Source organism: Lathyrus oleraceus, chromosome 7 (assembly GCF_024323335.1).
Source record: "Lathyrus oleraceus cultivar Zhongwan6 chromosome 7, CAAS_Psat_ZW6_1.0, whole genome shotgun sequence".
Classification (NCBI taxonomy): domain Eukaryota; kingdom Viridiplantae; phylum Streptophyta; class Magnoliopsida; order Fabales; family Fabaceae; genus Lathyrus; species Lathyrus oleraceus.
Window position 1 is genome coordinate 538,873,397 of NC_066585.1, and position 144,179 is coordinate 539,017,575.

Below are 144,179 nucleotides of genomic sequence, written 5' to 3' on the forward strand. Positions count from 1 at the left end.
TCTTCGTCAATAAGTAACAAAGTTAAAGGACTATAAATTAATGATTCATTTTATATATAAATGGGTTATAATTGAAATTAAGTAATAAAGCTCAATTTTAAAATTTTTATTTGTCATATTCACGCTGTATTATGGTATATTATATATATGCAAAAAAATTAATATTTTTGATCTCCATCACTAAATTTTAGGTTTCTTCATCACTAAGCAACAAATTGAAAAAACTATAAATGAATGATTCAAATTATATATAAATTGGTAACTAGTGAAATTATATAATCAAGATCAATATTATTTGTGTTCGGCATATTCACATTGTATTATGGTATATGATACGTAAATAAATACAATAACTTTCTTCTCCATCACCAAGTTTTAGGTTTCTTCATCACTAAGTAAAAACTTTAAAGGATCATAAATTAATGATTAATATTATAAATAAATGGTTTATAAGTGAAATTACGTAATAAAGCTCAATTTTATTTGTATTTGTCATATTCACACTGTATTATGGTATATTATATGTAAAAAAAATAATATTTTTGATCTCTATCACCAAATTTTCGGTTTCTTCATCACTAAGCAACAAATTGAAAAAACAATAAATGAATGATTCATATTATATATAAATTGGTAACAAGTGAAATTGCGTAATCAAGATCAATATTATATTTATTCGACATATTTACATTGTATTATGGTATATTATATGTAAATAAATTCAATAATTTTCTTCTCCATCACCGAATTTTAGGTTTCTTCATCACTAAGTAAAAACGTTAAAGGATTATAAATTAATGATTCAAATTATATATAAATGGTTTATAAGTAAAATTACGTAATAAAGCTCAATTTTATTTGTATTCAAAATTTTCACAATGTATTATGGTATATTATATGACAAAAATTCAATAATTTTCTTCTCCATCACCAAAATTTAGGTTTCTTCATCACTAAGCAACAAGTTAAAAAAACTATAAATGAATGATTCATATTATATATAAATGGGTAACAAGTGAAATTACATAATCAAGATCAAAATTATTTGTATTCTGCATATTCACATTGTATTATGGTATACTATATGTAAATAAATTCAATAATTTTCTTCTCCATCACCAAATTTTTGGTTTCTTCATCACTAAGTAACAATGTTAAAGGACTATCAATTAATGATTCATATTATATATAAATGGTTTATAAGTGAAATTACGTAATAAAGCTCAATTTTATTTGTATTTGTCATATTCACACTGTATTATGGTATATTATATGTAAAAAAAATTAATCTTTTTGATCGCCATCACCAAATTTTAGGTTTCTTCATCACTAAGCAACAAATTGAAAAAACTATATATGAATGATTCATATTATATATAAATTGGTAACATGTGAAGTCATATAATCAAGATCAATATTATTTGTATTCGGCATATTCACATTGTATTATGGTATATTATATGTAAATAAATTCAATAATTTTCTTCTCCATCCCCAAATTTTTGGTTTCTGCATCACTAAGTAACAATGTTAAAGGACTATCAATTAATGATTCATATTATATATAAATGGTTTATAAGTGAAATTACGTAATAAAACTCAATTTTATTTGGATTCGTCATTTTCACATTGTATTATGGTATATTATATGTAATAAAAATCAATATTCTTCTTTTCAATCACCAAATTTTAGGTTTCTTCATCACTAAGTAACAAAGTTAAAGGACTATAAATTAATGATTCATATTATATATAAATGGTTTATAAGTGAAATTACATAATAAAGCTCAACTTTATTTGTATTTGTCATATTCACAATGTATTATAGTATATTATATTAAAAAAAAGTTTAATATTTTCTTCTCCATCAGGAAATTTTAGGTTTCTTCATCACTAAGCAACCAAGTGAAAAAACTATAAATGAGTGATTCAAATTATATATAAATGGGTAACAAGTGAATATACATAATCAAGATCAATATTATTTGTATTCGGCATATTCACATTGTATTATGGTATATGATATGTAAATAAAAATCAAAATTTTCTTCTCCATCACCAGTTTTTGGTTTCTTCATCACTAAGTAACAATGTTAAAGGACTATCTTAATGATTCATTTTATATATAAATGATTTATAAGTGAAATTATGTAATAAAGCTCAATTTTATTTGTATTTGTCATATTCACATTGTATTATGGTATATTATATGTAAAAAAATTAAGATTTTCTTCTCCATCACCAAATTTTAGGTTTCTTCATCACTATACAACCAAGTGAAAAAACTATAAATGAATGATTCATATTATATATAAATTGGTAACAAGTGAAATTACATAATCAAGATCAATATTATATGTATTCGGCATATTGTTAATGTATTATGGTATATTATATGTAAATAAACTCAATAATTTTCTTCTCCATCGCAAAGTTTTAGGTTTCTTCATCACTAAGTAACAACGTTAAAGGACTATAAACTAATGATTCATATTTTATTAAAATGGTTTATAAGTGAAATTACGTAATCAAGCTCAATTTTGTTTTTATTTGTCATATTCACACTGTATTAAAGTATATTATTTGTAAAAAAAATTAATATTTTCTTCTCCATCACCAAATTAAAGGTTTCTTCATCACTAAAAAACAAAGTGAAAAAAACTATAAATGAATAATTCATATTATATATAAATGGGTAACAAATGAAATTACCTAATTAAGATCAATATTATTTGTATTCGGCATATTCACATTGTATTATGGTATATTATATGTAAATAAATTCAATAATTTGCTTCTCCATCACCAAAATTTTGGTTTCTTCGTCAATAAGTAACAAAGTTAAAGGACTATAAATTAATGATTCATTTTATATATAAATGGGTTATAAGTGAAATTAAGTAATAAAGCTCAATTTTAAAATTTTTATTTGTCATATTCACGCTGTATTATGGTATATTATATATATGCAAAAAAATTAATATTTTTGATCTCCATCACTAAATTTTAGGTTTCTTCATCACTAAGCAACAAATTGAAAAAACTATAAATGAATGATTCAAATTATATATAAATTGGTAACTAGTGAAATTATATTATCAAGATCAATATTATTTGTGTTCGGCATATTCACATTGTATTATGGTATATTATACGTAAATAAATACAATAACTTTCTTCTCCATCACCAAGTTTTAGGTTTCTTCATCACTAAGTAAAAACTTTAAAGGATCATAAATTAATGATTAATATTATAAATAAATGGTTTATATGTGAAATTACGTAATAAAGCTCAATTTTATTTGTATTTGTCATATTCACACTGTATTATGGTATATTATATGTAAAAAAATTTAATATTTTTGATCTCTATCACCAAATTTTCGGTTTCTTCATCACTAAGCAACAAATTGAAAAAACAATAAATGAATGATTCATATTATATATAAATTGGTAACAAGTGAAATTGCGTAATCAAGATCAATATTATATTTATTCGACATATTTACATTGTATTATGGTATATTATATGTAAATAAATTCAATAATTTTCTTCTCCATCACCGAATTTTAGGTTTCTTCATCACTAAGTAAAAACGTTAAAGGATTATAAATTAATGATTCAAATTATATATAAATGGTTTATAAGTAAAATTACGTAATAAAGCTCAATTTTATTTGTATTCGAAATTTTCACAATGTATTATGGTATATTATATGACAAAAAATTCAATAATTTTCTTCTCCATCACCAAAATTTAGGTTTCTTCATCACTAAGCAACAAGTTAAAAAAAACTATAAATGAATGATTCATATTATATATAAATGGGTAACAAGTGAAATTACATAATCAAGATCAAAATTATTTGTATTCTGCATATTCACATTGTATTATGGTATACTATATGTAAATAAATTCAATAATTTTCTTCTCCATCACCAAATTTTTGGTTCTTCTTCATCACTAAGTAACAATGTTAAAGGACTATCAATTAATGATTCATATTATATATAAATGGTTTATAAGTGAAATTACGTAATAAAGCTCAATTTTATTTGTATTTGTCATATTCACACTGTATTAGGGTATATTATATGTAAAAAAAATTAATCTTTTTGATCGCCATCACCAAATTTTAGGTTTCTTCATCACTAAGCAACAAATTGAAAAAACTATATATGAATGATTCATATTATATATAAATTGGTAACATGTGAAGTCATATAATCAAGATCAATATTATTTGTATTCGGCATATTCACATTGTATTATGGTATATTATATGTAAATAAATTCAATAATTTTCTTCTCCATCCCCAAATTTTTGGTTTCTGCATCACTAAGTAACAATGTTAAAGGACTATCAATTAATGATTCATATTATATATAAATGGTTTATAAGTGAAATTACGTAATAAAACTCAATTTTATTTGGATTCGTCATTTTCACATTGTATTATGGTATATTATATGTAATAAAAATCAATATTTTTCTTTTCAATCACCAAATTTTAGGTTTCTTCATCACTAAGTAACAAAGTTAAAGGACTATAAATTAATGATTCATATTATATATAAATGGTTTATAAGTGAAATTACATAATAAAGCTCAACTCTATTTGTATTTGTCATATTCACAATGTATTATAGTATATTATATTAAAAAAAAGTTTAATATTTTCTTCTCCATCAGGAAATTTTAGGTTTCTTCATCACTAAGCAACCAAGTGAAAAAACTATAAATGAGTGATTCAAATTATATATAAATGGGTAACAAGTGAATATACATAATCAAGATCAATATTATTTGTATTCGGCATATTCACATTGTATTATGGTATATGATATGTAAATCAAAATCAAAATTTTCTTCTCCATCACCAGTTTTTGGTTTCTACATCACTAAGTAACAATGTTAAAGGACTATCTTAATGATTCATTTTATATATAAATGATTTATAAGTGAAATTATGTAATAAAGCTCAATTTTATTTGTATTTGTCATATTCACATTGTATTATGGTATATTATATGTAAAAAAATTAAGATTTTCTTCTCCATCACCAAATTTTAGGTTTCTTCATCACTATACAACCAAGTGAAAAAACTATAAGTGAATGATTCATATTATATATAAATTGGTAACAAGTGAAATTACATAATCAAGATCAATATTATTTGTATTCGGCATATTGTTAATGTATTATGGTACATTATATGTAAATAAACTCAATAATTTTCTTCTCCATCGCAAAGTTTTAGGTTTCTTCATCACTAAGTAACAACGTTAAAGGACTATAAACTAATGATTCATATTTTATTAAAATGGTTTATAAGTGAAATTACGTAATCAAGCTCAATTTTGTTTTTATTTGTCATATTCACACTGTATTAAGGTATATTATTTGTAAAAAAAATTAATATTTTCTTCTCCATCACCAAATTAAAGGTTTCTTCATCACTAAAAAACAAAGTGAAAAAAACTATAAATGAATAATTCATATTATATATAAATGGGTAACAAATGAAATTACCTAATTAAGATCAATATTATTTGTATTTGGCATATTCACATTGTATTATGGTATATTATATGTAAATAAATTCAATAATTTGCTTCTCCATCACCAAAATTTTGGTTTCTTCGTCAATAAGTAACAAAGTTAAAGGACTATAAATTAATGATTCATTTTATATATAAATGGGTTATAAGTGAAATTAAGTAATAAAGCTCAATTTTAAAATTTTTATTTGTCATATTCACGCTGTATTATGGTATATTATATATATGCAAAAAAATTAATATTTTTGATCTGCATCACTAAATTATAGGTTTCTTCATCACTAAGCAACAAATTGAAAAAACTATAAATGAATGATTCAAATTATATATAAATTGGTAACTAGTGAAATTATATAATCAAGATCAATATTATTTGTGTTCGGCATATTCACATTGTATTATGGTATATTATACGTAAATAAATACAATAACTTTCTTCTCCATCACTAAGTTTTAGGTTTCTTCATCACTAAGTAAAAACTTTAAAGGATCATAAATTAATGATTAATATTATAAATAAATGGTTTATAAGTGAAATTACGTAATAAAGCTCAATTTTATTTGTATTCGAAATTTTCACAATGTATTATGGTATATTATATGTCAAAAAATTCAATATTTGTCTTCTCCATCACCAAAATTTAGGTTTCTTCATCACTAAGCAACAAAGTTAAAAAAAACTATATATGAATGATTCATATTATATATAAATGGGTAACAAGTGAAATTACATAATCAAGATCAATATTATTTGTATTCTGCATATTCACATTGTATTATGGTATATTATCTGTAAATAAATTCAATAATTTTCTTCTCCATCACATAATTTTTGGTTTCTTCATCACTAAGTAACAATGTTACAGGACTATCAATTAATGATTCATATTATATATAAATGGTTTATAAGTGAAATTACGTAATAAAACTCTATTTTATTTGTATTTGTCATATTCACACTGTATTATGGTATATCATATGTAAACAAATTTAATATTTTTGATCTCCATCACCAAATTTTAGGTTTCTTCATCACTAAGCAACAAATTGAAAAAACTATAAATGAATGATTCATATTATATATAAATTGATAACAAGTTGTAACGACCCGTATAATATATATCTAGAATAATATCATACAAGTGTTAAATTTTGGTACTGTCACAACATAAGTGCCTAATGGCATCATTATATATATATACATGTCCAAACTAAAAACATCAATGGAACATGTTATACAATAATGCCTAAACAATAAAATCTAAGAACTATGTGCAATATCTACATTGCACACAACTCCACAGCGGAAGATCATAATGAACAGCAACCCTTGAAACATCCATAACAGTTTCTCTTAGATTCAACCTGTAAAGAATACCTGAAAAATAACAACAATAATGGGATGAGATAATAATCTCAGTGAGTTCTCCTATCCTATGGGTCCACTCAGCTCTATAGGGTTTTCTAATCAATATTCAACTCATATCCAACTTAAGTCAACAAGGGAACCAAGACTTGAGCGATGGGGAAACTATCTTGCAATTGTATGGCAACATTCATCTGAGTTCTCATAACTCAACCACGATCATTATTCAGATCACGACGCATTAATTCCTGAACGGACTTACGTCTAAGCCAGGCCCGGTTCATGCATGCTCGTATGATTCGACTTTCACGGTGGATATCGGGTCCTCTATGAGGCTTAATCCCCAGTTCAAGCGACCGTCACCCGTATGGGACTTTAACCCACCTAGGGTATCTTTCACCGTATGGGACTCCAACCCACCTATGTGTCCACCTTTCCCCCATGTCCACCACTGTTGGGGCTCAAACCCAATTGAGGCTCGAATCATTCGTCCCACATCCCAATGTTTACTCATCTAAGCATGCCAATAGAGATGTGTACCACCACAGAAAAAGACACACATTCTGAATACATGATCGGTTCCATAATCATTGGTTCCACGAACCATAACAAATTCATCAATCATAGGTGACTTCATTCACCATAATACACAAATAATAACATGGCATGTTCCATACAATGCGTCTCATTCTCAATCATGGCAACAATTCGTCCACGACCTCACATAAGCGTCATACGAATGAATATCGTATTCTCATACATATATCACATATGTTCCATAACCTAGATCATATTTCTAAGTTATTAATCACGTTATTCTCCTAGGTTTTCTCACTCCTCTTTGTAAGGTTTTTAATCATGTTACTTCACCTTCTACATAACAACAATATTTAATTTTCATCATGATAAAATTCATGGCATTTATAAATCACATAATATTTTATAACATGGAACAATAATAATAGCCATTTACGTTATCTTTCTAACGCATCCGTCCGTATCCAAAATGGAGATATACCACTCAATTAATTCATTAATCTATCTTAATCAAGATTTAGATTAATATTTATTCATTCCATAAGTATTCAACAACAACGTCTCTAGCCTAGTGGTAAGGCTTGTACAATTTCAAGGAGGTCCCGGGTTCAAACCCCCATTGGTGACATATTCTGTCCAGAAATTGAATTCTGTTTCCATGTTAATCGGTTACCGCAAAAGTGTTAACCGGTTACCACTCACAAAATCTACCTAGAAGTGAATTTTGCTTCTGGTTAACCGGTTCATCACAAATTCACACAAATCCTAACCCCACAAATATAGGTTATTTTCCCTCAAATGCTAAATCTATCTAAGAACTCACCTAGTAGAAGAAGAAGATGAAGTTGGTGACGATGAAGATGACACGGTGGTGGTGGTGGTTTCCTTCCTCTTCTTCCTCTTTTCCTCTTTCTCTCCTCTTCCCTTTCTTTCTTTTCTTTCTGATATCTCTCACTCTCTCTTTCTATCCTACCTACTTCTTCTTATCTTTTCTCTTCTTCTTTCTCTTACCACCACACAATATATATAACATATAATACAATATATATATATATATATATATATATATATATATATATATATATATATATATATATATATATATATATATATATATATATATATTATGATATTAGGTAGTAACAAAAATATCCCAATTGATATTTCTTCTTCCAGTACCAATTGACCAATTCTTAATGTTACCAAAAATATCCTCTCTTGTACTTATTAATATTGGTCTGTCTCTTTATTAATAATGAATCTCTTCAGAGTTCACTGATTACTCTATTGGTCCCAATTGACAATATTTAGAGCACATAGGAGCTCCAATTGTTACCAGTGACAAAAGATATAGTACATAGGAACTCAATTGATCTCAACTGACAACTAATTAAGCATTTAAGGGAATGTGTGATATTACATTCTCCCCCCCTTAAATTGAAATTCGCCCCCGAATTTCCTCCACTCAACAAACAAACAAACCTTGCATCCACATCTTAGACCAACACTTGACTTCTCTTCGATTCCAAACCTCTGACATACTCATTCTTCTAACTTGTCCTTGCTGACAATTTTCCTTCTTTCATGAACTCTCGAAACTTCTTGATTTCCATCACAATCTCATTCTGATATTGGATTAATATTTAAACTTGCTCCCACTTAATTCATTTTATATACCGCTCTACATCAGTTGGTCACTTTCTTCCCGGAAACCATGACTTCCCTTCCTTGCTCTAAGTTACACAAAACATAATTACAACATCTTATCTGGACTTGGTTAATCAATACTCATTACTCCTTCATAAGAAAATTTATTGATTCCTTAACCACACACAATATTGACTACTCTTCTCTTGTTATTCCTTCAACACATGCAACAACTTTGTAATCCATTTATTGATAATCTCATAAACTTCACTTGATCTGTTACTGTATGCTACAAGCCCTTACTCCTACTGCCTCCCTCCTCTCGTACTACTTCAATGAGATAGAACCATTAGCACGAGATTGTCTTACTTTTATCCTTACCTCCATTCTTAAGAGTAACTATCTCCCTGATCCCCATAGACTTGATTGGGCTCTTTCTCTCGTCACCTTCCATTGTGATACTCTGATTCCAATAGTGGGACACCTGGGATTCCTAGGTACTACTGGTTAGCTGACAGTCTTCAAAGAAACACACTTACCCTCAGAGTGCCAACTGTCCAAATTGTTACTAGAACCTTGCCGACTTCCATTAGTAAAATAACTTTCCTTGATGACTCACAAAAGTTTAGAATAAGACTAACACTCTTCAGAAGATAGGTATCTAGGAGTTACATTGCTACAACCATAAAAACGTAGAACATCTAAATTCATCATGTGTTCGATGCAGCTAAACCAAATTAGTTTGACAACATCCGGTTCTGGTTACTATATTCCATATCAAATCCTCTCATAGGGTTTTGATTCATTCAGTATTTCTTCCGACACATGATCTCGACCAAAACAATATAACACCATCAAGGAACTTTAAATCATCAACAAAACACCACTTCTAAGGAACTTAAGCAATCTAGAACGTAACTATGAGTGTCCATACACCTCATAGAGTCACACACAATATTTCACACATATTTAGAGATAACATCTCACTTCGTATCCAAGATCATTCATCTCAATCGTCTTGTCCCATCTTCCATGATCTTAGCTCATGCTCTTACTAACATACAATCCAAGTTACATGTTTAACTTCAGGAATATCTGATTCCCACTCCTCCTGGGAAGTATAACTCATGAATCCTTCCAATAGGGTAGAGTATCATCGTACACATCCATTACCACTCTCAGGGAGTCTACATCTAAGGCTATGAATCCGAATGAATTAATCAATTTCATACCATGACCAACCATTTCACACCTTATCAATATATACCACATACCTAGCTAATCTCTTCCAGATCACCACTTAGTAGGTTTCTTCCAAGTCTGTTCCGTATAGTTATTCATAATCATAATAGTGATACTTCCCAGACTTACTTAAACCGAGCATTGTCCGCCAGATTGGTTTTCCCACTCGTCTGACTTCCATGATATCTCTACAGATGACCAATTACGCATTACACCTTCAGAAATCCCAATTTCAAAACTACCAATCTGGCTTGTGGTAACTTGTAACTCCATCCTCGATTTGTACATCCACAACGATACACTTATGACAATTAAGACACCCTTAGCTCCAACACGGTGTGAATGTTTATACTCCGGGATCAACCAACCAAACACTCCTCAAGAAGATAAATAACAACCAGACTTCCAATAAGCCAATATTACTCTTGCAATCCAAATAAAATGCACTTAAGATGAACCTTATCATTGCCACACACTTATGACTGGAATTTTTCTTCTAAACCAATACTTACTACACCCTTCATCATACTGGGGTTACTTGTCTAGATGACTTTCCACAAATAATCCTCATTGTCTCCCAATAAGCTCTTACAACATAAAATTTTCCATATTCTACACTTAGTCCACATGCTCCAGCTTGGCTTATCTTTCATTGTCTATCATCAATTCAAACTCTTAGAATACAAGACTCACTACTCAATAAAATGTGTGTTACTTCGCATCCATCTCAAGACAAGGAATCCCTTACACATACTTGTGACCATAATGCGACTATCACATACTTCTCTTAATACCAAGGTACAACTTCCTCCACCCCACTACATACTTTAGAAATCCTCGATGCGAAAGATCGTCAACCACAAGCCCATAACTTCGTCTTAATGAATCTTAATGGTTCCATTGTACCTATATCTAAAATGTACCCCATTACAACGATTGTGTTGCAACATCCACACTACTTCCACACTCGGTGTTCACTTGTCTTCCTATGGTAATTCTCTCAGTTCCAATTACAAAACCATTCTACTAGAATTCCTTAAATCCAACTTATTTGCTCTTCTCCTCAACCAGATCTCATATAACCAAAACTCACTGGAGCTTCCATTACCATATAATGTGCGTTATCTGTCTCCAACACAAACTCTTATAATTGATCTTTAGGTAACTCAACATTCCATTACAGTTGCTCACTAACACTAAACCTCTGACTAGCTATCTTGAGCCCGGTCTCCCTTCTAAGATTGGATATACTTGGTTTATCTTCTAACCTCCATTTGGTCCATACATGTTTCACTTGGAACAGACAACCATGTCCTCGAGTCTCTCCTTAGACTTCACCACTACCTTAGGCTCCCAACAAAACCGAACGTCCTTATCCCTCAAGTCCTTAACCACTTGCAAGATATAATTCCAATTATATATATTCCATTAAGTACTCTCGTTCTTCCAAAATATTTTAGTGGCCTTAGAAACTGAAACACTAATACACTACCTCACTTCCAGACCTTATGACATATGTGTAACATAACCATCTTTCTCCCTCGCCATACGGGATTACTCACAATACTTATTCCATATCAGTGAGTGTATCTTATTCCACTAGCAAATTCACTTATTCCTCAAAATTTTGACAAACTTGTCCGATAGAATTCCTTAACTTCTCAACTCTGTTAACACCGCAGAATCGCTTGGATGATACACTACTCTTCAATTCCATAATACCCAAATCATAACTCCTCTGAAACTTCAACTGGGCCATCTAGTTCTCCTTACTTTCTAACCCTTGGCTTGAGCCTACTCTCAAAGCACAAGTTCCACCCACACTTCGGAGTCCTCGTGGTCGCTCAACCATGATCCTACCTACCATGCACATAGCATTAGGTTGATCAGGCCCAATACTATATACAGTGATATTAAGAATCATGTTGGCTAAACACACATATGAGGCAGGAATAGATTTTTACTTATGATGTTTCAAGGCTAGGTCGAGAATCGACCTGCTTTGATACCAACTGTAACGACCCGTATAATATATATCTAGAATAATATCATACAAGTGTTAAATTTTGGTACTGTCACAACATAAGTGCCTAATGGCATCAATATATATACATGTCCAAACTAAAAACATCAATGGAACATGTTATACAATAATGCCTAAACAATAAAATCTAAGAACTATATGCAATATCTTCATTGCACACAACTCCACAGCGGAAGATCATAATGAACAGCAACCCTTGAAACATCCATAACAGTTTCTCTTAGATTCAACCTGTAAAGAATACCTGAAAAATAACAACAATAATGGGATGAGATAATAATCTCAGTGAGTTCTCCTATCCTATGGGTCCACTCGGCTCTACAGGGTTTTCTAATCAATATTCAACTCATATCCAACTTAAGTCAACAAGGGAACGAAGACTTGAGCGATGGGGAAACTATCTTGCAATTGTATGGCAACATGCATCTGAGTTCTCATAACTCAACCACGATCATTATTCAGATCACGACGCATCAATTCCCGAACGGACTTACGTCTAATGTAACACCCTTCTGAATACCCCAAAATATTTAATTAAAATAATAACATATCAATCAGAATAATTATGCCCCGAAGGGTGTCACACAATCATTTCACAACAATTACCAAAATATCCTGTCATACTCATTTATTAAATCAAAATAAGACTCTTTTGCATAATTCGCAGCGGATACAAAACATCGACATTCAAATCATGTACTACATTACATGTAAAGTTGGTCAACAACTAAATTAAAACATAGTCAAACATCCCCTCCCGATGTCACATCTACCAGAGCATGACCCACTAAGGACGACACTAGACTCCATAGCCTAGCTTCTACTCAACTCACTGCTCGTTACCTGAAAAATAGTTGTAAGGGTGAGTTCCTCAATCAATATAATAAGCATTATAGAACAACATGTAATGTTAAGTAAATAACACATCAATTCACCCAAATCAGACTACGCACTCAGCAACGGCAATATCCGTTCAAACATCATATTCAACAGTAACATATAGCATATGTATAATCTCAACCATACTCGACATCAACAACACAACACACAACACACATATAATACTGGAATACATCCATTCATATTATATGCCATACATTCATTATGCAATGAGACTCCACACATGCGGTACCGACTATTCTCGAACATATAGTTCAAGCTCACCGATCAAATCCAGATACGGCTACTAAGCTCACTAGTCCCACTCATTTGAGATCTAATGACTCACTCACCAATTCCTCACCGTGGGAATTAGCTACAGCCCCGAAGGCTAGACTATGCACACTAATCATCTAGCATGCAAACATCAACAACAAATCTACAATGATTCACTCACTAATTCCTCACCATGGGAATTAGCTACAGCCCCAAAGGCTAGAATATGCATGCTAATCACCTAGCAATGCAACAACGACAGCAACAATTCAAGAATAGACATAAGCCCACACTCTAAGCCATAAAACAGTCTATTCACAAATGCATACATAACTGATACATTCACGGCATCATGCATATCATCACACATCATTAATACATTTTATCACGAAAGCATATCACATCATGCCACATAATCAAATACAGTATTAGTACACTCTACTAATACCTATACCACTCAAAACAACGGGAAATGATCCCTGCTACATCATACATCAGCTAAGTACATCACTCAGCCTAAACAACCAAAAACTGCATAACAACAGCACAGAAAAATCACAATTCTGCCCATACGCGTATTGCCTATGCCCATACGCGTATTGCCCACGCCTGACCAAATCCATACGCGTAATGCCTACGCCCATACGCGTATGCTACGCGTATCACATTCCCATACGCGTACCAACAGAGACCAAAACACGTTCAAAACATCATCTTCCTCATCCATACGCGTATTGCCTAGTGCCATACGCGTACCAGCCATCTCATACGCGTATTGCCTAGTGCCATACGCGTATGACCAGAAACCAGAACTCTCAGATCTGCAATGGCTTTCTCTGCTACGAGATCTATCCAATTCACCCTTCCACAGTCCAAATTTCACACAATATTACTCATATCATCTACCCGAATCATCCCCTATTCGATTTCACAAATCCTAACATCACTACATATAATTTCTACGAATTCCTTCGATTAAAAATCCCGATTTCGTTCATCCAATATTTCACCATTTTCAGCATACATCAATCTAATCAGAGGTAAAACAATAGTTTATTACTACCCAGTACATATCATCCCATAATACCCGTTAATCGATGATAAACCCCCCTTACCTGAGTCAATCCGGCAAATTCCGTTAGCTTCAAGCTTTTCCTCTTCTCTTGCTCTGCCTCTTTGCCCTTTCTCTTTCAGCCGCTTCTCTTTTCCTTTTTCACGTGAAAACCCTTTTCCAAAAAAATTAGGACTTTTTATTATTCCAACTTATATACTCCAATAATAAAACCCAATAATATTATCCCAATAATAATAATAATCCAAAAATAATAATAATAAAATTCCCAATTATTTACTTAAATTAATAAATAAATTATTAACTCAATTTTAAATAATTATTTTATTATTATCGGGGTGTTACAACTCTCCCCTACTAAAAGAGTTTTCGTCCTCGAAAACATACCTCAAGCGAACAACTCTGGGTAAGACTCCTTCATCTTACTCTCCAGTTCCCAAGTCACATTGCCACCTGCTGGTCCTCCCCAAGCTACCTTCACCAAGGCAATCTCTTTACCCCGCAACTGCTTCGACTCTCGATCCTCGATCCTCATAGGTGATGTCCCAACAGTCAGGTTATCTCTCACCTGTACATCATCTACTTGGACTACATGCGACGGATCATGAATGTACCTCCTCAACTGAGACACATGAAAAACCTCATGTAAATTCGCAAGCGACGGCGGTAAAGCGACACGATAGGCTACCTCCCCTATCCTCTCCAAAATCTGATAAGGACCAATAAATCGAGGTGTCAACTTCTTCGACTTCAAAGCTCGACCAACACCAGTTATCGGAGTAACACGAAGAAACACATGATCTCCCTCTTGGAACTCAAGTGACTTCCTCCTCTTATCATGATAACTCTTCTGACGACTCTGAGCAATTCTCATCTTCTCCTGAATCATCTTAATCTTTTCTGTAGTCTGTTGAACAATCTCCGGTCCAACCACAGCACTCTCACCGGACTCATACCAACATAACGGTGTCCTACATCTCCTACCATACAAAGCTTCAAACGGTGCCATACCAATGCTCGAATGAAAACTATTGTTGTAGGTAAACTCAATCAAAGGCAAATAACAATCCCAAGCACCTCCTTTTTCCAAAACACAAGCTCTCAAAAGATCCTCTAGTGACTGAATCGTCCTCTCAGTCTGACCATCAGTCTGCGGATGATACGCAGAACTCAATCTCAGCTTAGTTCCCAAAGCCCTCTGCAAACCTTCCCAGAACTTCGATGTAAATCTGGGATCTCTGTCCGAAACAATACTCGACGGAATACCATGCAACCTTACAATCTTCTCAATATACAACTCGGCTAATCTCTCTAACGGATAATCCATTCTGATCGGAATGAAATGAGCCGATTTTGTCAACCTGTCAACAATCACCCAAATGGCTTCAAAATTCTTATTTGTCCTCGGCAACCCAGAAACAAAATCCATACTGATACTATCCCACTTCCACTCTGGAATAGCCAACGGTTGCATTAGCCCAGACGGCTTCTGATGCTCAATCTTTGACTTCTGACAAGTCAAACAGGAGTAAACAAAACTCGCAATTTCTCTTTTCATTCCCGGCCACCAAAATAACTTTTTCAAATCATGATACATCTTCGTAGCTCCAGGATGAATACTCAAGCCACTACGATGTCCTTCCTCAAGAATACTCTTCTTAAGTTCGGTAACATCCGGAATACACACCCGATTACCAAATTTCAAGACACCATTCTCATCAACTCTGAATTCACCACCTTGACCTTGATTCACTAAAGTCAACTTATCAACCAAAAGCATATCGGATTTCTGACCCTCTCTGATCTCATCCAGAATACCACTTGTTAATTTCAACATTCCCAATTTAACACTATTGTGAGTACTCTCACACACCAAACTCAAGTCTCTAAACTGTTCAATTAAATCCAACTCTTTAACCATTAACATAGACATATGCAATGATTTCCGACTCAATGCATCAGCTACTACGTTTGCTTTACCCGGATGGTAATTCAAACCAAAGTCATAATCCTTCAGAAATTCTAACCATCTCCTCTGTCTCATATTCAGCTCTTTCTGATCAAACAAATACTTTAAACTTTTATGGTCACTGAAAACCTCAAATCTTGACCCATACAAGTAATGCCTCCATAATTTCAGAACAAATACCACAGCTGCCAACTCTAAATCATGTGTCGGATAGTTCCTCTCATGAACTCTCAGTTGTCTCGAAGCATAAGCTATAACCTGCTTATTCTGCATCAACACACCACCCAAACCCAACAATGAAGCATCACAGTAAACCTCAAATGATTCCGACGAACTCGGTAATATCAGAATAGGAGCAGTAGTCAACCTCCTCTTTAACTCTTGGAAACCTTCTTCACATTTCGAATCCCAAACAAACGCTTGCCCCTTTCTAGTCAACGTCGTCAACGGTAACGCCAACTTAGAAAATCCCTCGATGAATTTCCTATAATAACCAGCCAAACCAAGAAAACTTCGAATCTCAGCAACAGACTTCGGAGCTTCCCACTTAGACACCGCTTCTATCTTAGAAGGATCAACAGCAATACCACCTCTTGAAATCACATGACCAAGAAAACTAACCTCTTCTAACCAAAATTCACATTTAGAGAGTTTAGCAAATAACTTCTTTTCTCGTAGAACTTCTAAAACCACTCTCAAATGCTCAGCATGCTCTTCTTCAGATTTCGAATACACCAAAATGTCATCAATAAACACCACAACAAACTTGTCTAGGTACGGATGGAAAATCCTATTCATATACTCCATAAATACTCCAGGCGCATTAGTCACACCAAAAGGCATTACAGAATACTCATAATGTCCATACCTTGTTCTGAAAGCAGTCTTCTGAATATCTTCAGTTTTCACACGTATCTGATGATACCCAGATCTCAAATCTATTTTGCTGAACACACTCGCACCAACCAACTGATCCATCAAATCATCAATCCTCGGCAAAGGATACCGATTCTTGATCGTCACTTTATTCAGTTGCCTGTAGTCCACACACAACCTCATAGTACCTTCTTTCTTCTTAACCAATAACACTGGAGCACCCCACGGTGACACACTCGGACGAATAAATTTCTTATCCAACAGATCTTCCAACTGACTCTTCAACTCAGTTAACTCAACAGCAGACATACGATACGGAGCCATCGATATCGGTCTAGTACCAGGTACTAAATCAATCGAGAACTCAACTTCATGCTCTGGTGGCAATTCATTCACTTCTTCAGGGAACACATCAGGAAAATCACACACCACAGCCAGATCACAAATCACCAGTTTATCTTTAGCTTCCAAAGTCGCTAACAGCATAAACAACTCTGCCCCATCTGCTACTTCCTCATTCACCTGCCTCGCTGATAGAAACAAACTCTTTCCTTCCTCAATCCCAGGAAATATCACAGTCTTATCAAAACAGTTGATAGAAACTCGGTTAAACACCAACCAATTCATACCCAGGATAACATCAATCTGCACTAGTGGAAGACACACAAGGTCTATCCCAAAGTCTCTACCAAAAATACTCAAAGGACAACTCAAACAAACTGAAGTAGTAGTCACTGAACCCTTCGCAGGAGTATCAATCACCATACTTCCAAGCATCTTAGATATCTCTAACTTAAGTTTCACAGCACAATCCAAAGATATAAAGGAATGAGTAGCACCTGTGTCAATAATAGCTACAAGAGGAAAGCCATTAATATAACACGTACCTCGGATCAAACGATCATCTGCAGAAGTCTCAGAACCCGATAAAGCAAAGACCTTGCCTCCTGACTGATTCTCTTTCTTCGGCTTAGGACACTGTGGACTGATATGACCCAACTCTCCACAGTTGAAACAAGTCACAGTCTTCAACCGACACTCTGCAGCCAAATGACCACCTTTTCCACACTTGAAACACTTCATCTCAGCACTGGTACACTCATGAACACGATGTCCAGCCCGACCACATATGTAACACTTAACAGGAGCACTAGAGTCTCCCCCACTAGGCCTCTTCATCCCACTCTGCCTCTGGAAACCTTTGCCAGCTGCATACGGTTTCCCACGATCAATCTGATTCTTACCTTTCCTATCAACCCTCTGCTGATAGCTCTCTGCTCTGGCCTTGGAATCCTGTTCAAAAATCCTGCAACAGTCAACCAAGTCAGAAAACACCCTGATCCGCTGATATCCAATCGCCTGCTTGATCTCGGGACGCAACCCGTTCTCAAACTTCACACATTTGGAAAATTCCCCAGTAGCCTCACTATAGGGAGTATAATACTTTGACAACTCTGTGAACTTAGCAGCATACTCAGTAACAGACCGGTTACCCTGCTTCAATTCCAAGAATTCTATTTCTTTCTTTCCTCTGACATCCTCTGGAAAGTACTTCCTCAGAAATCTCTCTCTGAACACAGCCCAAGAGATCTCAGCATTACCAGCAGTTTCTAACTCAGTGCGGGTAGCAACCCACCAATCATCAGCTTCCTCTGACAGCATATGCGTACCGAACCTGACCTTCTGGTTATCGGCACACTCAGTCACTCTGAAGATTCTCTCGATCTCCTTCAACCATTTCTGAGCACCATCTGGATCGTATGCTCCCTTGAACATTGGAGGATTATTCTTCTGGAATTCACTCAGTTGACGAGCAGCTCCCATTCCCACAACATTCGGATTCCCTCCAAGTACTCCAGCTAGCATACCCAGAGCCTCAGCAATTGCAGCATCATCTCTACCTCTTCCAGCCATCTCTATTCTGAAACCCAAACAACTAAAACAATGAGTACTGATAGGGTTACACAACACCTATCCCGTACAGGGGAAACAGAATAATTACGACTCGACTCGACCGACGATGCTCTGATACCACTAATGTAACACCCTTCTGAATACCCCAAAATATTTAATTAAAATAATAACATATCAATCAGAGTAATTATGCCCCGAAGGGTGTCACACAATCATTTCACAACAATTACCAAAATATCCTGTCATACTCATTTATTAAATCAAAATAAGACTCTTTTGCATAATTCGCAGCGGATACAAAACATCGACATTCAAATCATGTACTACATTACATGTAAAGTTGGTCAACAACTAAATTAAAACATAGTCAAACATCCCCTCCCGATGTCACATCTACCAGAGCATGACCCACTAAGGACGACACTAGACTCCATAGCCTAGCTTCTACTCAACTCACTGCTCGTTACCTGAAAAATAGTTGTAAGGGTGAGTTCCTCAATCAATATAATAAGCATTATAAAACAACATGTAATGTTAAGTAAATAACACATCAATTCACCCAAATCAGACTACGCACTCAGCAACGGCAATATCCGTTCAAACATCATATTCAACAGTAACATATAGCATATGTATAATCTCAACCATACTCGACATCAACAACACAACACACAACACACATATAATACTGGAATACATCCATTCATATTATATGCCATACATTCATTATGCAATGAGACTCCACACATGCGGTACCGACTATTCTCGAACATATAGTTCAAGCTCACCGATCAAATCCAGATACGGCTACTAAGCTCACTAGTCCCACTCATTTGAGATCTAATGACTCACTCACCAATTCCTCACCGTGGGAATTAGCTACAGCCCCGAAGGCTAGACTATGCACACTAATCATCTAGCATGCAAACATCAACAACAAATCTACAATGATTCACTCACTAATTCCTCACCATGGGAATTAGCTACAGCCCCAAAGGCTAGAATATGCATGCTAATCACCTAGCAATGCAACAACGACAGCAACAATTCAAGAATAGACATAAGCCCACACTCTAAGCCATAAAACAGTCTATTCACAAATGCATACATAACTGATACATTCACGGCATCATGCATATCATCACACATCATTAATACATTTTATCACGAAAGCATATCACATCATGCCACATAATCAAATACAGTATTAGTACACTCTACTAATACCTATACCACTCAAAACAACGGGAAATGATCCCTGCTACATCATACATCAGCTAAGTACATCACTCAGCCTAAACAACCAAAAACTGCATAACAACAGCACAGAAAAATCACAATTCTGCCCATACGCGTATTGCCTATGCCCATACGCGTATTGCCCACGCCTGACCAAATCCATACGCGTAATGCCTACGCCCATACGCGTATGCTACGCGTATCACATTCCCATACGCGTACCAACAGAGACCAAAACACGTTCAAAACATCATCTTCCTCATCCATACGCGTATTGCCTAGTGCCATACGCGTACCAGCCATCTCATACGCGTATTGCCTAGTGCCATACGCGTATGACCAGAAACCAGAACTCTCAGATCTGCAATGGCTTTCTCTGCTACGAGATCTATCCAATTCACCCTTCCACAGTCCAAATTTCACACAATATTACTCATATCATCTACCCGAATCATCCCCTATTCGATTTCACAAATCCTAACATCACTACATATAATTTCTACGAATTCCTTCGATTAAAAATCCCGATTTCGTTCATCCAATATTTCACCATTTTCAGCATACATCAATCTAATCAGAGGTAAAACAATAGTTTATTACTACCCAGTACATATCATCCCATAATACCCGTTAATCGATGATAAACCCCCCTTACCTGAGTCAATCCGGCAAATTCCGTTAGCTTCAAGCTTTTCCTCTTCTCTTGCTCTGCCTCTCTTTCTCTTTCAGCCGCTTCTCTTTTCCTTTTTCACGTGAAAACCCTTTTCCAAAAAAATTAGGACTTTTTATTATTCCAACTTATATACTCCAATAATAAAACCCAATAATATTATCCCAATAATAATAATAATCCAAAAATAATAATAATAAAATTCCCAATTATTTACTTAAATTAATAAATAAATTATTAACTCAATTTTAAATAATTATTTTATTATTATCGGGGTGTTACATCTAAGGCAGGCCCGGTTCATGCATGCTCGTATGATTCGACTTTCACGGTGGATATCGGGTCCTCTATGAGGCTTAATCCCCAGTTCAAGCGACCGTCACCCGTATGGGACTTTAACCCACCTAGGGTATCTTTCACCGTATGGGACTCCAACCCACCTAGGTGTCCACCTTTCCCCCATGTCCGCCATGGTTGGGGCTCAAAACCAATTGAGGCTCGAATCATTGGTCCCACATCCCAATGCTTACTCATCTAAGCATGCCAATAGAGAAGTGTACCACCACAGAAAAAGACACACATTCTGAATACATGATCGGTTCCATAATCATTGGTTCCACGAACCATAACAAATTCATCAATCATAGGTGACTTCATTCACCATAATACACAAATAATAACATGGCATGTTCCATACAATGCGTCTCATTCTCAATCATGACAACAATTCGTCCACGACCTCACATAAGCGTCGTACGAATGAATACCGTATTCTCATACATATATCACATATGTTCCATAACCTAGATCATATTTCTAAGTTATTAATCACGTTATTCTCCTAGGTTTCCTCACTCCTCTTTGTAAGGTTTTTAATCATGTTACTTCACCTTCTACATAACAACAATATTTAATTTTCATCATGATAAAATTCATGGCATTTATAAATCACATAATATTTTATAACATGGAACAATAATAATAGCCCTTTACGTTATCTTTCTAACGCATCCGTCCGTATCCAAAACGGAGATATACCACTCAATTATTTCATTAATCTATCTTAATCAAGATTTAGATTAATATTTATTCATTGCATAAGTATTCAACAACAACGTCTCTACCCTAGTGGTAAGGCTTGTATAATTTCAAGGAGGTCCCGGGTTCAAACCCCCATTGGTGACATATTCTGTCCAGAAATTGAATTCTCTACTAACCCCACAAATATAGGTTATTTTCCCCCAAATGCTAAATCTATCTAAGAACTCACCTAGTAGAATATATATATATATATATATATATATATATATATATATATCTATATCTATATCTATTCTTCTTCTTCTTCCAGTACCAATTGACCAATTCTTAATGTTACCATTATTAATTCAATAATTTTCTTCTCCATCACCAAATTTTTGGTTTCTTAATCACTAAGTAACAATGTTAAAGGACTATCAATTAATGATTCATATTATATATAAATGGTTTATAAGTGAAATTACGTAATAAAGCTCAACTTTATTTGGATTCGTCATTTTCACATTGTATTATTGTATATTATATGTAATAAAAATCAATATTTTTCTTCTCCATCACCAAATTTTAGGTTTCTTCATTACTAAGTAACAAAGTTAAAGGACTATAAATTAATGATTCATATTATATATAAATGGTTTATAAGTGAAATTACGTAATAAAGCTCAATTTTATTTGTATTTGTCATATTCACACTGTATTATAGTATATTATATTTAAAAAAAGTTTAATATTTTCTTCTCCATCACCAAATTTTAGGTTTCTTCATCACTAAGCAACCAAGTGAGAAAACTATAAATGAATGATTCAAATTATATATAAATGGGTAACAAGTGAAATTGCATAATCAAGATCAATATTATTTGTATTCGGCATATTCATATTGTATTATGGTATATTATATGTAAATAAATTCAATAATTTTCTTCTCCATCGCTAAATTTTAGGTTTCTTCATCACTAAGTAACAACGTTAAAGGACTATAAATTAATGATTCATATTATATTAAAATGGTTTATAAGTGAAATTACGTAATAAAGCTCAATTTTGTTTGTATTTGCCATATTCATACTGTACTAAGGTATATTATTTGTAAAAAAAACAATATTTTCTTCTCCATCACCAAATTTTAGATTTCTTCATCACTAAAGGCAAAGTGAAAAAAACTATAAATGAATGATTCATATTATATATAAATGGGTAACAAATGAAATTACCTAATCAAGATCAATATTATTTGTATTCGGCATATTCACATTGTATTATGGTATATTATATGTAAATAAATTCAATAATTTTCTTCTCCATCACCAAATTTTAGGTTTCTTCATCACTAAGTAAAAACGTTAAAGGATTATAAATTAATGATTCATATTATATATAAATGGTTTATAAGATTAAATTATGTAATAAAGCTCAATTTTATTTGTATTCGAAATTTTCACAATGTATTATGATATATTATATGTCAAAAAATTCAATATTTTTCTTCTCCATCACCAAAATTTAGGTTTCTTCATCACTAACTAACAAAGTTAAAAAAAACTATAAATGAATGATTCATATTATATATAAATGGGTAACAAGTGAAATTACATAATTAAGATCAATATTATTTGTATTCGGTATATTCACATTGTATTACGGTATATTATATGTAAATAAATTCTAAAAATTTCTTCTCCATCACCAAATTTTAGGTTTCTTCATCACTAAGTAACAATGCTAAAGGACTATCAATTATCGATTCATCTTATATATAAATGGTTTATAAGTGAAATTACGTAATAAAGCTCTATTTTATTTGGATTCGTCATTTTCACATTTTATTATGGTATAATATATGTAATAAAAATCAATATTTTTCTTCTCCATCACCAAATTTAGGTTTCTTCATCACTAAGTAACAACGTTAAAGGACTATAAATTAATGATTCATATTATATTAAAATGGTTTTAAAGTGAAATTACGTAATAAAGCTCAATTTTGTTTGTATTTATCATATTCACACTGTATTAAGGTATATTATTTGTAAAAAAAATTAATATTTTCTTCTCCATGACCAAATTTTAGGTTTCTTCATCACTAAGCAACAAAGTGAAAAAAACTATAAATGAATGATTCATATTGTATATAAATGGGTAACAAATGAAATTACCTAATCAAGATCAATATTATTTGTATTCGGCATATTCACATTGTATTATGGTATATTATATGTAAATAAATTCAATAACTTGCTTCTCCATCACCAAATTTTTGGTTTCTTCATCACTAAGTAACAAAGTTAAAGGACTATAAATTAATGATTCATATTATATATGTAACAACCCGTATAATATATATCTAGAATAATATCATACAATTGTTAAGAATTGGTACTGATCCAACATAAGTGCCTAATGGCATCAATATATATACATGTCCAAACTAAAAATATCAATGGAACATGTTATACAATAATGCCTAAATAATAAAAATCTAAGAACTATGTGCAATATCTTCATTACACACAACTCCATAGCGGAAGATCATGATAAACAGCATCCCTTGAAACATCCATAACAGCTTCTCATAGATTCAACCTGTAAGGATTTCCTGAAAAATAACAACAATAATGGGATGAGATAATAATCTCAGTGAGTTCTCTTATCCTATGGGTCCACTCGGCTCTACAGGGTTTTCTAATCAATATTCAACTCATATCCAACTCAAGTCAACAAGGGTACGAAGACTTGAGCGATGGGGAATTATCTCGCAATTGTATGGCAACATGCATCTGAGTTCTCATAACTCAACCACGATCATTATTCAGATCACGACACATCAATTCCCGAACGGACTTACGTCTAAGCCAGGCCCGGTTCATGCATGCTCGTATGATCCGACTTTCGCGGTGGATATCAGGTTCCCCTATGGGACTCGAACCCACTTTTAAGAACCATCACTCGTATGGGACTCGAACCCACTTTGAGTATCTTTCACCGTATGGGACTCTAACCCACTTAGGTGTCCACCTTTCCCCCATGTCCGCCATGGTTGGGGCTCAAACCCAATTGAGGCTCGAATCATTGGTCTCACATCCCAATGCTTACACGTTTAAGCATACCAATAGAGATGTGTACCATCATAGAAAAACACACATTCTGAATACATGTTTGGTTCCACAATCATCGGTTCCATGAACCATAACAAAATTCATCAATCACTGGTGACTTCATTCACCATAATACACATATAATAACATGGCATGTTCCATACAATGCGTCTCATTCTCAATCATGGCAACAATTCGTCCACGACCTCACATAAGCGTCGTACGAATGAATACCGTATTTTCATACATATATCACACATGTTCCATAACCTAGATTATATTTCTAAGTTATTAATCAAGTTATTCTCCTAGGTTTCCTCACTCATCTTTGTAAGGTTTTTAATCATGTAATTTCACAATCAAACATATCAACAATGTTTAACATTCATCATAATATAATTCATAGCATTTATCAATCACATGATATTTTATGACATGGAACAATAATAATAGCCCTTTACGTTATCCTTCTAACGCATCCGTCCGTGTCCAAAACGGAGTTATACCACTCAATTAATTCATTAATCTATCTTAATCAAGATTTAGATTAATATTTATTCATTGCATAAGTATTCAACAACAACATCGTTGGCCTAGTGGTAAGGCTTATACAATTCCAAGGATGTCCCGGGTTTGAACCCCATTGGTGACATATTTTAATTCATCAAATAATTAATTCATGTCAATAGATTGATCAAATGAATCAATCGATTGAATGAGAATTTCTCTCAAAAATTTCACTAAACCAATTGATTGATTGGAAGGACGAATATGTGAAAATTCCAACTTCTTTCCTTAAATAACTCCACTTCTTTTCCTTAAATAACTCTTCTTTTATTTTCCTTTCACATAACATGATTCTTCAACAACCAACCAACACTCAAGGATTCCTCAACCTCATACACATGTTCTTAACAACCTCAACAACCATGTTCAATTACAACAACACCATAATCATTGAAAACATGGTTGACTCATGATTCATGGAATATTTCATGAATAACTTATATTGTTATAAATTCATGTGATTAACCTCCATAACTTCAACGACAAAACACATCAAAATTAAACACCCAAGTATCACAATTTCAACAACAACAACATGATATCAACACATAGCATGGATGAGGAGTATGAACACAACAAGTTCATCAGAAATTCACACAAATCCTAACCCCCAAACATAGGTTATTTTCCCCCAAAGGCTAAATCTATCTAAGAACTCACCTCATGATTGATGAAGATGGTGAGAACAAGATGATGAAGAAGATGACATGATACTAGTGGTGGTGGTTTCCTTCCTCTTCTTCTCTTCTTCCTTTTCCTCTTTTCCTCTTTTCCTCTTTTCCTCTTCCCTTTCTTTCTTTTCTTTCTGATATCTCTCTACTTCCCTACCTACTCTTCTTATTCTTATCCTTTCCTTTCCTATCTTCTTATCCACCACACAATTATAACATATACTACATATATATTATAATATTAGGTAGTAGTAAAAATATCCCAATTGATATTTTATCTTCCAGTACCAATTGACCGATTATTAATGTTACCAAAAATGTCCTCTATTGTACTTATTAATATTGGTCTGTCGCTTTTATTAATAATTAATCTCTTCAGAGTTCACTGGTTACTCTATTGGTCCCAATTGACAACATTTAGAGCACATAGGAACTCCAATTGTTACAACTAACAAAAGATATAGTACACAGGAACTCAATTGATCTCAACTGACAACTAATTGAGCATTTAAGGGAATATGGGATATTACAATATATAAATGTTTTATAAGTGAAATTACGTAATAAAGCTCAAATTGTTTTGTATTTGTCATATTCACATTGTATTATGGTATATTATATGTAAAAAATGTAATATTTTTGAAATCCATCACCAAGGTTTTGGTTTCTTCATCAATAAGCAACAAATTGAAAAAACTATAAATGAATGATTCATATTATATATAAATTGGTAACAAGTGAAATTATGTAATCAAGATCAATATTATTTGTATTCGGCATATTCACATTGCATTGGGGTACATTATATGTAAATAAATTCAATAATTTTCTTCTCCATCACCAAATTTTAGGTTTCTTCATCACTAAGTAAAAACGTTAAAGGATTATAAATTAATGATTCATATTATATATAAATGGTTTATAAGTGAAATTACGTAATAAAGCTCAATTTTATTTGTATTCAAATTTTTTACAATGTATTATGGTATATTATATGTCAAAAAATTCAATATTTTTCTTCTCCATCACCAAAATTTAGGTTTCTTCATCACTAAGCAACAAAGTTAAAAAAAAACTATAAATGAATGATTCATATTATATATAAATGGGGAAATAGTGAAATTACATAATCAAGATCAATACTATTTGTATTCTGCATATTCACATTCTATTATGGTATATTATATGTAAATAAATTCAATAATTTACTTCTCCATCACCAAATTTTTGGTTTCTTCATCACTAAGTAACAATGTTAGAGGACTATCAATTAATGATTCATATTATATATAAATGGTTTATAAGTGAAATTGCGTAATAAAGCTCAATTTTATTTGTATTTGTCATATTCACACTGTATTATGGTATATTATATGTAAAAAAAATTAATATTTTTGATCTCTATCACCAAATTTTAGGTTTCTTCATTGTCGCATCCTGCGAAAAATCAACCGGCGGGACTCAAATAAAAACACAACACAGAGCCGCCACTGCGCGTTATTTATCCCAAAATAGGGAAAGGAAACGCTCAGAGAAACCTGGAAAAGCATGGTCTCGCGACCAAAGAGAAAGGGTAAGGGAGTCGGTTACGCAAGGGGAAGGTATTAGCACCCCTCACGTCCGTCGTACTCGACGGGATCCACGCTCTAAAATAAAGAATAGGTTGCTAAAACATCACACACACACACACGGGGAACGCAGGTGGGGTTAGGAGAAGGGAGCTCGATAAGGTATCGCACCTTATGCCTACATATCTTGTCTGGAACAAGAATCAGAGCCACTGTAGTTCGGCTTACGCACGCCAAACAACACAAAACACACCAACAAATGGCAAACATGGAGCCCGACAACCACTTGGTGGAATTACGTTAGCATCCGAACCAAAACAACACAAAATGGCAAACGTGGAGCCCGACAGCCAAGCATTGGACTTACGTCGGCATCCGAGCCAAAACACACAGCCAAATAACAATTAGACACACACAAAAAAAGAAAAAGGTTGCCCGGAGTGGTCTCGCACGACCACCTGCCTACATACCTCGTCTGGAACAAGGATCAGGGCGATGTAGTTCCCCCTAAAGGGACTGAATTGCTAGCCAGAAACCAGGGAAAGACACACTACTAGGGAGCTGGACTCGAGCCTAGTGTTGTCATGCATCGTTACCCTAAGTTCAGGTTTCTATCCTACTTGCATAAGCAAGCTACTCCTAACCAGGAAAGAAGCAAGCATACAAGCATACATCAAATGAGAACAAGCATCTCAAACAAGCATGTCAATCAGATATCCACAGAGCACACACTATAGCCAAACAAGGGGGCTCAATCAATAGGTTTGACTGCCTCAGCAAGTCATCTGTACGGGCTGTGTTTGCTCTTAACCCTGCCATCACGAGGCTAAGGTGAAGCAGATGAAAGGTGAAGTGAGGATGAGACCTCACAGCACTTATCCCTAACCAGGGAGAGCTTCTGACAAATGAGCATGGGTCCAGAATGGGGGGAACCCTTCTATACTCAGAGACTCTGACACAATGTGCACTGCACAAGATCTTGGGTTTGGATCTCAATGCTACAACCATGTAATGGGAGCAAGGAGAAGACTCACAGAATAGTGGGGGATAGATTGCTTATCCCTAACTTCCACCAATTGCCTCACAGAGGACTTTACCTGCTTGGCACAAAAGTAAACAAGCACAATCATCGCCTCTTAAGGAGGACTTCAGACATTTATTTGCCCGGCCAAATAACAGACCGGGTCTCCAGACTACATGAAGTCAAGAGGACCTACCTCAATGCAAGTTGCTTAAGCAAAGCAAAGCAAAAGTTCACAAGGAACTGAGCAACTAAAAGTACCTGGAAACAGTCAAACATAGTTAGTACTCAGACAGACAAAACTAAACAGCAAAAGTTCAATCAATCAGACTATACAAAGCAATGCACAGCAAAGCAAGCTATGGGCTCAAGCCCAAGCTTCACAACCTACAAAACAAAGTTATGTTAGTGTACAAACATCAAACAACATCAATTGCATTTAACTTGATTCATTCTCCATGTGCACTGTGCTATTGATCCTGAAAAATCAAGCAAACATTAGTAACAAGACCACTAGGCTAAGCCTAGGGTCCAAAGGCAAGAAAAATTCCTAAACAGCAAGGTATTCACCAACCAAACTCAAATTAATGTCAAACAAGAACAAACACAATTGATCCTATGTCCATATCATTCCTCATGTTCATTTTATGCACAAAACAAGGCAAACTAGTTCAAATGAAACATCAAACATGCAAACAGAACTATTGCCTTCAAATCCACATCAAAGCAATTCCAAAAATTCTCAAATAATTTACACCTAAACAGGGGATATTCAAGGTCTAGCATGTCAAATTTTAGCCTAATTGGACCAAGGGAACTATGTCAATGAAAATCAACCAAAACAGACACAATTACATGCTCCAAATCACAACATCAATACATGAACTCACTTCAAAAATTCATAACTCAATGAAAACAATAAAGAAATGGATGAGACCAAAACAGGGATGTCACATTATGTGTCTATTATAAGCCTACCAAATTTCATGATCATTCAATACAATAGGAGCATTTCACATCAAATCTACCAACCTATGTCACATAAGCTTGCAATTTTGACCAACAGAGATGAAAAATACCAATCAATTTGAAAATGCCACATAAAATTCCACAAAAATTCACATAGCATCTTAACATGCTAATCAACCATCATGCAAAATTTCATTTCATTCCAACAAGTCTAGGTCACTCAAATAAATCCATCAAGTTGACATAATGAGGTGTGACACACATTGTCACACCTAAGTTCCAAAATTCATAACTCAATGGCCAGGTATCAAAAATTCATAAAGTTTACATGGAAATGAACATCAATCAGTCAAGAATCATCACAAAAATTTCCAGGCATTTATTTTACATTATGAGCATTTCATGAACCAAATGGTAAAATGTATCAAATGTGAACACATGTGAAATAAGCCTAGGTCAAACAATATTTTTGCCATGCACAACTTTGACCAATAGGTCAAACAAATTCTAGAGTCAACAAGGAAGTCAACACAAAAATTTCCATATTTTTCTGAATTTTCTACAATTTTTTATGAATTTTTTAATGTGTTAATGATTTTTTTAAGAATTAATTAAAATTAAATAGAATTTACAATGGCATTTCTGTAATATTGCATGGCGGGGGCGGTAAACACAGAATTCGAATTTTCAAACGGAAAACAAGATCAAACAGCGTTTTGGCTTCGTCTTCATCTCAAACATTTCCAGATTTTCAAGAATTTGAAGAACACGAAATTTTCACTAAAATTAGCAAATGAGTAACCGTTCGAACCGTCTCAACCTCTACAATCCAAATACCAACCTATTGTAACCTAACAATTCCTATATCATGCGAATCGATCGATCTAGGGTTTGGACACAAAAATTCAAATCCAGATTTCGTGAGCTATGGTCATCTATTTCACAAACCAAACACATCACTGTAATCTACATAACATGACCTATAGAACGCACATAAGCATGGAGCAAATCATGAGATTCGAATTTTCTCAAACCTGGAAATGGCAGTGTTGTTCGCGTGGCCTTGGTGCTTAATTCCTTCAAACAGTTGCAGTAGAGGGATAAGGAAGATGATTAGAGGTGTTAGCTTCAATTGATGTTGCTTCTAGTGCTCAAAATTCGAATTCACCATTGGAGCACCTTGCTATGACAATTGCAATTCCAAGTGTATTTGATGATGAAACACAAAAACAGATGGAGTAGAGATTGAGGCAAGATGAATGCGAAAAGAAATTCGCAAATTGATCCACAATTGGTGAAGATTGATGAATTTGAAGATTTGGTGTTCTTGAGGGTTTGAGAGAATTCGGAAAGGTTTCAGATCTAGATTTTGGTGAAATGATTTTCTGTTATGTTTTGGGAGTGATTAAGAATATATATGTGTGTTTAAACCAAGCTTAATCATCATCATTAGCTAATTGGAATTGTTAAGTGAAAGTGTAATTTCCAAGTGAGGGCAAAATGGAATTTCCATAGGACAGCTCATGCCACCTGTTTGACAGCTCACACAACATCCAAATGTCATGTGTGAGCTGTTTCCATTTGTCTCATGCTCATTGGATAGGCCAATCTCAATTTCACTATGTATTTGCATTTTGTCCATTTTTGCCATTTCATTTTTCAAACCAAATCTCAAATTACAAGCCTTAGGCATGAAGTGATGATTCCAACACATTTCAAATACCATTCATGAGGTGTTGCAAAAATCCCCACTCAAAAATTCCAATTATTTTGAAAGTTGGACAATTTTGCCCCTGGTCCATTTAACTGTCCAGTTGAAATTTGACTTTTTGCATTGACCACTTTCGAAAAAATCCAATTATGCACCATGAAAGTACATGTCAAATGGAGTTTGTGCATATAAAGAACTTGCAATTTGGACAAACCATGTGGAAATTATGGCCTCCTGATTATGGGTCATTTTTGAACTTCACTGAGCCCTAATTTTCCAACCATACATGGGATTTTCAAGTTCTTGGACTTTTTGGAAAGGTGAGAACAAGATCTACAACTTTCATGTTGAACAAATTTTCATTTGAATCTTCCTTGGACACGTGGTCTTGAGGTCAAAAACTTTCCATTTTTGGAAACTTCAATTACAAGTCACTTTCTATTTTTGGCAATTTTTGTCCTGACTTGATTTTCTCCATTCTTGAGCTTTGAGATGTCATTTAACACTTGTTCCAACATGAATGAAGTGCATCCAACTCATCTCCACCTCCACATCCATCAGATCATGTACAGTTGACCATAGTTGACTTTTCATCTGATAGATAAATCTGGCAATGCATAGATCAATCTGAGCCCCAATCTTCAACTGAAATGGCTCAAGGGTGAAACCCTAGCTTCAATTATCTCAATATAATCACATAATGAACCCCATAACCATCATAAACCCCATCTCCTGATTAAGCCCTGATTGGCCCAATGCAACTGATTAGGGTTGACCAGTGGTCAAAACCCTAATCTCAAGGAATCTTCTTCAATCTTCTGATGACATCCAACCATGATGATGATGATGTATTATTGCAATCAAGATGAAGACCAACATCCATTGAGAATCATGAAACCCTAATTCACTGCCCAATCCTCAGATGGCCAATGATCAGTCAATAAACCCTAGGCTTGCACTTTGACTTCCTCATCTTCTAATCAAGACTTGAGAGGATGGCTTGCACAATGTAACCACATGATATGCAATATGCAATGCCTAATGACCTAAAAATGTATGCAATATGTTAATGCTAGTCCCAAGAGAGGAGGGCAAATTTTGAGGTGTTACAGCTGCCCCTATTCAATCCACTGTGAACCTATCGATATGAATAGCCTCGGCTTTCAGATGATCAGGATGAAGAGTGATTGAATACCAAGAACAGACGAACAATTTGCACTCTGATGGGAAAACAATTAACAACGCCTGCCAGAATCGGCGAAGAACACAATCTCTGAAAGAAAATCCGTCTGGTACGGAAAAAGTCGGCCTGATCACCGAAACAAGAAACGTCGACCTAGATACCAAAATAAATGGTAACACAGGGATAACCATGGTTTGAATACCACCTCCACTCGGGATTATTATTCTCTTCTTTTTTTCCCTTTTCTTGAACCCCGCAATTTTCTCTTCTTTGCTTTTTTCATTTTCTTGAACCCCGAAATTTTCTCTGCTCTGCTTTTTTCATTTTCTTGAACCCCGAAATTTTCTCTTGCGCAAATGATCCTCGGATCACCGCATTTGAACCCCGTTCCCCTGTTTGCCAAAATAATGAACCCCATTCTCCGATTTGAACCCCAGTCGCCTGACGATAACTCGCGATCGCCAATATGAACCCCGTTCTCCAGAAAATGTCGCAACATCTCCTTTTCTCCATTTGAACCCCAGAACATGCCTCAACATTTCTTTTCTCCATTCTCTCGTGATAATTCCGCTGGCAACGACGGAAATAACACCAAACCACTCTGAGGGCGACATGTCAGAGGGTAAACCTTCACAAAAGGAAGGTAGCATGCGTATCTCTTCCTCAGAAGACACCTACAACGACCTCCATTGGCCTCAGCCGGAGTCTAAGGTGACACATGAACAGAAGATAATCCCAAGGACCTCATCCCGGATACAATCTTCAACTCCAATCTTCGTTTGAACCCCAGAAAATGCCTCAGCACTTCCTTTTCTCCACTTGAACCCCGAAATTTGCGCTGATCGCAAACGTCTTCTAATCTTATCTCCATCTCTGTCCGACGGAAAAACAAATCTCCTCCAGTATCACACTACTGGGGAACTTCGCTGATCCGACGTCCTGATGCTAAACTCCTCAGAGTAACATCTTCACCACCTGTCTCGCACGACAGAACCCTCCTCCAGTATCGCACTACTGGGGAAATACCTTTGATCTAATCGTGAGGCTAAACTCCTCGGAGCAACACCTTCACTGTCTGGCAAGAACCACTTCTCAAACGGTAACCACGGCTTGAGACTAGCTTTCACTTTGCAATGATGCATGGTTGATTTTTTCTGCGTAATGCTCCATAATCATGGAAATGCTACGCGATTATTTATTTTTCTATGCAATATGCCATGTTATTTTTTACATGATGAATGCATAAAAAGTAAAACATCCCCCTCAAGGGACTCTTCTGGGGAGCATGAGACACTCCGCTGAGGAACTCGTCAATACTCCGATTCCACCCTGCTGGGGAATAGCACTGCTGCTGGGAAATAGGCAACCCTTGCTGGGAAGAACCTCCTTTGCACCCAATCCTCTCGAGAAACTGCCGGGGATAAGCACCACCAACACTCGGTGGGGATACAACAGTCTTCGACTTGCTGGGGAATATCAATCCCGACTCTGCTTCGGAAAACCCTCACAGATACCTGACGACTTCTCTGGGGAAATGCTCATAGATACTCTGCCGGGGAAATAGCAATCTCCAGGCCTGGTGACTGGGGAAGCATCAATTTGACACCTGCTGGGGATAACCATCCCGACCCTGCTAGGGAAAACGAATGCTACTCCGCTGGGGATTACCCATGCAATCCATAGGTAGAATTAACTCAGCTGGGGATGCAAATCCGTCCGCTACGGGAACTTGTTCAATCCACCGGTAAGATTGAACACTGCTGGAGATATATTTCATTGAAACCCGCTCCACTCGGGGAGTAGCAACCTTCAGGCCTGGCTGCTGAGGAAACACCGTTTAAACCTGCCGGGGATAACCATCCTGACTCGGCTGGGGAACCCACAGACCTTGATCTGCTAGGGATTTGGTCCTTTAATTCTGCTTGGGGATCCCGCTGGGGAAATGAGAAAAGTTGGTACAGAACACCCGTCGACTCGTCGAACCATGATATCCACCTCCCAAACTCGTATCAGCTTTCCACTTTTGAGAATTCCCAGACTCTTCTGGACCTTTTCTGCTCCATCATCTTGTATTCCAAGATCGCGCCGCGCTCGACGGAAAGCGTACTCCTGGGACTTATACATACTTTTCAACTTTCCGACTTTGAAGAGTCTTCTTGGTTAATTTCAAAGGTCTTCGAACGTCTCGACGTCTCGCCCTGCTTCTTTATACTCTCGTCCCTGATCGGACTCTGCGGGGGATTACATACTTTCAAGTCTTCCGACTTTGAAGAGTCTTCTTGATATCATCAAGGATCGTCGTACGTCGCAACGTCTTCGCATCATTTCCCCACATATCTTCGTTCTTGAGCGAATTCTCTGGGGATTTGTTACAAAGCTCCCACATCACAACCTGCAAGTGAGTGAAAAATATCTAACAGTTCCTGCAAAACAGATCGTTAGATAAAACCGTGCCCCAGGCATGTCAAGATTTCAACACTTGGGTCACTCAACCTTCCAAATAAGATTTCAAGCTTTCAATCTTATAAACATGCATTGGAAGGAACCTGTATGTCTTAAAATGCCAAATTCTTTATCAAAATAATCGGATGTTTTTGCAATCAAAGCGGTAATGAAAGACAAAAACAAAAATTATTTGACTGAATATGCATTTTATTGATTTGAAAAGTGTGGCTCAAATGAGCAATACAAAGGAAGCAATTCCTGAAAAGAGGTAATTGCGCAAAAGGAAAAATCTATCCTAATGGCAATGTGAAACCCGTGATCTCATCGAGTTCCAACTCGGTTACACCCCATATGTCCTCAGACTCTCCGTTCTTTCTGCCTTCTGAACAAGACGATTCTGATTGATCCCTACCGGGTATTATCCATGATGCTTTAACCAAAGCGCAAACGATCATGCTGGACGCAGTTGTTCGTTTCAATCCCTCTTTTTGCCTGGACCGCCCTTTCGGGTTTTCAGTCCACCGGGATACCCTTTTTCGCCCAAGTCGCCTTTCCAGGTTTTCGACTTGCCGGGTGTACATTTTTCATTTTATCCCTAATTTTTGCCCGAACCTTTCTTTCTGTTTTTGGTTCGTCGGGATGCCCATTTTTGCCTAGACTATTTTATTCTTTTCGTCCAGCGGGTCAATTTACACGAAGTATTTTTTAACTGCGTCCGCATTCACAGGGGATGGAAAATCCTCGCCATCCATGGTCGTTAGCAACAAGGCTCCACCAGAGAAAACCTTCTTAACCACGAATGGACCTTCATAATTTGGTGTCCATTTGCCCCTTCGATCGTTTTGAGGAGGAAGGATCCTTTTCAGCACCATATCACCTACGTGATATACCCGAGGTCGCACCTTCTTGTCAAAAGCACGCTTCATCCTTTGCTGGTATAACTGCCCATGACAAATGGCTGCTAGCCTCTTCTCCTCAATCAGGCTCAACTCTTCATATCGGGTCCTTACCCATTCAGCCTCTTGCAACTTCACGTCCATCAGGACTCTCAAAGAGGGAATCTGAACCTCAACAGGTAATACAGCCTCCATCCCATATACCAATGAGAAAGGAGTTTCCCCAGTAGATGTGCGTACCGATGTTCGATACCCAGGATACAAGCTCCATACTCAATCACACCATCGGTGTATTCAAACGTTATCCGGGCAACAAAAGCTCATTCACCTTAACCTCCCCATCAGACATCAGAATCCGTTCGGATTCAGGGTCAGACCCCTCCTCCGGGATCGGTTACTCTCAATCTTTCGATTAGAGCACCTCGAGATGTCCTCATCAGGGAACTCAAACTTCCTTGGTTGATAATCCTCAACGGGTTGCTGGGCAAGGTAATCAGACAATACACTCCCCTTGATTGCTTTCTGAGAGATATATCGAATATCGCATTCAATCAAGATCACTGGCCCTTTCGCAACCCGTCCGGTCATTGCTGGCTCTTTCAGAAATCTACCTGATCAGATCCATCTCGAAATCCACAAAGTGGTATGAACCAGCATACACTGTCTCAGTCGGCGAGCAGCCTATGCCAAAGTACATCAAGTTTTCTCGAACAGCGAATGTATCGTTTCACAGTCGGTAAACTTTTTGCTAAGGTAAATTGCATGCTCTTTTCGACAAGACTCGTCATGCTGACCCACTTCACCTCGTAGACCCCTCGAAGGCTGTCAGGTACAGAAGTAACGGTCTTCCCTCCACAGGAGGCATCGGAATCAGAGGCTCCTGCAACTCATTCTTTAATTTTTCAATGCCCCTTGGCAATCATTATTTCACCTGACCGTTTAAATTTTTTTTTCAATGGCTTGAATATAGGTTCGCACGTGGCTGTTAGATGAGATGTGAACCATGACAGGTAGTTCAATCTATCTAAGAAACCACGAATCTCCTTTCCGTTCTCGGTTCAGGCATTTTTTTTATTATTATTATTATTTTATTTTTTTTAGCAGGATCAACCTCGATTCCTCTCTTACAATGAACCCCATCGGCTTACCGGCCCCACACTCTGATAGTGCACTGATTCGAATTCAACCTTAGCTTGAATTGTCTCAACTGGTCAACCGACTTGCCCCGGTCTGCCAGATGCCCCTCTTCTGTTTGGGACTTTGCTATCATGTCATAGCATATCATTCAACTTCACGATGAATCACATCATGAAACAAAGTCACTTTGATACACGGCACTGGCACTCTGCTTCTTTAGAGGACAGTCTTCTCTCCATGGTAGCTTGTGCTCAACAACGTCGGTATCCGTCCCTGGCATACCCTGACATGACCAGGCAAAGGTATCCACATGTTCTTTCATCAAGGCTACCATTCTGTTCTCGATTCGCCTCTGAAGCGGCTCCAATTTTTCCTTCCTGACCTCGATGGTGCTTGGAATAACAACCTCAACTCGCTCTTCACGCGTCTGAATCACCTTCTCCTCTTGTTTCGACAACCTGGCTGATTCCAGCAGATCACAATCTTCTTCGCCTTATTCTTCGGCATGATAGCTCGGTTTGTCGAAGTCATATGAGGGGTAACCAAATTGTTGTCAACGAGATCCGGAGAATTATTTTTCGACTTTGGGACGAAACAAATCAAAAAGAAAAATGAAAACAAACATTGCCATTTTTATTTGTTTTTAAACTGCGAAAATAAATGAAAAACAAGGAACACCGCTTTTTGACTGAAAAACATCCTTTTATTCATTATGCAGAATTTGCAGATTTTAAACATGATGTGGCCCTTACAATGGACCATTACGTGTCGGGCAACACGTATGGCTTTCATGCAAATAAACTGAAAACAAGAAATATTACTCTTCCGGACGAGTGTCAGTGCTGATCTTTTTAAGCCTCCCAGCTTCCTGGTACGCACGGCTTTATCCAACCATCAAACTTGCAGTCACTGTCAGTTTCTCCACCTACCGCACAGGCGTGATCCGAATCTTCAGCAATTGCACTCACCATCGCCTGACCATGTGCCGGCATTGGATTGGCATTAACATTGGGAGATGGAGCAAAATTGATTGCTTTGGAGTCTACCAGATCCTGGACAACATTCTTGAATGCTCTACAGCCCTCAATGTTATGCCCCGGTGTTCCAGAATGAAATTCACACTGGGCGTTCTCATCATAGTTAGGAGGCCTCTGATCTGTTCTCATCGGAACCATCGCCCTCGGCTGTACCAACCCAAGATCCATCAGCTTTTTGAACAGAACAGCATATGTCACGGGCGGCTTGTCGAAATGGCGATCAACCCCTTTTCCTTTCCCCTGGTACCCGGCTCTCTGTTGAGGTGGCTGACGTTGCTGTCGGACTGACTGATTACCAGCAGGGATGGTTACTGCAGCAGTATGCTGGTAGTAATGATCCCTACCGTATCCCCTCTGGGCATATACAACACTCGATTCACCCTCGTTCTTGCGTTGGCCATTTCCGAAGGGCTTCTTCGATCCTGATGACGAAGCATTACCTTGTATTTCCCCATTTTCAGCCAACTTTCAATTCTCTCCCCAGCCACCACAATATCGGCAAAGTTGGTAACGGGACAACCCACCATTCTTTCAGCAAAAACCCCTTGCAGGGTACCCATGAAGAGATCAGACATCTCTCTGTCCACCAATGGAGGTTGAACTCTGGCAGCCAATTCCCTCCACCTCTGAGCGTACTCTTTAAATCCTTCGTTATTCTTCTGAGACATACCCTGCAGCTGGGTACGACTCGGGGCCATATCAGCATTGAACTGATACTGTTTAAAGAAGGCATCGCCAAGATCTTGCCAGCTCTTGATATCAGAAGATTTCAGCTTGGTATACCATTCCAAGGATCCTCCAGACAGACTGTCTTGGAAAAAGTACATCCAAAGCTTTTGATCTGTAGTGTATGCAGAGATCTTGCGGACAAAGGCTTGCAGATGAGTCTCCGGACATGAACTCCCATTGTATTTGTCAAAACTGGGCGCCTTGAACTTCTGTGGGATCACAATCCCATCAACCAGCCCCATGTTAGACATATTCACCACCCCGGGAGTGGCATAACTCTCCAGCACCTTGATTTTCTCAGCCAGCAGCTGAATTTCCTTGTTCTGAGGAGGAACGTTGTAAGGCACAAAAGGTTCATTCTGCATCGAGAACTGGTCAGCCTCTCTGTCCTCCTCCTGGTCTTCATCAAACCCATAAAACGGAGGCACAAAATTGTCCTTCTGATTCTGACTCGGCACTGGTTGACCAGCAGCACCAGCATTATTCACGAGACCCACAGTTGTTCTCTTTCCGCCGTCTCGAGATCCCTGCCCCTGGTTGGAGACTCCATCCAGGTTAACCCCACTGTTTGCTGCGGAAACCCGCTCGAGTTTCTCAACTTTATCTGCCAGAGCCTTCTGACCAATTGCAAAGCCTTGCATTATATTGATCAGCTCGTTCATCTTGTCTTTCAGTTCAAGCATATCTGCACTGGGAAGCTCCATGAGTCTGGGAGTATTTCTTCGGGTATAATATCTGTGAGGGCGCGTTGAGTGCAAAGGTACTGTTCTTCGAGCGCGAGCAATGATTCCTGTCACAAACAAGCACATTAGTAACAAATACCTGCAAAATAAAACACAGGTTATTATGATCAATGCATGGATGCAGTGCCTATCCATATGAAGGACACTTTGTCTCTCGATCCTGGCATCATTGAGAATAATAATCCGGCATTAATATTCTGATATTCAGCCTTTGATTTCATCGTGCAGATCGGAGATATGTGATTTAGCATGATACCCCCAACCATGTGTGTGCTTGTGTGAGTGCATACAGTAAAGCAAATAAAGCTTGAAAACCAATCACTGAATGAAAAATACCATCACATAGCAAAAAGTGCACAAACAGTGCCATAGTCATACATCAAGTCAGATAAAATCAAATACAATCCTCCAGAATAGGAAAGAAATACAAGCAAGTAGATGCCGTCAACAGGCCTGACGGTAATCCAACACAAATGAAAGATCTAACTGGATGAGGGTCCCACAGGTGGCCCTATCTCGTCTTCCATCCTCGCGAACTCTGCGGCGAACCTGAGCTCTGTATTCTCTTGCTGCAGTCTCCCAACTTCCTTCTGATGAATCTTCATCTGCCTGAAGTAGTGGTCTCTCTCCGCCACGTAATGATCTCTCTCAGCCTTGATCTTTGCTTTCTCCGCTTCCCATTCTGCAGCGAGGACTCTGGCTCTCTCATCTCTCTGATCCCTCACTAGGATTTGCCTTCTCTTCTCATCTTCAATGACTTTCAATGCTCTGAACAGCTTATCCTTAGTGATGTCATGCTCCCGGTTGGACGATGCTAAAGCCTGACTGATCTTCCCATAGTAGGCTGTATCCATCTCAAAGCGCTTGGCCTCCATGGCGTGTCGTTTGTCTCGATCTTCCATCCTCACTTTGATCTCCTGATTAGCTGCCTGAAAATGAGCAACACTTCTCTCCAATTCAGCTTTCTCTGCAAGTAACTGGTCTCTGGCCCTCTTCATCTCGAGGAATTCTTCCATGCTGACAGAAGAACTTGTACCCTCAATCATAGGACACCCCAAATCACCTCCAGGAAATGGTAGAAATGTAACCTCAATCCTCTTTCGCAACCAATCTTCAAACAAAGGAAAATACCGACAGTTGACTTTCCCATAAGGAACCTTACCCTTCTTCTGGATATCTCGCCACTCATCCAATACCTGCCTCAGCTTGGTCTGGTTACCGTCAATCGGGAAATAGAAGGACTCCTGGATCTCTCGCCCGAGGGGAGGACCCTCTATAGCAAACCCCATATGTCTCCTAAGAAGCGTTGGGTTGTAATTGATGCAACCCTGAACTCCCACCAAAGGCACATTAGGTAGACTCCCGCAACTACATATAAAGTCTCTTCCAACCAAACCGTTATGAGTCCAAGAAATATCATCAGCCCGCAGACCCATCAACCTGAAGGACCACTTGACACTAGGATCAATCTGAACGAAGGCACCTCGAGAAGGCAAATACCCCATGAACCATTTGAAGAGTAACTGAGAACAGCATCTGATCAAGCCACCACGCCTCTTCTCATTCCTGTTATGCACTGAATAGTAAACATCTCCAATCAGAGTAGGAATAGGGTTTCTCTGCATGAACAATCTGATAGCATTATGGTCCACAAAATTCTTCTGATTAGGAAATAGAACAATCCCATAAATGCTCACAGCAATCAATGCGCACACCGTCTTCCAGTTACCCATAGCAGCATGTTCCTTGGTATTAGCCTCCAAGAAACTCAAATGAAATCCAGGTAACTTCCCCTTTTCCTTCAAACCCTCCTTGACCATTTCCGGACTCAAATAAAGAGCACGGGAAATCCCAAGGATATCTGGCTCCGCTCTGGTGACATGGAAAGGAATCTGATCTCGGATCTGAATACCCAGGATGCTAACATAATCCTCCATCAGAGGTCCCAACAAATAGTCTGGAAATACGAAACATCTTAGACCTGGGTCATAGAACTGGAGAAGGGTATGAATGGCACTCCTATCACTATCAGTAAATCTGAAAACCATCTTCAGGATACCACCGTATGCCTCCCGAAACATCCCCACATGGTCGGGTGTAATCAATGCTATCATATCCTTCAGCACACCAATCTCTGGATCGAAAAAACTGTAGGCAATGTTGTTCTTCCGGCCGGTCCTCATGTCTGAGCAGAAAGTCTCTCAACCAGGATATCAATCCAAAATGTCCCTGCATATGGGTAAACATGGGTTAGATGCAAATAATGCAAGATGTAATGATGCTGATGAATGAATGCAATGCGTTGCCATCCTCTAAGCCATCTGATCATCTGCACTGAATCTGGTTTCTGAACTGATCATAACCATCTGAGGAACAAACAATCACAATTCTGACCCACGGGTTCCGAAATAAACGGAAGACAGATACATCATCATCATCACTGGTCTCTGAGCAGACACACCATCCCCATCTGAATCGGCCCAGGGAATCCTGAAATAAACGGATCCCCACTGATAAATCTCGGACAGCACTCCGGCGTCTCGGCAATAAATGACCATAAATCCGACTTATAAATATGTCTCTGAATCACAGATCAAAAAGTCACCATCTGAATCCATCTGATCATACATCTGAAAGAAACACCCTCCCCTCACAGGTAAGTTCTAAACAAGCCATCCTAAGGCGGATAATAGTCTCGATAATCGGGCGGAGATACTCAATGGGTTTGCCCTTTCGGGTGTGCCATTGTAGCTCCCTTAAAACCGTCTAAACTAAAGATCCGGGAAATGATCGGTCACCAGAGTCAACAACTCAAATGAAGTGACTCTAACAAAGCGGAATATCCGCAGAGAAGAGCACTATCAAATGAGCCTCGTCCGGCTTGTGGTACATCACACCGCCAGGCACATGTTGACTTAACATGAAAGAGGCGACATGAGACCACACTAATCCTAGGTGTATACTCAGGCCTGGGTTTTAGCCCCACTCAGAACACCCACCCCAAACAGAGGAACCACCTGCACAGAGGACGGCAACAGCGTAGAATGATGCATGCAAACATTTAATGTAAATATGGAGGGTTAGAATAACAAATGCAATAAATAACACACAACAAGCAACCTAAACTAATCCTAGAACGCTAGGAGAGGCTCGCTTAGGGACGATGGACCAGCACAGGTCAACATCCTTGCTAAATCCCCAGCAGAGTCGCCAGCTGTCGCATCCTGCGAAAAATCAACCGGCGGGACTCAAATAAAAACACAACACAGAGCCGCCACTGCGCGTTATTTATCCCAAAATAGGGAAAGGAAACGCTCAGAGAAACCTGGAAAAGCATGGTCTCGCGACCAAAGAGAAAGGGTAAGGGAGTCGGTTACGCAAGGGGAAGGTATTAGCACCCCTCACGTCCGTCGTACTCGACGGGATCCACGCTCTAAAATAAAGAATAGGTTGCTAAAACATCACACACACACACGGGGAACGCAGGTGGGGTTAGGAGAAGGGAGCTCGATAAGGTATCGCACCTTATGCCTACATATCTTGTCTGGAACAAGAATCAGAGCCACTGTAGTTCGGCTTACGCACGCCAAACAACACAAAACACACCAACAAATGGCAAACATGGAGCCCGACAACCACTTGGTGGAATTACGTTAGCATCCGAACCAAAACAACACAAAATGGCAAACGTGGAGCCCGACAGCCAAGCATTGGACTTACGTCGGCATCCGAGCCAAAACACACAGCCAAATAACAATTAGACACACACAAAAAAAGAAAAAGGTTGCCCGGAGTGGTCTCGCACGACCACCTGCCTACATACCTCGTCTGGAACAAGGATCAGGGCGATGTAGTTCCCCCTAAAGGGACTGAATTGCTAGCCAGAAACCAGGGAAAGACACACTACTAGGGAGCTGGACTCGAGCCTAGTGTTGTCATGCATCGTTACCCTAAGTTCAGGTTTCTATCCTACTTGCATAAGCAAGCTACTCCTAACCAGGAAAGAAGCAAGCATACAAGCATACATCAAATGAGAACAAGCATCTCAAACAAGCATGTCAATCAGATATCCACAGAGCACACACTATAGCCAAACAAGGGGGCTCAATCAATAGGTTTGACTGCCTCAGCAAGTCATCTGTACGGGCTGTGTTTGCTCTTAACCCTGCCATCACGAGGCTAAGGTGAAACAGATGAAAGGTGAAGTGAGGATGAGACCTCACAGCACTTATCCCTAACCAGGGAGAGCTTCTGACAAATGAGCATGGGTCCAGAATGGGGGGAACCCTTCTATACTCAGAGACTCTGACACAATGTGCACTGCACAAGATCTTGGGTTTGGATCTCAATGCTACAACCATGTAATGGGAGCAAGGAGAAGACTCACAGAATAGTGGGGGATAGATTGCTTATCCCTAACTTCCACCAATTGCCTCACAGAGGACTTTACCTGCTTGGCACAAAAGTAAACAAGCACAATCATCGCCTCTTAAGGAGGACTTCAGACATTTATTTGCCCGGCCAAATAACAGACCGGGTCTCCAGACTACATGAAGTCAAGAGGACCTACCTCAATGCAAGTTGCTTAAGCAAAGCAAAGCAAAAGTTCACAAGGAACTGAGCAACTAAAAGTACCTGGAAACAGTCAAACATAGTTAGTACTCAGACAGACAAAACTAAACAGCAAAAGTTCAATCAATCAGACTATACAAAGCAATGCACAGCAAAGCAAGCTATGGGCTCAAGCCCAAGCTTCACAACCTACAAAACAAAGTTATGTTAGTGTACAAACATCAAACAACATCAATTGCATTTAACTTGATTCATTCTCCATGTGCACTGTGCTATTGATCCTGAAAAATCAAGCAAACATTAGTAACAAGACCACTAGGCTAAGCCTAGGGTCCAAAGGCAAGAAAAATTCCTAAACAGCAAGGTATTCACCAACCAAACTCAAATTAATGTCAAACAAGAACAAACACAATTGATCCTATGTCCATATCATTCCTCATGTTCATTTTATGCACAAAACAAGGCAAACTAATTCAAATGAAACATCAAACATGCAAACAGAACTATTGCCTTCAAATCCACATCAAAGCAATTCCAAAAATTCTCAAATAATTTACACCTAAACAGGGGATATTCAAGGTCTAGCATGTCAAATTTTAGCCTAATTGGACCAAGGGAACTATGTCAATGAAAATCAACCAAAACAGACACAATTACATGCTCCAAATCACAACATCAATACATGAACTCACTTCAAAAATTCATAACTCAATGAAAACAATAAAGAAATGGATGAGACCAAAACAGGGATGTCACATTATGTGTCTATTATAAGCCTACCAAATTTCATGATCATTCAATACAATAGGAGCATTTCACATCAAATCTACCAACCTATGTCACATAAGCTTGCAATTTTGACCAACAGAGATGAAAAATACCAATCAATTTGAAAATGCCACATAAAATTCCACAAAAATTCACATAGCATCTTAACATGCTAATCAACCATCATGCAAAATTTCATTTCATTCCAACAAGTCTAGGTCACTCAAATAAATCCATCAAGTTGACATAATGAGGTGTGACACACATTGTCACACCTAAGTTCCAAAATTCATAACTCAATGGCCAGGTATCAAAAATTCATAAAGTTTACATGGAAATGAACATCAATCAGTCAAGAATCATCACAAAAATTTCCAGGCATTTATTTTACATTATGAGCATTTCATGAACCAAATGGTAAAATGTATCAAATGTGAACACATGTGAAATAAGCCTAGGTCAAACAATATTTTTGCCATGCACAACTTTGACCAATAGGTCAAACAAATTCTAGAGTCAACAAGGAAGTCAACACAAAAATTTCCATATTTTTCTGAATTTTCTACAATTTTTTATGAATTTTTTAATGTGTTAATGATTTTTTTAAGAATTAATTAAAATTAAATAGAATTTACAATGGCATTTCTGTAATATTGCATGGCGGGGGCGGTAAACACAGAATTCGAATTTTCAAACGGAAAACAAGATCAAACAGCGTTTTGGCTTCGTCTTCATCTCAAACATTTCCAGATTTTCAAGAATTTGAAGAACACGAAATTTTCACTAAAATTAGCAAATGAGTAACCGTTCGAACCGTCTCAACCTCTACAATCCAAATACCAACCTATTGTAACCTAACAATTCCTATATCATGCGAATCGATCGATCTAGGGTTTGGACACAAAAATTCAAATCCAGATTTCGTGAGCTATGGTCATCTATTTCACAAACCAAACACATCACTGTAATCTACATAACATGACCTATAGAACGCACATAAGCATGGAGCAAATCATGAGATTCGAATTTTCTCAAACCTGGAAATGGCAGTGTTGTTCGCGTGGCCTTGGTGCTTAATTCCTTCAAACAGTTGCAGTAGAGGGATAAGGAAGATGATTAGAGGTGTTAGCTTCAATTGATGTTGCTTCTAGTGCTCAAAATTCGAATTCACCATTGGAGCACCTTGCTATGACAGTTGCAATTCCAAGTGTATTTGATGATGAAACACAAAAACAGATGGAGTAGAGATTGAGGCAAGATGAATGCGAAAAGAAATTCGCAAATTGATCCACAATTGGTGAAGATTGATGAATTTGAAGATTTGGTGTTCTTGAGGGTTTGAGAGAATTTGGAAAGGTTTCAGATCTAGATTTTGGTGAAATGATTTTCTGTTATGTTTTGGGAGTGATTAAGAATATATATGTGTGTTTAAACCAAGCTTAATCATCATCATTAGCTAATTGGAATTGTTAAGTGAAAGTGTAATTTCCAAGTGAGGGCAAAATGGAATTTCCATAGGACAGCTCATGCCACCTGTTTGACAGCTCACACAACATCCAAATGTCATGTGTGAGCTGTTTCCATTTGTCTCATGCTCATTGGATAGGCCAATCTCAATTTCACTATGTATTTGCATTTTGTCCATTTTTGCCATTTCATTTTTCAAACCAAATCTCAAATTACAAGCCTTAGGCATGAAGTGATGATTCCAACACATTTCAAATACCATTCATGAGGTGTTGCAAAAATCCCCACTCAAAAATTCCAATTATTTTGAAAGTTGGACAATTTTGCCCCTGGTCCATTTAACTGTCCAGTTGAAATTTGACTTTTTGCATTGACCACTTTCGAAAAAATCCAATTATGCACCATGAAAGTACATGTCAAATGGAGTTTGTGCATATAAAGAACTTGCAATTTGGACAAACCATGTGGAAATTATGGCCTCCTGATTATGGGTCATTTTTGAACTTCACTGAGCCCTAATTTTCCAACCATACATGGGATTTTCAAGTTCTTGGACTTTTTGGAAAGGTGAGAACAAGATCTACAACTTTCATGTTGAACAAATTTTCATTTGAAGCTTCCTTGGACACGTGGTCTTGAGGTCAAAAACTTTCCATTTTTGGAAACTTCAATTACAAGTCACTTTCTACTTTTGGCAATTTTTGTCCTGACTTGATTTTCTCCATTCTTGAGCTTTGAGATGTCATTTAACACTTGTTCCAACATGAATGAAGTGCATCCAACTCATCTCCACCTCCACATCCATCAGATCATGTACAGTTGACCACAGTTGACTTTTCATCTGATAGATAAATCTGGCAATGCATAGATCAATCTGAGCCCCAATCTTCAACTGAAATGGCTCAAGGGTGAAACCCTAGCTTCAATTAGCTCAATATAATCACATAATGAACCCCATAACCATCATAAACCCCATCTCCTGATTAAGCCCTGATTGGCCCAATGCAACTGATTAGGGTTGACCAGTGGTCAAAACCCTAATCTCAAGGAATCTTCTTCAATCTTCTGATGACATCCAACCATGATGATGATGATGTATTATTGCAATCAAGATGAAGACCAACATCCATTGAGAATCATGAAACCCTAATTCACTGCCCAATCCTCAGATGGCCAATGATCAGTCAATAAACCCTAGGCTTGCACTTTGACTTCCTCATCTTCTAATCAAGACTTGAGAGGATGGCTTGCACAATGTAACCACATGATATGCAATATGCAATGCCTAATGACCTAAAAATGTATGCAATATGTTAATGCTAGTCCCAAGAGAGGAGGGCAAATTTTGAGGTGTTACATTCATCACTAAGCAACAAATTGAAAAAACTATAAATGAATGATTCATATTATATGTAAATTGGTAACAGGTGAAATTATATAATCAAAGTCAATATTATTTGTATTCGGCATATTCACATTGTATTATGGTATATTATATGTAAATAAATTCAATAATTTTCTTCTCCATCACCAAATTTTAGGTTTCTTCATCACTAAGTAAAAACGTTAAAGGATTATAAATTAATGATTCATATTATATATAAATGGTTTATAAGATTAAATTACGTAATAAAGCTCAATTTTATTTGTATTCGAAATTTTCACAATGTATTATGGTATATTATATGTCAAAAAATTCAATATTTTTCTTCCTCATCACAAAAATTTAGGTTTCTTCATCACTAAGCAACAAAGTTAAAAAAACTATAAATGAATGATTCATATTAATTATAAATGGGTGAAAAGTGAAATTACATAATCATGATCAATATTATTTGTATTCTGCATATTCACATTGTATTATGGTATATTATATGTATATAAATTCAATAATTTTCTTCTCCATCACAAAATTTTTGGTTTCTTCATCACTAAGTAACAATGTTAAAGGACTATCAATTAATGATTCATACTATATATAAATGGTTTATAAGTGAAATTAAGTAATAAAGCTCAATTTTTTTTTCTATTTTCCATATTCACATTGTATTATGGTATATTATATGTAAAAAAAAATAATATTTTTGATTTCCATCACCAAATTTTAGGGTTCTTCATCACTAAGCAACAAATTGAAGAAACTATAAATGAATTATTCTTATTATATATAAATGGGTAACAAGTGGAATTACATAATCAAGATCATTATTATTTGTATTCGGCATATTCATATTGTATTATGGTATATTATATGTAAATAAATTCAATAATTTTCTTCTTCATCGCCAAATTTTAGGTTTCTTCATCACTAAGTAAGAACGTTAAAGGACTACAAATTAATGATTCATATTATATTAAAATGGTTTATAAGTGAAATTACGTAATAAAGCTCAATTTTGTTTGTATTTGTCATATTCACACTGTATTAAGGTATATTATTGGTAAAAAAAAAATATTTTCTTCTCCATCACCAAATTTTAGGTTTCTTCATCACTAAGAAACAAAGTGAAAAAAACTATAAATGAATGATTCATATTATGTATAAATGGTAAAAAATGAAATTACCTAATCAAGATCAATATTATTTGTATTCGCCATATTCACATTGTATTATGTTATATTATCTGTAAATAAATTTAATAATTTGCTTCTCCATCACAAAATTTTTGGTTTCTCCATCACTAAATTTTAGGTTTTTCAACACTAAGCAACAAAGTTAAAAAAAACTATAAATGAATGATTCATATATATATAAATGGGTAACAAGTGAAATTATATAATCAAGATCAATATTATTTGTATTCGGCATATTCACATTGTATAATGGTATATTATATGTAAATAAATTCAATAATTTTCTTCTCCATCACCAAATTTTAGGTTTTTTCATCACTAAGTAAAAACGTTTAAGGACTATAAATTAATGATTCATATTATATATATATATGGTTTGTAACTGAAATTACGTAATAAAGCGCAATTTTATTGGTATTCGAAATTTTCACCATGTATTATGGTATAGTAAATGTCAAAAAATTCAATATTTTTGTTCTCCATCACCAAAATATAGGTTTCTTCATCACTTAGCAGCAAAGTTAAAAAAACCCTATAAATGAATGATTCATATTATATATAAATGGGTAACAAGTTAAATTACATAATCAAGATCAATATTATTTGTATTTGGCATATTCACATTGTATTATGGTATATTATATGTAAATAAATACAATAATTTTATTTGAATTCGTAATATGGTATATTATATATATGGCATATTCACATTGTATTCACATTGTATCTCTGTTGGTATATTATGGCATATTCACATTGTATTATGGTATATTATATGTAAATCAATATTATATTATTTGTTTTCGGCATATTCACTAAGCAACAAAATGAAATACGTAATAAAGTTAAAGGACTATAAATTAATGATTCATATTATATATAAATGGTTTATAAGTGAAATTACGTAATAAAACTATATTTTATTTGAATTCGAAATTTTCACATTGTATTATGGTATATTATATGTAAAAAAAAATCAATATTTTTCTTCTCCATTACCAAATTTTAGGTGTTTCATCACTATGCAACAAATTTAAAAATCTATAAATGAATGATTCATATTCTATTTAAATGGGTAACAAGTGAAAATACATTATCAAGATCAATATTATTTGTATTCGCCATATTCACATTGTATTATGGTAAGAAGTGAAATTACATTATCAAGATCAATAATTTTCTTCTCTATCACCAAATTTTAGGTTTCTTCATCACTAAGTTACAACGTTAAAGGACTATAAATTAATGATTCATATTATATATAAATGGTTTATAAGGGAAATTACGTAATAAAGCTCAAATTTATTTGTATTCTGCATTTTCACACTGTATTATGGTATATTATATGTAAAAAATTCAATATTTTTCTTCTCCATCACCAAATTTTAGGTTTCTTCATCACTAAGCAACAAAGTTAAAAGAAAACTATAAATGAATGATCCATATTATAAATAAATAAGTAACAAGTGGAAACAACAAAGTTAGAAGAAACCTAAAATTTTGTTTCCTCATCACTAAGTAACAAAGTTAAAGGACTATAAATTAATGATTCATATTATATATAAATGGTTTATAAGGGAAATTACGTAATAAAGCTCAAATTTATTTGTATTCTGCATTTTCACACTGTATTATGGTATATTATATGTAAAAAATTCAATATTTTTCTTCTCCATCACCAAATTTTAGGTTTCTTCATCACTAAGCAACAAAGTTAGAAGAAAACTATAAATGAATGATCCATATTATAAATAAATAAGTAACAAGTGGAATTACATAATCACGATAAATATTATTTGTATTCGGCATATTCACAACAATATTACAACAAAATTTGGTGATGGAGAAGAAAATATTCGGCATATTATTTGTAAATTCACTTGTTACCCATTTATATATAATATGAATCATTCATTTATAGTTTTTTCATTTTGTTGCTTAGTGATGAAGAAACCTAAAATTTGGTGATGGAGAAGAAAAATATTGAATTTTTAGTCCTTTAACTTTGTTCTTAGTGATGAAGAAACCTAATATGAAGTGATGGAGAAGAAAAATATTGAATTTTTCTTGATTATGTAATTTCACTCGTTACCTATTTATATATAATATGAATCATTCATTTACAGTTTTTTTAAATTTGTTAATTAGTGATGAAAAACCTAAAAAAATTTGATGGAGACAAAAAATATTGAATTTTTTTTACACATAATATACCATAATACAATGTGAAAATTTCGAATACAAATAAAATTGAGTTTTATTATGTAATTTCACTTATAAACCATTTATAAATAATCTGAATCATTAATTTATAGTCCTTTAACGTTGTTACTTAGTGATGAAGAAACCTAAAATTTGGTGATGTAGAAGAAAATTATTGAATTTATTTACATAAAATATACCATAATACAATGTGAATATGCCGAATACAAATCATATTGATCTTGATTATACAATTTCACTTGTTACCCATTTATATATAATATGAACCATTCATTTATAGTTTTTTCACTTTGTTGCTTAGTGAAGAAGAAACCGAAAATTTGGTGATGGAGATGAAAAATATTTATTTTTTTTACATATAATATACCATAATACAGTGTGAATATGACAAATACAAATAAAATTGAGATTTATTATGTAATTTTACTTATAAACCATTTATATATAATATGAATCATTAATTTATAGTCCTTTAACGTTGTTACTTAGTGATGAAGAAACCTAAAATTTGGCGATAGAGAAGAAAATTATTGAATTTATTTATATATAATATACCATAATACAATGTGAATATGCCGAATACAAATAATATTGATCTTGATTATATAATTTCACTTGTTACCCATTTATATATAATATGAATCATTCATTTATTGTTTTTTCATTTTGTTGCTTAGTGATGAAGAAACCAAAAATTTGGTGATGGAGAAGAAAATTATTGTGTTTATTTACATATAATATAGCATAATACAATATGAATTTTCCGAATACAAATAATATTGATCTTGATTATGCAATTTCACTTGTTACCCATTTATATATAACATGAATCATTCATTTATAGTTTTTTCACTTTGTTGCTTAGTGATGAAGAAACCTAAAATTTTGTGATAGGGAAGAAAAATATTAATTTTTTTGTAGATATAATATACTATAATACAATGTAAATATGACAAATACAAATAATATTGAACTTTAATACGTAATTTCATTTATTAACCATTTATATATAAAATGAATCATTAATTTATAGTCTTTTAACTTTGTTACTTAGTGATGGAGAAACCTAAAATTTGGTGATGGAGAAGAAAATTATTGAATTTATTTACATAAAATTAACCATAATACAATGTGAATATGCCGAATACAAATAATATTGATCTTGATTATGTAATTTCACTTGTTACCCATTTATATATAATATGAATCATTCATTTATAGTTTTTTTTAACTTTGTTGCTTAGTGATGAAGAAACCTAAAATTTGGTGATGGAGATGAAAACTATTAATTTGTTTTACATTTAATATACTATAATACAATTTGAATATGTCGAATACAAATAAAATTGAGCTTTATTTCATAATTTCACTTATAAACCATTTATATATAATATGAATAATTAATTTATAGTTCTCTGACGTTGTTACTTATTGATGTAGAAACCTAAAATTTGGCGATGGAGAAGAAAATTATTGAATTTATTTACATATAATATACCATAATACAATGTAAATATGCCGAATACAAATAATAACAAGTGAAATTACATAATCAAGATAAATATTATTTGTATTCGGCATATTCACATTGTATTATGGTATATTTTATGTAAATAAATTCAATAATTTTCTTCTCCATCACCAAATTTTAGGTTTCTACATCACTAAGTAACAAAGTTAAAGAACTATAAATTAATGATTCATATAATATATAAATGGTTAATAACTGATGTAATACCCCGTATTTCCTTAAACACCTAAATTTCTATTAATTGAGGTCAACTGAGTTCCTATGTGCTCTAAAAGTTACCAATTGGGATAAATAGAGCAAATAGTGAGTCCAGGTTGACTTAATCAATATTATTGGGAACTGGCCTTTTATGAATTGGGACATTTTGGTAACACTAATAATTGGTCAATAGCTCCGGCAGAACAAATATTACAAGTGTGGTGTCACTTGAGATATTTGTCACTACCTGTAACCTTTTCTAACCACATGTTACTTGTGGTAATTGGTGACCACATGTTATTATCTCTTACCAATTACTTACCATAAGCCACTTCATTTTCTATGTATCAGAAAGAATAGAGAGAAAGAGGAAAGCTCAAGAGAGGAAAGGAAAAACAAGGTTAGTGGAGTAGAAGAAGAAGCTTGGAAAGAGCAAGAGCTTGGAACCAACACCATCATCTTCATCCTCATCTCATCTTCCACAACTTCTCCTCTTCAATTTCTTGAGGTGGGTTCTAGTTAGAAACTCTAGGTTTCTAGAAAAGTTAGGGTTGTAGAATATTAGACAAATCATGATAATCCATTCTATATAATGAATATGTTCTTGCTCTTGTTGACTTCCATGAACATGTGCTTTGTTGTGTTCTTATATTGGTTATGATAACATGATTTGTTATGGTTGTGGTGAAATGATTGGTTGTGATTATGACCTTGAAAATCCTTGTGATTGTGAGCTTGAAATCCTTGATTTATATGTGTATGAGAACATGTAATATGATGGGTTTTTGTTGGAAGAAGTAGTGGTAATTGTATAAATGGTAGAACAGAGGAAAATGATGTATGTGAGGTGAAATGAGAAAATGTGAGTGGATCAATCGATTGGCCTCTGTCAACCAATCCATTGACAGCCTTTGGTTTAGCAGAAAAATGGAATTTTCACAGGACCAATCGATTGACACTGAATGTCAATCGATTGCAGAGACTTGCTGTATATGAACAATGGAAATTTTTAACAGGACCAATCGATTGACACTCAGGATCAATCGATTGACACTCAGTAAATTTTGAAAAACAGAAATGTGAGAGGAACCAATCATTTGGGCTTCCCCAACCAATCGATTGACTCAAGTTAAAAACTTCAAAATCCATTTCTTAAGTATTTTTAAATGCATTCTTCCAACCATTAATCAATTATGATGCCATGCTTAAGTTGAATACATGTTAATAGTAAGAATAACATGATGAATATAGTAAGTTAACCTAGGATTGGTATTAGGTCTTGAGTGAGGTTCATGACTTATATAACATTGAACGACTATAATCATTCGTACGGAGCTTATATGGAGGTCGTGTACGAATTGTTGCCATGATTGATAACGAGACGCATTGTATGGAACATGCCATGTTATTATTGTGTATTGTGGTGAATGAAGTCACCTATGATTGATGAATTTTGTTATGGTTCGTGGAACCGATGATTGAAGAACCGATCATGTATTCAGAATGTGTGTTTTCTGTGATGGTACATATTTCTATTGGTATGCTTAGACGTGTAAGCATTGGGATGTGGGACCAATGATTCGAGCCTCAATTGGGTTTGGGCCCCAACCATGGCGGACATGGGGGAAAGGTGGACACCTATGTGGGTTAGAGTTTCATACAGTGAAAGATACCCTAGGTGGGTTAGAGTCCCATACGGGTGACGGTCGCTTGAACTGGGGATTAAGCCTCATAGATGGCCCAATATCCACCGCAAAAGTCGAATCATACGAGCATGCATGAACCGAGCCTGGCTTAGACGTAAGTCCGTTCAAGAATTGATGCGTCGTAATCTGAATAATGATCGTGGTTGAGTTATGAGAACTCAGATGCATGTTGCCATACAATTGTGAGTTAGTTCCCCATCGCTCAAGTCTTTGTTCCCTTGTTGACTTGAGTTGGATATGAGTTGAATATTAATTAGAAAACCCTGTAGAGCCGAGTGGACCCATAAGATAGGGAACCCACTGAGATTATTATCTCACCTCATGTTGTTGATTATTTTTCAGGTGGTTCTGAGCACGATAAGGGTAAGGGCAAGATAGAGTGATGTCTTGCTTACCTGAGGACCGATGGCTTTTCTTCCGCTGTGTAGATATTTTTGAGATCATTGTCTAATGATCTAGATCAGTAGTTTTATTTTGGGCACTCTTATGTACATTTATGCCATGTTGTGCTATTTTGGGCATGTATTTGTATATGTACTCGGTGCTGCTAGGCACTTATGTATTTCAGTACCAGTTTTACGCTATGTATAATATGTATTCTAGACATATATTAAATGTGGGTGTTATAGTTGGTATCAGAGCAGGTCGTATCCTCGACCTAGCCATGAAATATTATAAGTATTCCTTTCTGCCTCATATGTGGGTTGTCATCATTTTCCTTGGTGTTATATTCATAGTATTGAGCCTGATCAACTTAATCCTATTTATATGACATTCAAGATCATGGCTGACAGACGCAGAGGTCGTGGTAGACCCAGAACCCAGAATTCGGACTCTGAACTGCCAAGCAGTAGTGAAGGTTTTCAATGGCCTCAGTTTATGCAACAGATGCAACAACAATAGAGTCAATTCATGCAACAGATGATGCAGCAGTGGAATGGTGGTTTTCATCCTCAAGGAGTTCCACAGGTAGTTGCAGGTGGTAGTTTCCGAGATTTCTTCCGTATGAATCCTCCAGAATTCCATGGTGAGCTGAATCCTGTGAAGGCTCAGGAGTGGATAACCGGCATGGAAAGGATTTTTCGGATAGTGCATTGTAGTGAAGAAAATAAGGTTGTGTTTGCTTCTCACATGATGAAGGGTTCAACTGTGAGATGGTGGGAGAGTGCTTCGACTCTTATGACCAATCAAGGAATACCTAGAGATTGGGAGCATTTTAAGACTATTTTCTTGGATAAGTATTTTCCTAGTTCTTTGAGGACTCAAAAAGAGTTTGAATTTCAACAGCTCAGGCAGGGAACTATGTCAGTAGCTGCGTATGCTGAGAAGTTCAAAGATATGGCTGCGTATTCTAGACAAGCCGCGTACACACCTGATGAGAGGTGGAAGATTGATCAGTTTCGTTTTGGTCTGAGGGGTGAAATTTCTCATAGCGTTTCTCAAAGGGAATTCACTTTTTATGCTGAACTATTAAGACAATGTTATGTGGCTGAGAACAGTTTGAAGAAGGTTCAAGAAGAAAGGGATCAGTACAGGAGTGGGCAGAGAGACCAAGGAAGGCCAGGAAGCCAGTTCAGGCCTAAATCACAGGCTTTCAAGGGAAAACAGGTGCAACATGTAAGACCTAACCAACCTCCTCAATGTCAAGCATGTAAGAAGTATCATTTTGGAAGATGTATTGTAAGTGGAATTAGGTGTTTTACTTGTCAGAGGGAGGGGCACTTGTCTAGGGAATGCCCTCAGAATAAGAATCAGATGCAGGGGAGGAGTACCTGCCGAGTTTATAGCTTGTATGCAAGGAAGGCTAAGAGAAACAATGCCTTAATTGCTGGTACGTGTCTCGTCAATAATCATCCTTGTTTTGTATTATTTGATTGTGGGGAGACACACTCTTTTATATCAATTCGGTGCATGAAGCGTCTTGGCTTGCAAGCAATTCCCTTCTCTCCTCCTATGGTGGTTACTACCGCCATGGATGATGTGGTTGAGACACCGTTGATTTGTGAAAATTGTTCGCTCTCGGTGAATGGTAGAATTTTTCAGATTGATCTTATTTGTTTACCACTTAAGAAGGTTGATGTGGTTTTGGGGATGGATTGGATTTCCGCCAACTCGGTGTTTATTGGTTGTGAAGAGAAGTTGATTATCATTCCATCTAGTGAAGCTACTCCAAAGGATGTGCTAACTACAATCTTGTAAGGTACGGTTGGCATGGTTAATTTCTTATTTGAGAATGAAAAGTCAGTTCTCTTGGTTCTTACCAAGGAATCTAGCGATAATCTGAGTGTTACACAAATCCCTGTTGTTTGTGAATTTCCGGAAGTTTTTCCTGAGGATGTCTCCTCTCTTCCTCCTGAAAGGGAAGTGGAATTCTCTATTGATCTGATACCTGGGACGGCTCCAATCTCCGTCTCTCCGTATCGCATGGCGCCACTAGAGTTGAGAGAGCTGAAGAATCAATTGGAAGAGTTGTTGACCAAGCATTTTATCCGACCTAGTGTCTCACCATGGGGAGCTCCAGTGTTATTAGTAAATAAGAAGGAAGGTAGTATGCGGTTGTGTATTGATTATCGCCAGTTGAATAAAGTTACCATCAAGAACAAGTACCATTTGTCGTGGATAGACGATTTATTAGATCAGTTGAAAGGAGCCTGCTTGTTCTCGAAGATTGATCTACGATCGGGCTATCATCAAATAAGAGTTAAGAGTTCAGATGTACCAAAGACCACATTTAGAACCCGATATGGCCATTATGAGTTCCTTGTAATGTTGTTTGGTGTAACGAATGCCCCAACTGTTTTCATGGACTATATGAATCGGATATTCCAACCCTACTTGGACTAGTTCGTGGTGATCTTTATTGATGACATTCTTATTTATTCTCGTACTCCTCAAGAGCACGGAGAGCACCTAAGGATTGTTCTATCAGTACTGCAAGAGAAACGACTTTTTGCCAAGTTAAGTAAGTGTGAATTTTGGATGAACGAAGTGAGGTTTCTTGGTCATGTAATATCACACGGAGGAGTATCGGTGGATCCATCTAAAGTTGAAGCAGTTATTAATTGGGGAAGACCGAAGAATGCTTCCAAAGTCAGAAGTTTCTTAGGTTTGGCAGGTTACTATAGAAGGTTTATAAAGGGATTTTCGCAGATAGCATTACCAATGACTAGACTTACCCGAAAGGAAATTTCTTTCAAATGGGATTCGAAATGTGAGAAGAGTTTTATGAGTTTGAAGGAGAAGCTAACAAATGCTCCTGTTTTAATCATCCTTGATCCTAGTAAGTCCTATGAAGTATTTTGTGATGCCTCTAAGAAAGGATTAGGAGGGGTGTTAATGCAAAGTGGTCAAGTTGTAGCCTATGCCTCTCGTCAGTTGAAGCCTCATGAAGAGAACTACCCGACTCATGATCTTGAATTGGCTGTTGTTGTCTTTGCATTGAAAGTTTGGAGACATTACTTGTATGGGGTGCATTTTAAGATGTTTAGTGATCACAAGAGTTTGAAATACTTATTTGACCAGAAGGAGTTAAATATGAAACAGAGGAGATGGATGGAATATTTGAAGGACTTTGATTTTGAGCTTAAGTATCACCCGGGGAAGGCGAATAAGGTTGCGGATGCCTTAAGTCAGAAAGAGATACACAAAGATGAGTTGATGATGTTGGAATACGCATTGTTGGAAAGGTTCTGAGATCTTAATCTTCAGTTTAGTTGGACGCATGATGGTGTGATAATGGGAAATTTGAATGTTACTTCTAACCTAAGGGAAGCGATCCGACAAAGACAGATGATAGATGAGAAATTGCAAGAGATGTCGACTCAACCAGGTTTCACTCAGTCACCAGATAGAGTCATTCTGTTTAATCAAAGGATTTGTGTTCCGGATGATGTCGAGCTGAAAAGGAAAGTTTTGGAGGAAGCTCACAAAGGGGCGTTTACTATACATCCAGGTTCATCGAAGATGTATCAAGACTTTAAGAAGGACTATTGGTGGCCTGGGATGAAAAGGGATTTCGTAGAGTATGTGTCAGAATGTATTGTATGCCAACAAGTAAAGATTGAACATCAGAAGCCAGGTGGTTTATTGCGGCCTTTAGAGATTCCGGTTTGGAAATGGGATAGTATTTCAATGGATTTTGCGGTAGGGTTACCTCGGACCCAAGGTGGTTATGATTCAATTTGGGTGATTGTGGACCGGTTGACTAAGTCCGCGCACTTCTTGGTCGTGAAGACTACTTACAAGGCAAGTCATCTTGCACGGTTGTTCATTTCAGAAATTGTTAGGTTGCACGGTGTTCCTACTAGCCTTGTGTCCGATAGAGACCCAAAGTTTACTTCAAGGTTTTGGAGAGCATTCCAACAAGCTATGGGATCGAGATTGTGTTTGAGTACCTCTAATCATCCTCAGACAGATGGTCAGACTGAACGGACAATACAGACACTGGAAGATATGTTAAGAGCTTGTGTACTTGAAAGTGGAGAGAATTGGAAGGAGCTTTTACCATTGATTGAATTCGCATATAACAATAGTTATCATGCAAGTATTGGGATGGATCCTTATGAAGCTTTGTATGGACGGAAATGTAGAACACCTTTATGTTGGACAGAAGTTGGCGAAGAAAGGATCTTAGGACCGGGGATTATTCAAGAGACAACGGAAAATATAAGGATGGTCCATGATAAGATAAAGAAAGCACAAGATCGCCAAAATAGCTATGCGGATCACAGGAGAAGACCATTGGAATTTGATGAAGGTCACCATGTATTTTTGAAGGTAACTCTGAGGTTGAGACTGAAAGGACCGTTTAAGTCACGGAAGCTAAGTCCGAGATACATAGGGCCATACCGGATTATAGAGATAATTGGAGAAGTAGCCTACAAATTAGCCTTACCACCTTCTCTATTAGAAATGCATGATGTTTTTCACGTATCTCAACTCCGGAAGTTCATTCCAGATTCTCTTCAACCTATTCTTCCAGATTCAGTAGAAGTAGAAGCAGATCTAACTTTCGAACCTCTACCAAGTCGCATTAAAGGATGAGAAGTTAAGGTGTTAAGGAATAAGGAGATTCCTCTTGTTAAGGTTCAGTGGGATGAATCACACCCAGGAGACGCCACCTGGGAACTAGAGTCAGAAATGTGAGAAGCTTACCCTCATCTCTTCCAGGTAATATTTAAATTCGAGGACGGATTTTATTTAAGGGAGGATGTAATACCCCGTATTTCCTTAAACACCTAAATTTCTATTAATTGAGGTCAACTGAGTTCCTATGTGCTCTAAAAGTTACCAATTGGGATAAATAGAGCAAATAGTGAGTCCAGGTTGACTTAATCAATATTATTGGGAACTGGCCTTTTATGAATTGGGACATTTTGGTAACACTAATAATTGGTCAATAGCTCCGGCAGAACAAATATTACAAGTGTGGTGTCACTTGAGATATTTGTCACTACCTGTAACCTTTTCTAACCACATGTTACTTGTGGTAATTGGTGACCACATGTTATTATCTCTTACCAATTACTTACCATAAGCCACTTCATTTTCTATGTATCAGAAAGAATAGAGAGAAAGAGGAAAGCTCAAGAGAGGAAAGGAAAAACAAGGTTAGTGGAGTAGAAGAAGAAGCTTGGAAAGAGCAAGAGCTTGGAACCAACACCATCATCTTCATCCTCATCTCATCTTCCACAACTTCTCCTCTTCAATTTCTTGAGGTGGGTTCTAGTTAGAAACTCTAGGTTTCTAGAAAAGTTAGGGTTGTAGAATATTAGACAAATCATGATAATCCATTCTATATAATGAATATGTTCTTGCTCTTGTTGACTTCCATGAACATGTGCTTTGTTGTGTTCTTATATTGGTTATGATAACATGATTTGTTATGGTTGTGGTGAAATGATTGGTTATGATTATGACCTTGAAAATCCTTGTGATTGTGAGCTTGAAATCCTTGATTTATATGTGTATGAGAACATGTAATATGATGGGTTGTTGTTGGAAGAAGTAGTGGTAATTGTAGAAATGGTAGAACAGAGGAAAGTGGTGTTTGTGAGGTGAAATGAGAAAATGTGAGTGGATCAATCAATTGGCCTCTGTCAACCAATCGATTAACAGCCTTTGGTTTAGCAGAAAAATGGAATTTTCACAGGACCAATCGATTGACATTGCATGTCAATCGATTGCATAGACTTGTTGTATATGAACAGTGGAAATTTTTAACAGGACCAATCGATTGACACTCAGGATCAATCGATTGAAACTCAGTAAATTTTGAAAAACAGAAATGTGAGAGGAACCAATCGATTGGGCTTCCCCAACCAATCGATTGACTCAAGTTAAAAACTTCAAAATCCATTTCTTAAGTATTTTTAAATGCATTCTTCCAACCATTAATCAATTATGATGCCATGCTTAAGTTGAATACATGTTAATAGTGAGAATAACATGATGAATATAATAAGTTAACCTAGGATTGGTATTAGGTCTTGAGTGAGGTTCATGACTTAGATAACATTGAATGACGTTAATCATTCGTACGACGCTTATATGGAGGTCGTGTACGAATTGTTGCCATGATTGATAACGAGACACATTGTATGGAATATGCCATGTTATTGTTGTGTATTGTGGTGAATGAAGTCACCTATGATTGATGAGTTTTGTTATGGTTCATGGAACCGATGATTGTAGAACTGATCATGTATTCAGAATGTGTGTTTTCTGTGATGGTACACATCTCTATTGGTATGCTTAGACATGTAAGCATTGGGATGTGGGACCAATGATTCGAGCCTCAATTGGGTTTGAGCCCCAACCATGGCGGACATGGGGGAAAGGTGGACACCTATGTGGGTTAGAGTTTCATACAGTGAAAGATACCCTAGGTGGGTTAGAGTCCCATACGGGTGACGGTCGCTTGAACTGGGGATTAAGCCTCATAGAGGACCCAATATCCACCGTGAAAGTCGAATCATACGAGCATGCATGAACCGGGCCTGGATTAGAGGTAAGTCCGTTTGGGAATTGATACGTTATGATCTGAATAATGATCATGGTTGAGTTATGAGAACTCAGATGCATGTTGCCATACAATTGCGAGTTAGTTCCCCATCGCTCAAGTCTTTGTTCCCTTGTTGACTTGAGTTGGATATGAGTTGAATATCGATTAAAAAACCCTGTAGAGCCGAGTGGACCCATAAGATAGGGAACCCATTGAGATTATTATCTCACCCCATGTTGTTGATTATTTTTTAGGTGGTTCTGAGCAGGATAAGGGTAAGGGCAAGATAGAGTGATGTCTTGCTTACCTGAGGACCGGTGGCTTTTCTTCCGCTGTGTAGATATTTTTGAGATCATTTCCTAATGATCTAGATCAGTAGTTTTATTTTGGGCACTCTTATGTACATTTTATGCCATGTTGTGCTATTTTAGGCATGTATTTGTATATGTACTCAGTGCTGCTAGGCACTTATGTATTTCAATACCAGTTTTACACTATGTATAATATGTATTCTAGACATATATTATATGTGGGTGTTACAACTGAAATTACGTATTAAACTTCAATATTATTTGTATTCATCATATTCACATTGTATTATAGTATATTAGATGTACAAAAAAAAAATTAATATTTTTCTTCTCTATTACCAAATTTTAGGTTTCTTCATCACTAAGCAACAAAGTGAAAAAACTATAAATGAATGATTCATATTATATATAAATCGGTAACAAGTGAAATTACATAATCAAGACCAATATTATTTGTATTCGGCAAATTCAAATTGTATTATGCTATATTATATGTAAATAAATACAATAATTTTCTTCTCCATCACCAAATTTTAGGTTTCCTCCTCACTAAGTAACAAAGTTAAAGGTTTTACATTGTATTATGCTATATTATAAGTGAAATTACGTAATAAAACTCAACTTTATTTGTATTCGAAATTTTCACATTGTATTATGCTATATTATATGTAAAAAAATTCAATAGTTTTCGTCTCCATCACAAAATTTTAGGTTTTTCATCACTAATTAACAAATTTAGAAAAACTATAACTGAATGGTTCATATTATATATAAATGAGTAACAAGTGAAATTACATATTCAAGATCAATATTATTTTTATTCGGCATATTCACATTGTATTATGGTATATAATATGTAAATAAATTCAATAATTTTCTTCTACATCACCAAATTTTAGGTTTCTTCATCACTAAGTAAAAACGTTAAAGGAATATAAATTAATGATTCATATTATATATACATGGTTTATAAGTGAAATTACGTAATAAAACTCAATTTTATTTGTATTCTAAATATTTACATTGTATTATGGTATATTTATATGAAAAAAAAATCAATATTTTTCTTCTCCATCACTAAATTTTAGGTTTTTCATCACTAAGCAACAAATTTAAAAAACTATAAATGAATGATTCATATTATATATAAATGGGTAACAAGTGAAATTACATAATCAAGATCAATTTTATTTTTATTCGTCATATTCCCATTGTATTATGGTATATTATATGTAAATAAATTCAATAATTTTCTTCTCCATTGCCAAATTTTAGGTTTTTTCATCACTAAGTAACAAAGTTAAAGGACTATAAATTAATGATTCATATTATAGATATATTGTTTATAAGTGAAATTACGTAATAAAGCTCAATTTTACTTGTATTCGGAATTTTCACATTGTATTATGGTATATTATATGTAGAGAAATTCAATATTTTTTTTCTCCATCACCAAATTTTAGGTTTATTTATCACTAAGTAAAATAATTAAAGGACTATAAATTAATGATTCATATTATATATAAATGGTTTATAAGCTAAATTACGTAATAAAACTCAATTTTATTTGTATTCGAAAATTTCACGTTGTATTATGGTATATTATATGTAAAAAAAACTTCAATATTTTTCTTCTCCTTCACCAAATTTTAGGTTTCTTCATCACTAAATAACAAAGTTAAAGAACTATAAATTAATTATTCACATAATATATATATATGGATTATAAGTGAAAAAATTCAATATTTATGGTATATTTATGTAAAAAAAACTTCACATTGTATTATGGTATATTTATGTAAAAAAATTCACATTGTATTATGGTATATTTATGTAAAAAAAATCACATTGTATTATGGTATATTTATGTAAAAAAATTCACATTGTATTCGAAATTTTCACATTGTATCATGGTATATTTATGTAAAAAAATGCAATATTTTTCTTCTCCATTACCAAAATTTGGGTTTTTCATCACTAAGCAACAAATTTAAAAAAACTATAAATGAATGACTCATATTATATATAAAGGGGTAACAAGTGAAATTACATAATCAAGATCAATATTATTTGTATTCGGCATATTCACATTGTATTATGGTATATTATATGTAAATAAATTCAATAATTTTCATCTCCATCACTAAAATTTAGGTTTCTTCAACACTAAGTAACAACGTTAAAGGACTATAAATTAATGATTCATATTATATATAAATGGTTTATAAGGGAAATTACGTAATAAATCTCAATTTTATTTGTATTCGGCATTTTCACTCTGTATTATGCTATTTTATATGTAAAAAATTCAATATTTTTCTTCTCCATCACCAAATTTTAGGTTTCTTCATCACTAAGCAATAAAGTTAGAAAAAACTATAAATGAATGATTCATATTATAAATAAATAAGTAACAAGTGAAATTACATAATCAAGATCAATATTATTTATATTCGGCATATTCACATTGTATTATGGTATATTATATGTAAATAAATTCAATAATTTTCTTCTCCATCGCCTAATTTTAGGTTTCTTCATCAATAAGTAACAATGTTAGAGAACTATAAATTAATGATTCATATTATATATAAATGGTTTATAAGTGAAATTACGAAATAAAGCTCAATTTTATTTGTATTCGGCATTTTCAAATTGTATTATGTTATATTATATGTAAAACAATTCAATATTTTTATTCTCCATCACCAAAGTTAAGGTTTCTTCATCACTAAGCAACAAAGTACAAAAAACTATAAATGAATGATTCATATTATATATAAATGGGTAACAAGTGAAATTACATAATCAAGATCAATATTATTTGTATTCGGCATATTCACATTGTATTATGGTATATTAAATGTAAAAAAAATCAATAATTTTTTTTCCATCACCAAATTTTAGGTTTCTTCATCACTAACCAACAACGTTAAAAAAACTATAAATGAATGATTCATATTATATATAAATGGGTAACAAGTGAAATTACATAATCAAGATCAATATTAGTTGTATTTAGCAAATTCAAATTGTATTATGCTATATTATATGTAAATAAATACAATAATTTTCTTCTCCATCACCAAATTTTAGGTTTCTTCATCACTAAGTAACAAAGTTAAAGGACTATAAACTAATTATTCATATTATATATAAATGGTTTATAAGTGAAATTACATAATAAAGCTTAAATTTTTTTGTATTTGTCATATTCACACTGTCTTATGGTTTATTATGTAAAAAAAAAATATTTTTCATCTCCATCACCAAATTTTAGGTTTCTTCATCACTAAGCAACAAATTGAAAAAACTATAAGTGAATGGTTCATATTATTTATAAATGGGTAACAAGTGAAATTACATAATCAAGATCAGTATTATTTGTATTCGGCATATTCACATTGTATTATGGTATATTGTATGTAAATAAATTCAATAATTTGCTTCTACATCCCCAAATTTTAGGTTTCTTCATTACTAAGTAACAAAGTTAATGGACTATAAATTAATGATTCATATTATATATAAATGGTTTATAAGTGAAATTACTTAATAAAGCTCAAATTTATTTGTATTTTTCATATTCACACTGTATTAAGGTATATTACATGTAAAAAAATTAATATAAATGTAACAACGATAAAGGACTATAAATTAATTATTCATATTATATTAAAAAGTAACAACGATATTATATTAAAAAGTAACAACGATAAAGGAGTATAAATTAATTATTCATATTATATATAAATGGTTTATAAGTGAAATTACGTAATAAAACACAATTTTATTTGTATTCAAAATTTTCACATTGTATTATGGTATATTATATGTAAAAAAAATTCAATATTTATCGTCTCCATCACAAAATTTGAGGTTTTTCATCACTAATTAACAAATCTAAAAAAACTATAAATGAATGATTCATATTATATATAAATGGGTAACAAGTGAAATTACAAAATCAAGATCAATATTATTTTTATTCGGCATATTCACATTGTATTATGGTATATTATATGTAAATAAATTCAATAATTTTCTTCTCTATCGCCAAATTTTAGGTTTCTTCATCACTAAGTAACAACGTTAAAGGACTATAAATTAATGATTCATACTATACATATATATATATGGTTTATAAGTGAAATTACGTAATAAAGCTCAATTTTATTTGGATTGGGCATTTTCACATTGTATTATGGTATATTATGTGTACAAAATATTCTAAATTTTTTTTCTCCATCACCAAAATTTACGTTTCTTCATCACTAAGTACCAATTTTATTTGTATTTGTCATATTCACACTGTATTATGGTATATTATATGTAAACAAATTTAAAGTTTTCTTCTCCATCACCCAATTTTAGGTTTCTTCAACACTAAGCAACAAAGTGAAAAACTATAAATGAACTATTCATATTATATATAAATGGGTAACAAGTGAAATTACATAATCAAGATCAATATCATTTGCATTCGGCATATTCACATTCTATTATGGTATATTATATTTAAATAAATTTAATAATTTTCTTCTCCATCACCAAATTTTAGGTTTCTTCATCACTAAGCAACAAAATGAAAAAACTATAAATGAATGATTCATATTATATATAAATGGGTAACAAGTGAAATTACATAATCAAGATCAATATTATTTTTATTTGGAATATTCACATTGTATTATGGTATATTATATGTAAATAAATTCAATAATTTTCTTCTCCATCACCAAATTTTAGGTTTCTTCATCACTAAGTAACAATGTTAAAGAACTATAAATTAATGATTCATATAATATATAAATGGTTAATAACTGAAATTACGTATTAAAGTTCAATATTATTTGTATTCGTCATATTCACATTGTATTATAGTATATTATATGTAGAAAAAAAAATATTTTTCTTCCCTATTACCAAATTTTAGGTTTCTTCATCACTAAGCAACAAAGTTAAAAAAACTATAAATGAATGATTCATATTATATATAAATGGCTAACAAGTGAAATTACATAATCAAGATAAATATTATTTTTTTTCGGCATATTCACATCGTATTATGGTATATTTTATGTAAATAAATTCAATATTTTTCTTCTCTATTACCAAATTTTAGGTTTCTTCATCTCTAAGCAACAAAGAGAAAAAACTATAAATGAATGATTCATATTATATATAGATCGGTAACAAGTGAAATTACATAATCAAGATCATATTATTCGTATTCGGCAAATTAAAATTGTTTTATGCTATATTATATGTAAATAAATATAATAACTTTCTTCTCCATCACCAAATTTTAGGTTTCCTACTCACTAAGTAACAAAGTTAAAGGACTATAAATTAATAATTCATATTATATATAAATGGTTTATAAGTCAAATTACATAATAAAGCTCAATTGTATTTGTATTCGGCATAATCAAATTATATTACGGTATATTATATGTAAATAAATTCAATAATTTTCTTCTCCATCACCAAATTTTAGGTGTTTTCATCACTAAGTAACAACGTTAAAGGACTATTAATTAATGATTCATATTATATATAAATGTTTTATATCGCAAATTACATAATAAAGCTCAATTTTATTTGTATTCGGCATTTTCACATTGTATTATGGTATTTTATATTTAAATAAAGTCAATAATTTTCTTCTCCATCGCCAAATTTTAGGTGTCTCCATCACTAATTGACAAAGTTAAAAAAAAAACTATAAATGAATGATTCATATTAGATATAAATGGGTAACAAGTGAAATTAGATAATCAAGATCAATACTACTTGTATTCGTCATATTCACATTGTATTATGGTACATTATATGTAAATAAATTCAATAATTTTCTTCTCAATCACCAAATTTTAGGTTTCTTCATCACTAAGTAACAAAGTTAAAGGACTATAAATTAAAGATTCATATTATATCTAAATGGTTTATAAGTGAAATTATGCAATAAAGATTAATTTTATTTGTATTTGTCATATTCACACTGTATTATGGTATATTATATGTAAAAAAAATTAATATTTTGTTCTCTATCACCAAATTTTAGGTTTCTTCATTCTTAAGCAACAAAGTGAAAAAACTATAAATGAATGATTCATATTATATATAAATGGGTAACAAGTGAAATTACATAATCAAGATCAATATTATTTGTAATCGGCGAATTCACATTGTATTATTCTATATTATATGTAAATAAATACAATAGTTTTCTTCTCCATGACCAAATTTTTGGTTTCTTCATCACATAACTCATATCCAACTCAAGTCGACAAGGGAACGAAGACTTGAGCGATGGGGAAACTATCTTGCAATTGTATGGCAACATGCATCTGAGTTCTCATAACTCAACCACGATCATTATTCAGATCACGAAACATCAATTCCCGAACGGACTTACGTCTAAGCCAGGCCCGGTTCATGCATGCTCGTATGATTCGACTTTCGCGGTGGATATCAGGTTCCCCTATGGGACCCGAACCCACTTTTAAGAACCATCACCCGTATGGGACTACCCACTTTGAGTATCTTTCACCATATGGGACTCTAACCCACTTAGGTGTCCACCTTTCCCCCATGTCCGCCATGGTTGGGGCTCAAACCCAAGTGAGGCTCGAATCATTGGTCCCACATCCCAATGCTTACTCATCTAAGCATACCAATAGAGATGTGTACCACCACAGAAAACACACATTCTGAATACATGATCGGTTTCACAAATCATCGGTTCCACGAACCATAACAAAATTCATCAATCACAGGTGACTGTATTCACAATAATACACAACTAATAACATGGCATGTTCCATACAATGCGTCTCATTCTCAATCATGGAAACAATTCGTCCACGACCTCCACATATGCGTCGTACGAATGAATACTGTATTCTCATACATATATCACACATGTTCCATAACCTAGATTATCTTTCTAAGTTATTAATCATGTTATACTCCTAAGTTTCCTCACTCATCTTTGTAAGGTTTTTAATCATGTTATTTCACCTTCAACATAACAACCATATTTAACTTCCATCATAATATAATTCATAACATTTATAAATCACATAGTATTTTATAACATGGAAGAATAATAATAGCCCTTTACGTTATCTTTCTAACGCATCCGTCCGTGTCCAAAACGGAGTTATAACATTCAATTAATTCATTAATCTATCTTAATCAAGATTTAGATTAATATCTATCCATTGCATAAGTATTCAACAACAAAATCATTGGCCTAGTGGTAAGGCTTGTACAATTCCAAGGAGGTCCCGGGTTCAAACCCCATTGGTGACATATTTTAATTCATCAAATTATTAATTCATGTCAATAGATTGATCAAATGAATCGATTGAATGTGAATTATTCTCAAAAATTTCACTAAACCAAATTCCTTCTTCTCCTCCAAGCCTTTCTTCTTTCTTCTCTTTTCCTCTTCTCTTCTTCTTATCCTTTCTTCTTTTCTTTCTTTCTGATAGCTCTCTCTCTCTTTCTTACCTACTACCTCTCTTCTTATCCTTTTCTTCTTCTTTCAACCCCCACCACACAAAATGCTATATGATGTATATAAATAATATATAATATTAAGTAGTAACATAAAATATCTCAATTGATATTTAATCTTCCAGTACCAATTGACCAATTATTAATGTTACCAAAAATGTTCTCTCTTGTACTTATTAATATTGGTCTGTCTCTTTATTAATAATTAATCTCTTCAGAGTTTACTGGTTACTCTATTGGTCCCAATTGATAACACTTAGAGCACATAGGAGCTCTAACTGTTACAATTGATAATAGTTAGAGTACATAGGAACTCAATTGGTCTCAACTGACAACTAATTGAGCATTTAAGGGAATATGGGATATTACATTCTCCCCCCCCCCCCCCCTTAAATTGAAATTCTCCCCCGAATTTCCTTCACTCAACAAACAAACAATTCTTGCATCAACGTCTTAGACCAACACTTAACTTTTCTTCGATTCCAAACCTCTGACATACTCATTCTTCTAACTTGTCTTTGCTGTCAATTTTCCTTCTTTCATGAACTCTTGAAACTTCTTGATTTCCATCATAATCTTATCCTGATATTGGAATAACATTTAGAATTGCTTCCACTTAATTCATCTAATATACCGCTCAACATCAGTTGGTCGCTTTCTTCCCGGAAACCACAACTTCCTTTCCTTGCACTAAGTTACACAAAACATAATTACAACATCTTATCTTGACTTGGTTAATCAATACTCAGCAATTCTTCATAAGAAAATTTATTGATTCCTTAACCACACACAATATTGACTACTCTTCTCTTATTATTCCTTCAACAAATGCGACAACTTTGTAATCCATTTATTGATAATCTCATAAACTTCACTTAATCTGATACTGTATGTTGCAAGTCTCTACTCCTACTAATTCACTTCTCTCGTACTACTCCAATGAGATAGCACCATTAGCACGAGATTGTCTTACTCATATCCTCACCTCCATTCTTACGAGTAACTATCTCCCTGATTCCCATAGACTTGATTGAGCTCTTTCTTCCATCACCTTCCATTGTGATACTCTGATTCCAATAGTGGAACACCTGGGATTCCTAGGCACTACTGTTTAGCTAACAATCTACAAAGAAACACACTTACCCTCCAGAGTGCCTACTGTCCAAAATGGTACTAGAACCTTACCGACTTCCATTAGTAGAATAACTTCCTTGATGACTCACAAAAGTTTAGAATAAGACCAACACTCTTCAGAAGATAGGTATCCAGGAGTTACATTACTACAACCATAAAAACATAGAACATCCAAATTCATCACGTGTTCGATGCAGCTAAACCAAATGAGTTTGACAATATCCAATTCTTGTTACTATATTTCGTATCAAATCCTCTTATAGGGTTTCGATTCATTCAAGATTTCTCCCGACACATGATCTCGACCAAAACAACATAACACCATCAAGGAACTTTAAATCATCAACGAGACACAACTTCTAAGGAACTTAAGCAATCTAGAGCATAACTATGAGTGTCCATACACCTCATAAAGTCACACACAATATTTCACACACATCTAGAGATAACATCTCACTTCATATCCAAAATCATTCATCTCAATCTTCCCATCCCATCTTCTATAATCTTAGCTCATGCTCTTACTAATATACGATCCGAGTTACATGTTTAACTTCAGGAATAACTGATTCCCGTTCCATCTTGGAAGTAAAACTTCACAAATCCTTCCAATAGTCTACAGCATCATTGTATACAGAAATACTACTCTCCTAGAGGTCCCCATCTGAGGCCATGAATCCAAGAAATTATTGAATGCCATATTCCGACTAATCAATTTACACCTTACTAACGCATACAATATACTGAACTAATCCCTTCCAGATCACCACTTAGTAAGTCTCTTCCAACATCACTCCTTAGGGTCCTCATTATCTGTAATAGTGATACACCCAAGAGTTACTCACACCGAATATGGTTCACTAGGTTGGGTCTCCAAAAATATGACTTCTATGATATCTCTACAGATGACTAACTACGCACTACACCTTCAGAAATCCCAATTTCAAAACTACCAATCTGACTTGTGGTGACTTGTAACTCCATCCTCAATTTGCACTTCCACAATGGTACACTTATGACATTTAAGACACCCTTAGCTCCAACATGGTGTGAACGTTTATACTCCGTGACCAACCAACCAAACACTCCTCAAGAAGGTAAATAACAACCAGATTTCCAATAAGCCACTATTACTCTTGCAATTCAAATAAAATGCACTTAAGATGAACCTTATCATTGCCACACACTTATAACTGGATTTTCTTCTAAACCAATACCTACTACACTCTTCATCATACTAGGGTTACTTGTCTAGATGACTTGCTATGGACAATCCTCATTGTCTCCCAATAAGATCTTATAACATAACATATTCAACATCCTACATTTAGTTCATATGCTTCAGCTTAGCTTATCTTTTGTTGGCTATCACCAACTCAACTTCTTAGAATACAAGACTCACGACTCAACAAATGTGTGTTACTTCGCATCCATTTCAAGACAAGAAATCCATTACACTTACTTGTGACCATAATGCTACTATCACATACTTCTCTTAATACCAAGGTATAACTTCCTCCACTCCACTACATACTCTAGAAGTCCTCGATGCGAGCAATCATCAACTACAAGCCTATAACTTCGTCTTAATGAATCTTAATGGTCCCATTGTACCTTTATCTAAAATGTACCCCATTACAACGGTTGTATTGCAACATCCACACTCGGTGTTCACCTGTCTTCCTATGGTAATTCTCCCAGTTCCAATTACATAACCATTCTACTAGAATTCCTTAAATCCAACTTATTTGCTCTTCTCCTTAACCAAATCTCCTACAACCAAAACTCACAGGAGCTTCCATTACTATATAATGTGTGTTCTCCCTCTCCACACAAACTCTTATAATTGATCCTTAGGTAACTCAACATTCCATAATGGTCTCTTACTAACACTGAACCACTGACGAGCTATCCAAAATCCGATCTCCCTTCTAAGACTGAACCTACTTGGTTTATCTTCTAACCTCCATTTGGTCCATACATGTTTCACTTGGAATAGGAAGCCATGTCCTCGAGTCTCTCCTTAGACTTCACCATTACCTTAGGCTCCCAACAAAACTGAACATCCTTATCCCTCAAGTCCTCAACCACTTGCAAGATACAATTCCAAATATATATACTCCATGAAGTTCTCTCGTTCTTCCAAAATATTTTAGTGGCCTTAGAAATTGAAACACTGATACACTACCTAACTTCCAGACCTTATGACATATGTGTAACATAACCATCCTTTCTCCTTTACCATACGGAATTACTCACAATACTTATTCCATATCAGCGAGTATATCTTACTCCACTAGCAATTCACACCTTTCTCAAATCTCTGACAATTAATCTAATAGAGATCCTCAACTTCTCAACTCCGTTAACACTGCATAATCGCTTGAACGATGCACTGCTCTTCAATTCCATAATACCCAAATCACAACTCCTATGAAACTTCAACTGGGATATCTAGTTCTCCTTACTTTCTAACTCTTGGCTTGAGCTTACTCTCAAAGCACAAGTTCCACCCACACTTCGGAGTCCTCGTGGTCGCTCAACCATGATCCCACCTACCATGCACATAACATTAGGTTGATCAGGCCTAATACTACATACAGTGATATTAAGAATCATGTTGGCTAAACACACATATAAGGCAGGAATAGATTTACGTATGATGTTTCAAGGCTAGGTCGAGAATCGACTTGCTCTGATACCAACTGTAACAACTCGTATAATATATATCTAGAATAATATCATACAAGTGTTAATAATTGGTACTTGTCGCATCCGTGAAAAACAACCGGCGGGCTAAAACAAAACAAACAGAGCCGCCACCGTCCGTTATTTATCCCAAAAGAGGGAAAGGAAACGCTCAGAGTAAACCTGGGAAAAGCATGGTCTCGCGACCAAAGAGATGGGATCGGGAGTCGGTTACGCAAAGGGAAGGTATTAGCACCCCTCACGTCCGTCGTACTCGACGGGATCCACGCTCAAAAGATAGAAAAAGGTTGCTAAAACAAACATCACACACACAAGAAACACAGGTGGGAAAAGGGGGAAGAGGGCTCGATAGGACATCGCATCCTATGCCTACGTATCTCGTCTGGAACGAGAATCAGAGCTACCGTAGTTCGGCTCACGCACGCCAAACAAACACACACAAACTTAGGCAAACATGGAACCCGAATGCCAATAGCTGGACTTACATCGGCTTCCGAACCAAACAAACACAATCAAAATACGGACAGCCAATCGCTGGGCTTACATCCATATCCTGACACACGAGAGGGTTAACAAACAAACACACACAAAAAGGAAAAAAAGTGCCCGGAGAGATCTCGTGCGACCTCCTGCCTACGTACCTCATCTGGTATGAGGATCAGGGCAACGTAGTTCCCCTTAACAGGGGAGAAAGACTAGCCAGACACAAAGGGAAGACACACTACCAGGGAGCTGTACTCGAGCCTAGTGTTATCATGCATCATTGCCCTATGTTATGGTTTCTACCTACTTGCACAACAGCAAGCTAATCCTATCCAGGAAGAAAGCAAGCATGCAAGCATAAACAAAGCAAACATTCACATTTCAGATAGCACACACTATATCCAGTCAAGTGAGGCTCAAACAAAGGGTTCGACTGCCAAGGCAAGTCATCTGTACAAGGGTAGTGTTAGCTCTTAACCCTGACATTGAGAGTCAGGGTGAAGCCAGATGAAAGGTGAGTGAAGATTAGACTTCACAGCTCTTATCCCTGTCCAGGGAGAGCTTCAGACAAAGGAGTGTGGGTTTAGAAAGATGGAACCCTTCTACACTCAAAGACTCTGACACAACTGTACAATGTACAAGATCTTGGGTTTGTGTCCCAATGCATCAACACAGTGGTGTGAGCAGAGGGACGACTCAACAGAATAGTGGGAGATAGAGTGCATATCTCTATGATCCACCAATTGCCTTAATCAAGGTCTTTACCTGCTTGGGGACAAAGTTAAACAATCACAAACATCGCCTCTTAAGGAGGACTTCAGACAGTTGCCTGGCCAAGTAACAGGCCAGGTCTTCCAGACTACATGGAGAATAGAAATTCTACCTCAATTGGTTTAAAAACCAAGCAACAGCAAGCAAGTTCTCAAGGAACTGTAAGCAACTAAATGTACCTGAAATCAATCAAGTATCATCAGTACTCAGACAAACCAACAGTAAACAGCAAAAGTCAAACAGTCAATTTGCACAGTCAACACAAGTTAATGCACACAAGTGCAAGCCATGAGCTCAAACTCAAGCATCAAACCCTATAACACAAAGTCAATGTTAGTTGACAACATCAAACAAACCCAATTTACAACTTGCATTGCTCTCCTTAAGGCATTTGCAGCTCAAACCTGAAACACAATTCCAAAGGTGAGAAACAAGACCACTAGGCCAAGCCTAGGGTCCAAAAGAGATAAAAAATCCAAAACAGCAAGTGAAAATTATCCAAAATCACAATCAATCAATTAAAAAGCAAATGCAATTGGTCCCATGCTCATATCAATCACCATTATCATTTCATGCACAAAAAGGTATCACAAATGCAACTTGCAACTTCAAAAGACCAAATAGAACTATCTCAACCAAAAGCATACCAAAACATTTCAATTAATTCCACAAAAATTCACACCTAAACAGGACACATTCAATGGATAGCATGTCAAATTTTAGCTCAATTGGACAAAAGGAAGTAGGTCAATGAAAATCAAGAAGTTCAGACAATTTCAAACAAGCCAACACAAGGCATCAAAACAAGCATCAACTTCTATAAATCATAAAACAGTGACAACAATTAAGAAATGAATGGGATCAAAACCACAATGACCTATAATGTGTCTACAATGCTCATACCAAATTTCACATTCATCCAATACACTATGAGAATTTCACAAGCAACATGCCAACATGTGTCACACAATGTCACCAAATGGTCCAACAGAAGAGAAAATTATCAATCAAATAGAAAATGATATCAAAAATTCCAGAAAAAAATCACATGTGATCTCAACATTCATATATTCAACCATGCATAATTTCAGCTCAAATCAACATCCCTAAGCATTTTAAATAAAATCAGGAAGTTCATCAAGCTTGGTGTGACACAAATTGTCACACCTCTATTCAAAAATTCATATCTAATCAACCAAGTACCCAAAAATCACAAACTCTACATGAAAATCACCATCAAAGTGTCCAAAATAAGCACAAAAAATTTCATCCATTTATTTGAAAGCATCATCATTTTATGAAGGATATGGCAAGACATACACAAATGTGACAACATCCAACAAACCCTAGGCATTTTAATTTTCTACACATGCAAAAATTTTACAAAAATCATGATTAAATTCTACACATCACAAGGAATATCATGCAAAAAATCTCACTCAAATTGGATGAAAAATGAAGTCTCTATGAATTTCTAAAGATCATGCATCAAAATGTAAAAATGAAAATGAAAAAGAAATGAAATAATATATAATTAAATGAACCAGTGGCAAACTTGTAATATTAAAGCGCACAAGCTAAACGACGTCGTTCCAAAAAGATTACATGGCAAAGCGTGATTCGCTGGCGCTGGAGGGAAACACAATTTGAAACGCAGGCAATGGATTCGAAGATCAAACACACACTATTCACTTGTTCTTCATCAAGAACAGTCCAGAAATTCCAGATTTGGTCAACAAAAATCAACCAAACGCAACAATCCATATATCATCATGACCGTCCTTCAACAAGGATTACGAATATGCAAATAATTTCTTCTAACTCTCAACATACGGCACGGATCGAACAAAACAAGTTATGAACATCAAACTTTCAATTACGATTTCTCTCACTTCACTCAACCAAATCACAAACTATAAGCGTCATGATAACCTATAATCAAAGACCTACAGAACGCATATCACAATTCATGCAATGGTGAAATTCGAAAAATCACCTTGTGATTATGGCAGATGCGAATCTGGATGTTTTTGGCTCCAAGAAGGTGAAACAGATGCGTATCAATGATAAGGAAGGTGAATGGAGAAAGATCCTCAGTTCAACGATGCTCCAACTGTGAGAATTATGGAATTTCCATTGTTGAGCTTGCTTCCAACAGTTGAGATTCTTGAAGCTTTTGGCCACGATTCATCAAAACAGTCCTTCAACAATGATTATGAAGCATGGATCCACGAAGAATGAACAAGTTTGATGAAGAATTGATGATGAAATGATGAAAAAAAGTGATGGAGTTTTTGAGAGAATTTGAGGTTTTGGAGGGAAATTCAGTTATGGATCTTGAAAAATGAAATGTTGTTAACCAATTCTGTTATGATTAGTGATTTATACTCACTCCTTAATCACCTTGTTAATCCAAATTATCAAAAACCAAGTGATTAGTGTTAATGTGCATTTAGGTGAAAGTCCAAAAATGACCTTGCCAAATAATGCAATGTGACAGCTCATGACAGTCCAAACAAGTTTCAATTGTCATATGTGATGTGTTGGAAGTGGTCCCATGTCCAAAGGCCTTGTAAATCTCAATTTCACTATCTCACACAAAAAATACACATGAATTCACTTGAAATTTGACTTTTTGCCTTGACCATTTTTGATGAATTTTGATTATGCAACATGAAAGTACATGTGAAATGGGGTTTTCTCACAAAAAGATCACCCAAATTGGACATTCCATGTGAAAGTTATGCCACTTTGATTATAGGCATTTTTGGAAAATGAATGGACCATAACTTGTCAACCATACATGGGAAATTCAAGTTCTTGGACTTTTTGGAAAGGTGAGAGCAAGATCTACAACTTTCATGTTGAAAAAATTTTCATTTGAAGCTTTTTTGGACATGTAATTTTGTGGTGAAAAACTTTCCATTTTTGGAAACTTCCATTACAAGTCACTTTCTATTTTTGGCAATTTTTTGTCTGACTTTATTTTCTTCATTCTTGAGCTTTGACATGCCAAATGAAGCTTGTTTCAACATGAATGAAGTGTATCCAACTCTCTCCCAACATGAATGAAGTGTATCCAACTGATAGATGAATTTGGCAATGCACTGATCAAGCTAAGCCCCAATCCTCTGATGAAATGGCTCAATGGTGAAACCCTAGCCTCAATAAGCTCAATACATTCACATGATGATCCCCATATCCATTATAGACCCCATCTCCTTGCCATGCCCTGATTGGCCCAATGCAACTGATTAGGGTTGACCAGTGGTCAAAACCCTAATCTCAAGGAATATGATCAATCACTTGAATCTCTTGGATGATATCAAGACCATGATGATGATGATGTACCATTTCAACCAAGATGAAGACCAATCTCCTTGAGAATCAAAACCCTGATTTGAACCACCACCCTCAGATAGTTAGTGACCAGTCCAATGAGTGAAACCCTAGCTTGCACCTCCACCTCTTATCTTCTGACCAAGACTTGTGAGGATGACTTGCACAATGTAACCACATGATATGCAATATGCAATGCCTAATGACTGTAGCGGTGTATTCGTCGCTATATGATCTATTGATTAAACCATAAGCAAGAGATACAATGAAATTTTCGAGTCGCCACCGCACTTTTATTTATCCAAAGGACTGGCTAAAAAGCGAACAAAAGCCTAAGAAGTTTTACACGTAGAAAACTAATAAAAAGATCAGAGATTCTGGGTAAGGGGTAAATTACGCAATGGGAAGGTGTTAGGCACCCACTACGTCCTAGGTACTCCTAGGGAGCCCTTTTCACACTTGTTATGCTAAATTGATATTTGTTATGACATAAAGATTGTGCAAACATGATTGGGATGAGGAGAAAAGAATATACAATTTTTATTGGGTTATTGGGTTTGAACGGATGAACCCGCTGCCTACGTACCTTCCATCAAAGGTAAGGATCAAAACGCCGTAGTTCGGCTAAAAGATTTCCAAAAGTTGGTGGATTCAGTTTTAAACACAAGCACTGAGGCTTTTCATTATCAATGGGAGAAAACTCGACCAAAAAACAACATCCACCATGCGAGGATAGCTTCGACGTACTAGAGGGGTTAACCCTGTTTTCAGTACGGAAGTCTTACTGTCGACTCACTAAGGATAGGCAAGATTTACATCAACCACAATGATAATTGAAGCCTATGGCTAATGCATGAAAAGATTAATGGACAAAGCCAAAACAAGTGAATGAGTGAAATTAATTGATTGTGTTTATGAAAATGAGGTCAAAGTATGATTAGGATTGATTCAAAGAAGTATTATGAAATGAGTTTGAAAAAAGTCAAGGACTTGGGGTCCAGGTTTTTTAGTTAGAAAAACATGAAGATGTTTGCACAACACTTATGTCAAGTTTGAAAAGTAAAGTGTGAAAAGTCTAGGACATAATGAATGATGAATGGATGAAGATGGGTAGTAAAACTTCTTAGAAGGTTCACTTCTTGAGATCATATGGGAGATGATTCAAGTGTGTCCTTTGGAATGGAAATAAGCAATAACACACAAACAAAGTAAGAAAGACGGATACCGGATGCCAATCAATGGTCTTATACCAATCTCCTAAAACAAAATGGGATATCAGAGGCCACTCAATGGTCTTACACTAATCTCCACAGGCAAAGAAATAAAAAGCGGATACCGGATACCAATAGATGGATTTACACCAGTCTCCTAAAACAGAAATGGATATCAGATGCCACTTAATGGTCTTATACTAATCTCCTCAAAAGAAAAACAAAGATGAAATGTGGAAGTCAACTGCCAATCTATCTGGACTTAGGTTAACTCCACAGTATGGTCCTAGGAAATCCAATGCCACATTACTGGGACTTATAATGGATCCTCACATACAAGAACAAAAGCAACAATATGATCACAGGAATGCAAATGCCAACTTACAGGGACTTATAATTGCAACCTCTCATACAGACAGATAAAACAAACTATGATCACAGGAAAGCAGATGCCAACTTACAGGGACTTATAACTGTATCCTCACATACAAACAGATAAACAGAAGATATGAGTGACCAATGAGGTCTTATACTCTATCCTTCCATATCATAGGAGCAAATGCCAAAGCAATGGACTTACAATTGTCCTCAATGGGCGAACAACAATAACAAAAGTCACACAGACAAATGGTATGATTATGCACTAATGGCAATTGATGATGATAAATGCATAACATACAGGCAAACAAGTGCGCATGAAGCAATCAATCAATCAATGAATATCAAACAGCACACTCTATAGCCAAACAAGGGGGCTCACACAAGAGGGTTTGACTTTGAAAGTCCACTGTAATGGGTAAAAGTCGCTCTTAACCTTGCCATTGAGGGGCTAAGGTGAAGCAGATGAATAGGAGATGAGGGGTGTGCCTCATTGCTTCTATCTCAGATCAGAGAGAGCATCAAAGGAAGTGTGGGAGTTCAGAAAGTAGGAACTCTCTCCACATTATTGACTCGATTAGATCTTGGGTATTTATCTCAATGCTTCAACCATGTAATGGGAGCAAAGAGAGGACACACTGAATAGTGGGGGATAGATTGCTTATCCCTACCTTCCACCAATTGCCTTACTTGAAGGACTTTTCCTGCTTGGGACAAATATAAACACACACAGGCATTGCCTCTTAAGGAGGACTTCAGACAGTTTGCCCGGTCAAATAACAGACCGGGTCTCCAGACTACATGAAGAAGAAAGGTTTATACCTCAAAGCAAATGCTAAATAGCAAAGCAAGCAAGTTCAAAGAACTTAAGCAACTAAAGTACCTGAAAAAGTCAAACCAATTAGTAAACAGCTCAACAGTCAAAATCAAAAGGAAATGAACCAATAGTCAACCACAGAGGGACCAATTGTGCAAGGCACAAAGACTCAAGTATGTGAGTCACACCTACAAAACAAAGGTTAGCACAATAAACAATTCAAACTAAAACACATTTGAATGATCCTCAAGGCATTGGTGCTTAACCTGAAACAGATGAACTCAACATAAGCTTAGAAGACCACTAGGACTAGCCTAGGGTCAAAGATGAAAGAAAAAGTCAAGGCAGCAAGGAAAAGTCAACCCAATTCATGTTCAAGCATTTAAGAAGCAATCTCAATTGGATTCATAATTATATCATGCATCATGGTCATTTCATATACAAAAGGATGCAAAGCATGGCAAGAAAGAGCACAAATAGGTCAACAGCAAGACCTCTTTCAAAAGTCAACCCAAACAATCTCAAAAATCATGAAATAAATCACACTCAATCCTAACATCTATCATGGTAGACATGTAAAGTTTCATGGCATTTGGATGAGAGGAAGGCAGTCAATTAAAATCATGAAGTCAAACCAAATTCAAGTAAGCATGATGAAAGTCAACAAGCATGGGTCAACTTCAAAAAATCATATCAATTTGAAAACAGAAGAGAAATGAATAAGATTAACACCAATGCAAAGCTTGAGATGTCTAGTTATCACATATGAAATTTCATGGTCATACAATATGATGTGAGAATTTCACAAAAGATTTGGCAACATGTATCACATAAAGTCAACAAATGACTAAGCATGGAAGAAAATTCTCAAATAAATTGGAAACAGCATGATTAATTCCAAGAAAATTCATGTACCAACTAGACATGTGATAGATGATTCATGCAAAATTTGGGGTCAATTGGATAAGAGGAAACATGTGAACAAAAATCATACATTTGCATATCATTGGTGTGACACAAATTGTCACACCCTAGTTCAAAAAATCACAACTAGCAAGCCACAAATGAGAAATGTGTAAACTCTACATGGAAACAAAGGTCAATGTGTCTAGTTTCACCACAAAAAATTTCAGGCTCATTGGATGCATCATGAGTATTTCACAAAAGAAATGGCACAATGTATCATTTATGCATACATGTCAAGAAAATAATTATCAATTAAAATCCAGCCAATGGAAAATTAATTAAAATTCACAATAAAATAGAGGACACATTCATGAACATGAGGAAAAAAATTTCATAATTTTTGGATAAAAATTGAAAGAGAAATGAATTTGTGGAAATGGAGTGAATAATTGAAGCAAGATGAACAAAATGCATGGCAAGATGGTCAACATGGGGTCAACCGATGGCAGTTTTGTAAATCAGCGCTCACTTACTTAAACTGTGCGTTTTGGCAAAGGGAAATGAAATGTTTTGATTGGCTCTCAGCCAATGAAACAGTGCACAGCCAATCAACTCAAATTTTCTGAGTTTTCAAAACCCTTAGGGTTTATGCAGCCATGGTTTTCAACATTCTCAAGCAATCGATCAAAAAAACATCAAATAACAGCAACATGTAACATAACACAAATCAAGCAGCCACGACCAACACAACAAACACCAATCATGCGGATTTTCTGGGCAATGTTCATAGAGTTTCGAACAGCAGGGCATATGCATCAAGTTTATCATCATAAAATCAGCTTCAAGCAAAATCAAACAATAACATGGCATTGGTACAGCAGTTCATGTTCATATGACCAACATCATGAGAAAATCAATTCCAACCAAGAGGCCCAATCAGCCTGGCAACTAAACATCATCCTCAAATGGCATTAAACAGAAAAACAGACACAGTTCAAGGAGATATTCTGGGCAGGTTTACTGGCTTTAAGAAACAGCAGGCATGAACATTTTCATCGAAACTCAACATCAACCTATAGCATGGCCAACAGCATAGCAGTAACAATATGATTATGCAGATACAAATAATAACAGCAGGCATGATTCTGGGAAAACAAACTGGAAACAAGCTAGAGTTTAAGGGATACAGCAATGTTTTATCATTTTCATGTTCAGCCATTAATCATGAATAACCAACCATAAACAGAATCATCAAAAAATCAAGCATGGCCATACAACAACATCCTTATGCAACATCACTCAACAACAAACCAAGCATAATCATGGGGATTTCATAGGCAGAATTCTAGGGTTTAAATACAACAGTGCCCATTTCATGTTCATGAACTCAAAAATCCAAAGTGCTCAGAAGCCAAAATCAAGTATGCCAAAAGCATCAGCCAACATTAAACAACAAAAATACAGCACCACATTTCATTAAAACAACTCCATCTAGGCAAATCGAACAAAAGTTATCATGAACTCAGAAAATGAAATTCAGTTTTCTCTCAGTATATCCAACCTTTTAGCATGATATACGTTGCAACATGTTCAGCATACAAGAATCTACCCTAATCATCGCATGGTTTTGAGAAAAGAGGGAGTCGAGATTTTACTTGTTTTTGAAGCAATGGAAGAAATAGTGCTTGTTTGGATGATTGGAGCTCGAACAGATGAAGGTTTTGGTCCCAAGTGGTGTACTCTTGAAGAAATTATGCTCAACCTTGCTTGGTTTGACCCTAGCTCCAAGCTGCCATGGGAGAATGCTTTGAAAACAGGGCACGATGAAGAGGTTACAGCAGTGATTTGATGAAGAAACTGAGCTCAGTATGTTGTCTAGGTGAAGAAATAACCAAAGGATACTTGTGTGCTTTGATGGTTTTGGGTGGAAAATGGTGCTTGAGCAAAAATGCAAGAAGGAAGAGATGAGGAATTTCTGTCGTGGCTGCTATCATTCTAGGGTTGCAAATGGCAGAAAAAAGACTTTATATCATCTGTTTAGCTTTGGTTTAAGGCATGCTAATCTTGCTTAGCTCAAAAATGACCAATTGCAATTTTGCTAACTTTGTGTAAGTGAACATGGAGGGTGTATGTTTGCCACGATTTGGGCTTGCCAACAGGCTGTACACAGACCTTGCCAATTGCTGTTTGTGGTCTACTTTTGAATGCTGTACTTGTTTTACTCTTTTCACACCATTTGCCAAAAATACCAACTTTGTACCTTGGTCCAAAATCATGGCATAATGGTGAAATGAACATGATTTAAGGCTTGAGGCAAGTTTCAAATATGATATGAAAGCAATCTCAATTGGCAAAATGGTGAAAAAAGTCTTAATTCAAAAAGTCAAAGTTTGGTCAAACTTTGATTTTAAATGAAAAAGGTCCAAAAATGCCATTTTGATTGGTAGGGTTTTGATGAATGAGATTTATATTTTTGGAAAGAGGAGGAAAAATGTGGTTTGTAGGAAAAAAACCCCACCAAATTTGGCCTTATGGTTTGAGAGATATGGTCCTTTGAAGTTCATGATTTTGTGAAAATGATTTGATCATATCTTGACAACCACACATGGGATTTGAGAGTTCTTGGACTTTTTGAAAATGGGAGAACAAGATCTTCAACTTTCATGTTGGGCAAAAATTCATTTGAAGCTTGTATCATGATGTAAGTTTAAGATCAAGAAGTTTCCATTTTTGGCAGTTGAAATTACAGGTCCACTTTCTATTTTGGGAAATTTTCTGTTTGACTTGATTTTCTTCCATGATGAGGTTGAACATGATAGATGAGGCTTATACAAGCATGAATGAGCTCCTTCAAATCAATTCTATCCATCAAATCATTGATTAAATCCACAGTTGACCAAGTTTGACTTTTCTGGGGTTTTGGATGACTGGACCACTTCTGATGAATTCCAAACCCTAATTCCTTGAGACCTTGACTTCAAATGATATCCCAAGATGTGTGAACTCTTGATTATTGATCATGGTGCCCAAATTCTGTAAGAATGGCCACCATCCATTGTTTTGACTGACTGTTGACTGTCTTTGACCTAATTGCTGATGATTGCTTCAACTGCAAGCCACAAGGTTAGACTGACAATATTTTTGTACTTTTTGGTTAATAAACATATGAAAAGCAAGAATATACAAATGCAAAGTATGCTTGGTGATCAAGAAACAAACCACAAGGCAACCAACCACTAGGAGGGAAGCAAAGGCATGCAATGATCCTTGAGGTTATGATATGATATGATATGGGCCATGAGGGATCTTAGGGCCCAAAATTGGGGTCTTACAGATGCCCCTATTTAAGGTCATTCTAGCCGGAGAAGTGAAGTTTAGAAATCTTCATCTCGACGCGGTAGAATGGGCTTAAATAACAGTAATGAGACAAATTTTGGTCCCTAAGAGACCTCATGATGCAAATGTATGCATGCAAAAGACACAAATTCTGTGGGGAATATGATTCACACAGAAGAAAAGACGATCCATCGGAGTAATACACTCACCAGGAACAGAGACTCTAACAAGACTCTAATTGGGGATAATAAAAGAAAAAGAAATGTGTGAACAATACACGACTCCAAACTGGGGAAGATAAAACTGACATAACGTGGACAAGACACGACTCTGATTAGAAAAAACAGAAAACAGACTGGAGAACTCACTGGGGAGTGAAGGACTCATACTGGGAAAAGAATTCCAAGAGAAAATAAATCCATTGGAGAGACATAAGCTGACTCCTGGGGGGAAGCAACAAAAAGTTCCACTGAGGGAAAGTAGCAAAGAAAACGAGATGTTACCAGGCATAAGGGTAACAACACAGGAAAATCTGACTCCACAGGGGGACCGAGGTCATAATAGGGAGCAGAAAAGGAGGGAACACCAAGGATACCGGTTACTGGGTATATAATAGGTGACCGACCAAAGCGTGAATTGGTTTTCACTTCCAAAACACTCATCATCCTGAAGAGAGCTAGAAAAGCAAACTTGTTTATAGGATGGACATTCAATTCCACAAGGAAAATGAATCTTACTCCGAGGGGAAAACAACAAAAGATTGACCCAAGAGTGAACGAGATATAATATCCATTACCGTCAGAACGTGGATAGAATACTCACAAAGGAAGATTATCCTGAACCGGGTTGTAGGTTGTTTATAGGATAAAATCCGAAATCGTGAATTGGTTTTCACTTCCAAAACACTCATCACCCTGAAGAAAGCTAGAACAGCAGACTTGTTTATAGGATGGACATTCGATTCCACAAGGAATACGAATCTTACTCGACTGGGGAAGATCAACAAAGGACTCCAACCAAAGAGCGCATGAGACATATTATTCATTACCGGCAGACCGTGAATAATATACTCGAAAGGAAAATTATCCTGAACCGGTTACTGGGTTGTTTATAGGATAAGATCCGAAGACGTGAATTGGTTTTCACTTCCAAAACACTCATCATCCAAAACATGAATTGGTTAAAGGATGGATATTCGATTCTCCAAAGAATACGAATCTTGCCCAGTTGGGGAAAATCAAAAGATTAATCCAAGAGTGCATGAGACATATTATTCATTACCGGCAGACCGTGAATAATATACTCGAAAGGAAAATTATCCTGAACCGGTTACTAGGTTGTTTAAGGATAAAATCCGAAATCGTGAATTGGTTTTCACTTCCAAAACACTCATCATCCTGAAGAAAGCTAGAACAACAGACTTGTTTAAAGGATGGACATTCGATTCCACAAGGAATACGAATCTTACTCGACTGGGGAAGATCAACAAAGGACTCCAACCAAAGAGCGCATGAGACATATTATTCATTACCGGCAGACCGTGAATAATACACTCGCATGGCAAGAAACACCAGGGATACCGGTTACTGGGTATATAATAGGTGATCTACCGAAAACGTGAATTGGATTTCACTTCCAAAACACTCATCATCCGAAAGGAGGGCTTGAAAAAGCAAATCGACTTACAGGATGGGCATTCGAATCCACAACGGGAAAACAAATCTTACTCAACTGGGGACACAAACCCAAAGAGTGCATGAGATATAATATCCATTACCGGCAGACCGTGGATAAGATACTCGCATGAGATATATTATCTATTACCGTCAGAACGTAGATAATAAACTCGCATGGTAAGAAACACCAGAGATACCGGTTACTGGGTATATAATAGGTGATCTACCGAAACGTGAATTGGTTTTCACTTCCAAAACACTCATCATCCGAAATACAAACTGGTTAAAGGATGGATATTCGATTCTACAAAGAATACGAATCTTGCTCAGTTGGGGAAAATCAACAAAGGATTCCAACTAAAAAGCGCATGAGATATATTATTCATTACCGGCAGACCGTGAATAATACACTCGAAAGGAAAAGACACCAGAGATACCGGTTACTGGGTATATAACAGGTGACTAACCACAAAAGAGAGACAATCGATACCAAGCATCCGGGTAAACGAAAGACAACTCAAAGGGATAAATTGCAAGCATCCGGCAATTATCCAACAACAAGAAAATATTCGACTCCACAAAGGGAAATAACGAATCTTACTCGACTGGGGAAACACAAAAGGCTTCGACTGAAGAGTGCATGAGACATATTATTCATTACCGGCAGACCGTGAATAATATACTCGCATGGAAGACTATCCACAACCGGTTACTGGGTTAATAAAGGATAAAATCAACCGAAGAGAAAGGCATCGGGATACCAAATTAGGTACATGATGATAACCAATCAAAAGAAGCGACAGACATTACCAACAAAAGGGTAAATGAAAGGCGATCTGCTGAGGATAAATTGCAGGCATCCGGCAATTATCCAAAGAAGACTAGCTGGGGATGCATTGATAAAGAATCAATGATCCAGGGAACAAATCACGAGCATACGGTGAAAAGACCCACTGGGGATAAAATTGCTAGCATACGGCAATTATCCACAAAAGACTTGCTGAGGATATAAGTGCTGATCTGAGCAACTTATACAAGCAAAGGAAAATCATCATCAAATATCGAATGAAGATAACCACAAAAATTAGGGTTTACATCTACCGAATACGGGGTAGAAGACCAACAACTCCGCGTGGGGATAGAACAAATCACAAATCCGCATGGGAAACCAAAATAGGGTTTAACAAACCACAAACTGCTGAAGAGCAGGAAAATAGGATTTTACAACTACCAGTATACGGGTAGAAAACCAAAAACTCTGGCTGGAGAATAAAAGGTGTATAACCACAAATTCTGTCAAGAAAGCCAGGAAAGATAGGACTTACAACTACCGGTTATGAGGGTAGAGGCCCAAAAACATTCCGCTGGGGAACAACCCACTGGGAAGCACAAGATATTTGACAAATAGCCCATTCGGGAATGATCCGAAAAGGCGGACTGAATAAAGACATGTCCTACTGAGGATATAACTCAAATAGGAAAATCCATCCCAATATATGTGTTGGGAGGAAACGGAAGAAACCGTCATCCACGAGGATATATCTCAGTGGGGAACTGCAGAAGGACAGACAGACACATTTTCTGCTTATGGGGCTGACTCTATATGGAGAGATTTTAAACACCCAACATCTGCTTGGGGAGATCTGTAAAGAGATCTATATCACCATAGCAGGAGACACGACAAACAAAAGATATATGGCAAGAAATGCAACATGAATATCTTGAATGTTTATGAATATGCATGAATATGCGTGATTTATGTTTGATGAATGCTGACAAAACAGACAATTCTAGCACAACAGGTTCAGGAACAAACGTCCGGTATTATACTTCCAGGGGAAAAACCAGCTGGAGAGCCAATCTGCGGAGATCTACATGCTGTAAAGCAAAGATCTGCAGGTACTGCTGAAAAAGCAGAGAATCAGAAATATCAGGAAACAACCCAATCAGGGTACAGAAAGTCACCACGGGCGAAACGGCCACCAAGACAAATCTGTAGGGGAACAAAAGAAAACCCAAGATATCTGCAGGGGATCCCAGTGTTAACTGAGAAACGAAAGAGTGCGTGAACACGAACCGCTGTAGAAGCAAATCCACCCAAAACTCCACTGGGGAACCACCCACTGAGGGAGCATGATATCATCCAAATAGAATCTAACTGCATAAGCAACTCTACTGGGGAAAACTGTCGGCTACTCTCTTGGGAACAAACCACTGAGGGAGGACAAATCAAATAAGTAGATTCTGCAACGAACCACTCCACTTGGGGAGAATACACAAAGCAAACTGATCACAACAAGTAGATTCTGCAATATAAGCCACTCTACTGGGGATCACAAACAGTCAGGAAATCAAATCCGTTCACTGGAGGCTAAAGCCATCATCCAACCATATCGGGGGTTGAAGGAGTATTCAACGGGCGAAGCTGCCACGACAAACGTCCTACAGACTGAGCTGAGGAAAAGATGGTTGTAAATACGGGGATACCAACCCAAGTCAAACACTGAATAGGAAAATAAATCCTACTCTGCTGAAGAGAAATAAGCACTCTGATGGAGAGATAGCAACAATTCCGCAGACGACTTCGCCGGGGAAAGGGTAAAGTACTGGGTATCAAACCACCGACTTACCAAGTCTTCAAAAAGAAAGCGATCATGCTGAGGAAACAGACAAATCCTGCTGGCAACACTGCACGGGGAAAAGCGGTAACAACTCCACTTGCAACCCTGGTGGGGATATTAATAACAGTTCTACTCGCGACTCCGAGGGGATGTTAATAACAGCTCTACACACGACTCCGAGGGGAGTATCAATCAACAGTTATACTCATGACTGCGCTGAGGAGACAAATAAAGTCTGGGGCATACGACCCACTGGAGAAAGTGACGGGGCACCAAGGTGACAAACCATCAACCGCCGAAACTTCTACAAGAAAACACCCATGCTAGGGGAACTGCTGCTGGAGAAAATGAAGTCTTCAACAACACTCTGCTTGCGACTGTACTGGGGAACAACCCCAACAACAACTCTTTTTGAGGAACAACCTCAACAAAGATCTGAAGAAAGAAGATACCACCAAACCAGGAATATGAACAGATGTCTTACCTGTTGGGAATCATGCCACCCTCGGGAGAGCACTGAGATATTCTTGAGTATCCTTTCAATCTTGTGAATGTTCACTTTGTTTAAAACAACAATTTTGAAAAATTTGATTTGTTTAAAACAATGACATTTTTATCAATTTAAACATGCAAAACATTTGTTGAATTGAAACAAATAAGAGTGCAAATAATTGGATAAAAAGCTCAAATTGATTTGATGGAATGGTAGTCTGCAAATGGCAAGACCCCATAGATCTGTACAAATTTGAAATCAGTGATATATATTGGAAGAGGGCTACATTGAACATAATGATCCTTTCTCTACCAATTTGAATCTCGATGTATCCGAAACTTCAGTTGACGACGAATCGAGGATCTTCTGACGAAATGACGACTGATGAACAGAAAGTCTTGTCAGGATGCAGTTACTTGCCAAATCCCTAATTTTTGCCTAGATTGCCCCAGAGTGAGGTACTCAATCTAGCGGGTATGCAAACATATTCTTCTTCTTTTTTCAAGTCTCTAATTTTTGCCTGGATTACCCTTGCGGGTTCTCCACCGAGACGCTCATTTTTGCCTAAGCCGCCCTTTCGGGTTTTCAACTTAGCGAGCTATTCTGTTTTTCATTCATTTTTTTTTTTCATTTGCATATACTTCTTTTTTTTTTCTAGGCAAAGTATCTCTTAACTGCATCTGAATTCACAGGACGAGTGAAATCCTCCCCATCCATATTGTTGTAAGCATCAAAGCACCGCCTGAAAAGGCTCTCTTAACAACATATGGACCCTCGTAGTTTGGAGTCCACTTGCCCCTAGAATCGGGCGCGAAAGACAAAACTTTCTTGAGCACAAGGTCACCTTCTCGGAACACACGAGGCTTGACCTTCTTGTCGAATGCTTTCTTCATTCTTTGCTGATATAACTGACCATGACACATGGCAGTTAATCTCTTCTCTTCGATCAAATTCAGTTGGTCGTAACGACTCTGAATCCATTCAGCATCAGTCAACTAGGGACTTGAGGGTATACTTTTCTTTTTTCCCTTGAAAATTTTTTTGAAAAAAATTTTCCTGGTTTTTTTTTTTTTTTTTTTTTTCACCCTCCTTTTTTTTTTTTTTTTTTATTTTTTTACATTACATTTGTAATGCCCCAGTTTGACTGTTGCTGATTCTCATGATACAGCTGAATGAGCTTCTCTGGGTGCTCAAGAAGGCGGGTAATCTCATCAGGAATCCTCTTCAACATCATCTTCCTCTGCCTCAGATACAAGGAATTCAAGATTGGGAGATGGCGTTGGATCATTATGTTCAATGGGTTTAGAAATCCCTGCATAATGATTCTGGATAATGAAAAGCTTTTGAATTTAAACAAGCAAATCATTTATGCAGATGAAAAATGTTGTTTTCTTGTTTTTCAGGGTTTTTTGTGATCACTGATTTCATGCAAAAAGCAAAAAGTGAAAACAAATGGAAAAACAAATGTTTGACAATGCATTAATTGAATGAAAACATCATTGTATTAAATGCTGCCAACAATGTCATCACTTCTCCTTTTGGCATGGGAGAAGGGTTTTAAATAAAGTGAACAAATCACGCTGACTTATGAATGACCGTAGGAACATCCACAGCGACCCAATTGTGGCAGACACCACCAGGAATAATGAAATTGTTCAGGTCTTCTGCATCTTCTTCAAAGATAGCAGCAGCTTCTTCAGGTTGATCAGCATGGATGAATCCTCCACTTGTGAACAAACCTTGCTCATTGCATGCCCCAGAACCATAGCCAATGCCAGCCCGGGATCGGTTAAACAGAAATAAATCCATCAACAGGAATAAATCCATCAACAGGAATAAATCCATCAACAGCACTAAGGCTGACAAAATCCTCCTCGGAGTCCACAATTCTCTTGCTCAGGATGATCCATCAATCTGGCAGAGTTGGCTCTGGTATAATACCGGCGAGATGCGTCTCAAAATAAATGAAGATCGCAGGGTCAGACCACAGGACGGGAGACCGGAACAAAACACCTGCTTATGCAAATGATGCATGAAGTGTTTATGCACATGCTTGTTTTTATATCAAAGGAACCCGAGGGTTTTATTTGCAAACTTTGAAATATTTAAGCATTTTGATCATACATGAGAATACCTCATCAGATATATCAGGAAAAAAAAAATTCCCGGTTTTTTCATGTTTTGAAAATTTTTGCAAATAAACTCCTTTGAGTTCCTTGAAAATTTTCTTTTTCTGATGATATGGATGCAGATGAATGCGTGAATGTATGAATGCAACAAACACACTCAAGGATCAAGCAAAGCACACCAAACAAAGGTCGTGGGAAAGCTCTATGTATCCCTAATATCAATCATCCATTTTGGTGGATTTAGGTTTTCACCTTATCGACACCCAAGTTCCATTGATATTAACGGTACATGAACCGGTTCAGACATTCTTAATATCAACCAGCCGCTTTGATGGATTTTAGGTTTTACACCTGATCCGGGATCCATTGATATTAACAATGTTTGAACGACTCAACCACGAATCATGGGTTTGTTGAGAGTCACGAGCATGGAGTCTCGGTTAAGAACCACCCAAAGGGAGTGTACTAGGGTTTAAACCTGCCAGACATGTTCTATCAGAGGTTCCCATAATCATCGTTCCATCTCTCGAATATTATCGGAGGAACGAATACTCGTATTCCAAGAATATTCTCAAGAGAAACTCTCATGAGTGTAGTATCGCGTAACAATCGCATCAGAACTGACATCTGAACGACCTCCGCACTACGGTCCTAAAAATAGGCCAAGATGGGTTTGGTAAACTAAGGTCCTTGGCTTCTGCGGCACATGATTGAAAGAATAATGCCTAACCACAAATAACTTGTGTGACATTATTAGTTCAACATGACCTCCACCAAGTGAATGGGCTCGCAAGTCAACTGGCTAAGGACTACTCCACACCAGTCAACAAGACTATGCCATTCTCCTATCCTAGAGTGCACTCGAGTTCGGGTATAGAACTCATCTCACAGATCACCAAAGCAAACAGCAAATGTATATCAAGCAATTCACACATTACAATCAATACAGTGATCCCAAATTGTACAAAAATATGTCAGACAAAGAATAACAATATAGCACAACAAGGGTGAAAAGTAGGCACTACAACCAGAGATGATGGTGAGATATTCCCCAGCAGAGTCGCCACTTTTCTGTGACATCTCCCCAGCAGAGTCGCCACTTTTCTGTGACATCTCCCCAGTGAAGTCGCCACTTTTCTGTAGCGGTGTATTCGTCGCTATATGATCTATTGATTAAACCATAAGCAAGAGATACAATGAAATTTTCGAGTCGCCACCGCACTTTTATTTATCCAAAGGACTGGCTAAAAAGCGAACAAAAGCCTAAGAAGTTTTACACGTAGAAAACTAATAAAAAGATCAGAGATTCTGGGTAAGGGGTAAATTACGCAATGGGAAGGTGTTAGGCACCCACTACGTCCTAGGTACTCCTAGGGAGCCCTTTTCACACTTGTTATGCTAAATTGATATTTGTTATGACATAAAGATTGTGCAAACATGATTGGGATGAGGAGAAAAGAATATACAATTTTTATTGGGTTATTGGGTTTGAACGGATGAACCCGCTGCCTACGTACCTTCCATCAAAGGTAAGGATCAAAACGCCGTAGTTCGGCTAAAAGATTTCCAAAAGTTGGTGGATTCAGTTTTAAACACAAGCACTGAGGCTTTTCATTATCAATGGGAGAAAACTCGACCAAAAAACAACATCCACCATGCGAGGATAGCTTCGACGTACTAGAGGGGTTAACCCTGTTTTCAGTACGGAAGTCTTACTGTCGACTCACTAAGGATAGGCAAGATTTACATCAACCACAATGATAATTGAAGCCTATGGCTAATGCATGAAAAGATTAATGGACAAAGCCAAAACAAGTGAATGAGTGAAATTAATTGATTGTGTTTATGAAAATGAGGTCAAAGTATGATTAGGATTGATTCAAAGAAGTATTATGAAATGAGTTTGAAAAAAGTCAAGGACTTGGGGTCCAGGTTTTTTAGTTAGAAAAACATGAAGATGTTTGCACAACACTTATGTCAAGTTTGAAAAGTAAAGTGTGAAAAGTCTAGGACATAATGAATGATGAATGGATGAAGATGGGTAGTAAAACTTCTTAGAAGGTTCACTTCTTGAGATCATATGGGAGATGATTCAAGTGTGTCCTTTGGAATGGAAATAAGCAATAACACACAAACAAAGTAAGAAAGACGGATACCGGATGCCAATCAATGGTCTTATACCAATCTCCTAAAACAAAATGGGATATCAGAGGCCACTCAATGGTCTTACACTAATCTCCACAGGCAAAGAAATAAAAAGCGGATACCGGATACCAATAGATGGATTTACACCAGTCTCCTAAAACAGAAATGGATATCAGATGCCACTTAATGGTCTTATACTAATCTCCTCAAAAGAAAAACAAAGATGAAATGTGGAAGTCAACTGCCAATCTATCTGGACTTAGGTTAACTCCACAGTATGGTCCTAGGAAATCCAATGCCACATTACTGGGACTTATAATGGATCCTCACATACAAGAACAAAAGCAACAATATGATCACAGGAATGCAAATGCCAACTTACAGGGACTTATAATTGCAACCTCTCATACAGACAGATAAAACAAACTATGATCACAGGAAAGCAGATGCCAACTTACAGGGACTTATAACTGTATCCTCACATACAAACAGATAAACAGAAGATATGAGTGACCAATGAGGTCTTATACTCTATCCTTCCATATCATAGGAGCAAATGCCAAAGCAATGGACTTACAATTGTCCTCAATGGGCGAACAACAATAACAAAAGTCACACAGACAAATGGTATGATTATGCACTAATGGCAATTGATGATGATAAATGCATAACATACAGGCAAACAAGTGCGCATGAAGCAATCAATCAATCAATGAATATCAAACAGCACACTCTATAGCCAAACAAGGGGGCTCACACAAGAGGGTTTGACTTTGAAAGTCCACTGTAATGGGTAAAAGTCGCTCTTAACCTTGCCATTGAGGGGCTAAGGTGAAGCAGATGAATAGGAGATGAGGGGTGTGCCTCATTGCTTCTATCTCAGATCAGAGAGAGCATCAAAGGAAGTGTGGGAGTTCAGAAAGTAGGAACTCTCTCCACATTATTGACTCGATTAGATCTTGGGTATTTATCTCAATGCTTCAACCATGTAATGGGAGCAAAGAGAGGACACACTGAATAGTGGGGGATAGATTGCTTATCCCTACCTTCCACCAATTGCCTTACTTGAAGGACTTTTCCTGCTTGGGACAAATATAAACACACACAGGCATTGCCTCTTAAGGAGGACTTCAGACAGTTTGCCCGGTCAAATAACAGACCGGGTCTCCAGACTACATGAAGAAGAAAGGTTTATACCTCAAAGCAAATGCTAAATAGCAAAGCAAGCAAGTTCAAAGAACTTAAGCAACTAAAGTACCTGAAAAAGTCAAACCAATTAGTAAACAGCTCAACAGTCAAAATCAAAAGGAAATGAACCAATAGTCAACCACAGAGGGACCAATTGTGCAAGGCACAAAGACTCAAGTATGTGAGTCACACCTACAAAACAAAGGTTAGCACAATAAACAATTCAAACTAAAACACATTTGAATGATCCTCAAGGCATTGGTGCTTAACCTGAAACAGATGAACTCAACATAAGCTTAGAAGACCACTAGGACTAGCCTAGGGTCAAAGATGAAAGAAAAAGTCAAGGCAGCAAGGAAAAGTCAACCCAATTCATGTTCAAGCATTTAAGAAGCAATCTCAATTGGATTCATAATTATATCATGCATCATGGTCATTTCATATACAAAAGGATGCAAAGCATGGCAAGAAAGAGCACAAATAGGTCAACAGCAAGACCTCTTTCAAAAGTCAACCCAAACAATCTCAAAAATCATGAAATAAATCACACTCAATCCTAACATCTATCATGGTAGACATGTAAAATTTCATGGCATTTGGATGAGAGGAAGGCAGTCAATTAAAATCATGAAGTCAAACCAAATTCAAGTAAGCATGATGAAAGTCAACAAGCATGGGTCAACTTCAAAAAATCATATCAATTTGAAAACAGAAGAGAAATGAATAAGATTAACACCAATGCAAAGCTTGAGATGTCTAGTTATCACATATGAAATTTCATGGTCATACAATATGATGTGAGAATTTCACAAAAGATTTGGCAACATGTATCACATAAAGTCAACAAATGACTAAGCATGGAAGAAAATTCTCAAATAAATTGGAAACAGCATGATTAATTCCAAGAAAATTCATGTACCAACTAGACATGTGATAGATGATTCATGCAAAATTTGGGGTCAATTGGATAAGAGGAAACATGTGAACAAAAATCATACATTTGCATATCATTGGTGTGACACAAATTGTCACACCCTAGTTCAAAAAATCACAACTAGCAAGCCACAAATGAGAAATGTGTAAACTCTACATGGAAACAAAGGTCAATGTGTCTAGTTTCACCACAAAAAATTTCAGGCTCATTGGATGCATCATGAGTATTTCACAAAAGAAATGGCACAATGTATCATTTATGCATACATGTCAAGAAAATAATTATCAATTAAAATCCAGCCAATGGAAAATTAATTAAAATTCACAATAAAATAGAGGACACATTCATGAACATGAGGAAAAAAATTTCATAATTTTTGGATAAAAATTGAAAGAGAAATGAATTTGTGGAAATGGAGTGAATAATTGAAGCAAGATGAACAAAATGCATGGCAAGATGGTCAACATGGGGTCAACCGATGGCAGTTTTGTAAATCAGCGCTCACTTACTTAAACTGTGCGTTTTGGCAAAGGGAAATGAAATGTTTTGATTGGCTCTCAGCCAATGAAACAGTGCACAGCCAATCAACTCAAATTTTCTGAGTTTTCAAAACCCTTAGGGTTTATGCAGCCATGGTTTTCAACATTCTCAAGCAATCGATCAAAAAAACATCAAATAACAGCAACATGTAACATAACACAAATCAAGCAGCCACGACCAACACAACAAACACCAATCATGCGGATTTTCTGGGCAATGTTCATAGAGTTTCGAACAGCAGGGCATATGCATCAAGTTTATCATCATAAAATCAGCTTCAAGCAAAATCAAACAATAACATGGCATTGGTACAGCAGTTCATGTTCATATGACCAACATCATGAGAAAATCAATTCCAACCAAGAGGCCCAATCAGCCTGGCAACTAAACATCATCCTCAAATGGCATTAAACAGAAAAACAGACACAGTTCAAGGAGATATTCTGGGCAGGTTTACTGGCTTTAAGAAACAGCAGGCATGAACATTTTCATCGAAACTCAACATCAACCTATAGCATGGCCAACAGCATAGCAGTAACAATATGATTATGCAGATACAAATAATAACAGCAGGCATGATTCTGGGAAAACAAACTGGAAACAAGCTAGAGTTTAAGGGATACAGCAATGTTTTATCATTTTCATGTTCAGCCATTAATCATGAATAACCAACCATAAACAGAATCATCAAAAAATCAAGCATGGCCATACAACAACATCCTTATGCAACATCACTCAACAACAAACCAAGCATAATCATGGGGATTTCATAGGCAGAATTCTAGGGTTTAAATACAACAGTGCCCATTTCATGTTCATGAACTCAAAAATCCAAAGTGCTCAGAAGCCAAAATCAAGTATGCCAAAAGCATCAGCCAACATTAAACAACAAAAATACAGCACCACATTTCATTAAAACAACTCCATCTAGGCAAATCGAACAAAAGTTATCATGAACTCAGAAAATGAAATTCAGTTTTCTCTCAGTATATCCAACCTTTTAGCATGATATACGTTGCAACATGTTCAGCATACAAGAATCTACCCTAATCATCGCATGGTTTTGAGAAAAGAGGGAGTCGAGATTTTACTTGTTTTTGAAGCAATGGAAGAAATAGTGCTTGTTTGGATGATTGGAGCTCGAACAGATGAAGGTTTTGGTCCCAAGTGGTGTACTCTTGAAGAAATTATGCTCAACCTTGCTTGGTTTGACCCTAGCTCCAAGCTGCCATGGGAGAATGCTTTGAAAACAGGGCACGATGAAGAGGTTACAGCAGTGATTTGATGAAGAAACTGAGCTCAGTATGTTGTCTAGGTGAAGAAATAACCAAAGGATACTTGTGTGCTTTGATGGTTTTGGGTGGAAAATGGTGCTTGAGCAAAAATGCAAGAAGGAAGAGATGAGGAATTTCTGTCGTGGCTGCTATCATTCTAGGGTTGCAAATGGCAGAAAAAAGACTTTATATCATCTGTTTAGCTTTGGTTTAAGGCATGCTAATCTTGCTTAGCTCAAAAATGACCAATTGCAATTTTGCTAACTTTGTGTAAGTGAACATGGAGGGTGTATGTTTGCCACGATTTGGGCTTGCCAACAGGCTGTACACAGACCTTGCCAATTGCTGTTTGTGGTCTACTTTTGAATGCTGTACTTGTTTTACTCTTTTCACACCATTTGCCAAAAATACCAACTTTGTACCTTGGTCCAAAATCATGGCATAATGATGAAATGAACATGATTTAAGGCTTGAGGCAAGTTTCAAATATGATATGAAAGCAATCTCAATTGGCAAAATGGTGAAAAAAGTCTTAATTCAAAAAGTCAAAGTTTGGTCAAACTTTGATTTTAAATGAAAAAGGTCCAAAAATGCCATTTTGATTGGTAGGGTTTTGATGAATGAGATTTATATTTTTGGAAAGAGGAGGAAAAATGTGGTTTGTAGGAAAAAAACCCCACCAAATTTGGCCTTATGGTTTGAGAGATATGGTCCTTTGAAGTTCATGATTTTGTGAAAATGATTTGATCATATCTTGACAACCACACATGGGATTTGAGAGTTCTTGGACTTTTTGAAAATGGGAGAACAAGATCTTCAACTTTCATGTTGGGCAAAAATTCATTTGAAGCTTGTATCATGATGTAAGTTTAAGATCAAGAAGTTTCCATTTTTGGCAGTTGAAATTACAGGTCCACTTTCTATTTTGGGAAATTTTCTGTTTGACTTGATTTTCTTCCATGATGAGGTTGAACATGATAGATGAGGCTTATACAAGCATGAATGAGCTCCTTCAAATCAATTCTATCCATCAAATCATTGATTAAATCCACAGTTGACCAAGTTTGACTTTTCTAGGGTTTTGGATGACTGGACCACTTCTGATGAATTCCAAACCCTAATTCCTTGAGACCTTGACTTCAAATGATATCCCAAGATGTGTGAACTCTTGATTATTGATCATGGTGCCCAAATTCTGTAAGAATGGCCACCATCCATTGTTTTGACTGACTGTTGACTGTCTTTGACCTAATTGCTGATGATTGCTTCAACTGCAAGCCACAAGGTTAGACTGACAATATTTTTGTACTTTTTGGTTAATAAACATATGAAAAGCAAGAATATACAAATGCAAAGTATGCTTGGTGATCAAGAAACAAACCACAAGGCAACCAACCACTAGGAGGGAAGCAAAGGCATGCAATGATCCTTGAGGTTATGATATGATATGATATGGGCCATGAGGGATCTTAGGGCCCAAAATTGGGGTCTTACAATGACCTACAAATGACATGCAATATATTAAGCTAGTCCCAAGAGAGGAGGGCAAATTTTGAGGTGTTACAGCTGCCCCTATTCAATCCACTGTGAACCTGTCGATATGAACAGCCTCGGCTTTCAGATGATCAGGATGAAGAGTGATTGAATACCAAGAACAGACAAACAATTTGCACTCTGATGGGAAAATAATTAACAACGCCTGTCAGAATCGGCGAAGAAACAATCTCGAAAAGAAAAAAATCCGTCTGGTATGGAGAAAGTCGGCCTGATCACCGAAACAACAACGTCGACCTGGATACCAAAACAAATGGTAACGCAGGGATAACCATGGCCTGAACACCACATATCCGTTGGGGATTTTTATTATCTCTTTTATGCTTTTTCTTGAACCCCGAAATTTTCTTTTGCGCAAATGATCCCGAATCATTGCATTTGAACCCCGTTCTCCTGTTTGCCAACATAATGAACCCCATTCTCCATTTGAACCTCAGTCGCCTGACGATAGCTCGCGGTCGCCATTGTGAACCCCGCTCTCCAGAAAACACCTCGTGTCTCCTTTTCTCCATTTGAACCCCAATCTCCATAAAATGTATCAACATTTCCCTTTCTCCGTTTGAACCCCGTTCTCCAGAAAATGCCTCAACATCTCCCTTTCTCCAGTTGAACCCCGTTCTCCAGAAAATATCGCAACATTTCCCTTTCTCCATTTGAACCCCGTTCTCCCATCTCTCGTGATAATTCCGCTGGCAACGACGGAAATAACCCCAAACACCACTCTGAGGGCGACATATCAGAGGGTACACCTTCACAAAAGGAAGGTAACATGTGCATCTCTTCTTCAGAAGACACCCCTAACGACTTCTGTTGGCATCCGCCAAAGTCTAAGGTGACACATGAACAGAAGATAATCCTAAGGACCTCATCCCGGATAAAACCTTCATCTCCAATCTCCAATCTCCATATGAACCCCAGAAAATGCCTCAACATTCCCTTTTCTCCATTTGAACCCCAGAAAATCGCGCTGATCGCGTAACATCCTTGATTTCGCTTCCATCTCCGTCCGACGGAAAAAGGTCATCCAGTATCGCACTACTGGGGAATATTGCTGATCTGACATCACGATGCTAAACTCCTCAGAGTAACATCTTCACCATCCGGCGAAACCAAAACCTTCAAGCGGTAACCACGGCTTGAATTGCACTGATTGCATAACCTTTCCATCTCTGTCCGACGAAAAAATGTCTCCTCCAGTATCGCACTACTGGGGAATACTTTTGATTAAATCATGATGCTAGACTCCTCGGAGCAACACCTTCACCTTTTGGATAAAGTCACCTCTCAAACAGTAACCACGGTTTGAGACTAGCTTATGCTTGCAATATGATGCATGATTGATTTTTCTGCGTAATGCTCCATAATTATGGAAATGCTACGCGACTTATTATTTTTCTATGCTTGCTCTACATGATGAATGCATAAAAAGTATCCCCCTCAAGGGACTCTTCTGAGGAGCTCGAGACACTCTGCTGAGGAACTCGTCAATACTCCGATTCCACCCTGATGGGGAATAACACTGCTGCTGGGAAAAGGTAACCCTTGCTGGGGAAGAAACTCCTTTGCACCCAATCCGCTCGGGAAACTGTTGGGGATAACAACCACCAACGCACTCTGTGGGGATACAACCGTTTTTTGACTTGCTGGGGATATCAATCCCGACTCTGCTTCGGGAAACCCTCACAGATACCTGGCAACTTCACTGGGGAAATGATTATAGATAGCTCTGCTGGGAAACAGCCACCTCCAGGCCTGGCGACTGGGGAAACATCGGTCTGACACCTGCTGGGGATAACCATCCTGACCCCGCTAGGAAAGACACAGATCTGGAATCTGCTGGAGAATTGGTCCTCCGACTCTGCTTGGGGACCTCGCTGGGGAAATGAGAAAAGTTGGTACAGAACACCCGTCGACTTGTCGAACCATGGTATCCACCTCCCAATCTCGTATCAGCTTTCCACTTTTGAGAATTCCCAGACTCGTCTGGACCTTTTCTGCTCCATCATCTTGAATTCCAATCGCTCCGCGCTCGACGGAATGCGAACTCCTGGGGATTATACAGACTTTTCAATCTTCTAACTTTGAAGAGTCTTCTTGATTAATTCCAAAGGTCGTCGGACATCTCAACGTCTCTCATCGTTTCTCTACCCATTCATTCGTCCCTGATTGGACCCCGCGGGGAATTTCTACAGACTTTCCAATCTTCCGATTTTGAAGAGTCTTCTTGATTATCATTCAAGGATCGTCGTACGTCTCAACGTCTCTTCGTCATCCCTTCATATTCATTCGTCCCTGGTTGGACTCCCTGGGGATTTGTTTTTGTCAACAGCTTCCACATCACCACCTGCAAGTGAGTGAAAAATATCTAACAGTTCCTGCAAAACAGATCGTTAGATAAAACCGTGCCCCAGGTGTGTCAAGATTTCAACACTTGGGTCACTCAACCTTCTGAATAAGATTTCAAGCTTTCAATCTTATAAACATGCATTGAAAGGGACCTGTTCGTCTTAAAATGCAAGATTCTTTATCAAAATAATCGGATGTTTTTGCAATCAAAGCGGTAATGAAAAACAAAAACAAAATCATTTGACTGAATATGCATTTTATTGATTGGAAAAGTGTGTGGCTCAAATTGAGCAATACAAAGGAAACAATTCCTGAAAAGAGGTAATTGCGCACAAAAGGAAAAATCTATCCTGATGGCAATGTGAAACCCGTAATCTCATCGAGTTCCAACTCGGTTACACCCCATATGTCCTCAGACTCTCCGTGCTTTCTGCCTTCTGAACAAGACGACTCCGATTGATCCCCACCGGGTATTATCCATGTGCTTTAACCAAAGCGCAAACGATCATGCGAGACGCAGTTGTTCGTTTCAATCCCTCTTTTGCCTGGACCGCCCTTTCGGGTTTTCAGTCCACCGGGATACCCATTTTTGCCCAAGTCGCCTTTTCAGGTTTTCGACTTGCCGGGTGTACAAATTTTCTTTTTATCCCTAATTTTTGCCCGAACCTTTTCTTTCTATTTTTTTTGGTTCGCCGGGATGCCCATTTTTGCCTGGACTACTTTATTCTTTTCGTCCAGCGGGTCTCTTTATACGAAGTATTTTTTAACTGCGTCCGCATTCACAGGGGATGGAAAATCCTCGCCATCCATGGTCGTTAACAACAAGGCTCCGCCAGAAAAGACCTTCTTGACCACGAATGGACCTTCATAATTGGGTGTCCATTTGCCCCTTCGATCGTTTTGAGGAGGAAGAATCCTTTTCAGCACCATATCACCTACGTGATTACCCGAGGTCGTACCTTTCTGTCAAAAGCACGCTTCATCCGCTGCTGGTATAACTGCCCATGACAGATGGCTGTCAGCCTCTTTTCCTCAATTAGGCTCAACTCTTCATACCGGGTCCTTACCCATTCAGCCTCTTGCAATTTCACGTCCATCAGGACTCTCAAAGAGGGAATTTGAACCTCAACCGGTAGCACCACTTCCATTCCATATACCAAGGAGAAAGGAGTTGCCCCAGTAGACGTGCGCACCGACGTTCGATACCCATGCAGTGCAAACGGCAACATCTCATGCCAGTCTTTATAGGTTACCACCATCTTCTGCACAATCTTCTTAATGTTCTTGTTGGCTGCCTCAACCGCCCCATTCATCTTCGGACGATAGGGAGAAGAATTGTGATGCTCAATCTTGAATTCCCGGCACAGTTCTGCCATCATCTTATTGTTCAAATTAGAACCATTATCAGTAATGATTCTTTCGGGAACCCCATATCTGCAAATGATGTCTCTCTTGAGAAACCTGGCAACGACCTGCTTCGTCACGTTCGTATAAGAGGCTGCTTCCACCCACTTGGTGAAGTAATCAATAGCCACTAATATGAACCTGTGCCCATTCGAAGCTGTAGGCTCAATCTTTCCGATCATATCAATGCCCCACATAGCAAACGGCCATGGAGACGACATTAAACTCAACGGATTTGGAGGCACGTGCACCTTGTCAGCATAAATCTGGCATTTATGACACTTCCGCACGAAATTGAAACATTGGGCCTCCATTGTCATCCAATAATAACCTGCCCTCAGCAGTTTCTTCACCATTGCATTCCCATTGGCATGGGTACCGAACGACCCTTCATGAACCTCTTTCATCAATTGGCTTGCTTCTTTATCATCAACACATCTGAGCAAGACCCAATCAAAATTCCGCTTATACAAAACCCCATCCTTATTCAAATAGAACACCATGGCCAACCTCCGCAGAGTCTTTCGGTCCTTCTTAGATGCTCCCTCAGGATATTCTTGAGTTTCTAGATAGCGCTTGATATCGTAATACCACGGCTTCTCATCATCAGACGCTGTATCAACAGCAAACACATAAGCCGGTCTATCCAAACGACCTACTTCAACACTGGGGAACTGATTCCACCACTGCACCTTGATCAAGGCAGCCAGAGTAGCCAAAGCATCTGCTAGAGGATTCTCTTCTCTGGGCACATGATGCATCTTCACCTTGGTGAAAAACGTCAACAATCTTCTCGTATAATCCCGATACGGAATTAAATGAGATTGATGCGTATACCATTTTCCGTTAACCTGATTTACAACCAGAGTTGAATCTCCATATATGACAAGGTTCTTGATTCTCAAATCAATCGCCTCCTCGATCCCCAATATGCAAGCTTCATATTCAGCCACGTTGTTGGTGCACTCAAATGTTAGCCGGGCGGCAAAAGGAATATGGGATCCTTTCGGCGTAACCAAAACAGCACCAACACCGCTACCATTCACGTTAACGGCCCCATCAAACATCAGAATCCATTCGGATTCAGGGTCAGGCCCCTCCTCCGGGATTGGTTCCTCACAATCTTTCGATTTGAGAAACATAATGTCCTCATCAGGGAATTCAAACTTCATCGGTTGATAATCATCAATAGGTTGCTGAGCGAGGTAATCAGACAATACACTCCCCTTGATCGCCTTCTGAGAGGTATACTGTATATCATATTCTGTCAAAATCATTTGCCACCTCGCAACCCGTCCGGTCAATGCTGGCTTCTCAAAAATGTACTTGATTGGATCCATCTTGGAAATCAATAAAGTGGTATGAACCAGCATGTACTGCCTTAGTCGGCGAGCAGCCCAGACCAAAGCACAGCAAGTTTTCTTGAGCAGTGAATATCTTGTTTCACAGTCGGTAAAATTTTTGCTAAGGTAGTATATGGCATGCTCTTTTCGACCAGACTCGTCATGCTGCCCCAATACACACCCCATAGACCCCTCGAGGACTGTCAGGTACAGAATTAACGGTCTTCCCTCCACAGGAGGCATCAGAATCGGAGGCTCCTGCAAATACTCTTTTATTTTTTCAAATGCCGCTTGGCAATCATTATTCCACCTGACCGTTTGATCTTTTCTCAACAATTTGAATATTGGTTCACACGTGGCTGTTAGATGAGATATGAACCGTGAAATGTAGTTCAATCTACCTAAGAAACCACGAACCTCCTTTTCTGTTCTCGGTTCAGGCATTTCTCTTATTGCTTTCACTTTGGCAGGATCAACCTCGATTCCTTTCTCACTTACAATAAACCCCAGCAATTTACCGGACCGCACTCCAAAAGTGCACTTGTTCGGATTCAACCTCAGTCTGAACTGTCTCAGCCGGTCGAACAACTTGGCCAGATCTACCAAATGCCCCTCTTCTGTTTGGGACTTTGCTATCATGTCATCAACATAGCATTCAATTTCATGATGAATCATATCATGAAACAAAGTCACCATGGCTCTCTGATAAGTAGCACCGGCGTTCTTGAGACCGAATGGCATCACCTTATAACAAAAGGTACCCCACGGTGTAATGAACGTTGTTTTCTCCATATCATCTGGCCACATTTTGATTTGATTATAGCCAGAAAAGCCATCCATGAAGGAAAACACCGAGAATTGAGCTGTATTGTCTACCAACACATCAATGTGAGGTAGCGGAAAATCATCTTTCGGACTAGCTCTATTCAGATCTCGGTAGTCCACACACATTCTCACTTTCCCATCCTTCTTCGGGACTGGCATAATGTTCGCGACCCAAGGCGGATAATTAGTGACAACAAGGAAACCAGCATCCCACTGCTTCTGCACTTCCTCTTTAATTTTCACTGCCATGTCAGGTCGAGTTCTGCGCAACTTCTGCTTCACTGGAGGACAATCTGTTCTCAACGGTAGCTTGTGCACAACGATGTCGGTATCCAACCCTGGCATATCTTGATAAGACCAGGCAAAGATGTCGACATACTCTCTCAACAATGCCACCATTCTGCTCTTGACACTTTCCTCCAAAGCAGCCCCGATTTTCACCTCTTTCTTGACCTCGTCGGTACCCAAATTCACAACCTCAGTCGGCTCTTCATGCGGCTGAATCACCTTTTCCTCTTGTTTCAACAACCTGGCTAATTCCCCTGGCAGTTCACAATCTTCTTCGTCTTCTTCCTCAGCAAGATAGATTGGATTGTCGAAGTCATATGAGGGTGTAACAGGATTGTTATCAATGAGATCCGGAGAAGAATCGCATCTGCATGAATGTTGATTCATGCATTGCTTAGAACCGGTGTGAGACAAAATTGAAAAAGAAAAATGAAAACATTGCCATTTTTATTTTGTTTTTATTTTTAAACTGCAAAAATAAATGAAAAACAGGGAACACCGTTTTTAACTGAAAAACATCCTTTTATTGATGATGCAAATTTGCAAATTTAAACATGAGGTGGCCCTTACAATGAACCATTACGTGTCGGGCAACACGCATGGCTTTCATGCATATAGAACCAAAACAGGAAAAATATTACTCTTCCAGCAGAGTGACCCGGATGATCTTTTCAGCCTTCTAGTTCTGGATTCCCATCCCTGGCGCGCACGACTTTATCCACCGGTCCATGTCACAGTCACTATCAGCTTCATCACTCATCATGCAGATGTGATTCGGATCCAGCATTCCGGCACTAGTGAACGTGACTAACGTACGACGTCCTCTGCCTTGTCCAGAGCCTCTGCCAGGCTGGTACCCCACTCCGAAGCGGTCCTTCTTTGCAGAGACATCCATCATCCTGCCCCAGCCAGGAGCCTCTCCACTCTTCACCACCTCAGCGGCCTGTTTGTACGAAGATATGGACGGTTTCTCCTCTTCTTTCGCAAAAAGAGCGTTCTCCACCTTAACGGTTTCAAATGCTTGACTCGGCGTCTCCCAGATTTCGCCGTCCATTTCCACATATTTGAATGAGGACAGGTGGCTGACAAAGATGTCCTCTTCTCCGCACACAGTGACGACTTGGCCCTCCCAGATATACTTCAGCTTTTGATGTAAAGTCGAGGTCACTGCCCCAGCAGCATGGATCCACGGCCTACCCAGCAAGCAACTGTATGCTGGCTGAATATCCATGACGTAGAATGTCGACTTGAACACCTCTGGGCCTATCTTCACTGGCAGCTCAACCTCTCCAAACACGGCCCGCTTCGACCCATCAAACGCCCGCACTATCAGATCAGTGGGAGTTAGGATCAGCCCGTCACAATTCAACTTCGCCAGAGCCTTCTTTGGCAACACATTCAATGAGGAGCCGGTATCAACCAGCACATGCGAAAGCACGGCTCCTTTGCATTCCATGGCGATGTGTAACACCCGGTTGTGATTCCTCCCATCCACAGTCAGATCCATGTCTGTAAAACCCAGCCCATGGCTCGCATGCACATTAGACACAACCGTCTCCAACTGGTTAATCGTTATCTCTTGAGGAACATAGGCTTTCTTCAAGATCTTCAATAAAGCCTCCCTATGCCCCTCAGAGCTTAACAGCAAAGATAGGATCGATATTTTGGAGGGAGTCTGCTGCAGATGGTCCACAAGTTTGTACTCAGACTTCTTGATGATCCTCAAGAATTCCTCTGCATCATCATCAAGTTTTTCCTCCGACCCTACCGGCGCCGGTGTCACTACTGGAGTACCCTTATCAACCACTGCCTTCCCTTTTGCCCTGGCTAAAGCCTCGGCCTTTTCTTTTTTCTCTTTTTCTCCTTCCCCACCCCTCAAGGCATCAGGAGCAAACAATCTTCCGCTGCGAGTGAAACCGTTGGGACCGGTATTATCCACCTTTGAAACGGTGGTTTCACTAGCAGTTTGATCTTCCACCTTCTCACCATTACAATACACCTCTCCACCATAATGCCAAGGCACGGCATCATCTTTGTCATACGGAATTGGTCCAGGTACCGTGATGGTAACTGGAGCCGCCTCAGCAAGAGTAGACAAATCCACCGGATCAAAGTATATTGTTATGGTGGAGACCTCATCTTTCCCCTTATCAACCTTCTCAATCAAAATACTCCCCTCATCCATCAAACCCTGGACAGTCTTCCTCAACAAATCACACCCATTCTGAATAACAGCGCACTCAGCACAATCATCATTACAGCCCGGATGAACCTCATTCAACATCAACTGCCTCTTAACCTCAGCCAGAGGAGTCCTTAACTGATCAACAGTAGACAACCCAACCCTACTCTCCTCAGAGATAGCATTCACTCCCCTTTGACCATGCGCAGGCATGGGATTAGCATTGACGTTGGGAGATGGTGCGAAGTTGATAGCTTTCGAATCCACCAGGTCTTGAACTGTGTGCTTAAAAGCTTTGCAGTTTTCTATGTTATGTCCGGGAGCACCTGAGTGAAATTCGCATTTTGCATTTTCATCATAATTGGCTGACCTCTGATCAGGTCTCAAAGGTGCCAGAGTCCTTAGTTGTACCAGCCCCAGATCCATCAACTTCTTCAACAGAAAGGAATAGGTTACAGGAGGCCTGTCAAACTGACGATCATTCATTCTCCCCTTGACCTGATAACCAGCCCTCTGAGGCCTCTGCTGAAATGGTTGTCTCTGTTGTTGAGGTTGTTGTTGTTGCTGCTGATTATCAGCAGGAATGGTTACCGCAGCAGTGTGCTGGAAGTAACGATCCCTACTGGGTCCCCTCTGTGCATAGACATCACTGGTATCTCCCTCCTTCTTCCTCTGACCATTCCCAAACGGCTTTTTCGACCCTGAAGAAGAAGCGTTACCCTGAATCTTCCCGAGCTTCAGCCAGCTCTCTATCCTCTCCCCAGCCACAACTATATCGGAAAAGTTGGTCACCGGACAACCAACCATCCTCTCAGCATATGCCCCTTGCAAAGTCCCCATGAAGAGATCAGACATCTCCCTGTCAACTAGAGGAGGTTGCACTCTGGCAGCCAACTCCCTCCATCTCTGGGCGTATTCTTTAAACCCTTCACTGTTCTTTTGAGACATACCCTGCAGCTAGGTACGACTCGGGGCCATATCAGCGTTGAACTGATACTGCTTAAAGAATGCGTCCCCAAGATCTTGCCAATTCTTGATATCTGAGGACTTGAGCTTGGTGTACCACTCCAGTGAGCCTCCGGACAGGCTGTCCTGGAAGAAATACATCCACAGCTTTTGGTCCATGGTGTATGCTGAGATCTTACGGACAAATGCTTGCAGATGAGTCTCGGGGCAGGAACTCCCATTGTACCGATCAAACACGGGCGCCTTGAATTTCTGCGGGATCACAATCCCCTCTACCAACCCCATATTTGACATGTTCACCACACCGGGAGTGGCATAACTCTCCAAGGCTCTGATTTTTTCAGCCAGCAGCTGAATCTCTTTGTTCTGTGGCGGAGCACTATACTGACCGAACGGTTCGTTGTGCATCGAGAACTGATCAGCCTCTCTGTCTTCCTCCCTGTCATCTTCAACCCCGAAGAAAGGCGGGAACAGACTGTCTTTCAGATTCTGACCCGGTTGACCACCCACAGCACCAAAACCGGCAGCATTGTTCACCATACCTACCGTTGCTCTCTTGCCACCGTCTCGAGAACCACCCAGCCCCTGGTTGGAGACACCATCTAGGTTCACACCACTGTTTGCCGCTGAAGCCCGCTCGAGCTTCTCGACTTTATCAGCTAGAGCTTTCTGACCAACTGCAAAACCTTGCATGAAGTTGATCAGCTCATTCATCTTGTCCTTCAGCTCGAGGATATCAGTATTTGGGAGATCCATCAGTCTAGGGGTATTGCGTCTGGTGAAGTATCTGTGAGGACGGGTTGAGTGCAAAGGTACAGCTCTGCGAGCACGAGCAATGATTCCTGCAACAATCAAGCACGTTAGAACTGATACCTGCAAAATAAAACATAAGTTATTATGATCATGCATGAATGCAGTGTTTATCCACATGAGGAACACTTTATCTCTCGATCTTGGCTTCATTGAGACAAATAATAATCCGGCATCAATATTTTGGCATTCAGCATTTGATTTTATCATACAGATCAAAGATATATGATTTAGCAAAAATACCCCCAACCATGTGTGTGCTGTGTGAGTGCATACGGTAAAGCAAATAAAGCTTGAAGATCAATCACTGAATGAAAATAACTATCTCATAGCAAAATGCACAAAAAGTGCCATAGTCATACATCAGATCAGATACAAATCTCCAGAATCAGGTAAGAAATACAAGCAAAAGAATTCCGTCAACAAGCCTGACGGTAATCCCACACAAATGAAAGATCTAGCCTGATGAGGGTCCCACAGATGGCCCTATCTCAGCTTCCATCTTCGCGAACTCTACTGCGAACCTGAGCTCGGTGTTCTCCTGCTGTAATCTCCCCACCTCTTTCTGGTGAATCTTCATCTGCCTGAAGTAATGATCTCTCTCAGCAATGTAATGATCTCTCTCAGCTATACAATGATCTCTCTCGGCGATGATCTTCACCTTCTCCGTTTCCTCTTCCTTCAGCTTGGCCTCCCACTCGGCAATGAGAACTCGGACTCTGTCGTCTCTCTGATCCTTCACGAGAATCTGCCTCCTCTTCTGATCTTCGATGACTTTTGAAGCTCTAGCCAATCTCTCTTTGGTAATGTCGTGCTCCTTCGTTGAAGATGCCAAAGCCTGACTGACCTTCCCATAGTAGGCAGTGTCCATCTCAAAGCGCTTTGCTTCCAAGGCATGTCGCTTGTCTTGATCTTCCATCTTCACTTTGATCTCCTGATTAGCTGCCTGAATCCGAGCAACACTCATCTCCAATTCCGCTTTCTCTGCAAGCAACTGATCTCTGGCTCTCTTCATCTCGAGGAATTCTTCCATACTGACAGAAGAACGCGGACCCTCAATCAAAGGACACCCAGGATCACCTCCCGGAAATGGTATATGTGTAATCTCAATTCTCTTCCGCAACCAATCACTGAATAGGGGAAAATACTGGCTGTTAACCTTGCCATAAGGAACTTTGCCCTTTCTCTGAATATCACGCCACTCATCCAAAACTTTCCTCAACTTGGCCTGATTGCCATCAATCGGGAAGTAAAAGGACTCCTGGATCTCCCGCCCGAGAGGAGGACCCTCTACAGCAAACCCCATCTGTCTCCTGAGAAGCACCGGGTTGTAATTGATGCAACCCTGAACTCCCACAAGAGGCACATTGGGTAAACTCCCGCAACTGTATATGAAATCCCGTCCAGCCAAACCATTATGAGTCCATGCTATATCATCAGCCCGCAAACCCATCAACCTGAAGGACCACTTAACAGTAGGATCAAGATGAGCAAAAGCACCTCGGGAAGGCAAATACCCCATAAACCACCTGAAGAGCATCTGAGCACAACATCGGATCAGACCACCACGCCGCTTCTCGTTCCTGTTATGAACCGAGTAGTAAACATCTCCGATCAGAGTAGGAATAGGGTTCCTCTGCATGAACAATCTGATAGCATTATGGTCCACAAAGCTCTTCTGATTAGGAAACAAGATAATCCCATAAATGCTCACAGCAACCAAAGCACAAACCGTCTTCCAATTACCCACTGCAGCATGTTCCTTGGCATTAGCTTCTAAGAAACTCAAATGAAATCCGGGTAATTTCCCCTTTTCCTTCAAACCCTCCTTGATCATTTCCGGACTCAAATAAAGAGCACGGGAAATCCCAAGGACATCGGGCTCCACCCTAGTAACATGGAAAGGAATCTGATCACGGATCTGCATACCCAGGATGCTGGCATAATCCTCCATCAGAGGCCCCAACAAATAATCTGGAAACACGAAACATCTCAGCCCCGGGTCATAGAACTGGAGAAGTGTATGAATGGTGCTCCTGTCACTGTCAGTGAGTCTGAAAACCATCTTCAGAATACCCCCGTATGACTCTCTGAACATCCCCACGTGGTCGGGTGTAATCAAGGCTATCATATCTCTCAACACACCAATCTCTGGGTCGAAGAAACTGTAGGCAACATCATGCTTCAAACCGGTCCTCATATCTGAACAGAAAGTCTCTCAACCAGGATCTTGATCAAAAATGTCCCTGCATATGGATAAACATGTGTTAGATGCAGGTAAATGCAAATGTTAATGATGCTGATGAATGAATGCAATGCATTGCCATCCCCCAAGTCATCTGATCGACTGTTGCTCTGAGACCCTGATCTCTGAACTGATCACAACCATCTGAAGGAATTCGTAACCACAAATCCAACTCAAAGGTTCCGAAATAAACGGAACTGACTGATACACCATCATCATCATCAAACAATCTCTGAGCAGATCACCACAACATCTGAATCGGCCCGGGGAATCCTGAAATAAACGGATCCCCACTGATAAATAACTCGGACAGCACTCCGGCGTCTCGGCAATAAATGGCCATAAATCCGACTTATAAATAGGACTCTGATCAACGGAACCAAAAGTCACCAACAAAGTCACCATTGTTAGACGGTGTGGCTAGTGATCGAGAGGGGGGGTGAATAGATCACCTCTTTTATATTTAACGGATTTGAAATTTTATCAGAGTTTTCAAAGTTGGCGGAAAAATCAGTCCCGAATCGACTTCCGTCTATTCTGAACCGCTACTAGAAAGCCGGACACACAAGTTTAATTGCTGGATTTTAATGAGAATGACAGAAACAATTCACACCAGAATTTTAACTAATTGAATGCACTTATCATTAAAGTCTATTTCCAATGAATAAAATCTAGCTAACCGTTTTGTCAAACAGTTGGTGTGTATGTGATCGATGATAAACAGCAATGGAGTTTGATTAAAAGTTTTCTTGCCACTGCTGTCTTGCAACAGGAACAATCACCACACACTAACTGAAATTGCGAAAACAGTTTTAAAACGTAAAGAGGAGTAAGGTAAGAATACGATACGCAGAGATTTGGTAAGGAAGTTCCCCACGTCGTCCTCGCGTGTGGGTACGTCTCCCTCTCAATTTCAAATGAAATTGAGAACTTTGATTATCAATTTTTGCCGAATCCGTTGATACAAGGTTATGATACAAAGACAGAATTCTAAACTCTAAGAACCTCTTCTTGTATGAACCTTCACTTGATCTGAGCACGATCAAGATTTTCCTGCACGAAATTGCAAACAATTCACCGGTTCCACAACCTGCTTGCGAAATCCCCCGATCTCCAAACGCCACGCTGCGGCTGAATATGTTCTGCAAACGTGACTCCCAAACCCTCAAGAACACTCCAGTTCTTGAAGGACAAACCAATAGGTTTTTCCTAGAAACCCCCTTCAATCTTCAACTCAGCTAGATCCTCGATCGTTCCACTACAAACCACAGCTAGATCCTTGATCGTACCACTGAACGTTATCTCGATGCTTCTTTAATCCAAAGAACAAGAATGGTTATGTGTAATTGTTCTTGAAGAAAAGTGATTGAGAAGATGAAGAAGATGAAGTCTCTTTCAGGTTTCTAATTGCTCTCAAACAATTGCTCCAACACTGCTTTTGATCTTGTGTTCAATTGTTTTCCCTCAATGAATTCGTTGTTTTCACTGCTGTCATAACCTGTCTTATATATGCTGCAAAACAGTTACTGTTATAACATAAAACAGCTTTATGTATTGATGCATAAGAGTGTGTATCGATGCATACTGTAAGATATGTGAATTTTTGGTGAAATTTATTAATCATGTATCGATGCATAATTCGTATGTATCGATGCATGTGATTATTTCACTAGTATGTATCGATGCCTAATGCGCATGTATTGATACACAGGTTGTTTCAATTGGTCATGTGTCGATGCAGGTATCGTGTGGATCGATGCATAGAGTCTTTAGCCTTCCATGTATTGATGCATGACTCGTATGCATCGATGCATACTGAACAAAAAGGTTTTGTGATTTATCACTTGCTGTATGTATCGATGCAGAGGCTTATGTATTGATGCATACTGACATAAAATGCATTTTAATTGTTATTTTAAGGGAAGTATCAATGTAGGTTTATATGTACAGTTATGCAACAATAGAATGGGATGAAAGACATAATAAAAACACAAATGTATCATGTAATGCAATGCACAACCAACATTTGGATGATGATCACACAATTTGCTATCATTAAAAATTAATTCAAGGTAAAGAATTCTCTCACAACCATCAGAACATGTATCTGAAAGAATCACCCTCCCCTCACAGGTAAATTCTAATCAGGTCACCCTAAGGCGGATAATAGTCTCGACAATCGGGCAAAGATACTCAATGGGTTTGCCCTTTCGGGTGTGCCATTGTAGCTCTCTTAAGACCGTCTAAACCAAAGATCCGGGAAATGATCGGTCACCAGAGTCAACAGCTCAAATGAAGTAACTCAACCAAAGTGGAGTACCCTACAGAGGAAAGCACTATCAAATGAACCTCGTCCGGCTTGTGGTACATCACGTTGCCAGGCACATGTTGACCTAACATGAAGGAGGCAACATGAGACCACACTAATCCTAGGTGTGTACTCGGGCCTGGGTTTTAGCCCCACTCAGAACACCCACCCCAAAACGAAGGAAACACCTGCACAGAGGACGGCAACATGATAGTATGATGCATGCAGACATTAATGCAAATATATACACAATCAGAATAACAAATGCAATAAATAGAACACAAGCAACCTAAACTATCCTAGAACGCTAGGAGAGACTCGCTTAGGGAAAATGGACCAGTGCAGGTCAACATTTCTAAAGTCCCCAGCAGAGTCGCCAGCTGGCGCATCCACGAAAAACAACCGGCGGGCTAAAACAAAACAAACAGAGCCGCCACCGTGTGTTATTTATCCCAAAAGAGGGAAAGGAAACGCTCAGAGTAAACCTGGGAAAAGCATGGTCTCGCGACCAAAGAGATGGGATCGGGAGTCGGTTACGCAAGGGGAAGGTATTAACACCCCTCACGTCCGTCGTACTCGACGGGATCCACGCTCAAAAGATAGAAAAAGGTTGCTAAAACAAACATCACACACACAAGAAACACAGGTGGGAAAAGGGGGAAGAGGGCTCGATAGGACATCGCATCCTATGCCTACGTATCTCGTTTGGAACGAGAATCAGAGCTACCGTAGTTCGGCTCACGCACGCCAAACAAACACACACAAACTTAGGCAAACATGGAACCCGAATGCCAATAGCTGGACTTACATCGGCTTCCGAACCAAACAAACACAATCAAAATACGGACAACCAATCGCTGGGTTTACATCCATATCCTGACACACGAGAGGGTTAACAAAAAAACACACACAAAAAGGAAAAAAAGTGCCCGGAGAGATCTCGTGCGACCTCCTGCCTACGTACCTCATCTGGTATGAGGATTAGGGCAACGTAGTTCCCCTTAATATAGGAGAAAGACTAGCCAGACACAAAGGGAAGACACACTACCAGGGAGCTGTACTCGAGCCTAGTGTTATCATGCATCATTGCCCTATGTTATGGTTTCTACCTACTTGCACAACAACAAGCTCATCCTATCCAGGAAGAAAGCAAGCATGCAAGCATAAACAAAGCAAACATTCACATTTCAGATAGCACACACTATATCCAGTCAAGTGAGGCTTAAACAAAGGGTTCGACTGCCAAGGCAAGTCATCTGTACAAGGGTAGTGTTAGCTCTTAACCCTGACATTGAGAGTCAGGGTGAAGCCAGATGAAAGGTGAGTGAAGATTAGACTTCACAGCTCTTATCCCTGTCCAGGGAGAGCTTCAGACAAAGGAGTGTGGGTTCAGAAAGATGGAACCCTTCTACACTCAAAGACTCTGACACAACTGTACAATGTACAAGATCTTGGGTTTGTGTCCCAATGCATCAACACAGTGGTGTGAGCAGAGGGACGACTCAACAGAATAGTGGGAGATAGACTGCATATCTCTATGATCCACCAATTGCCTTAATCAAGGTCTTTACCTGCTTGGGGACAAAGTTAAACAATCACAAACATCGCCTCTTAAGGAGGACTTCAGACAGTTGCCTGGCCAAGTAACAGGCCAGGTCTTCCAGACTACATGGAGAATAGAAATTCTACCTCAATTGGTTTAAAAACCAAGCAACAGCAAGCAAGTTCTCAAGGAACTGTAAGCAACTAAATGTACCTGAAATCAATCAAGTATCATCAGTACTCAGACAAACCAACAGTAAACAGCAAAAGTCAAACAGTCAATTTGCACAGTCAACACAAGTTAATGCACACAAGTGCAAGCCATGAGCTCAAACTCAAGCATCAAACCCTACAACACAAAGTCAATGTTAGTTGACAACATCAAACAAACCCAATTTACAACTTGCATTGCTCTCCTTAAGGCATTTGCAGCTCAAACCTGAAACACAATTCCAAAGGTGAGAAACAAGACCACTAGGCCAAGCCTAGGGTCCAAAAGAGATAAAAAATCCAAAACAGCAAGTGAAAATTATCCAAAATCACAATCAATCAATTAAAAAGCAAATGCAATTGGTCCCATGCTCATATCAATCACCATTATCATTTCATGCACAAAAAGGTATCACACATGCAACTTGCAACTTCAAAAGACCAAATAGAACTATCTCAACCAAAAGCATACCAAAACATTTCAATTAATTCCACAAAAATTCACACCTAAACAGGACACATTCAATGGATAGCATGTCAAATTTTAGCTCAATTGGACAAAAGGAAGTAGGTCAATGAAAATCAAGAAGTTCAGACAATTTCAAACAAGCCAACACAAGGCATCAAAACAAGCATCAACTTCTATAAATCATAAAACAGTGACAACAATTAAGAAATGAATGGGATTAAAACCACAATGACCTATAATGTGTCTACAATGCTCATACCAAATTTCACATTCATCCAATACACTATGAGAATTTCACAAGCAACATGCCAACATGTGTCACACAATGTCACCAAATGGTCCAACAGAAGAGAAAATTATCAATCAAATAGAAAATGATATCAAAAATTCCAGAAAAAAATCACATGTGATCTCAACATTCATATATTCAACCATGCAAAATTTCAGCTCAAATCAACATCCTTAAGCATTTTAAATAAAATCAGGAAGTTCATCAAGCTTGGTGTGACACAAATTGTCACACCTCTATTCAAAAATTCATATCTAATCTACCAAGTACCCAAAAATCACAAACTCTACATGAAAATCACCATCAAAGTGTCCAAAATAAGCACAAAAAATTTCATCCATTTATTTGAAAGCATCATCATTTTATGAAGGATATGGCAAGACATACACAAATGTGACAACATCCAACAAACCCTAGGCATTTTAATTTTCTACACATGCAAAATTTTTACAAAAATCATGATTAAATTCTACACATCACAAGGAATATCATGCAAAAAATCTCACTCAAATTGGATGAAAAATGAAGTCTCTATGAATTTCTAAAGATCATGCATCAAAATGTAAAAATGAAAATGAAAATAAAAATGAAATAATATATAATTAAATGAACCAGTGGCAAACTTGTAATATTAAAGCGCACAAGCTAAACGACGTCGTTCCAAAAAGATTACATGGCAAAGCGTGATTCGCTGGCGCTGGAGAGAAACACAATTTGAAACGCAGGCAATGGATTCGAAGATCAAACACACACTATTCACTTGTTTTTCATCAAGAACAGTCCAGAAATTCCAGATTTGGTCAAGAACAAAAATCAACCAAACGCAACAATCCATATATCAACATGACCGTCCTTCAACAAGGATTATGAATATGCAAATAATTTCTTCTAACTCTCAACATACGGCACGGATCGAACAAAACAAGTTATGAACATCAAACTTTCAATTACGATTTCTCTCACTTCACTCAACCAAATCACAAACTATAAGCGTCATGATAACCTATAATCAAAGACCTACAGAACGCATATCACAATTCATGCAATGGTGAAATTCGAAAAATCACCTTGTGATTATGGCAGATGCGAATCTGGATGTTTTTGGCTCCAAGAAGGTGAAACAGATGCGTATCAATGATAAGGAAGGTGAATGGAGAAAGATCCTCAGTTCAACGATGCTCCAACTGTGAGAATTATGGAATTGCCATTGTTGAGCTTGCTTCCAACAGTTGAGATTCTTGAAGCTTTTGGCCACGATTCATCAAAACAGTCCTTCAAGAATGATTATGAAGCATGGATCCACGAAGAATGAACAAGTTTGATGAAGAATCGATGATGAAATGATGAAAAAAAGTGATGGAGTTTTTGAGAGAATTTGAGGTTTTGGAGGGAAATTCAGTTATGGATCTTGAAAAATGAAATGTTGTTAACCAATTCTGTTATGATTAGTGATTTATACTCACTCCTTAATCACCTTGTTAATCTAAATTATCAAAAACCAAGTGATTAGTGTTAATGTGCATTTAGGTGAAAGTCCAAAAATGACCTTGCCAAATAATGCAATGTGACAGCTCATGACAGTCCAAACAAGTTTCAATTGTCATATGTGATGTGTTGGAAGTGGTCCCATGTCCAAAGGCCTTGTAAATCTCAATTTCACTATCTCACACCAAAAATACACATGAATTCACTTGAAATTTGACTTTTTGCCTTGACCATTTTTTATGAATTTTGATTATGCAACATGAAAGTACATGTGAAATGGGGTTTGCTCACAAAAAGATCACCCAAATTGGACATTCCATGTGAAAGTTATGCCACTTTGATTATAGGCATTTTTGGAAAATGAATGGACCATAACTTGTCAACCATACATGGGAAATTCAAGTTCTTGGACTTTTTGGAAAGGTGAGAGCAATATCTACAACTTTCATGTTGAACAAATTTTCATTTGAAGCTTTTTTGGACATGTAATTTTGTGGTGAAAAACTTTCCATTTTTGGAAACTTCCATTACAAGTCACTTTCTATTTTTGGCAATTTTTTGTCTGACTTTATTTTCTTCATTCTTGAGCTTTGACATGCCAAATGAAGCTTATTTCAACATGAATGAAGTGTATCCAACTCTCTCCCACCTCCAAATCCATAAAATCAAGCACAGTTGACCACAGTTGACTTTTTCAACTGATAGATGAATTTGGCAATGCACTGATCAAGCTGAGCCCCAATCCTCTGATGAAATGGCTCAATGGTGAAAACCTAGACTCAATAAGCTCAATACATTCACATGATGATCCCCATATCCATTATAGACCCCATCTCCTTGCCATGCCCTGATTGGCCCAATGCAACTGATTAGGGTTGACCAGTGGTCAAAACCCTAATCTCAAGGAATATGATCACTCACTTGAATCTCTTGGATGATATCAAGACCATGATGATGATGATGTACCATTTCAACCAAGATGAAGACCAATCTCCTTGAGAATCAAAACCCTGATTTGAACCACCACCCTCAGATAGTTAGTGACCAGTCCAATGAGTGAAACCCTAGCTTGCACCTCCACCTCTTATCTTCTGACCAAGACTTGTGAGGATGACTTGCACAATGTAACCACATGATATGCAATATGCAATGCCTAATGACCTACAAATGACATGCAATATATTAAGCTAGTCCCAAGAGAGGAGGGCAAATTTTGAGGTGTTACAGTACTGATCCAACACAAGTGCCTAATGGCATCAATATATATACATGTCCAAACTAAAAACATCAATGGAGCATGTTATACAATAATGCCGAAACAATAAAAATCTAAGAACTATGTGCAATATCTTCATTGCACATAACTCCACAGCAGAAGATCGTGATAAACAGCATCCCTTGAAACATCCATAACAGCTTCTCATAGTTTCAACTTGTAAGGATTACCTGAAAAATAACAACAATAATGGGATGAGATAATAATCTCAGTGAGTTCTCCTATCCTATGGGTCCACTCGGCTCTATAGGGTTTTCTAATCAATATTCAACTCATATCCAACTCAAGTCGACAAGGGAACGAAGACTTGAGCGATGGGGAAACTATCTCGCAATTGTATGGCAACATGCATCTGAGTTCTCATAACTCAACCACGATCATTATTCAGATCACGAAACATCAATTCCCGAACGGACTTACGTCTAAGCTAGACCCGGTTCATACATGCTCGTATGATTCGAATTTCGCGGTGGATATCAGGTTCCCCTATGGGACTCGAACCCACTTTTAAGAACCATCACTCGTATGGGACTACCCACTTTGAGTATCTTTCACCGTATGGGACTCTAACCCACTTAGGTGTCCACCTTTCCCCCATGTCCGCCATGGTTGGGGCTCAAACCCAATTGAGGCTCGAATCATTGGTCCCACATCCCAATGCTTACTCATCTAAGCATACCAATAGAGATGTGTACCACTACAGAAAACACACATTCTAAATACATGATCGGTTTCACAAATCATCGGTTCCACGAACCATAACAAAATTCATCAATCGCAAATGACTGTATTCACCACAATACACAAATAATAACATGGCATGTTCCATACAATGTGTCTCATTCTCAATCATGGCAACAATTCATCCACGACCTCCACATAAACGTCGTACGAATGAATACCGTATTCTCATTCATATATCACACATGTTCCATAACCTAGATTATCTTTCTAAGTTATTAATCATGTTATACTCTTAAGTTTCCTCACTCATATTTGTAAGGTTTTTAATCATGTTATTTCACCTTCAACATAACAACCATATTTAACTTCCATCATAATATAATTCATAGCATTTATAAATCACATAGTAATTTATAACATGGAAGAATAATAATAGCCCTTTACGTTATCTTTCTAACGCATTCGTCCGTGTCCAAAACGGAGTTATAACATTCAATTAATTCATTAATCTATCTTAATCAAGATTTAGATTAATATCTATCCATTGCATAAGTATTCAACAACAAAATCATTGGCCTAGTGGTAAGGCTTGTACAATTCCAAGGAGGTCCCAGGTTCGAACCCCATTGGTGACATATTTTTATTCTCAAAAATTTCACTAAACCAATCGATTCCTCGATTCCCAAGGACCAATCGATTGGTCCTGTGAAAAGTCATCATTTCCTCATTTTCACTTCATAGACACCATTTCCTTCTTCTTCCAACAAAACTCATCATATTACATGTTCATATGTACATGTATAACAAAGATTTCAAAATATTCATCACATATCATGGATTATTCATGATTTATCTAATGATTCTACAACCCTAATCTTCTAGAAACCTAGAGTTTCTAACTAGAACTCACCTAGTAGAAGAAGAAGATGAAGTTTGGTGAGGATGATGAGTAGAAAATGGTGATGATGAGCTTTTCCTTCTTCTCCTCCAAGCCTTTCTTCTTTCTTTCTCTCTTCTTCTTTCTTCTCTTTTCCTCTCTCTTCTTCTTACTCTTTTGCTATTTCATCTTCCAGTACCAATTGACCAATTATTAATGTTACCAAAAATGTCCTCTCTTGTACTTATTAATATTGGTCTGTCTCTTTATTAATAATTAATCTCTTCATAGTTCACTGGTTACTCTATTGGTCCCAATTGATAACACTTAGAGCACATAGGAGCTCTAACTGTTACAATTGATACTAGTTAGAGTACATAGGAACTCAATTGGTCTCAACTGACAACTAATTGAGCATTAAAGGGAATATGGGATATTACAAATGAAGCGAAAAAACTATAAATGAATGATTCATATTAAATATAAATGGGGAACAAGTAAAATTACCTAATCAAGATCAATATTATTTGTATTCGGCGTATTCACATTGTATTATGGTATATTATATGTAAATAAATTCAATAGTTTTCTATTCCATCACCAAATTTTAGGTTTCTTCATCACTAAGTAACAAAGTTAAAAGAATATAAATTAATGATTCATATTATATATAAATGGTTTATAAGTGAAATTACGTAATAAAGCTCAATTTTATTTCTATTTGTCATATTCACACTGTATTATGGTGTATTATATATATATATATATATATATATATATATATATATATATATATATATATATATATATATATATATAATATTTAATATTTTCTTCTCCATCACCAAATTTTAGGTTTCTTCATGACTAAGCAACAAAGTAAACAAACTATAAAGGGGGAACAAGTGAAATTACATAATCAATGTCAATATTATTTGTATTCGGCATATTTACATTGTGTTATGGTGAATTATACGTAAATAAATTAAATAATTTTCTTCTCCATCACCAAATTTTAGGTTTTTTCATCACTAAGTGACAAAGTTAAAAAAAACTAAAAATGAATGATTCATATTATATATAAATGGGTAACAAGTGAAATTAGATAATCAAGATCAATACTACTCTTATTCGGCATATTCACATTGTATTATGGTATATTATATGTAAATAAATTCAATAGTTTTCTTCTCCATCACCAAATTTTAGGTTTCTTCATCACTGAGCAACAAGGTTAAAAAAACCTATAAATGAATGATTCATATTATATATAAATAAGTAACAAGTGAAATTACGTAATAAAGCTACAATTTATTTTTATTCGGAATTTTCACATTGTATTATGGTTTATTATATGTAAAAAAAATCAATATTTTTCTTCTCCATCACCAAATTTTATGTTTCTTCATCACTATGCAACAAAGTCAAAAAAAACATATAAATGAATGATTCATATTATATATAAATGGTTAACAATTGAAATTACATAATCAAGATCAATATTATTTGTATTTCGCATATTCACATTGTATTATGGTATATTATAATAAATTCAATAATTTTCTTCTCCGTCACCAAATTTTAGGTTTCTTCATCACTAAGTAACAACTTTAAAGGATTATAAATTAATGATTCATATTATATATAAATGGTTTATAAGTGAAATTACGTATGAAAGCTTAATTTTATTTGTATTTGTCATATTCACATTGTATTATGGTATATTATATGTAAAAAAATTAATATTTTCGTCTCCATCACCAAATTTTAAGTTTCCTCATCACTAAGCAACAAAGTTAAAAAAACTATAATTGAATTATTCATATTATACATAAATGCGGTAACAAGTGAAATTACATAATCAATGTCAATATTATTTGTATTCGGCATATTCACATTGTATTATGGTATATTTTATGTAAATAAATTCAATAATTTTCTTCTCCATCACCAAATATTAGGTTTCTTCATCACCAAGTAACAATGTTAAAGGACTATAAATTAATGATTCATTATATATATATATATATATATATATATGGTTTATAAGGGTATCTACACAATAAAGCTCAATTTTATTTGTATTCCGCATTTTCTCACTGTATTGTGGTATATTATGTGTAAAAAAGTTCAATATTTTTATTCTCCATCACCAAATTTTAGGTTTCTTCATCATTAAGCAACAAGGTTAAACAAACTATAAATGAATGATTCATAATATATATAAATAAGTAACAAGTCAAATTCGATAATCAAGATCAATGTTATTTGTATTCAGCATATTCACGTCGTATTATGGTATATTATATGTAAATAATATCAATAATTTTCTTCTCCATCACCAAATTTTAGGTTTCTTCATCACTAAGTGACAAAGCTAAAAAAAACTAAAAATGAATGATTCATATTATATATAAATGGGTAACAAGTGAAAGTAGATAATCAAGATCAATACTACTTGTATTCGGCATATTCACATTGTATTATGGTATATTATTTGTAAATAAATTCAATAATTTTCTTTTCCATAACCAAATTTTAGGTTTCTTCATCACTAGGCAACAAGGTTAAAAAACCTATAAATGAATGATTCATATTATATATAAATAAGTAACAAGTGAAATTACGTAATAAAGCTCAATTTTATTTGTATTCGGAATTTTCACATTGTATTCTGGTGTATTATATGTAAAAAAATTCAATATGTTTCTTCTCCATCACCAAATTTTATGTTTCTTCATCACTATGCAACAAAGTTAAAAAACTTATAAATGAAGGATTGTTATTATATATAAATGTGTAACAAGTGAAATTACATAATCAAGATCAATATTATTTGTATTCTACAAATTCACATTTTATTATGGTATATTATATGTAAATAAATTCAATAACTTTCTGCTCCATCACCAAATTTTAGGTTTCTTCATCACTAAGTAACATCGTTAAAGGACTATAAATTAACGATTCATATTATATATAAATGGTTTATAAGTGAAACTACGTATTAAAGTTTAATTTTATTTGTATTTGTCATATTCACATTGCATTATGGTGTATTATACGTAAAAAAAAGAAAATCTTCTCCATCACCAAATTTTAGGTTTCTTCATCACTAAGCAACAAAGTGAAAGAAACTATAAATGAATGATTCATATTATATATAAATGGGTGACAAGTGAAATTATTTGTATTATGGTATATTATATGTAAATAAATTCAATAATTTTCTTCTCCATCGCCAAATTTCAGGTTACTTCATCACTAAGTAACAAAGTTAAAGGACTATAAATTAATGATTCATATTATATATAAATGGTTTATAAGTTAAATTACGTAATAAAGCTCAATTTTATTTGTATTTAACCTATTCATACCGTTTTATGGTATATTATATGAAAAAAAAAATTAATATTTTCTTCTCCACCACCAAATTTTAGGTTTCTTCATCACTAAGAAACAAAGTGAAAAAACTATAAATGAATGATTCATATTCTATATAAATGGGTAACAAGGGAAATTACGTATTCAATATCAATATTATTTGTATTCGGCATATTCACAATGTATTATGGTATATTATATGTAAATAAATTCAATAATTTTCTGCTCCATCACTAAATTTTAGGTTTCTTCATCACTAAGTTACAACGTTAAAGGACTATAAATTAAAGATTCATATTATATATATATATATATATATATATATATATATATATATATATATATATATATATATATATCTATATATATATATATCTATATATATATATCTATATATATATATATATATATATATATATATATCTATATATATATATATATATATATATATATATATATATCTATAGAGATATATATATATATATATATATATATATATATATATATATATAGATATATAGATATATATATATATATATATATATATATATATATATATATATATATATATATATATATGGTTTATAAGTGAAATTACGTAATAAAGCTCAATTTTATTTGTATCGGCATTTTCACATTGTATTATGGTATATTATATGTAAAAAAATTCAATACTTGTCTTCTCCATCACCAAATTTTAGGTTTCTTCATCACTAAGCAACAAAGTTTTAAAAACTATAAATGAATGATTCATATTATATATAAATGGGTAACAAGTGAAATTCCATAATCAAGATCAATATTTATTGTATTCGGCATATTCACATTGTATTATGGTATATTTTATGTAAATAAGTTCAATAATTTTCTTCTCCATCACCAAATTTTAGGTTTCTTCATCACTAAGTAACAAAGTTAAAGGACTATAAATTAATGATTCATATTATATATAAATGGTTAATAAGTGAAATTACGTATTAAAGCTCAATATTATTTGTATTCGTCATATTCACATTATATTATGGTATATTATTTGTAAAAAAAAAATATTTTTCTTCTCCATCACCAAATTTTAGGTTTCTTCATCACTATGCAACAAAGTGAAAAAGCTATAAATGAATGATTCATATTATATATATATGGGTAACAAGTGAAATTACATAATCAAGATCAATATTATTTGTATTCGGCATATTCACATTAGATTATGGTATATTGTATGTGAATAAATTCAATAATTTTCTTCTACCTCTCCAAATTTTAGGTTTCTTCATTACTAAGTAACAAAGTTAAAGGACTATAAATTAATGATTCATAAGTGAAATTATGTAATAAAACTCAATTTTATTTGTATTTGTCTTATTCACACTGTATTATGGTATATTATATGTAAAAAAAAAAAATTCATCTTCATCACCAAATTTTAGGTTTCTTCATCACTAACCAACAAAGTGAAAATGTAATACCCTGTATTTCCTTAAATACCTAAATTCCTATTAATTGAGGTCAATTGAGTTCCTATGTGCTCTAAAAGTCGCCGATTGGGATAAATAGAGTAAATAGTGAATTCAGGTTAATTTAATTAATATTAAATGGGACTGACCTTTTATTAATTAGGACATTTTGGTAACACTAATAATGGGTCAATAGCTCTGGTAGAACAAATATTATGGTTGGTGCCACTTAAGATATTTGTTTCCACCACTTTCTAACCCCACATATGCTACAAGGCTTGTGGTCCACATGTTACTACCTTATTGTTACCTACCATAAGCCATTTGGTTTCTATGTATTAGAAAGCATAGAAAGAAGGAAGAAGCTCAAGGGAAGAAGGGAAAGCAAGGCTAGTGGAGAAGAAGAAGAAGAAGGAAAGCTTGGAACCAACACCATCATCTTCATCCTCATCTCATCTTCCACAACTTCTCCTCTTCAATTTCTTGAGGTGGGTTCTAGTTAGAAACCCTAGATTTCTAGAGGATTAGGGTTGTATAATGTTAGACAAATCATGAGAATCCATGCTATATGATGAATATTTTCTTGCTCTTGTTGACTTCCATGAACATGTGCCTTGTTGTGTTCTTATATTGGTTATGATAACATGATTTGTTATGGTTGTGGTGAAATAATTGGTTGTGATTATGACCTTGAAATCCTTGTGATTGTGAGCTTGGAATCCTTGATTTATATGTGTATAAGAACATGTATTATGATGGGTTTTGTGGGAAGAAGAAGTGGTAATTTGTTAGAAATGGTAAAACAGAGGAAAATGGTGTATATGAAGTGAAATGTGAAAATGTGAGTGGACCAATCGATTGGTCTCTGTCATCAATCGATTGACAGCCCTTTATTTTGTAGAAAAAAATGAGATTTTTACAAGACCAATCGATTGACACTACATTACAATCGATTTCACAAACTTGTTGTATATGAACAGTGGAAAATTTTTGCAGGACCAATCGATTGACACTCAGCAAACTTTGAAAAACAGAATTGTGAGAGGAACCAATCGATTGGGCTTCCCCAACCAATCGATTGAGTTAAGTCAAAAACTTCAAAATCCATTTCTTAAGTGTTTTTAAATGCATTCTTCTAACCATTAATCATTTGTAATGCTATGCTTATGTTGAATACATGCTAATGGTGAAAATTACATGATGAACCTAGTGAGTTAACCTAGGATTGAAATTAGGTTATGAGTAGGTTATAATCTAGATGATATGAGAATACGGTATTGTAGCGGGGTATTCACCACCGCACTTCTATTTATCCAAAGGAATGGCTAGAAAGCGAACAAAAACCTAAAAGTTTTAACAAAAAACTAGTAAAAGAGAAACAGAGATCTGGGTAAGGGGGTTGGTTATGTAATGGGAAGGTGTTAGGCACCCAAAACATCCTAGGTACTCCTAGGGAGCCCTTTTCACACTTGTTGTAAGGTTGTTGTTTTTTGTGAAAATTTTGTTTGTGCGAACATGATTGAAGAGATGAGAAAAGAATATACAAGTTTATTTACATTTTTGTGTTTGGATGGATAAACCCATTGCCTACGTACCATCTTAAAAAGATTAGGATCAAAACCTCGTAGTTCGGGGTAAAAATCTCAAAATGAGTTGGTGAATTGATTGTTCCAAAAGCCTTAAGGTCTTTTGTTATCCAAGGGAGAAAACTCAACCTAACCACAAATCCACCATGTGAGGATAGCTTCAACATGCTAGTGAGGGGTTAACCCTATAATAAGCATGGAAGACTCATTGTCCATCACTAAGGATATAGGTGAGTATTACATCTACCACAAGGATATGTAGAGCCAAGTTGTGGTCTCTTCCCTCCTCGAGGAGATCAGAGTCACAGAAACTCAAGTTGTTACAAGCAGTAATGTTTGCAACAATGCTATCGAATTGTTCTATCGTGACATCATGATCTACATATGCCACATCCAAAACCTTCTGCAGAGCCTCTCGGTGTGGTTCTGAATTTAACAACAATGATAACACAGATATTTTGGATGGCGTTTGTAGAAGCTGGTCTACAACATTGTACTCACTTCTCTTGATGAGCCTCAGCATCTCATCACAGTCTTCTTTCACATTTCCGCTTGGGCCAACAGAAGCAGGAGTTATCAATGTAGAGGAGGGCTTAACAACAGGTGCCGGATTCGGAGTGCTCACAACATTCCCAATCGGGCGTTCAACAAAATCAGCATTAGTCTGGGGCTTGGAAGGTGCTGAAAACACACGACCACTGCGGGTCAAACCACTAACATCCGCAATGTTAACAACAGAGGAAGATGGCAAGGACACCTCTTTCCCATTTTCTACAGCGACAGCGTTATAGCGATAGGGAATCGCTTTTCCGGAAGAGTACGGTACAGGACCGGCAGGCTTGATGGTTAATGCAGGAGAAACCCTCTGCTTGCTACCATCATACTTGATGATAACAGGTTCGGGTATCCGAAACACTGGAGAAATCACATTGACTTCATCAGCATCTTCGTCAACATTTCTGTTTTGAAGGATCTCAATGACTCCTTCATCCAGCATTTCCTGAACATCCTTGCGCACCTGGCGACAACCCCTCTGATTGACAGAACAGACTCGGCATCTATCATGGTCATGCTCATAATGACTATAATCACATAGTAAACGATGCATCTCGACCAGCGATTGTCGAATATGACTGACATACTTGACTTTGTACTTGCCTGGGCAACCATGGACCATGTTGACAGATTTCCCATGCTCGGGCAATGGGTTCTTCTTCACATTAGAACCTACATCCTCAAAACACAGAATGCCACATCTCACAAGGTCTTGAACCTTAGTCTTCAAAGGGTAACAATTCTCCACGTCGTGGCCGGGAGCACCAGAATGGTAGACACAATGTAACTCGGGCTTATACCACCACTGGGGGTTAGCAGGTATAGCCGGTGGATCTCTCGAAGTAATCAACTTCCTCTCTATCAAAGAGGGATATAATTCTGCATACGTCATTGGAATAGGATCAAAGGTGACCCTTTTCCTCTTGTAACTCGTGCTGGTTTGATTACTGTTTCGAGGCTGGTAGGCCTGCTGCTGCGGTCGGTGTTGTTGTTGTTGATATTACGGATATGGTTGCTGATTGTTGTTGTGTTGCCGGTATTGCTGATTATCTCTGAAGACATGTGCTATGTGAGCCACCTGGTGCTGGTTACCGGCGGGACGCACGGTCTTCCTCCTCACAGAGGGTCTTCTTGGTTTCACATAGGAGGTCACAACATGTGTCTCTCCATCTTTCTTCTTCGCAAACGCCCCATATCGTTTGGTAGAAAAGCCTTCCTCTCTGGTCAGACGTCCTTCTCTAACGCCTTCTTCTAGATGTAACACCCCGATGAAATTAAGATAATTGTTTAAATTAAGTTAATATTTTATTTATTAATTTAATTAAATAATTAGAAAATTATTGGATTATTAATATTATTATTGGAATAATATTATTGGGTTTTATTAATTGAGTATATAAGTTGGAATAATAAAAAGTCCTAATTTTTGGAAAAGGGTTTTCACGTGAAAAAGGAAAAGAGAAGCGGCTGAAAGAGAAAGGGCACAGAGGCAGAGCAAGAGAAGAGGAAAAGCTTGAAGCTAACGGGATTGCCGGATTTACTCAGGTAAGGGGGGTTTATCATCGTTTGATGGGTCTTATGGGATAGCATGTAATGGGTAGTGATGAACCTCTGAATTTGACTCTGATTGAAATGATATGTGATGAATTTGTGAAATATATTGATGAACGAAATTGGATGATAATTGATGAAATTGTAGGAATTAGATGTAGTAAGGTTAGCGATTGAGAAGTTGAATGTATCTGAGTTGTAATGGATAGAACGAACGAAAGTGTATGAAAATTTAACTGTAGAAGGTTGGGGTTTGAGAGATCTCGTAGCAGAGAAAGCCCATAGCAGATCTGGAAAACTGGATTCTGGTCATACGCGTATGGCACTAGGCGATACGCATATGGGATGGCTTGAAAATGGGGATTTTGGCGCTGGTACGCGCCATACGCGTGTGATACGCGTATCCCTGGAGTGGTACGCGTATGGTGTATGCTATACGCGTATGAGTGAAAGAGATGAGGTTTTGAACGTGAAAGCGTCTCTGTTGGTACACGTATGAGGATGTGGTACGCGTAGCATACGCGTATGGGCGTGGGCGATACGCGTATGGGATGGGCGAGGAAATGCGCCATACGCGTATGGGCATAGGCGATACGCGTATGGGCAGACTTGTGGTTTCCCTGAACTGTTGTTGTGCAGTTTTTGGTTGTTTAGGCTGAGTGATGTACTTAGCTGAGGTATGATATTGTAGGGATCATTTCCCGTTGTTTTGAATAGTATAGGTATTAGTAGAGTGTGCTAATACTATGATTGATTATGTGGCATGATATGTCATGCTTTTGTTGATGATATGTGATGGTATACATGATGATGTGAATGTATGCATTGTGAATAGACTGTTTTATGGCTTAGAGTGTGAGCGTACGTCTATTCTTGAGTTGTTGTTGTTGTTGCATGCTAGGTGATTAGCGTGCATAGCATGGCCCATATGGGGTGGTAGCTAATTCCCATGGTGAGGAATTAGTGAGTGAGTCACTATGTCTCAAATGAGTGGGACTAGTGAGCTTGGTAGCCGTGCCTGGATTTGGACGGTGAGGTTGAACTATATGTTCACAAAGAGTCGGTACCGCATGCATGGAGTCTCATTGCATAATATATGTAGGGCGTGTAATATGAATGGATGTATTCCAATATTACACGTGTATTTGTGTTGGTATGGTTGTGTTGTTATTGAGTATGATGTTGAATTAATATGCTGTTCCTGAATGTGTGTTTTGATTAGGGTGATGAAGTGTGTTGAATCACTTAACATAACATGATATTTTATAATATCCATTATATTGATTGAGGAACTCACCCTTACACTTATTTTTCAGGTAACGAGAAATGAGTTGAGTAGAAGCTAATTATTGGAGTCTAGTGTAGTCTCCGTAGTGGGTCGTGCTCTGATAGATGTAACATCGGGATGGGTTGTCCTAACTTGTTTTGAATGTTTTATTGTTGGTTGAGAACCATTTTCCATGTAATGTTTTACATGATTGATGAAATTATATCCGCTGTGCTTTATGCAACTGTTTATTGGATTAAATAAAGAGCATGACTGTTATTTTGGAACATGGTGTGAATTGATTATGTGACACCCTTAACTGCATAATTACTCTGATGTTGTATTTTGATATTTAATTAAATTATTGGGGTATTTTAGAAGGGTGTTACATTAGTGGTATCAGAGCATAGTTGGTCGAGTCGAGTCGTAATTATTCTGTTCCCCCTGTACGGTATAGGTGTTGTGTAACCCTATCAGTACTCATTGTTTTAGTTTGTTTGGGTTTTCAGAATCGAGATGGCTGGAAGAGGTAGAGATGATGCTGCGATTGCTGAGGCTCTGGGTATGCTAGCTGGAGTACTGGGAGGAAATCAGAATGTTATGGGAATGGGAGCTGCTCGTCAACTGAGTGAGTTCCAGAAGAATAATCCTCCAATGTTCAAGGGAGCATACGATCCAGATGGTGCTCAGAAGTGGTTGAAGGAGATAGAGAGAATCTTCCGAGTGACTGAGTGTGCCGAAAACCAGAAGGTCAGGTTCTGTACGCATATGCTGTCAGAAGAAGCTGATGATTGGTGGGTTGCTACCCGCACTGAGTTAGAAACTGCTGGTAATGCTGAGATCTCTTGGGCTGTGTTCAGAGAGAGATTCCTGAGGAAGTATTTTCCAGATGATGTTAGAGGGAAGAAAGAGATCGAATTCTTGGAATTGAAGCAGGGTAACAAGTCTGTTACTGAGTATGCTGCTAAGTTCACAGAGCTGTCAAAGTATTATACTCCCTATAGTGAGGCTGCTGGAGAATTTTCTAAGTGTGTGAAGTTTGAGAACGGGCTGCGTCCCGAGATCAAACAGGCTATTGGATATCAGCGGATCAGGGTGTTTTCTGACTTGGTTGACTGTTGCAGGATTTTTGAACAGGATTCCAAAGCCAGAGCAGAGAGTTATCAGCAGAGGGTTGATAGGAAGGGCAAGAGTCAGAATGACCGTGGAAAACCGTATGCAGCTGGCAAAGGTTTTCAGAGACAGAGTGGGATGAAGAGGCCTAGTGGGGGAGATTCTAGTGCTCCTGCTAAGTGTTACAGATGTGGTCAGGCTGGACATCGTATCCATGAGTGTACCAGTAATGAGAAGAAATGTTTCAAGTGTGGAAAAGGTGGTCACTTGGCTGCAGACTGCCGGTCGAAGACTGTGACTTGTTTCAACTGTGGAGAGTTGGGTCATATCAGTCCACAGTGTCCTAAGCCGAAGAAAGAGAATCAGTCAGGAGGCAAGGTCTTTGCTTTATCGGGTTCTGAGACTTCTGCAGATGATCGTTTGATCCGAGGTACGTGTTATATTAATGGCTTTTCTCTTGTAGCTATTATTGACACCGGTGCTACTCATTCCTTTATATCTTGGGATTGTGCTGTGAAGCTTAAGTTAGAGATATCTGAGATGCTTGGAAGTATGGTGATTGATACTCCTGCGAAGGGTTCAGTGACTACTACTTCAGTTTGTTTGAATTGTCCTTTGAGTATTTTTGGTAGAGACTTTGGGATAGACCTTGTGTGTCTTCCACTAGTGCAGATTGATGTTATCTTGGGAATGAACTGGTTGGTGTTTAACCGAGTTTCCATTAACTGTTTTGATAAGACTGTGATTTTTCCTGAGATTGAGGAAGGAAAGGATTTGTTTCTATCAGCGAGGCAGGTGAATGAGGAAGTGGCAGATGGGGCAGAGTTGTTTATGCTGTTAGCGACTATGGAGGCTAAAGATAAGCTGGTGATTGGCGATCTAGCAGTGGTGTGTGATTTTCCTGATGTGTTTCCGGAAGAGGTGAATGAATTGCCACCAGAGCGCGAAGTTGAGTTCTCGATTTATTTGGTACCTGGTACTAGACCGATATCGATGGCTCCGTACCGTATGTCTGCCATTGAGTTAGCTGAATTGAAGAGTCAGCTGGAAGATCTGTTGGATAAGAAATTTATTCGTCCGAGTGTGTCACCGTGGGGTGCACCAGTGTTGTTGGTTAAGAAGAAAGAAGGTACTATGAGGTTGTGTGTGGACTACAGGCAACTGAATAAAGTGACGATCAAGAATCGGTATCCTTTGCCGAGGATTGATGATTTGATGGATCAGTTGGTTGGTGCGAGTGTGTTCAGTAAAATAGATTTGAGATCTGGGTATCATCAGATACGTGTGAAAACTGAGGATATTCAGAAGACTGCTTTCAGAACGAGGTATGGACATTATGAGTATTCTGTAATGCCTTTTGGTGTGACTAATGCGCCTGGAGTATTCATGGAGTATATGAATAGGATTTTCCATCCGTATCTAGACCAGTTTGTTGTGGTGTTTATTGATGACATTTTGGTGTATTCGAAATCTGAAGAAGAACATGCTGAGCATTTGAGAGTGGTTTTAGAAGTTCTCCGAGAAAAGAAGTTGTTTGCTAAACTGTCCAAATGTGAATTTTGGTTAGAAGAGGTTAGTTTTCTTGGTCATGTGATTTCAAGAGGTGGTGTTGCTGTTGATCCTTCTAAGATAGAAGCGGTATCTAAGTGGGAAGCTCCGAAGTCTGTTACTGAGATTCGAAGTTTCCTTGGTTTGGCTGGTTATTATAGGAAGTTCATTGAGGGATTTTCTAAGTTGGCGTTACCGTTGACGATGTTGACTAGAAAGGGGCAAGCGTTTGTTTGGGATTCGAAATGTGAAGAAGGTTTTCAAGAATTAAAGAGAAGGTTGACTACTGCTCCTATTCTGGTATTACCGAGTTCGTCGGGACCATTTGAGGTTTACTGTGATGCTTCATTGTTGGGTTTGGGTGGTGTGTTGATGCAGAACAAGCAGGTTATAGCTTATGCTTCGAGACAATTGAGGATTCATGAGAGGAACTATCCTACACATGATTTAGAGTTGGCAGCTGTGGTATTTGTTCTGAAATTATGGAGGCATTACTTGTATGGGTCAAGATTTGAGGTTTTCAGTGACCATAAGAGTTTAAAGTATTTGTTTGATCAGAAAGAGCTGAATATGAGACAGAGGAGATGGTTAGAGTTTCTGAAGGATTATGACTTTGGTTTGAATTACCATCCGGGTAAAGCAAACGTAGTAGCTGATGCATTGAGTCGGAAATCGTTGCATATGTCTATGCTAATGGCTAAGGAATTGGATTTAATTGAGCAGTTTAGAGACTTGAGTTTGGTGTGTGAGAGTACTCACAATAGTGTTAAATTGGGAATGTTGAAATTAACAAGTGGTATTCTGGATGAGATCAGAGAGGGTCAGAAATCCGATATGCTTTTGGTTGATAAGTTGACTTTAGTGAATCAAGGTCAAGGTGGTGAATTCAGAGTTGATGAGAATGGTATTTTGAAATTTGGTAGTCGGGTGTGTATTCCGGATGTTACTGAGCTTAAGAAGAGTATTCTTGAGGAAGGACATCGTAGTGGCTTGAGTATTCATCCTGGAGCTACGAAGATGTATCATGATTTGAAAAAGTTGTTTTGGTGGCCGGGAATGAAGAAAGAAATTGCGAGTTTTGTTTATTCCTGTTTGACTTGTCAGAAGTCGAAGATTGAGCATCAGAAGCCGTCTGGGCTAATGCAACCGTTGGCTATTCCAGAGTGGAAGTGGGATAGTATCAGTATGGATTTTGTTTCGGGATTACCGAGGACAAGTAGGAATTTTGAGGCTATTTGGGTGATTGTTGATAGATTAACGAAATCGGCTCATTTTATTCCGATGAGAATGGATTATCCGTTGGAGAGATTAGCTGAGTTGTATATTGAGAAGATTGTAAGTTTACATGGTATTCCGTCCAGTATTGTTTCGGACAGAGATCCTAGATTTACATCGAAGTTTTGGGAAGGTTTGCAGAGGGCTTTGGGAACTAAGCTGAGATTGAGTTCTGCATATCATCCGCAGACTGATGGTCAGACTGAGAGGACGATTCAGTCATTAGAGGATCTTCTGAGAGCTTGTGTTTTGGAAAAAGGAGGTGCTTGGGATTGTTATTTACCTTTGATTGAGTTTACCTACAACAATAGTTTTCATTCGAGCATTGGTATGGCACCGTTTGAAGCTTTGTATGGTAGGAGATGTCGGACACCTTTATGTTGGTATGAGTCCGGTGAGGGTGCTGTGGTTGGACCTGAGATTGTTCAACAAACTACGGAAAAGATTAAGATGATTCAGGAGAAGATGAGAATTGCTCAGAGTCGTCAGAAGAGTTATCATGATAGGAGGAGGAAGTCACTTGAGTTCCAAGAGGGAGACCATGTGTTTCTTCGTGTTACTCCGATAACTGGTATTGGTCGAGCTTTGAAGTCGAAGAAATTGACACCTCGTTTTATTGGTCCTTATCAGATTTTGGAGAGGATAGGGGAGGTAGCCTATCGTATCGCTTTACCGCCGTCACTTGCGAATTTGCACGAGGTTTTTCATGTGTCTCAGTTGAGGAGGTACATTCATGATCCGTCGCATGTAGTCCAAGTAGATGATGTACAGGTGAGAGATAACCTGACTGTTGAGACATCACCTATGAGGATCGAGGATCGAGAGTTGAAGCAGTTGCGGGGTAAAGAGATCGCCTTGGTGAAGGTAGCTTGGGGAGGACCAGCAGGTGGCAATGTGACTTGGGAACTCGAGAGTCAGATGAAGGAGTCTTATCCTGAGTTGTTCACTTGAGGTATGTTTTCGAGGACGAAAACTCTTTTAGTGGGGGAGAGTTGTAACACCCCGATGAAATTAAGATAATTGTTTAAATTAAGTTAATATTTTATTTATTAATTTAATTAAATAATTAGAAAATTATTGGATTATTAATATTATTATTGGAATAATATTATTGGGTTTTATTAATTGAGTATATAAGTTGGAATAATAAAAAGTCCTAATTTTTGGAAAAGGGTTTTCACGTGAAAAAGGAAAAGAGAAGCGGCTGAAAGAGAAAGGGCACAGAGGCAGAGCAAGAGAAGAGGAAAAGCTTGAAGCTAACGGGATTGCCGGATTTACTCAGGTAAGGGGGGTTTATCATCGTTTGATGGGTCTTATGGGATAGCATGTAATGGGTAGTGATGAACCTCTGAATTTGACTCTGATTGAAATGATATGTGATGAATTTGTGAAATATATTGATGAACGAAATTGGATGATAATTGATGAAATTGTAGGAATTAGATGTAGTAAGGTTAGCGATTGAGAAGTTGAATGTATCTGAGTTGTAATGGATAGAACGAACGAAAGTGTATGAAAATTTAACTGTAGAAGGTTGGGGTTTGAGAGATCTCGTAGCAGAGAAAGCCCATAGCAGATCTGGAAAACTGGATTCTGGTCATACGCGTATGGCACTAGGCGATACGCGTATGGGATGGCTTGAAAATGGGGATTTTGGCGCTGGTACGCGCCATACGCGTGTGATACGCGTATCCCTGGAGTGGTACGCGTATGGTGTATGCTATACGCGTATGAGTGAAAGAGATGAGGTTTTGAACGTGAAAGCGTCTCTGTTGGTACGCGTATGAGGATGTGGTACGCGTAGCATACGCGTATGGGCATGGGCGATACGCGTATGGGATGGGCGAGGAAATGCGCCATACGCGTATGGGCATAGGCGATACGCGTATGGGCAGACTTGTGGTTTCCCTGAACTGTTGTTGTGCAGTTTTTGGTTGTTTAGGCTGAGTGATGTACTTAGCTGAGGTATGATATTGTAGGGATCATTTCCCGTTGTTTTGAATAGTATAGGTATTAGTAGAGTGTGCTAATACTATGATTGATTATGTGGCATGATATGTCATGCTTTTGTTGATGATATGTGATGGTATACATGATGATGTGAATGTATGCATTGTGAATAGACTGTTTTATGGCTTAGAGTGTGAGCGTACGTCTATTCTTGAGTTGTTGTTGTTGTTGCATTTCTAGGTGATTAGCATGCATATTGTGGCCCATTTGGGGTGGTAGCTAATTCCCATGGTGAGGAATTAGTGAGTAAAACATTTTGATTGTTGTTGATGTTTTCATGCTAGGTGATTAGCGTGCATAGCATGGCCCATATGGGGTGGTAGCTAATTCCCATGGTGAGGAATTAGTGAGTGAGTCACTATGTCTCAAATGAGTGGGACTAGTGAGCTTGGTAGCCGTGCCTGGATTTGGACGGTGAGGTTGAACTATATGTTCACAAAGAGTCGGTACCGCATGCATGGAGTCTCATTGCATAATATATGTAGGGCGTGTAATATGAATGGATGTATTCCAATATTACACGTGTATTTGTGTTGGTATGGTTGTGTTGTTATTGAGTATGATGTTGAATTAATATGCTGTTCCTGAATGTGTGTTTTGATTAGGGTGATGAAGTGTGTTGAATCACTTAACATAACATGATATTTTATAATATCCATTATATTGATTGAGGAACTCACCCTTACACTTATTTTTCAGGTAACGAGAAATGAGTTGAGTAGAAGCTAATTATTGGAGTCTAGTGTAGTCTCCGTAGTGGGTCGTGCTCTGATAGATGTAACATCGGGATGGGTTGTCCTAACTTGTTTTGAATGTTTTATTGTTGGTTGAGAACCATTTTCCATGTAATGTTTTACATGATTGATGAAATTATATCCGTTGTGCTTTATGCAACTGTTTATTGGATTAAATAAAGAGCATGACTGTTATTTTGGAACATGGTGTGAATTGATTATGTGACACCCTTAACTGCATAATTACTCTGATGTTGTATTTTGATATTTAATTAAATTATTGGGGTATTTTAGAAGGGTGTTACACTAGACACATCCCCATATTCACCATCTCGGTGAAGTCAGAAGGAGCGCTAGCAATCATCCGCTCATAATAAAAAGAACTTAAGGTCTTCAAAAAGATCTTAGTCATCTCTTTCTCTTCCAGCGGGGGCACAATCTGTGCTGCCAACTCTCGCCACCTCTGGGCGTATTCTTTGAATGTTTCTTTGTCCTTCTGGGAGATGGCCCTCAATTGATCCCTATCGGGAGCCATATCCACATTGTACTTGTTCTGCTTGACGAAGGCCTCGCCAAGGTCGTTGAAGGATCGGATGTTCGCACTGTCTAAACCCATATACCATCTCAGGGCAGCACCGGACAAACTGTCCTGAAAGTAGTGGATGAGCAGTTGGTCATTGTCGGTCTGAGTTGACATCTTCCTGGCATACATGACCAGGTGGCTGAGAGGACAAGTATTTCCCTTGTATTTTTCAAAGTCAGGGACCTTGAATTTTACAGGGATCTTCACATTGGGAACCAAGCAGAGTTCGACAGCAGACTTGCCGAAAAGATCCTTTCCTCTAAGAGTTTTCAATTCCTTACGAAGCTCAAGAAATTGATCGTTCATAGCGTCCATCTTCTTATAGACATCTGGGCCTTCAGATGGCTCATAATGATAGATGATGTCGTCTACCCTGGGCATGGTATGCACGACAGGAGGAGGAACAGCAAGGACCGGGCTAGATGCTGGCATAGAAGCAAAGGTAGGAGCAGGACCCTCGGGCATGAAATTGGGAGGCATCCCCCACGGGAATCTGGCTGGCATGGCCGTTGGAGCAAAGTATGCACTGGCTGCAGGCACAGTTGAGGAGACAATCTCAGAGATGACTGTCCTCTGGGGAGGAGTTAAAGGCGTCGGAGAAGACTGGCTCTGGGCAGCCAAGAATGATTCCATCAAAGCACTTAATCTGGCCACTTCCTCTTTCAGCTCGCGGTTCTCTTGTTCCAGATGATCCATCAGTCTTGAAATGTTGGCTCTAGTGTAGTACCAGTGAGTCAGCTTGTCTTCAAAATAAATGAAGAACAACAGAGTTAGACCACAGGACAAGAAGCCGAGAACAAAACCTGCTTATGCACATGATGCATGCAATGCTTGTGCATATGATTTTTCTTTCAAAGGAACTTTTAAGGTTCTATTTGCAAATTTTGGAAATATTAAGCATTTATCACATGTGGAAATATCTCATCAAATAACATCGGGAAGAGAAGTACAACATTGTCAATCATATACAAGAGAAAAAGGAAAATAATCATCCTATGGATCCTTAGAAACAATCATCTAAAGCTCGGGACACAGGGAGATAGGATGCACGAAGCCTCTTCACCTCCCTCTCGTAGGCTGCCTCCATATCTGCCTTCTCCTTGGCGAGTCGATCGTACTTCCTTTTCCAAAACTTGGAAGACTGAGGAAGTAGAGAAGTCCATGCATCATCAGGATCATCAATAACTTGATGCTCAAGGAACTCTATCAAAGCATTCTTCTCCTTGATCTGCTGAAGCAACTCCTCTCGTTCACGGATCCAGGCACGTGAACGGTCTTCGTCTCTCAACTCCTCTACCCCTTGATTAGGGAGGGTTGAAGGCCCAACCATAACCAAAGGTGTAGGTCTTGGATACTCGTAAGGCATGAGATACTCAGACGCTCTCTTCCTAACCCAAGCAGTGTACGGCTCCATAGCAACACAATTCTTAGGACCCAACTCCTTCCTTCCTTTCCTATGAATCTTGCGCCAAGCGCGAACCACTCTGCCCTTCAAGCCTTAGGGATCTTTACCCTCCTGAAAGAATACACCCTCTAACAGAATGTTATTGGGTTTATCCTTTAGGGGGAACCCAAGCTGACGACGTGCCAAAACGGGGTTGTAGTTAATCCCACCACATGTACCAAGAAGAGGTACATTGGAGAATTCACCACAAGAGTCAATAATCTGCACACCATCATACACACGGTTGTACCAAGAGATATCATCATTAGTGAGAGACATGAGTCTCGTGGACCACCGTAGACATCCCTTGTTCTCATTGAAGGCGACAGTCTGCGGTAAGTGAGAAATAAACCACTTATACAACAGAGGCAAACACACACAATGGCACCACCACCCTTTGCATTCCTCATATGCAAAGAGAAATAAGTATCACCCAACAAAATCGGAACGAGATTAAGAGCAGAGAAGATCCTAATAGCATTTACATCCACAAACTTGTCGATGTTGGGGAACAATACCAATCCATAGATGAGAAGTACAAATATGGCTTCAAAGGCATCCTCACTCATGGCCTTCCCATATGTAGCAGCTTGAGCAATGAGGAACTCAGAAGGGAGACCTTGAATTCCACCTTTGGTAGTCATATGAGCACCAACCAGAGATTCATCTATGTACAACATGTCAGCTATCTCTTGAGAAGTAGGAATACTCTCTAAGCCACTGAACGGCAACTGGTCTAGAATAGGTATACCCACAAGGTAGGCATACTCCTCAAGTGTAGGCAAAAGCTGAAAATCCGGAAATGTGAAACAACGGTATAAAGGATCATAAAACTGCACCAATACACTCATCAACCCTTCGTCTACCTGAGTAGTCAGAAGAGGAAGAAGCTTCCCAAAACGAGCCTTGAAACCCAAAGGATCTAATACATAGGATGTCAAATTCCTTAACTCTTTCAAGTCTGGTTGTCTGAAGCTGTACTTCTTTGTATTCCTTCTTTGTCTTTCCATGTCTGAAAATTTCGCAAATGAACCCCCTTAAGTTCCTCGAAAATTCTCTTCATTATTGATGATATGGATGCAAATGAGTGCATGAATGCATGAATGCAACAATCACAGTCAAGGATCAAGCAAAGCACACCAAACAAAGGTCATGGGATGGATCATATCATCCTTAATATCAATCATCCATTTTGGTGGATTATGGCTTACACCTTATCTACACCCAAGTTCCATTGATATTAAGGATACATGAATGGATCAACCATGAATCAAGGGTTTGTTGCAAGTCACGAGCATGGAGTTTTGGTTAAGAACCACCCAAAGGGAATGTACTAGGGTTTAAACCTGCCAGACGTGTTCTACAAGAGGTTCCCATAGTCATCATCCCATCTTTCGGATATTATCGGAGAAACGACTACTCGTATTCCAAAAAATATTCTCAAGAGAGACTCTCATGAGTGTAGTATCGCGTAACAATCGTATCAAATATTACACTTGAATGACTTTCGCACTACATCCTAAGAATAGGCCAAGATGGGCTTGGTAAACTAAGGTCCTTGGCTTCTAAGGTCTATATTGGAAAGAGTAATGTCTAACCACAACTTACTTGTGTGACATTATTGATCCCAACATGACCTCCATCAAGTGAATGGACTTGCAAGTACTCTTGCTAAGGAATAACTCCACACAAGTCAACAAGACTATGCCATTCTCCTATCCTAAGTGCACTCGAGTCCGGGTATAGAACTCATCTCACAAAGATCACCAAGCATACAAGGAATTAATATAAAGCAATTCAATCATTACATACAATACAGTAATCCCAAATTGCACAAAAATATGTCACAAAACAATACAATACAACAAGCATGAAAAGTTGGCAAAACCCACTGGGCAAACCACTCCCCAGCAGAGTCGCCACTTTTCTGTAGCGGGGTATTCGTTACCATTAGAGATATTGACTAAATCCAAGGTAAATCATACAAGTCGAGTCGCCACCGCACTTCTATTTATCCAAAGGAATGGTTAGAAAGCGAACAAAAACCTAAAAGTTTTAACAAAAAACTAGTAAAAGAGAAACAGAGATCTGGGTAAGGGGGTTGGTTATGTAATGGGAAGGTGTTAGGCACCCAAAACATCCTAGGTACTCCTAGGGAGCCCTTTTCACACTTGTTGTAAGGTTGTTGTTTTTTATGAAATTTTGTTTGTGCAAGCATGATTGAAGAGATGAGAAAATAATATACAAGTTTATTTACATTTTTGTGTTTGGATGGATAAACTCATTGCCTACGTACCATCTTAAAAAGATTAGGATCAAAACCTCGTAGTTCGGGGTAAAAATCTCAAAATGAGTTGGTGAATTGATTGGTCCAAAAGCCTTAAGGTCTTTTGTTATCCAAGGGAGAAAACTCAACCTAACCACAAATCCACCATGTGAGGATAGCTTCAACATGCTAGTGAGGGGTTAACCCTATAATAAGCATGGAAGACTCATTGTCCATCACTAAGGATATAGGTGAGTATTACATCTACCACAAGGATAACTCAAACCTAATAGCTAAAGGTTATGAAAATTTTGATTAAGGAAGTGGCCATTGAAACCACAAAAGACATTTGAATGGGTTATATTTACCAATTAGAAGTATATACAAAATGGTCAAAGTTGACTTAGAGATTCAATTCAAAATAAGTGTTATGAAAAGAAAGTTTGAAAATCAAAAGCATAAGGCTTAGGTTTCTAAGGTTGAAAACAATGGTTAAATGTTTGCACAAAGAGTTTTGGCTTGGGTTAGAGTGGAGAGAAGAAGAAGAATGGCTAAGTCCTAAGTAAAGCAAAAAGGTGAGGGATAAAGAAACAAAACCATAATGGAGTCCCTTTCTTGAGATCATATTGATGATCCAAGTAGCTCCCATCCTTTGGAATAAGCAATCACAAAAATAGTAAGCTCAAGCAATCAAACAAGTCTCTTAAGAGATCCTCAATGTATCTTGTGTCTTTCACTTTGGATGAACATGGCAATGGTTCTTCAATTAAGCTCAAGTTGGACTCCTAGCACAAGAAAACACACATCAAAAGTTCCATGAAGCAAATCAAGAATGGACAAGAGTGAGTTTAGAGATTTGGTCCTTCTAATCCATCTTCATCATTAAGGTCCTTTTGCTCCAATTTGCATAAGGAAAGTCCTAGAATCTAAGTCCATTTCTCCAATTTTTGCATAGGGAAAGTCCTAGAAACTAAGTCCATTTCTTTGCATTTGGTTCACAACAATCAAAACAAAACACAAGCATAATAATATATACACAATTATGTGCTCAAGTGAGCAAAAGGCAAATGGCATTAACATAAACATGTGCTCAAGTGAGCAAAGAGAAAAGCAAATGGATAATATGTGCAAGAATAGTAAATTGCATAAAAGTAAAGAGCAAAAGTAAGTGTTAGTAGTTAGTGTGCCATAAGGAAAATTTAGCGCTATGTTAAGCAATCGTAATTGGACTTATGTAGAAGTCACAACTATCTGAGGCCGGTCAATAATAATGTAGGCAACAAACACAAGTTAGGAGTCTTGATTAGTGAACCAAGTCCCAACAACTTGCCATGCCAAAAAGAAGAAGAAAATTGATCTTGTATTGGTTTAAGTCTTTTGCATGATTTAGGAAACAACCTATCCTTAATGCAAAGCCATTCATTTGATCCATTGATCAAGATGAATTAGATTTGGATCAAGGAAGATTAAGTCTCCCTAATCAATGCTAACTTATCAACCTTTAACTCATTGATCAAAAAGAAAATAAGAAGAAGAAGAAGGAGATGGAGAATGGATAAAAAATGGAAAGATCAAAATGCATAAAGTGAAATAAGATGTACCAATCCATTGAAAGTCAAAGTCAAACAATGATAAATCGGAAATGAGATGAAGATTGGAGATCAAACAATAAGCAAAATATTTTTGGCATTTTCAATATTAAAATAAACTTGAATTAAAACTAAAAGAAAGGCCAAACCTCAAAATCACTTCAAATCAACCTTGAAAGGTCCAAGTAATTTATCCCAAGTTCAACAAGGTCAAACAAAGTTTGACAAAAAATTTCAGCATTTTTAAAGTCAGAAACTATTTTTAATCAATTAAAAATGAATAAAAATAACCTAATTGAACTAAAATCTCAAATAAATCTCAAATCAATTTAAAAATTGATGAGAATATTTTTCATAGATCCATCATCATTCAAATAGGTTAGGAAAATATTTTTGTATTTTTTGAATATCACAAACTATTTAAAATGAATTAAAAATAACCAGAAAAGAGAAAATCACAAAAAATATCAAATGAAAAATAAAAAATATTAAAAATCAGAAATAGAAACTGGAATTTATTTAGAGATAATGCAATTGGTTCCATAATTTTTGGATTAAAAATGAGAGAGTTATTGATTTTTGAAATAAAAGGGAATAAACAAATAAAATCAGAAATTGAAATAATATGAAAAATCAGGGATCGT

At 37.1% G+C, this 144,179-nt stretch overlaps 1 protein-coding gene across 1 annotated transcript; it reads left to right on the forward strand.

Annotated features, from left to right (window-relative positions):
* The first annotated feature begins 56,060 nt into the window (after window positions 1-56,060).
* Window positions 56,061-57,347, forward strand: LOC127104861 (uncharacterized). The gene has a single exon (XM_051042007.1). It carries the CDS (start codon window positions 56,061-56,063, stop codon window positions 57,345-57,347), a length of 1,287 nt encoding a protein of 428 aa, XP_050897964.1.
* Window positions 57,348-144,179: the final 86,832 nt, after the last annotated feature.

Bases quoted from the DNA above. Each gene is read 5' to 3' on its own strand.
- LOC127104861 (XM_051042007.1), top strand. From the start codon at position 56,061: ATGCAACAGATGATGCAGCAGTGGAATGGTGGTTTTCATCCTCAAGGA.